The sequence below is a fragment of the Amphiura filiformis genome, chromosome 20, assembly GCF_039555335.1.
Source record: "Amphiura filiformis chromosome 20, Afil_fr2py, whole genome shotgun sequence".
Lineage (NCBI taxonomy): Eukaryota > Metazoa > Echinodermata > Ophiuroidea > Amphilepidida > Amphiuridae > Amphiura > Amphiura filiformis.
The window spans coordinates 19,405,780-19,549,958 of NC_092647.1; the positions used below are offsets into that span (position 1 = coordinate 19,405,780).

The window sequence follows — 144,179 nt, forward strand, 5'->3', positions numbered from 1 at the left end:
ATGAATATTCATTAAGAAAGCATGCGTTTCCAGAATGATAGCTACATTGACTGAGAACTCCCGGGAAGGAACATACTGTTTTCTATTGCACTACATTTCGTATCGTGATGATGATGGCATTTGTATAGAAACCAAGTTGAAATCACTACACTTGAAAATTGTATTACTTGCGCGGGCAACTGGATGATATCAACCACGGTGTGGCGATTGACCTCATTTTGTATATTCCCGTAGACTTTTAGAACAGCCAGAAACCGTGCCCGGAACCGGCGGTCGAGTTTTAATTTGATCCCTAAAGTAACCCCGGAATATCTGCGTTCGTAAAATATGTATGTTTCTGGAGTCACTCAGTGCGTTTGGTTCAGAATATGACACTGTGATCTGTTGAACTGCTGTACATCATAGCTGTATTTAATTGTTGTAATTTGATTCATTCTACATCTATACAGTTTGTGTTGTGTTCCAGGTCTTCAGTCATTAACATACAATACAATAGAGTATTTACCAAGACCAAGAGGTTTAATACATATTCAGGTAAGTTTTTATTTGTTTTGTTCTTCCACCGGGTTCTTCCATTGTGTTACATAAAAACGGTTTAAGTTACATAAAAATTGGTGATGTCATAAATACATGCGAATAAATCTTGTTACTATGTTAGCTCTAGTTGTATACATGTACTAGTATATCCAAATGCTAGTCTCACTTATTTATGTGTTATCTTTGCTCTCATAAACGTTCGTCGTTGTCGAAACTTCACCACATGTATTGATTTTCTTATATTTTTGCTAATATGAAAAGAAAGAAAATGTCTATCTTAATCTACATGTTATATATGTTTCCAGTTTGGAGTTCATGATATTTTACATTATAAAAATCACAAAATACCGACCCCTTTCCCTAGATATGTAAGCGGTTCTGATCGATGATCAATCTTACCGGGTAAATAAGTAGAGTGACGGCCACGAGGAGAATCCATAACAAGCAATGGATGCGCCGTCAGATTGAAGGGATGTCTGGCTTCTGATGAAGGCAGAGTTACACCTGGCGAAAGCTGGACAATCTTTTCAATTCGACGGTGCATCCGTTGGGCCGTTTTGGTACTTTTACCGGGGTATATGGGCCGATCAGTTATGCTTAATAATGATACACCAGGATCCACAAAATGATCATCTATCAGGGCACAGTTCTTTAACCCCGATACAATTCATTGAATGACCTTTGAAAATTTGAGTACAAAAACTCATACTCTGCAAATTGAGGTCAAATTGTGCACTATAATTGTTTAATTGAGGTTATTGAACTATGCCATTGGGGTGAGGCCATTGTGGTCCATAGTGATTGTCCTACAATTACACCAAGTAGTTTGGTGGTAATAATGTGTGCAATTTAGCATGCCGCGAGGAGGTTCAAACTATACCTACCCATCCTGCGTCAGACAATGGTTAAAAGTGTATCCGAATCTAAGCTATTGAGTGATCTTGAAACACTATTTATTTCCACAGGAATGGATAAGATTACCAACTTCTTAGGAAGATTCACAAATCCAACCAAAAGATCTTCAAAGCAATTGTCATTCGAAGAGGCGAAACGAAAGATAGATGATATACTCGAAATTCTTAACAAAGACAGCATTGATTACCTACAAGATAACGTCGTCGAAGCATTATTAGAAATAGGGTCAATACCGCAATTGCTGATTGGTGAACAAGAGAGCATACCGCGAGACAAGTTCACAGAATTTCAGGCAAAATTGCTTTTAGTTGCAGATTATCTCGGAGAAAAGAAATATGCGGAGTTGGTTGTAACAATGACTAAGTCGTTACATTGTAGTTTATATTACGCGACAGACAAACGACCCTATGCGCTAAACTGTATCAATATACTATTGGATAGTTTCCGCAATTACACGGACCAATGTCTAATTCTGGCTAGAGATTTCGGAGAATCTGGAGGAGTAGATGCGTTACTGAAACTTGTGACTTATCTCATCGATTCGATGAATGTCTTTGAAGACGCTGATCAAATTGTGGCAAGAATGGTTTATCAAAGATCAGTTGCTATTCTCCATAACTGTATTCGCGTGTATCCGGATAATCGTATTTTCTACAGGAAAGCCGACGCTGTCAAGGTATTGTCTGATTTGAAGATCACTGATCAAACGCAGTCTTCAGAACACGCCAATGTATTTCTGGTGCTTATCATGTCTTATGTGGTCGATGAACATGAGAGCGAGTCGTTGGCTAAATCAGAGGATTGTGTCAGACTGTTGACGAAGTTATTGAATGAAGCGGTACAGTGCGAAGGTCATTATGCTATGACACGAGATCTTGGTGTCACCCGCACTACCGCCTTTTCGGCACTAGAATTACTGGATGGCTTAAACCATCTGGCAATTAACGACGCTAATAAGGCTGAGATTGAAAGACAAGGCGGACTATCGTCAATCATTAGAATGCTACAAGCTGACTTTTCTGAGGAGGAGAAAGCGATTGCGACCAAAACTTTGTGGAGTTTGGCTTTCTTGGACAGCGTCAAAAGAAGCGCCGAAGTCCAAGCTTCGGTTGACAGTAAGATCATATTTTCTTTTGTTTCTTAACAACAAAATGAAAGACAATGTTATGTCTTCCATAATAGCTCATAATAGAGAACATATACACTAGGATTCACAATATGCTCATCTGTCAGAGCGCATTTCATTAACCCCAATACATTTGCACATTCATTGAATGACCTTTGAAAATTTGGGTACAAAAACTCATACTCTGTAACTTAATTGAGGTCAAATTTTGCACTATTGTTATTTTATTGAGGTTATTGAACTATGCTATTGGGATGAGGCTATTGTTGCCCAGAGTGATAATTGCCTGAAAATACAATCTAAAACATATACGTACAACTGACACATAAAACACATAATTATGCGCAGTTGAGACTTAAAACACATGATTATTATGTCCAGCAAACCATATAAAACTACAGCACCAAGACGTATCTCAAAACTCAGTATAGCTTTTATCTTTCTGGAAGTGTCTTGCATGATGGAGTTGTACGTGATGTGTGATATAGAGAGATGATGACAAAACACTCCATGTAGTGCAAGGCATTCTCTTCACTGGAGAAGTGAGTGTTTAAAACCGGCTTCACAGGATTGGACCTTTGGCAAGACCCGTGCTACTTTAATGTAAGATATTATGTAGGCTATTAGTAGGCGGGTGACGAATACAAAACGTATCGTAACCTGCAATAGACAAAAACACAAGAACTTTGGTTTTGCAAAGACTTGTAAATGCATTCACTAAGAGCCACAACATGTTCATCTATCAGGGCACAGTTCTTTAACCCCAATATATTTGTACATTCATTGAATGACCTTTGTAAATTTGGGTACAAAATCTCTTACTCTACAATTTGAGGTCAAATTTTGCATTATGCTTGTTTAATTGAGGTTATTGAACTATGCCATTGGGATGAGGTCATTGTGGTCCATAGTGATTGCAAACTATCCAATAACTATATAATGTCGCATTACGTAGCATAGACTGTGAGGGAAACGGATCTGCAAATTATTGGCTTTATTTTATTTCTTTGGTTATACTTACTGTCTATAGCCTTACAGTCTTTAACTGTCTCCAAAAACCAATCATTGAGAGAAGCGAGCACATACGCTCTGTGGGAAATACAGGACAACCAACGCAACTTGCACCAAGAATCGCCGCCATCTGGTGAAGAAAGCATTGACGCACATGTGCAGACCCAATCAGGTGGTCATGTGATGATTAGCTACCAATGGGATATACAGAAACGCGCAATTTGCATAAGAGATAGACTCATTCAAGAAGGGTACAATGTTTGGATGGATATTGACAATATGAGTAAGTTGATTATAATAGGACTATTTAGTTAAAAGTAGTTTAAGAAAGGTGATGTGGCATTCAAAAGTCTCCACTTTTTTTCAAGCAGGGGAGTGATGCCACAGACAGAACATACTACCCAAAATGATGCACACCAGATTTTTTTTACCGTTACCTACTTCATATAATAATTAACTCTCTTCACGCGGGTGTCGAATGCAGACGACATGTTTCAAAATAAATTTTAAAATTCAAAAATTTCAGAAATGTAAATTTTCATGACCATATTTGGAATCGGCATGAAAAATCCATTAAAATGAGTACAAACAAGCCTAGTATTGGTTCAGTAGTTCTTAAGATAGCTCTTGATATTTTGAGAAAATATTTCAAAACGTTGAAGCGCATGGCTAGCACGCAGAGCATTAACCCCGTTACTCTTAGCCCTAATTTCTGATTTTCCGGGGTTTTTTTAGGAGGTGACATACTTGACGCAATGGCAGATGCAGTTGAAAGAGCCGATGTAATTTTGATTTGTATGACGGAGAAGTACAAAGACAGTTCTAGTTGCAGATCAGGTAGGTCGCCTAAATAAAGCCACATGTCACAGAAGAAGTTGCCCAAAGGTGTCAAAATTCTCCAAAAATGTCCGAAATTTTGCAACATTTTTAATGTTAAGTAAAGTTCCCCAAAAGTGCGTGAGGTTGCATGACTTATTTGTGCTGCACTGGAAAATTTTGGACAATTTGATGGAATCCGCGCTCACCTTACGCAGCTTGCGCGGGAGTTGAAGCAATTTTGAGTAATTTTGAAAACTTTTGAGCATCTTTTCAGCAACTTTGAGAAAATGTTAAGCAATTTTGTGAAATTTTGAATAACTTTACGCGATTTGAGGAACTTAAAAAGCAACTTTGTGCAACTTACCGCAATTTCGAGGAAGTTTTAAGCAAGTTTATGAAACTTTGAATAACTTTATACTATTTTGACAATTCTGGACCACTTTGGGCAACTTCCCCTGTGACATAGGGCCTTAAATAAAGAACAAATTCTGTTTAAAATGGTGTTTTTTAAAGAGATTGCCACCGGGAATTGCTACATACATATCGTCACTGACCATATACTGAAACTTGTGTATTATTTTATGATGATGTCGCCGGCAGCCATACTTTTGTCTGCCAATAGGGGAATGCAGAATTCAGCCCTTCCAGTAACTTATTGTAAACATCTCAAAAAAAGTAACTAACCCCCTTAAATAATGGCAATTATTCAAAAACGGGCAATTGTATTACAAATCTGTAAAATGCATTGGAAGCAGAATTTATGTCTGCGCATTTTGACACCTCATTTGTAGCAATTGTCTAAATATTGATGCCGCAGCGTACATTTAAATCAATGTAACCCAAAATTTGTGTTTTTGTATTGGTGTAAGTGCAACTTTCAAATCTGGATCTCACTACATTAAATTGACCGGTGTTTTATTGTTTTCTGGGCTATCGTATCAAATGAGGTGTCAAAATGCGCAGAAATTATTTTACAGATTTTTAATACAATAGCCCGTTTTTTAATAATGGCCATTATTTAAGGGTGGTTAGTTACTTTTTTGAGATGTTTATTATATTAATTTTCATTAGAAGCTTCATATGCCACGAAGAAGAAGAAACCAGTCATTCCTTTATTGCTGGAAAAAGACTACGAACCAGACGGCTGGCTGGGAATACTTCTAGGAACGAAGCTATATTACAGATTCTGTACTGAGGAAGACATGGTTTCAAATATGGTAGGGCTTATTAAAGAGATTGGTGACAATGGACGAAAGAATGCGGATCCTCCGACTGATGAAATAGATGGTGAGATTACCCTAAATTATCGGCATAAGATATGTCAAAAGGGTTCTTTGACCCTTTCTAAGTTGTCCTATAAGAGGAACTCTCAAAAGAGGTTGAAATTTTAAGAGCCCTTGGGAGCTCTAAAAGGGTAAAGAACAACAAAAGGATGCTCAGAGCCGCGCCTAAAAATCATTTTTGCTGGTTCCGTTTAAGTATCCATCGGGGACTCTCTATAGATTACAAACTAATGCTGGTTTCATACTACCCTGCCGCTTGCCGCTGAGCGGCGTGGCGCACGCGTATTGCAGACAAACGGACACAATCAAGGCTTGTCATTGGTTGAAACGCCCTGCCGCTTGCCGCTTGCCGCAGCGGCAAGCGGCAGGAAAGTATGCTGGAGGCTTAAGGACCCTTTTTGGTACTCTATTAACCACCCGGCCAAATGTATTAGGGTAGCGCCAGTTGTTCTAAAGTCATAATTATATGTTTTATCTTCAATACACTTATAGGTCCTATAACGCCCGAAGCCGCACCAATCGTGACGGCGTCACCATCGTCCACCGGAGCCGGGATGAACCAAAACAGCTCTAAAGAGAGCGTTACCACGGCAATTGAGTGGTCAACTGAGCAAGTCCAGTCTTGGTTGCATGACATCGGCTTAACAGACCTGTGCTCGTCGCTGGATTTCTGTGATGGTAACCATTTGAAGGAAATGTATGAACAGTATAGACAATCTCCAGACGTCTTTCGAAGTGAGATGAAGGCAGATTTGACATTGAGCTTTAGAGATCTCCTGAAATTTACGACTGCTCTAGGACGACTTTTAAGAACACCTGATTGAGCAGATTTTGTCCTCCTAAGTAGGATTAAACACTAAAATAAATAATAACATAGCAGATACTAGAGTAGAAGCAGGTGTCAAGAAAGAGCTTAAAGACTGGGGTGACCGACCACTTAATCCCATGAGAACGACCCGCCGATTGCCAAAATGAATATTGTGTCCAGTTTTGAACCAATCAAGGAGGGTATTAATAAGATCATCTGCAAATGCAAGTTTGACCATAAATTGTTTAAAGCCTAGTCCTTGGCGATTGAATTGAGCATTTCAAGTTATCAACCAATCAGAAATGCTGTTAGATGACCAGTAGTGTCCAGGGGGTTAAACAACATCAAGAAACAAAAGTACATTTCATAATTTAATCTTCAATATTCACTTATTTTAACACCAATATACATAATTAAGAGACAAAAGTACATTTTCTTACTTTAATGATAACATTCACGTATTATGACACCACCAATATACAACATCAACAGAAAAAAAGTTTCTTTATGGTTAGGAAATTTACCCACTATTCAAATCTAGTTTTGTACGTTTGCTAAATAATCGCATGCGGGTGATTGTCCTGCGCATTTTGACACCTCAATCACTACTCTACGACAATCATGAGAAAAGATATGAATGTTTAAGTAACACGAGGTAGAAAAATGAAAATTGCAAAAAGGCCTATTCAAGTTTTCAGCTTAAAAGAACACAAAAAATACATTGTTTGTTTAATTGCTGCGCACATTTCAGGCATCATACTGCCACTTCCAACTTCTTTTTTTAAAATCTTTCAATACACTGTGTGTCCACCGTTGACTTCCCTTACAGCCACGCGGTGTCTCATGCTCCTAATGAGGCGTCGAATTTTACCTTGCTCAACCCCGTCCCACTCGTTGATAACGATGCGACGCATTCCACCAGAGTTGTATCTGCCTTTTATCTTCTTGTTGACTCGTCTCTTGTGTTGATCCCAAAGGTTCTCCAGGGCTTCTTGAGGACCACTCAAGCGTCTCAATTCCTTCTGCTTCCAGGAATGCAGCTGTAATCATGACCTGTTTTGAATCCCTTTTCCAAATCCATCTCTCAAAACATAAATGTCTTAGTACCCACTCACCTTTGTCTTTGATCATTCATCTGCACAATAAGCAAAGGATTATCCAACATGCATCAATTAAAATGCTTTAAATTAGAATTGAAAAGGCGGGAATAATGAAACCGTCTTGGATCAGTCAATCAGCTCTAAAACCATTGAATAGGCTTCTTTGCAATTTTTAGTTTTCGACCTTGTGTTACTTAAACATTCGTATCTTTTCTCAGGAGGGATGTAGGGTACTGATTGAGGTGTCAAAATGCGCTGGACAATCTCCCGCATGCGATTATTTAGCAAACGTACAAAATTGGTCGCTAGAATTTTTAATAGCGGGTAAATTTCCTAACCATAAAGAATTTTTTTTGCGTAGTTTACATTTCTTAATTTATACAATATCTATTATATTCACTTATATATAACCAGGAGAATCGGATGATATTAAATTAATACATATCGTGAGTATAATATTTTATGAGTCTCAAACACTTGACAAATGTACATTATTTTCTTAATTTAATATTCAATATTCACTTATTATCACACCAGTAAACAAATTTAAAGAGACAAAAATACATTTCTTAATTGATCTACAATACACTAAACAATTAAGGTACCAGTTATGTTCACCCCCTGTATATCCTAAACAAAGACAGGCATGTAATAATTAGAACCAGCAGCCAATAGCTGCATCTTTTAGCTCGAATTTAAAACCTCATTGATTGTTCGAAGAAATAAAACACGACGATCCAAATACCCAAGGAAGATGCTAATTTAAAAGTTGCAGTTTGCTCCATTGCATGCCCTACTGATGTGTACACAAACCGTTCGTTTCTTCATCAGATCACCGTTCCTTTCATTCTCAACCAATTTCAACAAATAAGGTCTTAAATCAGAGCTAAAGAGTACAGGTATTGGCTGCATTTGACATACTTGTCTTTATTTAGGATATACAGGGGTTAGCACAACTGGTACCCTAATTATTTGGCTTTTGGCTTACTGTTTTCACTTGCACAACATCAAGAGACGAAAGTACATTTCTTTAATCTACAATAATTCACTTAAAGGGCATATATATTGCTCGGACAACATCATATGCAACCTAATATTATGAGGACAATGAAAATGACTCCTTTTTAGAGTAAATAAGTCGTTTAAAATAAATATACCGCAAATACCAACTGTAGGGCCTAAGCGGTGAGTTCCTTCGAACGAGACAGATTTGACCTAGAAACTACAGGGACGTATACATGGCCAGCTTTGTGAGAATAGACTGTCAATACTCTCAATGCACAGAACGTATACTGTTTTTGTTATGAGAAAAAACTCTGAATCAAGTATTACAAATTTAATGATTTACACATATGGATAAAATCAGGCCGCTTCTTTATTATATATTTAATAGTAAATTGTGATATTACAAATCATAATGTATATCAACTTGATGAGAAATACTTGGACTAAACAAAAATAAAAAATAAACAAAAATTAGATCAATTTCACCGCACGACCAGAATTTAAGTATAACATATCAATATTGTATTTATTATGCAAATAACCCATTTCCATGGCCCGGGAACTAACCTTTTGTTGTGTCTTCCCAATTTCTCGTGTACAAGGTCGCACATTACATACATCAACGAACATCAAAAAAGAGCTCTCCGAGAGCTTATGTGTATGTACTGCTCGTGAAGTGTCATAAATGTCCGTCATTAGTCTGCTGCATTGGAAATCAATTTCGCTTCGAACGATGAACGGGCCTTACGAGCCAGCATTTTTTCAGGAGAAATACGAATAAAAAATTGCAACGAGTGTCAACTTGTAATGTATTATTTATTATTTATTATTATGTATTATAATTGTTCTCTTCGAATGGAGTTAAACTTGTTTATGCAATAGATATGCCCTTTAAACAACATCAAGATACGAGTCTACTAAATAAGAGTTAACAAGGTTTGCGCATAGCAACAACGGGACTGATCGATTCTAAGTCCTAGATAATCCCAGGTAAAATATAAGATTTATTTTAAAACAATGAGAATAAAGGTATAGCCGCTGCCGTGCATCTATCAAGGTAGTTAAGCTGGTGCCTTGTGTCATTACCCCTCCGCTTTTAGATATCGCCGAACCACGCGATCAGAAAAACACGCGAACCTCCAAACAAACCGATCATAGCCAGCCGGTTCAGTGGCAAGAATTTTTCGCACCACGTACGTCAAAGTTCACTTTCAAATGGCAAACTGTTGTTAGGATATCAAAAACGACTTCTAAGAAAGTCTACTAAATGACCCCAAAAGGTCAAGTCGTCTGGGAAAATTAAAATGGTGAAATTGCGATAAATTACACGCTAAATTATGAGTCTGGTCATAACGATGAGAAAAGAGAGAGTTTGACCTATCTGCCACGATCTCAGACAGCTGCGATCAGCCCCTGTGCGATGTATGGTTCTCGAGATGTATGGTTGGCCAGTTATAAACAAAAAGGGCAAATGCCACATTTTGGGGTTCCACAGGGATCAAAACCTAAAATTGATCACATTTTCATAAATTGGTATTAATTTGTTCATCTTGCGAAAGAATTCAAAATTGGTTTGCAAGGATGTCTCGTTCCCTTAACAGAATGAGAGGGACAAACACCGTCGAATCTTAGGCCAAAAAAAAAAGTTGTTTGCTTGCCCTCGTCCGCCCGACCGTCTCGGTAATCCCTTTTTTTTTTTTTTTAAGTTTGTTTTTGCGATTTTCCCAAAATGGCATGTATTTTTCGTCTGAAAAACCGATGATTTAAAAGAAACGTTGTAAAATACCATATCCTGCATGTTTACGTGTCCGGCTGTGCCTGACTGTCGGGTTCCGCAATTTCGTATACCACCTCAGCGTCTAAGCTCTAATACAATTTGCTATCCACCTGCACATTTCGGACGGCGCATCTAGGGATGAGTTTATTTACAGGCAAAATATAACCGTGCATATCGTGCAAGAATGGATACAAGATAGCAGATGTTAAAATATGGTAAAAGTAGATAAATTTTGAAAACAGTTGTACCCGATATTGGGCTATTCCAGAAAATAGATGCACACCCCCTATAGAGGAGTTCGGATTTCCGGACTTTTTGTCCAGCCGTGACTGTTGGAAATCCAGACTTTTAAAATGTCCAAAGGCAAAAAATCCAGCAGAAAAATAGCTCAAAATCAGAAATCCTCAATTTGAGAGCTCATTTTAGACATTTCCGTTATTTTTACAGAATTTAATTGAATTTCCAAGCTTTTTCAAGTGACATTGGCAACTGGAATTCCAGTTGTTTTCAGATTGCAGACTTGGAAATCCGGACATTTCTTTAATTGAAAAGTTACTCCTCTATAGGGGTGTGCACTTATTTTCTGGAATAGCCCATTCATTCATTTCTTGATTATAAATATTTAGATTCATGATATTTGTTCGTATCGTTGTAACTATTTTTTTCAACATGTTTGTTGAGGCTACTTTTAAGAGCACAAATCGTCTTGTTTATAAACGTTTCTATTACTGCATGCATTTAAATAAGTATTTGACATTTAATAATATGTATGCATATAGTGTATATATCCGTTTTACACGTCCTACACGACATTTTCAAGCAGGGGTTATTATTAAATATTCATTTAAAAGCTTTCAGGTTTTCTTCTCTGTACGCTTGGAAATTACGTCAGAAATTGTGTACAGATATGGGTTAATAGCAGAATTAATAGGCAACACAAAGGTCACACACCAAGCATATACAGAAGGAGGCAGAGTAATCACCCTCGTCTGTACCAGAATTCCAAGAAGAATGATCGGAAACCAACAGAAAAAATCTGTGGCAACTATGACTGTTACCTTCAATGTAAGTCGAATCTGTTCTTCCATACTACGAGAACGACCTGAACTTTCGGCAGATTTCCCAACAGCTCTCCATATCTCGATATAACAACCAAGTATAATCAAGTAACACACGCAATTCAAACCCAAGAACACTGCTGTTGAGAAGAACAGACCATGAACAAGAGAATCAAATTCAGTATATGAATATTTGAACAGATTTCGAAATTCAGTACTAAAATCATGATATTGAGATGTAATTCTCCTCGTAGTAACCTTATATGTTTTAGTCAATGCGAGTGGAAGGCCAATACACACGTGCGAGTTGTCATAAAATTTGAAATCCCTTCCAGCTAAGATAGATGGAATAATGCCTAATAAAAAGGAACCGATCCATATCATAATCACTAGTGTTATACACAAGTTACGTGTAATATTTCTGGTTGAATACGGAAATCTAATGCCAATAAACCGTTCTATGCTAATAAGTGTGACAAAGAACACAGAAGCTTCGCTGGCGATTATTGACAAAGCCCCGGCAATCCTGCAAGTAATACCTGATCTCCAGGCTTCAGATTGCATAGGAAATGAATCTCCAAAGTAGATATCAGCAGATGCAATCGTCAACATATATATACCCATGAGAAAATCAGATGCGGCAAGATTACTTAGCAACATAGAATTTACTTTATTTTTTGCGGTTTCTTTGTTTCTCCAAACAAAAACAAAGAAATTTCCACAAAGAGCATTCAAACCAATAAGCCAAATCACAATAACTAAGGCACGGTCAGAAAGCAATCTGTCACATGTAAGATATGGTGATCTCTTACCCTTTGTATTACAGGTGACATTAAATGAAACATAACACTCGCAAATCTCATGTTGGCTTACGAGCACTTTTGAATACCTTGCCAGGGAAGAAAGGCTATCGTCAGTTACTAATGTCAATGGATTATTGTTCAACCATAAAACCAAAACATCGATTAAAGAAACATTACTTGATATTTCTGTTATTCTGTTATAAGACAAATCAACTACATTTAGTATAGGAAGTATGGTGAATGGCTCGAAAATGTCAATGTCTAGCTGTGTTAAAAGATTATTTTGGAGCATCAAAAGTTGTAAAGACGCTAAACCTTGAAACACATTTTTATCCAATCTTTTCAATTGGTTCTGCATTGCATATAGGATACCTAAACCGGACAAACCTTCAAAGACACCGTTATTTAATTCAATTAATCCGTTCTTTGAAATATCTAGTCTATACAAAACGCTGAGACCAAGAAACATGCCCGGTTTTAACCTGACCAGCTCATTCATATGGGTCAGTACAAGGATTAACAATCTAGTCCTTCTTTTCGTCTTTTTCAAGACTTTTGGTACCAAGTTTACATTATTTGTTCCAAATTGAAGCTGGTAACGTAAAGATAGTCTATCAAATATGTTACAAATCAGTGTATTATTTTCACTAGGGAGCTGGTTGATAAAAAGAGAGAAACTCGCCAAATTACCCAACATTGGATACATACTTTCTGGTACGTGCAACTTTTTCATCATAGTGTTAAATATGTACAACTGCTTGAGCTTTTTTAAGCCTATAAATATTCCCAGATCCAATGACACAATCTGATTATTACTAAGTAGCAGATAATCCACATTTATCAAATCCTGAAACCATTTTGAATTCACATTACTTATCTGATTTGATTGCAGGTCTAAGACTCGCAAATTAGTCATATTCTGAAATATTCCATCTGGTAAAGTTCTCAACATGGTGTTGCTTATCTGTAGAAAAAGTAGTGCGCCTATATTCAAATCCCGAAAGAAACTCTCGTGGATAGTAGTTATCTGATTGGAACCACCCAGTAATAAAAAGGCCAGTCCTGACATATTCTTAAGTTTCACCTCCTGTAAAGTACTCAACTTGATGTTAAATAGGCCTAAGGTCCTAAGAGCACTTATACCTTGAAACAATCCTGCATTCAAACTGGTTATCGGATTTGTATTGAGGTACAGACTCTTCAAATTTGCCAAATTCTGAAATATCTTCTCTGGTAAATTGCGTATCAGATTATTGGTTAATTCCAAATCAATTAAATTGGTTAAATTCTGAAATACCCTCTCTGGTAAAATGCGTATTTGATTATAACTAACATCCAAATGAGTTAAATTTGATAAACCCAGAAACATTGCCTCCGGTAGAGTACTGAACATATTATATGGCAGGTTCAACTTTTTGAGCATGTTGTTCCGCAGACCCAATTGTACGAAAAAATTGCCATCTAGCGATAATTCTTCCAAATTTGTCAAATCCCGATTTATCTTGGCCGGTAACGAACTCAACCAATTGTCTCTAAGCAACAATTTTGTTAAGTTACTCAACCCTTGAAATGATCCATCTACCAATTTGGTTATCAGATTGAAGCTAAGGTCCAACGTCTTCAAAAGTGCCAATTCCTTAAATACACCCTCCGGTAAAGCACTTAAGCTATTTTCGGAGCAAGTAAGGTATAAAATACTACGCAATCCTCGAAACGAACCTGCATTCAGTTTGATAATATGATTATTATTAAGGTGTAACTCTTCTAAATTTGGCACATACTGATATGCCCCTGCTGGTAAAGTAGCGAATCTATTACCAGAAAGGAATAGGTGTGTTAGCTCATTCAAACCTCTAAACAATCCAGCCTTCAATTTTGTTATCTGTATAGCGTCAACGTACAATTTTTCCAAGATTGTCAATTCCTGGAATATTCCATCGGGTAAAGTACCCAATTTATTTCCAGAGAGCATGAGATATTTAAGTTTACCCAAACCATGGAACGATTGTGCATTCAATTTGCTTATCCGATTGATTCTAGCGGTTCCATCTTTAAGAAGCTTCCAGCCTGCAAAACCCAGACTTAAATGTTCCAGTTGATTTAAATACTGAAATACTCCGTCTGGTAAAGAAACTAACACGTTGTCCTCCAGGAAGAGAGATTTCAACTTAATCAAATCTTGAAAACTTCTGTCACTTATTTCCACTAAATTATTGGATCGTAAGTCTAAATTGCCTACATTTATTGGATAGATGACCAAACCTCTCTGGTTCTGAGAAATATCGTCTTGGTTACATCGATACGTTACTTCCCTTCGGCCAAGAATTGTACTACAACCAGTATGGAACCTAACCCTACATTCATAACCATCATGAAACTCACATATCGTTTTGTTCTTGTACCCAGTAACATTTTTACAGATAGAATTCTGACTTATTTCAAATTCTGGACATTGCTGCAATGAACCTTCATCTGCTGGTCTGCCAATGATTGACAGTGTGGTATTGCCTTGCAAAAATATCAGGATATTTCTTTGAATTATGATAACATTACAATTCTCAGATAAATCATTGAATAATACATACTTACTAGGGCAATGATCAAGCTGCCCTCTGCGTTCAATATACAGATGTGACTGGTTATTCACCGGTCCACGTATTTGCAGTTGGGTGTGAGTATCGCGAGGTGTGGTTACGTTAAGGCTACACGAGCGATCAGTGCTTCCTCTGAAGAGTGTCGAACCATCACTGGCATTATTCACAAAGCATGGATTGGTATCATTGACAGATGCATCCCACAGAGGTTTTATCAGTAACTGAGCTGATACTGCCATTTCCCATTGTTTCATTATGCATACGACTATGATGATGGTAAGTAACTTTGGAATGCAATTCCAAGGTCTTGAAACCGCCATTGCTATATTTAAAAAAAAAAACACTTGGTTAGACGATGTTTAAAACTTAATATATTATGAAGTTTTATTTAAATTTATCGGCTGATAAATAAAACTAATTTGTTTGGATCCATGCTCCTAATTATGTTCTTGAATCATGATATGAAAATGTCAAAACAGACAATTTAGTAAGATTCAACGGCACTAAGTCCAATGTCAGTATCTCCCTACCTTTGTATGAAGCTTCTCGTTAAGTGAGCAGGAGGTACTTCTTTCATGAAATCTCCATTCCAAATGTTCAATAAATTCTGCAAAAGTAGTTCAGTTGGAGACAGGAGTCCGCAGATAAAGCTTAATTTTGAACGCAAGTCTCTTTGTTAATCACCAATCTTAACTAATCACAATCGTCTGCTAGATGTTCCCATCAAATTTGTAAGAAACGTTGTGTTTTCTCGAATTGTTTGAAGCATAATAAGCACAATAAACGCCAAATTTATGCAGTAGTGTATATAACTATTATTTGCAAATCTTAGTGCTACAAATCTCGTGCATGTAGAAATCTTGTGGTCGCATGTTGTTCCGCAGCCGAAGCCAGCGGGATAATAAAGATATTTTACTGTTATATTCCTTTCTACATGTGACTAAAATATTCGACTCAAATACATCTGTAACTTAGTGATTGGCTCAGCGTGGCTCACACCACATGCACGTGATAGAGCCGGTTACGTATTATCTTAGCAGACACACCCAGAATAATACGGAAAGCCATATCGGATGATTGGTGTATGATGAAATTTTGTACACAAGTCTATGGCGAGTGTCATCATCATACAAAATTAGTGTTGTATGATAAACTAGAGCGGTTACCGCAACATAGCTGAACCATGTGCCTTAAGCCATTGACTTAGGTCTTATGAGGGGTATTACCCCGGTGGGAACATTATTATTTGTTATATTCTTTACTTTGTTCTCTTTCATTTGACACCATGGGGGCATACCTTCTTGACATTTTGGGATATGAAAAGGACCCAATTATGAACTGACCCAGGACTTATGAGGAGTGTCACCCCCCCGGTGGGGAAATAATTTTTAATACAATTATTCTTTACTTATTTCTGTCTCATTTGACACCACTCAAGAGGTCATACCTTCTTGGAATTTGGAGAAATGAAAAGGACCCAGGTGTTATGACGATTGTCACCCCCGGGTGTTGAAATATTTTCATTTTGTCATCGTTGCCATCTCGTGGTGTATATACATGGTGAGCAAGTACGGTAATAAGAAGAAAATAACAAACTACACTGCCGCGCTGGAAGGTTTAATTAGTTTTTGAATATATCTAAATTTGGTATGTTCTGTGGTGTCTTTTTATTGAAATTGAAGGTAAGCAACCTCTCCTACAGCCAGATTTAGTCGCAACATTGATTTCTCCATAGCAACTGAAGCTATGAACAGTTTACCAAGCTAGCTATTTTGCTTCAACTAAAATCACGAGTCTCGTCTGCAACGATACAATACATATGTTCTGTGGTGTCTTTTAGTCTCAATATTGATTTGTCCATAGCAACTACGACTTGTATCACGAGTCTCGTCTGCAACGAAAAAATACATTACTACCTGAAATTGGAGGGTAAGCGTCATTGATGATGGTTTCCCGTTGTATTCTGGGATACCAACAAGGTATTTTGTGTTCCAGAGAACTGTTCCTTGGTATTTGTCGCATTTTGAGAGCGTTGTCGACACTCAAACTGCTCAAAATGGAATCTAAATATGACATTTTATCATGCGACCTATGAACCCTCAATGATAATTGAAAACAAGGAACAACTGCGAACACCAGGTTATTTTTCTCAGATAATTTCAGAACCATTTGGTTCCTCTCTGGTTCCTTCCTCATCAGTGGATAATTGTGTGGGAGATGTTGAGACAATGTTTCTGGAAAATATTCTACTATAGAGTTGCCAGTTTGTTTCATGGATTTCAGCAAACTAATACTGGATATCCAACGAGCCAAGTCATGGTCAGGATTTGGTCGGCCATTGCTGGGTCCCCGCAGCACCAAACTGGTGTTGTGACTGCCCAATTGGGTGGATTAAAGCCGCTTAAAAATCGATGTTAGATTATTTTGTGTTGTAAACTGTCATCAATCTTTTGTCTACGGGTGATATAATGCAGTTTAAAATACCTTCCAAGGCCGCATCATTTCACATTTTAGGTGAGGTGAAGCCGACGGGGACCCAGCTATGGCTGCCATTGAGGTGCATGAATGCGTGAAATTGGATTCGTCTATAGACGAATCCAACGAGCCAAGTGATGGTCAGAATTCAGTCGGCCATTACTGGGTCCCGTCTGCACCAAACTGGTGTTGTTACTGCCCAATTTGGTGAATTAAATCCGCTTAAAAATTGTGTTGTAAACTTTCATTCTTTTGTCTACGTGTAACACGGGTGATGGAATGCAGTTTAATATCCCCGCCAAGGCCACATGATTTGACTTGTTAGGTGGGATAGACCTAAGGGGGGCCGAGCTATGGCTGCCATTGAGGTGTAGGAATGCGTGAAAATGGATTCGTCTATAGCTAGTTCGTATCATCCCTGCGAGGTGTTGGTTTTGGGCTGCGTTAGCTCGGCTTTGAGATACTCTAGCTAAAGTACAGGTTTGCTATCTTACATACTGCAGTTACTGTCCGTTTTCCTATACACAATACACAGTGCTCTCACCATTGACGCGTGACCTGTACAAATGATGTATGTTGGGAGAATGGACACTTGCCTAGTTAACATCACTGTGTGAAAAATAACCAGCCAATATTTTATTTATTCTCCAAAACTTCTAGCAAATATATTTCTCTAACATGACCTAAAATTACAGCTAGGTTAGATGTTCAGAAATGGTCGTACTTTTGTAAAATATGAGTGAGGGCAAGGCATAGCTAGCCAACTCCCCGTGTTAATTGAATGGAGATTTGACCGAAAATATTGGTATCGGACCGCTCACTTCTGAAGGATGCCACAAAAAAAACGGTAAAAGCTACATTTAAATTATTCTAAATAGGTTCTAGAAAATAAAGTTTTGTAACATGTCCTAAATTTTTAGCTAATTTAGGTGTTTGGAGAGGGTCGTACTTTTGTGTTTTAGGAAGGACATGTAAACGACAGATAACACCAAAAATATGAAGAAATTATTTCCAAACCATGTTAAGTCAAAAATCATTATGTTGCTCATTTTCAAGAATGCTGGTTTACAAAAAGCACGACATTGTCTGATTGTATGACACTATCTTGCTGTGGGCTGCGTGTCTCTCTTAATGTGAATCGCTTCACGGAGTTCCCTTGCATCGTTCCAGCCAATATTGCATAGCGTTATCATCCCTATATCTTCGTGTCGAACATTGCCGTGATAGTACGACGAATCCACTCGTTTTTCAAAAGCTACGCATGGCGATTTTGTTCGAGATAGGCCGAGCGACTCAGGCTAAGCATACCATTAAACGATATGAGATACCACAGAGTTTCTATTCTACACGTTTTTACGATTTGCGCATGCTCATATGATGTTACCATTACAAGAAAATTCGATTTGTTGTCAGGTAAAACCCAGGTTTTGTTTTCAATACACTAACCATGCATGCTAACTGGAAATTCAATACACTCAGCGGCGACTGCTGTTTTCATTAAACGCATATATTTTACTGCATTTTCACCGTAGCGATTTTTAAATCGTACATTAAAAATGTGATAAATTCACCTATTTGAGAAATATAATCATACAAAAGGAACACGCACACAGTGTCGACACTCTGTATTATAAAGAAAAGGAGTCCTACATGTATGATTGGCTAGAAATCGATCGCTAGATCGCTCAGTGGTGAAGTACAAACTCAAAATGTAGGGATGTATTCAATTCTATTCAAATCAATATTCTATCATTGACGCAGATTAAGAAAGTTGCATATTAGTGTCTCGATAATGTGCATTGTATTATAGACAGTTTCAAAAAACAGTTGAATATATCACATTTTTAATGTACGATTTAAAAATCGTTATGTCAAGTTCAAGTTTATTTCACCATCATCATAGCATATAGGGAACAAAATATAGAGAAAAAGATGGTAGGACAATCACAAGAGCAAAGCTCGAAAGACGTGATTGCCCTCAGTGCAAAAACGAAAAGACGCCTACAAACAACAGACAAAGACGGGGGTGAAAAACGGCAGACTGACAGTACTAGTGCAGACAGACAAAGACGTTGGCAATGGCATGAGTTATGGAGAGGGATAGAAGTATGTATATGTTAACTTAAGTACAACTTACAATATTAAGATACAATTCTGAATACAATATATCTATGTATAAAATGCAGTAAAATATATCCACAGCAATCAGCAATCGCCGCTGATTAGTGTATTGAATTTGCAGTTAGTGTATTGAAAACAAAACCTGAGTTTTACCTGACAACAAATCGAATTTTCTTGTAATGGCAACATCATATGGGGTACTGAGCATGCGCAAATCGTAAAATTTGTAGAATAGAAACTCTGTGGTACCTCATTTCATTTCGTGTAAATGGTATGATTAGTCTGAGTCGCTCGGCCTATCTCGAACAAAATCGCCATGCGCAGCTGTTGAAAACGAGATGATTCGCCGTACTATCACGGCAATTTTGACACGAAGATAGGGATGATGACGCTGTGACGCATAGCCCATTCAGCTCAGATCCACGTGCTGTATAGAATATTAAATCACAAGTCTATAATACAATGTACTATATCAAGACACTATGCAACTTTCTTTATCTGCGTCAATAATAGAATATTGATTTAAATAGAATTAAATACATCTCTACATTAACATTTTGAGTTTATACTTCATCACTGAGAGATCTAGCGATCGATTTCTAGCCAATCAGATATGACTCCTTTTCTTGCGTTCGGTGAAATACCAATGGCCCGTCGCTCACCAACGGAGTATTAAGTTGCAGGGTAAAAATATTTATAATACAGGGGCAGGGATGCAAATTGTGTGGGAGCGGGGACCACCGCTCCTAGGAAATGACAGTCAAATTGAGGAAATAATGACTTGAGAAGAAAAAGAAAAAGAAGAAAAAAGAGGGATGGAGATAAAAAGAAAAGAGGGGTGGAAGAGGGAAAAAGGAAAGAGAGGAAAGAAAAAGAAGAGGAGGAGGAGTGTGGTAGAAGATGACGTAGAAGGAAACAGATCTCAGCAAAAGATAACAAAGTAATAGGTGAGGGCTGTGAGGCAGTGAAGCTACTGAATGGATGAGAGGAAATCTCAGGACAATGGTTGTGCAAAATTTTGAGGAATTTACATGATTGTTCAAGAAATAAGAGCCTTAAAAGAGGAACGTGTTGGGATAACTTGGTGTTATAATATGGAAATGAGTAAAATGCATATTTGAAGAAATTTACAATTCATCACATGATGCGGTATACAAAAAAAAAAAAAGAAGTTGGGTGAAGGCAGTTGGAAACATCATGGCACAACTCTGAGGAAATTTATACAGAGGCGGCAATAAAGATTTTAAGGGTGAAAAGTCATAAAGGAATTCAGTGTATTGATTCAATACTAATTCCAGTGAGGAGAATTTAAGTCCTGTAAAGGTCGTGGTGAATTCTGCTGTAGACATGACTGCATAATGTTATATTTTGATTGCAGTGACTGTTTTCCTTTGCTAGCACAGGTCAGTCATCTGATGGTTACTGGACCATGTAAACCTGTCAAAAACGCGATATACTACTGGCCCTATGCAATTCAGAGCTCTGAAGCGCAGGTGACATCAGGGATTCTACAAGGAAGTGTTTTGGGCCCTCTACTCTTCGTCATTTACACCAACGACCTTCCAGATTGTGTGTCTGCTTCTAAAACAAGACTGTTCGCTGACGACAGCCAATCTACCGGAACATTACATCTCCAGAGGACTCGGTCGCTCTCCAACGTGACCTTGACGCCCTCCAGAAGTGGGAATCTGACTGGCTAATGAGTTTCAACGCCTCAAAGTGCCAAGTGCTACGTGTGACCAACAAACGTATGCCCACTCTTGCATCCTACTCCATCCATGGCCACACTGTGGAGATCGGGAACTCGGCTAAGTATATCGGCGTCCATCTTGATTCCAAACTGAGCTTCAACACTCACATAGACACCATCACCAAAAAGGCGAACTCAACCAAGGCTTTCCTGTCTCGTAACATCAGCCACTGCAGCCAGAAAGTCAAGGAAGCAGCCTACACTACCTTCATAAGACCAACTGTGTGGAGTATGCAGCATCTGCATGGGACACACACACACACACACACCCACACCCCCACACACCCCCACACACCCACCCCCACCCACCCCGCGTAACAACAAGAAACTTGAACAGGTGCAACGAAACTCAGCCCGCTTTGTCATGGGAGACAAGAGAGAATAAGCAGCGTAACCTCAATGCTCCGTCATCTCAATTGGACTTCTCTCCAGGATCGACGTCTCGTCAGTCGCCTTCTCATGATGTTCAAGATTCGTTTCGACCTGGTTGATATCCCATGGAGTCACTACCTCACCCATCCCTCTTCATCCACAACAGTGGTGACAACAAAACACAATACTACCATATGACTTTGTCAACAAGTCTATCAAACTTCAAAGTTTGAAAGGATGCTTGAAGCAATGGGCAAGGCCCTGCAAGAGGGGCATATTACCCCCCTGACAAAAAGATATAGAAAAGTGCTCCATTTGACAAAAGACGAAGGGGGGGGGGCAAAGCAAAAGAAAAGGGAATGGAGCCTGTGGGAAATGCATCCCATACTAGTGTAAAATATCAAATTTTTGCGCGCTATGTGCACACATTGTCCCAAAAGAGCCTTTTTGGAGAGTTCAATGACTTTACATGTATAGAGTCTCTCTAAAATAATGTACACGCTATGTTAGCATTCTCATCTGTGCAGAATAAAGCAATTTTTTTCATGGCTGGTATGATTGAGGAAATGTTGAGCCTAAAACCCTTGCTCCTGATGAAGAAATCACAATTTGAAGAGGGTAGAGGGGTGCGATTTTGGGGCGCCTTAAAACGCTTTAAAACTTAAAGGCTTTGGATAACCGGGGGAGAGGGTATATACTTGGATTATTTTTCGACGTGGATGTGCGGCCCGAGCTTCCGAACCCATAACCATTTCTAAGGGTTATGATTTTACCAAAATAGGTACCCATATCTAAGGATTGTCAGGAAAGTAAGGACCCATATCTAAGGATTTGAGCTTGAAAATAGTCATAGTAAAAGCAACATGTTTAACTATGTTTTCCACACATAGCACGGAAAATCTAAAAGGAAGACCCATGTCTAAGGATTTTTTCTTCAGTAGACCCATGTCTAAGGAATTTTCGTGGAAAACCTTGTACGTGAGTGCTCCCCAGGGGTGGCGGCGGAACGATTTTGAAAGTACCCCCCCACACTTTCAAAGGGCCTGTCAGGGTGATGTAAAAAATCGAAATTATGGCCGCGAAGAAGTGAGAAACTTTTGCAAAATGAAGGCCCAATTGAAGCCATTTCGTGGACCATTCTGGCACTATTATTGTGTTTAACTTACAATTTTAGTTTGAAAAATCCAAAACTTGGGTTAAATGAAGGTCTTAATTGAAGCCATTCGTGGATAAGTTTTCTCTATCATTGTATAAATTATTGCTTTGAGTGTTGGGTGTCCAAAGCAGAAGCGAAAAGGGGAATTTGCTTATCCATATGCCTATACACACTGTGTATTAACACAGGGGAGTTGGAAAATTTTGCAAAATGAAGGTCCAATTGAAACCATTTCGTGCATCATTTTTACACTTTCTTTAAGCATGTTAAGGGTCTAGAATAGAGATTTGATTATTTATGTTCACCCAGACATGTTACACACAGCATATTATGGGTTAAAAGTGGGGGGGCAGGCCCCCTTTTCAAAAAAGCGGAGGGGCCAGTGGCCCCCCTGGCCCCCGGTTCCGCCGCCGCGCGCCGTTGGCCGGGGAGGATTATCAGTACCGGGTACGCGTCCGGATATGCTTATGATATCGGAAATTTCACTTGCAACCGGCTCAACAGTTAATTTATCAATCAATCAATCAATCAATAAAACAAGCAATGAATATAAATAATTATATGATATTCAATTTCGATCAATAGACGTATCAAATCATTAAACAATGAATAAATGAACTGATCGACCAAGAGCCCTTTTTTCTAAAGTGTGTGAGTATAAAAAAAAAATTAAAAAAATAAATAAATAAAATAAATAAATAAATAAATAAAATAACTTGAGTAAAATGTTGTTAAATAAATAAATAAATAAATAAATAAATAAATAAATAAATAAATAAATAAATAAATAAATAAATAAATAAATAAATTTATGAATGCAATGTATTGCTAGTAGCTAGTTTCTTCGGTAGATAGCAGTATCTTTTACAAGCATGTAAAATTTTAATATTTTGGTCAATTTTTGGAAACAGGCCTAATGGACTAATGCATTTTAAGGCGTTTTCGACCTTTTTTCGAAATTCGTGAAACAAAGACTAATTTCAAGTTCTTATTTTTGAAAAACACATTTTCCAATCTATTTCATACCAATTAGCAAAAAATAACATAGGCCTAATAATATTAAAATCATGAGCTAACTCTTACCTTATGATATACTCAAGATTTTGAGTGCTTAGACTTGTGCCAAGTCTTAACATTTTGTGACTACAGTTGTAATGTTTTTGGACCATTTTCCCTCAAATTACAAAAATATTAAAATTTGACTTTTATTGTCAGTTAGGACTAACTAAAGGATTTGGATTTAGCTATGTTTCATTTGGCAAAACAGGATAATATTTTTTAATCCAAAAAAAAATAGTTTTGTATTTTTCTGGAATGGGGAGTAACTATTTTTGTATGTTTCTGACTTTCTAGCCGAGCCTGATAAAGTTTTGAGCTTTGGATAGTTTGCCATTGCCATGAATAATATAAAATATATATTCAAAAATGGCTACCATTGACCCAAACTTGAGAAAATGATAATGGAATCGTTATTGCCTAGGCCTATATATATTATAGACCCTATCTAATGTATTTTTAGTAAAATGAGAATAACATGCTTAAGACATTCTGTTTCGGCCTAATAATGGTCACAAATGACCTAGAAGGCATGACTAAAAATCGAATCAAACTAAAAAAAAAAAAAAAAATGTCCCCAAATATTTTAGAGATATTTTGATTTGGAAATATGATATGATGAATGTAGGCCTAACTAAACACATAGCCTTTCCAAATTTTTATTATTATCTAAATGTACCTTTCCTTTTTTTTTTAATTAAGAAAAGGGTTTCATAATTGGAAATATCAAAAGGGCAAATTTGAAAATGAATGTGGGAACTGAAACGCTTGTATGGTTGGAACCTCGTTTAACTTCAAATCTTAGCATAAAAAATGTAAGTGTTTGATTAGGCTTAGAAAAAAAATTGTTTGGTTGGAGTAGGCCTAACATAAAAAAAATGCGTAGGCTACTATGATAAAGGCCTTGAAACTCCTTTTTGTTTCTTTTTCTTTTTTCTTTTTTTTATTGAAATTTTGTTTAAACTCTAGGGTCGGACCTATTTATCGGTCGGGTTACACCAATCAAACATTTTTTAGACCTAAATGCATGATCCAGCTGCATGATCCTGCATCCTGCCCAGGCCTGATCCAGTGATCCTGCCTCTACTGAATCTACTGATGGTATAGCCCCATCACGTAGGCCCCTACCAATCAATTAAAATTAATTATTGAGAACGTCAATATAGAGGGCAGTATTTGGCAGGTGTGGACGAGATTTTCCCATCATCAACTTGGACTTCCGGATTGCATGCGAGAGTACACACAGTAATGCAGAGAATAACATTGCTAAAAAACCGGATTTTATTGCCTAATTGCCCAAGATATCTCAAATATTGACTTAAATATACGGCAATTGTATTCTTAGGATTTGTGTAGTGTCAGATTTGAGTGAATATATTGAGCAATTCATGCCATAAAGATGACTTTCTCAGTGGCCTAGTGAATAATTTTACATGTAGTTTGACATGTACGAAAGTACATGTAAATGAATGAAGTGTACTGAAAATTGTATGTAACTATCGCTCAAAATGGCGGAGGCGGAGCTCGAGGCGGTTCCTAGTCTAAATTTACAAGGGTTAGGAGAACCAGATAGAGAACGCCAATATTCGGGATCGACTAAAAGTAAGTCTCAAAATCGGATCCAATATTTCCATCAAATTTTGTCAAATCAAGTATTTATTAATACATGGACGGTAAACCCGCCATGTTATTGTACATGTTGAACTTACATGAAGTGCCACACCATTCCTCCCTCTTCTCACTTGGTCGCGAGATCCTTTTTAGGGGGGGAGGGTCATAATGTGGCTTGGGTGAGTGGGCTTTTAAGCCCTTAGTAACCCAAAAAGGTTTGGAGTTTGCTTTTGAAGTCGTTGATGGTTGGAGCTAACACTGTAGAATTAGGTAGCCTATTCCAGTCTGTTATAACTCGTTGGCTGTAGAAATATCGTCTTGTATCTACTCTCATGTGTTGTTTTTGAAGTTTCATTGGGTGGCCTCTTGTACCTTGGTATTCTGCTAGTTGGAACATGTCTGTCGGTTTTATGTTGTCAATTCCTGTGAATATTCTGTACGTTTGGATCAAGTCTGCTCTCCTCCTTCTATCTTCTAGTGTCATAAGATTCAGTTCCTTTAGTCTTTCATGATATGGTTTGGATTTCAATTCTGGTATTATCTTTGTCGCTCTTCGCTGCACACCTTCAAGCAGCTTGATGTCTTTCTGTTGGTATGGTCGCCAGGCTTGTATACTGTAATCTAAATGTGGTCTGATGAGGGACTTGTAAAGCTGTAAAACAATTTTCTTGCTCCTGTACTTGAATGTTCTTTTTACCATCCCTAGTGTTCTGTTCGCCTTCTTTGTTGCTTCCGCTACCTGCTTCCCTACTTTAAGTGTATTTTCCGTCCAGACGCCCAAGTCTTTTTCTTCTGTTGTACTTGCTAACGCTTTATTCTTCATTTGGTACTGGTGTTGTGGATTGTTGTGTCCAATGTGCATGACTGAGCACTTGTCTACATTCAAGCTCATTTTCCACTTGTCAGACCAGTCCATGAGCTTGTCTAAGTCATCTTGCAGTTTCTGGATCTCTACATCTGAGCCAACCTTGCTTGTCATCTTTGTGTCGTCTGCAAATTTACTGATCTCTGAGATGATGTTTATTTCCAAGTCATTCATGAATATGAGGAAGCAGAGTGGGCCTAGGACGGATCCCTGTACAACTGAACTTGACACATCACTTGTCTTGGATTTTGCTCCCTGAACTACTACCCTCTGTTTTCTATCAGCTAGCCACGCTTGTATCCATCTCAGTACTTGGCCTTCTATGCCGTGAGCTTTTAGTTTTTGCAACAGTCTTTTGTGTGGTACTTTGTCGAAGGCTTTTTGCAGGTCTAAGTAGATGACGTCAACAGGGTGCTCTTCAGCAATATGCTTTGTTACCGTTTCTAAGTGCATTAGTAGGTTTGTAGTACAAGATCTGCCTTTCATAAAGCCATGTTGAGTGTCTCTGATGAGGTTATGTTTGTCAAGATGGGTAGTTACTTGGTCTTTGATTAGTTTCTCCATTGTTTTGCAGACTACTGATGTGAGACTAATCGGTCTGTAATTTCCAGCTGATGATCTTGGCCCTTCTTGTACACAGGTGTTACATTTGCCATTCTCCATTCTTCTGGTACGTAACCTTCTTTGAGGGAGAGGTTGAAGATTATTGCTAACGGTTCTGCTAGCTCACTTGCAAGTTCTCGTAACAGCCTTGGGGAAGCGTTGTCTGGTCCTGCGGCTTTGCTGGGGTTTAGCCCAAGCAAATGTTTTTCAACTTGTTCTGGTTCAATTGTCATAGTTCTGAGTATTTCACTTTCTTCACCATTGAACATTCTTGGCGCTTCTGGTGGCTCGTCGCCTTCTTCTGTGAATACTGATGTGAAGAAATTGTTAAGTTCTTCGGCCGTTTCTTTGCCTGGTGGTATTACATCTCCGTCTTTATTCTTCAATGGTCCAACAGTGTCTTTCACTTTTCTTTTAGATCTGGTGTATGCATAAAATCCCTTGGGATTTTCTTTGATTGAGTCAGCGATACTTTTCTCATACTTGTACTTTGCTTCACGTATTTTCTTCTTCGCTGCCTTCTCACAATCTCGGTAATGCTCTTTGTCTGTTTCACTTTTGGTTGTCTTGAATTTCTGCCATGCTTTCTTCTTTTTCCTGACTGCTTTCATGGTTGCTCTTGTCATCCATTTTGGCTTTGTTTGTTGCTGGTTTGTCTTCATAGGTATGTGCTCTTCTGCTAAGGAATCAAGTTCGGTTTTCAAACAGGTCCATGCTTCTTGTGTGCATTTATTTCTGTACTCTTCTTCCCAGTTTCTGTTATGTAACTTCTTTCTCATTTCTTCATAGTTTCCTTTGCCGTAGTTTCTTGAGTGGGCAACAGTTCCAGCCTTGATGCTACAAATCATGTCCCATGTAACAATCTGGTGGTCGCTGGTGCCTAACTTGTCATGCACTTGTAAGTCATCTATCATGTCTGGCTCCGAACTCAGCACCAGGTCTAGTATTGAGTCTTCCCTTGTTGGTTCCAACACGTGCTGGGTCCATAGGTTGTCTTGTACTAGTTCTAGGAAGTCATTTCCCTTGCTTGTCGTAGCTTGTAACAGATCCCAATCTATCTCTCTAAAGTTGAAATCTCCCATCAATACAATGTCATGTTTGGTTTCAGCAGCTTTCTTGAGATCTCTGTATAATTGGTCAAGTTCTTCATCCGTTACTACTTGTGTCTTGTATACAGCTCCAATTAGTATTCCAGCTTTCTCTTTCTGGTTCTGTTCTGTGTTCACATTGGATATCTCACACCATACTGCTTCTTTAAATTCAAAGTCTTCTCTTCTGACAGCTTCTATGCTGTGTTTCAGGTACAATGCTGCACCTCCACTTCTTTTTGTTTCTTTTTCTCTGTCTCCTCTAAATAGCTGGTACCCTGGTAGCTGCACTTCAGCATCAGCTATGTCTTTGTCTAACCATGTCTCTACAACACCAATTACATCTGGTTTGTCTTCTTGTAGTATTCTGCACTCAAATATGTCCCATTGTTTTATTATACTTCTTGCATTAACAAACCAGCACTTCAGTTTTTCTTGCTGTGGGTGCTCTTGTGGTTTGTCAGCCGACTGTTTACCATCGCCATGACCATGTCCATGTGATGTAGGCCTAGACAAAACTAACTGTCACATGATCATTACAGTTATAATTTCATTTGTATGAACACAACATGACAAACGCACACAAACACTGTGATGAACGTACATAGTTCGCAACGCAAACTTGAAAAAACGAGCAAAACAGACATGTCATTTTATCGGTATGACTAATTTTCAAATTGACATGATTGATGCAATTCCATGATGTGTTACGATGAGCAGTAGTTTTTCTTTACATTGATCATGACGTCATTAATCATGCATAATTGATTGTGCAAAGAAATAGGATAGTCGCTGAACACAACGCACATGAAGATGTGAATAGTTTCATGACAAGCAAGAACAACGTTTAAGAGGCATTATCTGTTATTTTGGAGAATTTTTTTTAAATGTTTGCCACGGTCAAAAAATGGATTTTCTTTAAACTTTCATATTTGATGGACCTTGACCTGAAACAAACACACATGAAATAAATTTGGGAAAAATATCCCGTTGCCATGGTAACAGCCAAATTTTCATTTTAGGCCTATTTTCACAATTTTGCATTTTTCAGCAGTCAATTTGTCAAGTTTTGAAGCCAGTGTTACTAATATACACAATATATATATACTGTTTTCTTTATAAGGTATTAATAGGTCAAACCTTAGATGGCGCATTGAAAGTATAAAAATAATCACCGGATGTCAGGGTGGGTTATACCATTTATTTGAAATAGGGTGTTTTTCAATTTTTTCAAAGTATGAAAATATACCAACTTTGTATAGCTCACAAACCATATGGTAGTGTGCCGATTTCAACATCGACCACAGCATGTTGAGATGATACATTGGTCTTATGAAAAAGTTACATTTGAGCTTGGGGAAAACACATCTGTATATACAGTGTTGCCAGACATTTTCCTATTTTTGGAAATTCAACACAAATCTCACCTTAAGTTAAATGATGTGAAAATGAAACATCATCCTTTCAAGGAACATTTATTAGAAAGAGAGTTTTTATTCATATCAAATTTGATCAGTTATATAAATGGTCAGTGTTGTTCTAAACCACATGGGTGTTTCCATAATTGGGGTTTTATTGTGATTTGTGGATATTTTTAACTTTTTAAAAGTTATAAAAATACCAAAATGCATTTCTATAATAAAGAAAGAAACATCGACCTCGTCATGTTGAGATGATACATTGGCCTTATGAAAAGTTATTTTCATCGGGGGTAAAACATCAGTTTATACAGTGTTGCCAGATATTTTCCTATTTTTTCAAAATTCAACACAAGTCTCGCCGTAAGTTAAAAGATATGAAAATGAAACTTCACCTTCATATGGAACATATCTTTTTAGAAAGAAAGTTAATTTCATATTCAATTTGATCATCTGGGATGGTCAGTGTTATTCTAAGCCATATGGGTGTTGCCATAGCTGGCGTTTAATATGACAATATTTAGATATTTCCAGCTTTTTACAAGTCTTAAAAAATAGTACACACCTTTAAAATTATTGTGGAATGAACGCAATATTAAGGTTAAAAATTAACCTAAGAACACTTAGTATGTGAATTTTAAATTTGAGTTAAATCTAAATATTTCCTTCTATACAGTATTGCCAGATATTATCACATAATTCAAAATTCAACGTATGTTGAGCTTTTTTCAGCTTTTTCAGCTATTTTTCAGTCTTAAAATGCCAAAATACAATGGCATGCATTCCTAAAATAAAGATGTGAAAATGAAACATCGACCTCATCATGTTGAGATGATACATCGGTCTTATGAAAAATTTACATTTGAGCTTGGGGAAAAACATCTGTTTATACAGTGTTGCCAGATATTTTCCTATTTTTTCAAAATTCAGCACTAGTTTCACCTTAGATTGAAAATGAAAGTTTATTAGAAAGAAATTTACTTTCATATTAAATTTGATCAGTTGTATAAATGGTCAGTGTTGTTCCAAACCACATGGGTGTTGCCATAATTAGGGTTTATTAGTGAGATGTCGATATTTTTATAAGTCATAAGGGTTCAAATAGCGACGTTTTCACATATTTTTTGTGGACCTGAGAGCACATCAGACATATATTGAAATTTGCGATATAATACAAATTTTATGGCAAATGATTAAAAATTGATATTTTTAAAATTTAACAGATCTCAAAAGTAAATTGTATAAATCTAGTGATATGTACTTAAAGTCTATGTAGCTGGAATGAAAAGCCGTCCATATGAAAATTTGACCTTTTCAGATTGAAGATATAGATTTTTTGGGGAAAAATCTATATCTTCACTATGAAAGGTCAAATTTTTCAATTAACATTAATTAATTGATTAGTGGTGGCTTTTCATCCCAGCTACATACACTTTAAGTACACATCATTAGATTTATTAAATTAACTGTAATATGTCAAAAAATAAAAAATTCAATATGCATAATTTACCTAAAATTTTTATTGTATCGCTAATTTTAAAAAAATCAAAATTATTTTATATCAGAAGGACATTCCTCGTATTCAAAATGCAATTTGGTATGTCTGATGTGCTCTCAGGTCCGACAAAAATACTGTGCAAAAGTGGGTGACCAACCCCTTAAAATACAACACAGAAAACATCAAACATGTATACTTTAAAATATACATAAAAGCCATAATGTTTTTACCAATATACACATACTAGCTAGGCTAAAATAAATTAAAATAACATAAGATTGTTACATTGCAAAAAGATGCATATAAGAGTAAGCTAATGTTTAAATTACGCCTACCCCATATTATTAAAGCACACATCCCAACTATACTTGCAAAAAAGATATGGGGAAGAAATGGGCAAAAAACTATATAGATCCAGCAAATGTCTCGAAAGATATGAGAATAGTCAAAGACAATAACGCACAGAACCTTTTCACAGCCAGACAAATTAATGTCCAGTTACCATTCCCGAGAGGAGCTCACAGGAGAGTCGAAAGTATGAAGAAGAAATGACCATTGAAATGTTGTATGATATTGTTGATAATTCTCTGTCATTCAAGCATCCCCTGCTCATTGATGACATGAATTTGTATGAGCTTGTAAAAAGGAAGCAACTAAAATTAAGCTTTCAAGACTGAATGAGATTTATATGAACACTTTTGCAGATACTTGCAGGGTTAAAGCAAAATAAAAAATCACCAAATGTTGATAAAAGTTGTCTGAGGAAATATCCGTTTCAAGTAGAAAAAGAGGACTACTGGGCACAGTATACAGGGTGTCCCAGAATGATCTGTACCGGGAAAGATGGAATTTTTTAGGTATGAAGGGCATGTTGAATGGTCATATTGTTTTATATTTTAAGATCTACATATATTTAGCTTTCTCAGATTTTTTAGATTTTAAAAATGGGACGTTTCTAGTAGAAGTTATAGCAGATTAAATAAAAATGGTGAATTCTAAGTTTTGACAACGCAACCTATTTTGAAAATCTGTAACATTACTAACCGTTCAGCACAAAGTTATTTGGAAAAAGTGGTGCAGGTATTTTAGTTGTGCCCTGTTCATATTTCCACTAAATAGCCGATATTTATCTATTATTTATGACATTAAGAAGCAATCATTATTATGGAATTACGGATTTGTGGCCTAATCCCATTCTCTCTTTGGCGGTAGTTTTTTTTAAACTGTATTTAAAAATATAGTTATTGTGGTGTGAGGTCCATGTCATTTGAAATGCTTGCAGAGATCGAACTGGTTGTGGTACAGGAAAGACGGCTCCTCAATTTACTGTACAGCAGCGTGGGTATATTGCAATAACTTCCTGGCAAACCGGCAGCTATGTTGAGACTCAAAGAAGATTCATTAGACGATAGTGTATAACGTAAAGAAGTTTGACGAGCACGGAACTGTCAGGAACCGGCAGAGTGAAGCTTCAGGTGCTCGTAAGCATGGTTAGACTCTAAGAAGTAGAGCGAACATTGTATCTGTCCGGCAAGCTTTAAGGCGCAACCGGTAACAGTAGTTGTCGTCGAAATGCTGTGCCAAACATCCCACGTTCTTCATTTAATCGTTTAGTGCCATTTTTCAAAGGTATGAGAGTCGTTTTTCATCGATTTTACATTATTGCATGCCACGCCAAAACAAATAGAGGTAGCGTGCTGAAATTAACAGAATAAGTAGGAGACATGTCCAACATTATAATGCTGGTATCAAAAATAGATACACTGCCCGTCTTCTATTTTTAGTTATTTTTGCAAACACGGTACAAATCATTCTGGGACACCCTGTACCTATGACATCATTGACATGACCCGGAGGGGGTTCTCCCTGGTTAAAGGTATACGGGGATGTGCCACGGTTTTGGGGGTACCTTAGCAATTTTGGTATGTCGATTGGTGGGTTTGCAGTGGAGACAATACACCAAATTGGGTGCATTAAGGCAAAAGTGCCCATAAAAGCGCCAAATTGTGTGCTTTTTGGGTGTTTTTTGGGAAAAATTGGAATACTATAGCTGTAACTTTAATAAGGTGTCATTTTAAAATTGAAAATGTATCCACATTTCACTATTAACTCCATTTATAGTGGCATCATCCATGTGGTTTATTCATGGCAGCGATTTAAACAATATAAATCCTAAAGTGAGACATACGTTGAATTTTGAATATATGTGATAATAACTGGCAATACTGTATAGAAGGAAATATGTGACTCCTCGCCACAACTGAGCCCGGATGTCGCCAATCATCATTTTTGAGATATTCAACCAAAATATTATGCTTGAAATTAGCTTTAAAATGATGTATATCATGTCTATAGTACTTGACATTTAAGTAGTGAAAATCAATAAAACAGTCAATAAATCCTTTCTTTCCTATTGTTTATTGTTAAGTTCGATGGAGCATATCTCAATAGTGGCACTGGCGACATCCGGGCTCAGTTGTGGCGAGGAGTCACATATTTTCCGAACTCAAATTTGAAATTTAAATTCACATACTAAGTGTTCTTAGGGTAATTTTTAACCTTAATATTGCGTTCATTCCACAATAATTTTAAGGATGTGTACTATTTTTAAGACTAACCTTGTAAAAAGCTGGAAATATCTAAATTGTCATATTAAACGCCAGCTATGGCAACACCCATATGGCTTAGAAATAACACTGACCATCCCAGATTATCAAATTGAATATGAAATTAACTTTCTTTCTAAAAAGATATGTTCCGTATGAAGGTGAAGTTTCATTTTCATATCTTTTAACTTAAGGCGAGACTTGTGTTGAATTTTGAAAAAATAGGAAAATATCTGGCAACACTGTATAAACTGATGTTTTCCCCCCCGATCAAAATAACTTTTTCATAAGGCCAATGTATCATCTCAACATGACGAGGTCGATGTTTCTTTCTATATTATAGAAATGCAATTTGGTATTTTTATGACTTGTAAAAAGTTGAAAATATCCAAAAATCACAATTAAACCCCAATTATGGCAACACCCATGTGGTTTAGAACAACACTGACCATTATAACTGATCAAATTTGATATGAATAAAAACTCTCTTTCTAATAAATGTTCCTTGAAAGGATGATGTTTCATTTTCACATCATTTAACTTAAGGTGAAATTTGTGTTGAATTTCGAAAAATAGGAAAATGTCTGGCAACACTGTATATACAGATGTGTTTTCCCCAAGCTCAAATGTAATTTTTTCATAAGACCAATGTATCATCTCAACATGCTGTGGTCGATGTTGAAATCGGAACACTACCATATGGTTTATGAGCTATACAAAGTTGGTATATTTTCATACTTTGAAAAAATTGAAAAACACCCTATTTCAAATAAATGGTATAACCCACCCTGACATCTGGTGATTATTTTTATACTTTCATTATGCATCTAAGGTTTGACCTATTCATACCTTATAAAGAAAAAATCATATTTATATTGTGTATATTAGTAACACTGGCTTCAAAACTTGACAATTTGACTGCTGAAAAATGCAAAAATTGTGAAAATAGGCCTAAAATTGAAATTTGCCTGTTACCATGGCAACGGGGATATTTTTCCTAAATTTATCCCATGTGTGTTAGTTTGAGGTCAAGGTCCATCAAATATGAAAGTATAAAGAAAATCTATTTTTGACCGTGGCAATTATATTCTCAAAAATAACAGATAGTTCCTCTTAAACGCCATAAAATAAACGTACATTTTTATTAAAATGTTTATTATACAGTACAGTAGTATTTTTCACATATAATTTGTGATGTTCTCGTATAAATGTTTCAACTTAATGGAGAGAAAAACATCAGACTCGGACATGTGAAATAGGTGCAGAATTCAGCGTACTTGATTTACTTCGAACCAAATTGCGTGTGACTTTGTCAATGTATACAAATAGAAAAAAAAACAAAAAGTGGTGGGGGTCAAGAATTTTCAGAACAAAAGGGTGCCTCAGTAAAAAGCGTGGGGGTCAGGAATTTTCAGTATAAAGGGTGCCTCAATAAAAAGGGTGGGTGTAAAATAAAAAAGGGTGGGAGTCAAACCCCACTGCCGAGTATGGGCCCTGCATGTCTCTTGGATCACCAAATTTTGAGAAAGTGCGGGCGATATACATTAATTTTACTTGGCCTAACATGCGTAACTGCATTGTATGAATGCAGAATGCTGTATCTACCAAAAATGATAGCTTGCGATTTTTGCTCCGAATGCAACTATCGTTTGCAAATTTGAAGTTTCACTAAGAGGAATCCATATCACTTGGTTGGTATTTCCAATGGTTTGATAAGTATATATTTGCCCCACACACATTTGTCCTACAATCTCTTGCAACATGTACCAGTGCTTGCCTGCTTCATGAACAGATAAAATTATTACAATTATAATTACTCGACTCTCGTTCTTAAGGGGGTACTACACCCTGACCAATTTTGTGCCTATTTTTGCATTTTTCTCAAAAATTATAGCACATTGGTGACAAATAAGATACATGTATGTAATATATTATAGTGGCAAGGACTACAACTACTGTACTGAAAATTCAGCAACTCAAAGCAAGTAGTTATTGATTTATTGAACAATTATTGGTTTTCCCTCATTTTTGACTGTAACTCCACAACTGTTGTCTGTACTGAAATAAAATTTCCAGTGCAATAGTTGTAGTCCTTGCCCCTATAATATACATCTTACTTGTCGCCAATGTGCTATAATTTTTGAGAAAAATGCAAAAAACGGCACACAATTGGGCAGGAGTGTAGTACGGTACCCCTAATTATTCTAGACAGTTCATTTGATAATTGTATTGAACAACCACAGCAGTTTGGGACTATTTATATCAAGTCAGTAGAGTATTTATTTAGGCATTTTCATATTCTCATTTCTTTCCTGTTTTTTCTTTCTTCTAGGTAAAAACAGCTCATTGAAATATGGAGGGAAGCCAAGAGCAGAGGTAAGGACTCTACATGTACATGTCAAAGTAAAATTTGGTGTAAATGCATAAAATTACACTTATTTCTAATCTAAGCTTTTTAGGGCATATGGCTTTTCTGCAGGGGGAGGGCAACATTTGTTTTACCTTTTTTTGGGACTATATGTATGATGCAATGGTAGCAGGTTTTTATTTTATTTATTTTGTTATTAAATTTCAAATCATACGCTATTTAAACAATCTCTAAGTTAATAAAAATCAATAAAACAAAAATTGCAGTATACATAATGCATGTATATACTTCAAACTTTTTGTACCAGGAATAACTTTAAAGATAGTGTGTAAAGTATTATTCAGATTTCCTTTGACAGCTTAACCTTCGCGTATGTACGTGCGCGACATCAAGCGTGTGCATTGGACCTTGTGCAAATAATACGCGCTGGACGACTAGCAGTACGCTTAATTTGTATTTAACATGTGTGTTCACCCTGACAACCGGGAACACTAGATACTGTCAGACAATTTATTTTTCATTCAGGTTATGCGGTGCTATAACTATTGTGATACGCTTTGTTTACTTCCAAAATCCTATTGCGTTACAGTCATGGGTAGCGCTAGGTTGCTTTTTGGGGTCCCGGACCCACCCAAATAGAGTTTGGACCCCCTGTTTTTAAATTTTCTGCAAGTTCAGGGGTCCCTGCAGACCCCCAGTTTTTCAATCTAGCGCTATTGCAGACATACTATTTATGCTGCATTTGTGCAACTCGGACTCACCAAACTCTGCGGAGGACACTGGAGTGTTTAGTTCTAGCGCTACCCCTGGTTACAGTCATGGTCTCATGCTTCACTGATTACTGTAAAAGTCAAAATTTTCGCGAGAAGATATTTTCACGATTGTGAAGATTTTGTCAATTGCGCGAGAATTGAATTTTGCAGTTTTGATATTGATACAATAGAAACCTAATGCAAAAGGTTATTTTCGTGAGTTTTTATTTTCGCGATTTTATGTCCACTACAGTATGACGCGATTTGAGATAGCTGATAGCTCTGTCCTTTTATCCATCGCCAGTTAGCAGTGGCCTGGATTAAGGATAGACTTCTCGATCAAATCCCAGGATGAGGATTTTGGGTTCTAGGACTCGAATCAGAGAAGGGAGTGAGGTGTTTGCAAATTTCATTTTTTAAAGATCAACAAGCAGGTCTTCTGTAACTTTTTGTTCTCATTCTCAATTATGTACTTACTTGAAGATAAATCTCATGTTTATATTATTGTGATTTTCTTTCAGACAACAAGTGGGACCCTGGAATCGGGGGGTTCGCTACCGAGATCGGCTACCACACCCAGACAGAAGAAGATTGGCCACAGACGAGTGGACAAGCTGGGAGAAACAACTTACAAAAAGGTAGGTTGGATCACCAGAGGAATATATTAGCATAGGTTTTAGGTTTTAATCAAATCAGAACAATTTTAAATTTTGCCCCGGTGTAAACTTTGACCCTGGATATCTTGGGGTGCCCACTGAGCACCTGATATTGGGCATCCAATATATACCATACCTCAGACACCAACATTAAAGCAAAAATGTCAGTCATGCCTAAAGTCCGATCCTGACTCCACTTCGCAGCATGATGCGATGCTTTTCAAACATTGCAGCATCGCACAGTGAAATGTACATTTTAATTTCATCGCACAATTTTGCAATGTTTTAAAAGCATGTGGGACCTGCATCTCCTTTTTCATGTAAGGTCATTCTACTGACCTTGATTTTCCAGCAGCCAATCACAGGTGCGCACGGCTGCGATATCGCAGCACGGTGCGAAAAAGTTGAACATTTTCCAACTCCATCATGGACCGAAATTTCCACAGCGCGATGAGAATTTTCACCGCTGAGCTCGTAAAAACCTGGCTCAGATTACAGTTTTTATAGCATCGCATTGCGCTGCGAAGTGAAGTCAGGATCAGATTTAACCCAAGTTCTACCTGACTTTATTCTTTACGTACACTTCCATGAAAAATGTAGATCTTCACTCGCATTTTAGTGATGTTTCACCTTACACTAGTCGTTTCATTAGACCGCAGAAAAGGAAAAGACTCTTTAAACAAAGACGAGGGAGCCTGTTCACTTAGTAAAATCTTTGACCAACACTTCATGCCCTCTACGGCAGGCAGTTCCTGTTGCCTTTAACAGCCAGATGGGTTGCCAGTCTGAGGAAACCTCTTGTGTAGTGGTGAAACGTCACTAAAAATGTTGTTTCAAGTCAGGCAAAATAACACAGAAGTGTCTATGACAGACCACATAAATCTCTTTAAAACTCAACTTTTAAAAACCTTTGAAGTTTTGTGTGATATTATGTATATATAGCTTGATGCATTTATAAACAAGATTGATACCATTTTTTGTATTATTTGCTTTGAAACCAAAGTTAATGAATAAAAATGAACTTCTTCCATGGAAACTTCAGTGTTTTTTGCCTGACAGTTTTGATCACAGACCAACAGAGGGCGTATCAAATGTAAACACATATGTCACCTCATCTATAGGTAATGCCACAGTCAGAAAATCTTGGGAGTGTAATTTGCATATTTCCGTTATTATGATAATGAGCTAATTTGCATATTTTGTGCTGAAATTAGCCCTCCGTCCATCTGGATACTGTGTGTCTCGTGAATGGATATGCGCCAGGCGGATCCACTTATGATATTCTATGATAGGTTAGTTAGGCCACCGTTTAAAACTCTAAATATGGAGGTCTAATTTACATATTTGTTATTATGATAATGAGTTATTTATCTTTTTTTTTTCATTTTTTATTTTTAACAAACATTTTCTACTTGCATTTTTCAAAAAATATTTTCTTCCAAATGTTTTTTTTTTTCAAAAAACAACAAAAACACAGCACATATGTCAAAGTGGAAGCATTGTTGTTGTTGATGCAAAAGTGTCGAGAACTCCAAAATTCTTGTTGGTTTCGCATACTTTGGTCATTGAAGTATCTCATTGAAAAACTTGTGAAAATGAGTGAATGTTCTTTGTCATCCAGTAGTTGTGGAGTTTTAGAACGCAGCAAAGTTGCAAAAATTGAAGTACTTAGTAAGTTCCAGCATTTGATTTATTTCCAAAACTAATACTTGTTATTAGCAAAGATATACCCGGTAACACAAACAAAAAACAGACAAATTGGGATCCAGATTTTAGCATACCTCTGCCCATACAGGCCAAAGAACAAAACATTCTCAGGCATGAGAATTTTCAGGTTTTTTTATTTAATTTCAGCCTGTTTCGGTACTTTTTGCCCAATTTCACACACATTTTCAGGGTTTTTTTAGGAAAGTGTCGTCTCATGCCTGCATTCTGAGGGATAGGATGTACTGTAGGATAATAGTATTTATACTTCATGGGTGTGGTTTTGGGTGTTTCACTTCTGTGTTACGTCATTGTATGAGCTCAAGGCCTTTATACAGGAAAATAAGACTAAAACAACTGGCCTATAGCTTTTGTTTTAATCTTTATATGGGCTATTTCATTATAAATGACAACATTGAGTCCCAAAAGGGGTCAAAATTCAAACTCATTTATTTCATGCAAATTCATTATCATTTCAAAGTTCAGATGGTGTGTCAATAATTCTCAAAATATTAGAGCGTCAAACCCTCAGGAACCATTAAAAAATTAAATTGAATTTTTGCTGTGTAAAACATAGCTGCCGTCTGGAGGGACATTTTTTAAACAATTTAATACACAACTTTGAAAGAGTATATGTAACCAACATTGGGTTCATACTTATTCATATTTAGTCTGTAATAATTGTTGTATGTTCCTTTACACTTCAGTGTCTTAAATATGCCAGTTTCAATATAAAACAATTAGTAAATTGATACTAATCCAGATAAATGGTGCAAAATTACTACATATTTTAAGGATAAACTTTATCTTCACATGAAAAATTCATGAAATAGTCATTTTGTCCTGCCCAATAGCTACACTGATGCATAAGTGAGTATTCTCGTCAATCTGTTGTACTAGTCATGGAAAACCTAAAATAAAAGACCCCTCCTGTGTCATTTGTTCTGGATAGGACACATTTTTAACACATAATAAAGCATACTTTAACTTTAGAAATAGCTGCATCAATATTATTGCATCAATATTATTGCATAAAAGATCCCCAGCATTTAAAATCCACTACAAACAGGGTTAATATTCTGGTTAAATTAGGAATATTGCAATTTTAGCTAACCAAAGTTCAATGCAGAATAATATCATATGTGTTCTCAACAACTGGACAATAATTTGAACACTAAAGTGGTTTGTAAGCATAATTTGCAATAAAATGCAAAAATTTCTTGTGGGTTTGGCTCTTTGAAATTTTTATTTTTAGTTTGTTTACCAATTCATGGAAATGACATAATTGTGCTGGAGAGGACATTTGTTAAATTGCAAACAGAATCGTGGATACAGGCTTGCAAAAATGCAACAAATACCAAATCATGTGCCACCTTGGTAGAAGGAAGACCACTCTTCCTCTACAAATTTCACATTCTATGTTCAGATTTCACACCACCAAATAGAATTATATCGTTGTGCGCCCTTAATTTCACTTCTTAGAAAAACCCATGTATTCTCAATTTAAGCATTAAAATAAGCAGAAATTTGCATAATTTTAGCCAAATTTGGATTGGTCATGATTAGTAATATTATTTCCTGCAAGTGTACCACAGATGGGCGAGATCAAATAACTTTTAATGATTTTAAGCAGCCTTTTCTTTACAGAAACACTGGCATGGTTTTGCCTGTAAAATAGGCAATTCCCAGACATCGTGAGACTTCGAGGGCCAGTCGTAAAAAATAATGACGGTCAACCTATATTTTTTCCCAGCCAGAGGGATCAGGCAAGGGCTGATTTCAACCATCATAGCTGTCGCTTAAAGCTTAAAACTGAGTCGCTCCTGTGAAGAAAAAAATGACGTTTTCTTAAGGCAAATTTAGCACATATCTCTATGGGACTCTGATTTGGTGGTGTGAGATCTGAATGGAGCTGTGTGTGTGAGTCTCAACTTTTGATTGAGCAAATTAGCCCTGTTCCAAATTTGCGTTTGCATCCACCGAAGAAGTGCATTGACTGAATTTATGTAATTAAAGGCTAAAATTGAAGAGAACTGCAACATTTGCTACAAATATACCAGTGCTAAGGTGAGTTTTGACCCCAAATGTGTGTTTGAGTGAAAGATTCCATTTCAGTAGAGTGACTTTGGCCCATGCAATGTTTACAATCATAATATTTGGTAAGCTTAAATCATCAGTGGCATGTAATGACACAGTTGCAGATAGAGAAGACATCAGTATGGTGCTAGGGTACTGGTCGGAACTCATGAAATAGGCGCCTGGATCAGGTAAGCTTACGGTTTGTGTGTGTCTGTTGGGGGGTAGGCTAAGCTTATGATTCCACTACTGGTAACCCATGTAATGTTTACAATCATGATGGTATGCAGTGACTCAGTACCAGATGGAGAAGACATCAGTATATGGTGGCACGTGGGCTAGGGCACTGGTTGGAGCTCATAAAATGTGCCCATGGATCAGGTCAGCTTATTGGGGGGGGGGGGGGGTAGACTTAAGATTTCACTAATAGGTCATATAATTCAACACTTATAATTCAGGCATTGTGGACATGTTCTTCTTTGTTTCTGTGTGTCTGCCTGGCTTCTTGTCCCTCTTGACTGTAAATTTCTGAAAGCCTAAGTCTTGGTGAACTTTTAACTTGGTAATCACAATGCTATCTTCAGTAGATAGCACATGTCAGAGACACAATGATTCTGCTTGAAATTTTTTTTTAACCAGCTTCTTGCTCAAATTATGCTAAAAATAAGTTTATTAGATTAAAATAGTCTGAAATTAAGGACAATCAGAAACATGTTGGATCATTCAGATTTCACACCACCAAATAGAATTATATCGTTGTGCGCCCTTAATTTCACTTCTTAGAAAAACCCATGTATTCTCAATTTAAGCATTAAAATAAGCAGAAATTTGCATAATTTTAGCCAAATTTGGATTGGTCATGATTAGTAATATTATTTCCTGCAAGTGTACCACAGATGGGCGAGATCAAATAACTTTTAATGATTTTAAGCAGCCTTTTCTTTACAGAAACACTGGCATGATTTTGCCTGTAAAATAGGCAATTCCCAGACATCGTGAGACTTGAGGGCCAGTCGTAAAAAATAATGACGGTCAACCTATATTTTTTCCCAGCCAGAGGGATCAGGCAAGGGCTGATTTCAACCATCATAGCTGTCGCTTAAAACTGAGTCGCTCCTGTGAAGAAAAAAATGATGTTTTCTTAAGGCAAATTTAGCACAAATCTCTATGGGACTCTGATTTGGTGGTGTGAGATCTGAATGGAGCTGTGTGTGTGAGTCTCAACTTTTGATTGAGCAAGTTAGCCCTGTTCCAAATTTGCGTTTGCATCCACCGAAGAAGTGCATTGACTGAATTTATGTAATTAAAGGCTAAAATTGAAGAGAACTGCAACATTTGCTACAAATATACCAGTGCTAAGGTGAGTTTTGACCCCAAATGTGTGTTTGAGTGAAAGATTCCATTTCGTAGAGTGACTTTGGCCCATGCAATGTTTACAATCATAATATTTGGTAAGCTTAAATCATCAGTGGCATGTAATGACACAGTGGCAGATAGAGAAGACATCAGTATGGTGCTAGGGTACTGGTGGGAAGTCAGTGAAAGAGGCGCCTGGATCAGGTAGCTTCCGGTTTGTGTGTGTCTGTTGGGGGGTAGGCTAAGCTTATGATTCCACTACTGGTAACCCATGTAATGTTTACAATCATGATGGTATGCAGTGACTCAGTACCAGATGGAGAAGACATCAGTATATGGTGGCACGTGGGCTAGGGCACTGGTTGGAGCTCATAAAATGTGCCCATGGATCAGGTCAGCTTATTGGGGGGTAGACTTAAGATTTCACTAATAGGTCATATAATTCAACACTTATAATTCAGGCATTGTGGACATGTTCTTCTTTGTTTCTGTGTGTCTGCCTGGCTTCTTGTCCCTCTTGACTGTAAATTTCTGAAAGCCTAAGTCTTGGTGAACTTTTAACTTGGTAATCACAATGCTATCTTCAGTAGATAGCACATGTCAGAGACACAATGATTCTGCTTGAAAAATTTTTTTAACCAGCTTCTTGCTCAAATTATGCTAAAAATAAGTTTATTAGATTAAAATAGTCTGAAATTAAGGACAATCAGAAACATGTTGGATCATTCAGATTTCACACCGCCAAATAGAATTATCTCGTTGTGCGCCCTTAATTTCACTTCTTAGAAAAACCCATGTATTCTCAATTTAAGCATTAAAATAAGCAGAAATTTGCATAATTTTAGCCAAATTTGGATTGGTCATGATTAGTAATATTATTTCCTGCAAGTGTACCACAGATGGGCGAGATCAAATAACTTTTAATGATTTTAAGCAGCCTTTTCTTTACAGAAACACTGGCATGGTTTTGCCTGTAAAATAGGCAATTCCCAGACATCGTGAGACTTGAGGGCCAGTCGTAAAAAATAATGACGGTCAACCTATATTTTTTCCCAGCCAGAGGGATCAGGCAAGGGCTGATTTCAACCATCATAGCTGTCGCTTAAAACTGAGTCGCTCCTGTGAAGAAAAAATGACGTTTTCTTAAGGCAAATTTAGCACATATCTCTATGGGACTCTGATTTGGTGGTGTGAGATCATATAATCCTTATTTCAACAATTAGTAATTAACTTCAGTTCTGGAGAGGACAAATTTTTAACGCGGAACTGTGGTATCAAGAACAAGTGGTCTACTGTATGTAAAATAAATGAATTCCTCAATCAGTGCCCTGTCCCATCAATTGGTAATATAACACAGATTATACAGGTAGGGTAAGGGTTTATATTTCCTCTTTAATGTTAACAAAAATGGAGGCATGAATTGGAGAGGACACTCATTTTTTTTATTTAACATAAAATGCCAATTTTGCAAGAATCTCTGAATTTTAACATTTTTGCACCAATTTTCACCATTCAACTTGCATGATGTTCCACACATATCATATTTTCATTGCAACAAGCACATTGCCATAGAATGTACCTAATTTTTCAAAGAATTAATTCAGAATACATGGGCAAAATGAAATGGGACTCCAAAATTGGGTTAAAATGTACCTTTTGGCAATTTTTTTATACAAAAAATAGACAGAATTCTGTAAAAATGCTCATGTAGCTTGTAGTTTGTGGCATACTTAGAATTAAGTTAATAACACTGCATTATCACCCTAATTATATCAACCAGATATGATAAAAGCCATTTTTGTGAACGTGTCATTTATAATGAAATAGCCCATATGTAGGCCTACACAAATGAAGATGAGTTGACCTAAAAACTTGCCTTAAAGTTGTAACATTTCCATAAAAATATTTGTATTTATTTTCTATAAAATGTTAGCTTTTACTGTCAGTTTTTCTTTTACTCTCCCCGAACAATTGATGTAAAGCAAAAAAAAAATTGGAATTGACTACCAGCACGGATGTCGCCACTCAGTCAGTCGTGCTATGGTACGGTCCTTTGATGTGTGTATGACCGTCCCACACGCCATTTATGTACTGTGTTATGTACATCGCGTACGGCCGCATTCGACTAATATTTCCATCATATAAAATAAACCACCTTGTTCAGACGGTTTATTCAAAATCTCGGATTTACAGCGCCCTAAGTCTTGATTTTTGCAGGGTACATTAGTTTACTAAAAGTACAATTACAATCGTGTAAAATGCATAATTTTGAAAAATATTGAGGGCGTCCTCATCAGCAAATTACAATACCATGGCATTTTACTGAGATTAATTTACAAGAAAAATATTTAAAAAAGTTAAGGACAATCTAATGTGTAACTTTTACGAGGGGCAGTCAGTATGTTTTAAGAGTTAACTCGTGACGTCATATGTGGATTGTTTTCATGGCATTTCTCAATGATTACATAAACACTGTACCTTTGTCTTTCAAACAACACATGTAAAAATTATATCATACACATGATTACGTAACAGCATTAGCATAAAATCAATATACTAGGGACACTGCCAAATCACACAAAAAGGCGGGCCTTTTAAATTACAGAAAAAACACGTGTTTACAATGTCCGAAAACAGCAAAAGTACAAGGTGCATATGGCTAGTTTTGGGCAGGAATAAACACTAGGTCCTCCGTTGCATTTGGTAAAATATGAGACTTGCCATTAAACTTTGGTGGAAATGGGACGTCTGGAAACTTCAACAACTTTAGGGCTTGAATGGAAGCAAAATTATTCTGCAAAAATGGCGAAAATGAAAAAGCAGTTATTACAAATGACATTAATTATCTCCAAAATTAAACAGACTAAAATATAATGACTGGTCACGTGTGAGAGCTGGTACTCAGTGCGATGATAACTGGTGCAAATGAAACAACAATCTGCATGCATGCGCAGGTGGGATGACCGATACAACATGGTGGAAATGCACGAAAATGGCTAAATTCCATGTAAATAGGGCCTAAAATATTACAAAATGCTATGAAAATTGTAATTTAAATATTCATATGAATTTTTATGGATGATCTCAACCTGAAATGAACAGAAAAGTTTTAAAAATAAATTTCTCATTCAAACGATGGCCTCTCTCTTTGTACCACTACTTTTTGTATAAATGTAACAATGGTACAATAACAGTTATATTTTAATCACGGATTCAAATATTTTCTATGGAGACTCCCGTTTAAATGTTTGGAGATTAGTCAACAGAACTGGCAAAAAAAATTAAATTTCCACGTTTGCTATTTTTGGCAATATCAAGATTTTTAAAGAAGGAAAAGCCTTGTTTTTGTCAAAAATAAGACATATTTGACAACGCATTTTAAATAAACTAAAACATTTACAGCCCAACAAACATGATTTAATGAACTGGTAGTTTGTGTTCTATTACTGTTCCAAAAGGCAGCATTCTCCATTCTTTAATTTTTGAGAAAATATAGAAAATACAACAATACCTCATTTCAGCCTTTTATTTCCCTTAACAAAAACGCCTCAATTTCACCAGTGACTCTAGATCATTGATTTTATGCTAATGCTGTTACGTAATCATGTGTGTGATAGAATTTTTACATGTGTTGTTTGAAAGACAAAGGTACAGTGTTTATGTAATCATTTAGAAATGCCATGAAAACGATCCACAAATGACGTAACGAATCAACTCTTAAAACATACTGACTGCCCCTCGTAGATCACATTAGATCACATACCAAAATTAGAATGTTCATTACGTTTGTATTATTTTAATCCTCTTAAATACAATTACATGATTAAGTAAACACCATTGGTTTAATTAATGCCGCACAAGTCGACTGCTCAGCGCCAGAAGTGGGCAAGTGCAATAGCTGCCCTGTGAATATTTGGCAATTTACACACACTCACCCCCACATGGCACCACACATGGCAACTATTGCAATTACCCACTTGCACCGAGTAGTTGAAATAGTATTGAAATAATTATTTGTGAACTTGTGAGCAATATTAATCAATCAAACAACCTTTCTGAAAGTAACTAGAAATGTTTTTTAATCAGCATGATTAAATTGCAATATTTGTAAACAAAAATTAATAATGCTATTTTAATTAAAAATAGATTGACCGATTCAACCTTCAAAGTTGTGAGCAAATAATTGCTAAAAATGTGATTGTCAGTGTCACAACATAGACTCTAGTGGGCAGATAAATGGTAAATGTCTATAATTGTGTACTGGTATCAGAAATGTGACGTCCTTTGTCTGCACATAAATAATTACACTTGAGTGTATTATTATTAGGACCTGCATTGCATGTATCCCAAAATTACTTGTACGTGTGAAAAATCAGCTTTAAAATTGTGTAACTTTTTCGAAAATCTCTTTTCCCCCCTTAAAACTTCAGCGAGGGAGTACCAATTGATCAACTTCCGACCCGTCAATTAAGAATCAAAAATGATCAGAATATATGTACGTGTTTATTTCATTATTAGTTATTGCAAAGACCTCTTTCGGTTCTTGCCATGGTCATCACAGGGACTTGGCCCTAGCTTGGCCGCCCTTGGCGGGAATTACAAAATATTTGAGCGAACATGAGGGGAAATATATCTATCAGTGGAGTAGATTTCTTTTTGGGGGGATGGGTTGGAAAAAATTATTGAGGTGTAGTGAATCCAGCATCTTTTGGCGACCAAATAGGTTTAATATGAGGTCAATTTGGTCAGAAACCCACATATAGGCGTCAACATTGGGGGGGTGATTGTATGGACCATCCCCCCTGGCAAAATATTGGGGGGGTTCATTAGGGAAAAGCCTAAGCACTTAAGGGATCCAAAATGAGCGTTTATTGCGTTTCGACAGTATTTTTTGTGGGACATGAGAGCACCTCAGACCTATCGAATTGCATACTGAATCTGAAGCATGTCTTTCTGATATCAAATAATTTTCATTTTTTTAAATCACAATATAATACAAATTTTATGACAAATTATAAAAATTTGATATTTTCAAATTTTGATATAACAGTCCTCAAGTAAATTATATAAATCTAATGATATATTCTTAAAGTGTATGTAGCAGGAGGAAAAGCCGACGGTCAATTGAAAATTTTGACCTTTCATATTGAAGATATGGATTTTTTCCCAAAAAGACCTAATTTTTTTTGGTGTTTGGGAAAAAATCCATATCTTCAATAATGAAGGTCAAAATTTTCAATTGATCGTCGGCTTTTCATCCCACCTACATACACTTTAAGTATAAATCATCAGATTTATAAAGTTTACTTCAAGTACTGTTAAATATCAAAAATATCAATTTTTAATGATTTGCCATAAAATGTGTATTAAATTGCGAATTTCAAAAATCAAAATTATTTGATATCAGAATGACATTCTTCATATTCAGAATGCAATTCGATATGTCTGATGTGCTCTAATGTCCCAAAATAAATACTGTCCAAACGTTCATACCCCAGCCCTTAACGGGAACACAAAATATTTGAGTGAACATGAGGGGAACATATATCAATGAGTTGTATTGGCCCTTAGCGGGAACACATAATATTTGATTGAACATGAGGGGAAAGATCTATCCTATTATACACATGTCACTTGTATGACCCACCCCATGACCCCGGGGGTGGTGAGTCACTTTACAAAGGTGCGTCGAATTTAAATATACCATGACACACGTGTGTCTAAACAATGACGGACATTTGCCGACAATGACTGAGCCCCTCGTCAAAATTGTGACGCACATGTAAAAGGATTATGACTGTCCTCATGATGCAAATTTGACTCACCATTTAGGTATTTTGACTGACACTGATGCACCTAACCATTGACGCACCTAGGTAAAATGACTGACACTGACGCACCCCTCGGGGTATGTTGTGACCACATATTGAGTAAATGACCGTACTCTGCGTCACTAATTGGTTGGTAAATGACCCAACCATGACGCACATCCCCCGGGGGTCCTAGGGTGGGTCATACAAGTGACATGTGTATTAGCATCTAAGTGTGTTTACACATTGAAGACCAGTTTTAAAACAGACATAGCCCAAGATAAAATGTACATAATATAAATCTACATTACCTACACAGTGATGACATATCAACTGTTCCTATGGTATCAGAGGAAGGGTGTGGCCCACAACGCATTAACTTTTAAAGTAAATGGTAGCTTTGCAGTGGAAGCATTTCAAACATTTTGATAATAGGCCTAAAACAAAAGTATGTATTTTTTTGCCCTTTTCAACCAACCAAAAAATCTGACAAAATAGGATGGTCGTCTTTTTTATTTTATTTTTTTTAATTTGAATTTTCATGCATTTGGTATTTTGTCAAAATGTTTGCCTGTTTGTAAAACATGAGCCGGGCGAACCTTATAAATAATAATTGTTTACCAACCATCATATTTTCGTGGCGAACTTTAACATTGTGTGTAGCAAAATATTTTTTAAAAACCAGGAAGGGGACAAAATACTCTGAGGGTGTTAGGGTTAAGGGCTGGGGTATGAACGTTTGGACAGTATTTATTTTGGGACATTAGAGCACATCAGACATATCGAATTGCATTCTGAATACGAAGAATGTCATTCTGATATCAAATAATTTTGATTTTTTGAAATTCGCAATTGAATACACATTTTATGGCAAATCATTAAAAATTGATATTTTTGATATTTAACAGTACTTGAAGTAAACTTTATAAATCTGATGATTTATACTTAAAGTGTATGTAGGTGGGATGAAAAGCCGACGATCAATTGAAAATTTTGACCTTTTCGTATTGAAGATATGGATTTTTTTCCCAAAACACCAAAAAAAATTAGGTCTTTTGGGAAAAAATCCATATCTTCAATATGAAAGGTCAAAATTTTCAATTGACCGTCGGCTTTTCCTCCTGCTACATACACTTTAGGAATCATTAGATTTATATAATTTACTTCGAGAACTGTTATATGGGTTGTTTTACAATCAGGGTACACAGATTGTCTCACTAGGGGTGAAAAATGAAGTGTCTAGTTTTTCCTCAATTTATTTGTTTTTGTGTTGTAGATGGGTCAAATAGGAAATATGTAAAATTTTTAGGCGTCAAGTTATGCCAGAAACATGTTTTTGATGCACATGTTTCTGTATACCCAATTTTTCGGAGAGGACACATTTTGACGGAAACCTGACTTCCAACTTTCAAACATGTGATACATGGAAACTAAGTGTAAGTGGACTAAGTGTTTATTATAAGTTTGTAGGATATATATTAGTGTTTTTCAAGAAAATATAATTTTAGTCTTGGGTCAATTTTAACTATGGATTACGAGCTTGTATTCGGAGAGGACATTTTTTGACGGAATTTTCAACATAAATTGGAAGAAATGGTACAATTCATGAAACAGTCGCAATCTTACATGGTTCTCAATTTTGAACAATCATGTTTCAAACATTACTTCTGAACTGTCAAAATATGTTTTTATGTTATTGCTGGCAGTGATATATCATTTGCAAAGTTCACAAAGGTCAAATGAGACGGCTATTTTGTCCCAAAATCATACAGAAATGTATATTTTCATCATTTGCTAAGCATTTCAAACAGTTTCTTTGTGGCTGTAGGTGGAACTAATTAGAGACTGACCGATCAGATTGGTAGCTTCCTAATCGGGCCGATTATTAGCTTATTGGTAGTGATCTGCATCGGCCGATTTTTCCTTCATCCGCCGATGTAATGCACCGATCACCCAATATCATGAAAGTAATTGTTGAAGCTTAACAAGTATTCATTTATTGGTATATTTCTTCAAATAAACTAGTTAAATCAAGTGAAATTTAGCAAAAGAACAAGCTTTGTAGGCGATAAACCTATAATCATACCGTTCAAGTCAGTGTGAGTTTTGCACACAGCCGTAGCTCTCTCAATCTGACATGCACGTGTTTAACCCGGAAGCACAGCACTGTGACCCGGAAGTAAGAACTACGTGTTAAACACATGCATGTCAGATTGGAGAGAGCTACGGGCCGTGTGCAAAACTCGCACTGACTTGAACGTAAACACAATATTAAAATGGGGCGATCGATCGAATGATTCGACGGACTCGGACATCAGGGGGAAAAGGTAAATTGAACTGATAATAATCATGGTCAAATTAAGTATTTTAAATGAATACGGGAGTGTGTTTTTTGTGCTCAGAGCATACATAATTATATGGTAATACTTTGCGTATCGTACATGTACAAGTACCCTATCAACATACGGGTGAAATTTACTCACGGCGATGGCAGCAATTGTTTACAATTGGGGAATTGGTAATCGGTGATCGGTGATCAAATCGGCAGATCAAAGAGGGAATTGATCGGTCAATCGGCCGATTCAGATAAGGACCTGATCGGTCAGACACAAGAACTAATAGGGGCCAATAATTAGGCATGGCAACTTTTAATCATAAGTTAATCTAGTATTTGAAACAGGGTACAATATGGTGCTCAGCCCAAATGTACCCTGATTGTAAAACAACCCATATATCAAAAATTGAAAAATATCAAATTTTTATAATTTGTCATAAAATTTGTATTAAATATTGTGATTTTTAACAAATGAAAATTATTTGATATCAGAAAGACATGCTTCGTATTCAGAATGCAATTCGATAGGTCTGAGGTGCTTTCATGTCCCACAAAAAATACTGTCGAAACGCAATAAATGCTCATTTTGGATCCCTTAAGGTAGAAACATCGGCTACGGTGTCATGCACAGATTTGGTTTAAAATGATACAGGATGTGTAGTTGGGTGAGATAAACTTGCCTGCCAAGTTTTAATTTTTGCCAACAAAGCGTTTTTGAGTTATGCCATTTTTATCATTAGAAAACCCCATTGACTTTGTACATAAAGTTGTTTTGACACTAAGCCTCGTTCACTAAATTTGTAAAAGTTTGAAAATGGATACTATGTTTAAATATTATTTTTTCTTCTTTCTATCCCTTTTATAGAACTGCTTTTTGGATCTTTTTATTACAAAAATGTTACCAAATAATATTAGTGACTTTTTTTTTTTATATTTTTCGGTAATATAGGGGATATTTGAAGGTAATGTTAGTACTTGCTCAAATTTTCTTGATTTGATCTAGAAACACTGAATGACCCAATTTCATAATTATTGTCTGAGCTAACCATAGGGCCAATTTTAACAAACAAGGTGTCATGTGAAAGGTTATTAAATTTAGAAACTTTTTCTCGCCAGCTTTTTTAATAAAGTGTTTCTATTTTAAGTTATGGGTGTTTCTAGATTTCCCTAATTTAAAAATAGAAAAAATGATTTTTCTCAAAAAATAAACACTTTATCAAAAAAATCTGGCGAGAGAATTTAGATATTAGGCTTATTAACCACCCCACAAACTATGGAACCCATATCACATTCCCTCTAGGCTAGCAATAATTATTTGTAGAAAAAATTAAAATAAAGAAAAACATAAGAATTGTTTAAATTTTCATGAAACATTAAAAATCAGTGGAGTAAAGACTTATCTTCAATTGGTTATATATTTGAAATGGATACATAATTCTGATTTGAAATAGTGGCTATTTTCCTGCATGGGCCTATTATCCGATGCTCCTACCTTAAGGACATACATTGTACTGCACTAGCCAAACAAGATAAAATAAAGTACATTGTAGACTAAAACACATTGTTGGCTTCTTTTTGAAAGAAAATATTAAATTCATGTGTATTTTTAAATACATGCTAGCTTTTAGATTATTGGCTACTAATTATTTATTGGCTACTGTTATCTCTACCTGTACATTTGTATACATCAGCAAAGAAACTAAATAGGAATTTAATTAAACTTCACGCACCAATGAATATACATCATTGTTAAAATTGTTTGAAACACACAATTTCTTTTCCAAATGTGGCATTTTTTAGCAATAGACCCTATCGAATACTACGTCACTTGTCCTCATTTAAATAAAATTCTGTCCACCATAAGGTACCACAGGGCAATTTGCACGATCGATAATACAATAAAACGTGATAGGTGTGAATGCTTTTGGAATCGAACTAGACACCTGTCCCTCTGTCACTTAAACTTAGAACCAACGTGGCTGCCATTTCAATTGTTATACCGTTCCGCTTGAGTTTATTCGATACAGTCTATAATCACTGTCTCATCTGATTTTTGTGAATGTGTGAGCAGGTTGATCGCTGACATCAATAAACATTTCATTGAGAATTTTATTTTAAGTTTTGAGGGTTGAGAAACAGAAAGCACTCATGAAGGAACTCACAGAGAAATCCTTACAAGTGAGTTATGGCTTTCTGGCTCTCAACCCTTGGTTTGTTCAAAATCTAGAAACCTTGTGATAAGAATGTGCCAAATGATTTAATTGGGACTTTGTACCCTTCAATCGCTTTGCCTCCAAACCCTATACATATATACGACATATGTACGTGTACGTCCTACCATGCACTGATCAACAACCCTCTAGTGTAAAAATGTACCCTCTTGAATTGATTTGGCCCAATACTTTAACTGTCTTTTGGGAATGAGTACTGCTAAACAAATAAACACTTGTAAACAAACAAACAAGGCCAAGGTAGCATGACAAAGTACATTTGGGCAATTCCAAGCAAAAGTGGACATGACTCAAAAAAATGAAATTGCCAATATATATTTCTTTTAACTTTTATATTATTCCAAACAGATGTAAGGTTCAAGTTATAAGCTTTTTTCGGCATTTTTTCTAACATTTTGGGTTTTTTTTTAGTTTCTTTGGAGAGTGTATTTTAAGTGAAAAACTCCTGTTCAACTTAGATATTTTCCAAGTGGGCCTATTTTATTAAACATGGGCACTTTTCTTTTAAATTTGATACATTTTATATCTCTGAAATATGGTCTTCAAGAAACATCCAACACATTTTAAATAATCCCCCACTAATTTTTTTTTCTTTCATTATGCGTTTTCATAGCACTAAATATGGCGTAAGTACGAGTTACCGAAAGATGCATTTTTTATGTATTTTCAAAATGTTGGCAATGTAATTGATGCCACTTATTATTTTCCTTCTACTAGTAGTGCCTTGAGTAAAAATAAGAAATTAATATACAAAACACTATCCATCACATAATAATGACCCATTAAAAACTGTAGCACGAGTTACCAGTAGCACGAGTTACCGATGTAGCACGAGTTACCATAGCCCACTTCCCCTGTACCAGCAAAGGTAATGCAATATCTACCACTTGGCAGCAATAGAGGATCTCCCAACTACATGAATATGCATTTATATGTGACCATGGTATTGGTAACTATTTTTTTTTCTTTCATTATGCGTTTTCATAGCACTAAATATGGCTTAGCACAAGTTACCGAAAGATGCATTTTTTATATGTGTTCAAAATGTTGGCAATTTAATTGATGCCACTTATTATTTTCCTTCTACTAGTAGTGCCTTGAGTAAAAATAAGAAATTAATATACAAAACACTATCCATCACATAATAATGACCCATTTAAAACTGTAGCACGAGTTACCAGTAGCACGAGTTACCGATGTAGCACGAGTTACCACAGCCCACTTCCCCCTGTACCAGCAAAGGTAATGCAAAATCTACCACTTGGCAGCAATAGAGGATCTCCCAACTACATGAATATGCATTTATATGTGACCATAATATTGGTAACAGCTTTCTAGCAGCAGTGTAGCCAGTGTGGTGGGAGGGGAAGGGGGGAAGCCTGCCCCATGACAAACTAGAATTATGCAGTTCGTAATTAAGGTGCCCATATATACACACACACACACACACAAGTGTGTAAATAACAAAGGTTTGTAAATAAAAAATAATATGCAATATGCAAATAAGCTCATTAATATTCATAAATATGCAAATAACATGACACAAAATTATACAGCACATCAGGCCACCATATCCAACCAAACCAAGTTTGAAGTTGATTGGTTATTGTGTTTATAATGCTGCAAAGTGGATTAATGAAAATGTAGGCAAAATTTGTAAATAAGCTCATTAATATTCATAAATATGCAAATAACATAACACAAAACTACACAGCACATCAAGCCACCATTATTCTATCACCATACCGGTACCAAGTTTGCAGTTATTGTGTTGGAGCTGTACAGTGGATTAATGAATTTGCTTCCGCCCGGACAGCCAAACAAAGAAAGAAAGAAACAAACAACCAGGCAACCACACATGTGTGGGGGCCAAAAATTAAAGAGAAAAGTGACCTCCTGTCGCAGGAAAATTAAAGTAAAAATATGGAAGGCAAAGATAGAGATAAGATTCAAGGAGCCAGTTTCCACCCCGATCATGTGCCAAAATAGTGTAAATTTATTTATACCAAATTTTTGCACACACCAATAAAAGTCCTTTTTTTTTTAAGCTCAAAGACTTTACATTGTACAGTCTCTCTAAAAAAAACATGCTATTTAGCATATATCCCACTATCAATACCTGGTCAAAATGATGCAACCAAAATGTTTAGCCCTCCACCCCCTAGGATCTAGCCTAAGAACCAATCAATTAATATGGGCTTCATGGAAGAACAGAGGATACCTTAAAACATCCACTGAATGAGTAACCGAGGCAAAAGAAGAAATAAAACAAACAAAATAGATACTGGAAATCCTGAGATTAACAGCCACAGTGACATTGTTGATACTGAGATTTGTATAGTTCTGAGATTTGTATTGGAAATTGGTTTGTTGTTGAGTGTAATGAGGCTCATTTTCCAGCTTAGTGAAGTGATTGAAATCGGGCAAACTAGAGTATTTGCACCAAGCAGGAAATGGTCTCAACCAAAAGATGACCAAACATTCTATAACTCAGAAAGCAATTTTTAAAAAACTTACAGAGCAAATAACCATGAACATTAAAAGTTTTGTGAGGGAAGTTAGAGTCAAATAACATGGAAGTAAAAGTTTTGTCAATTGTTGACTGTTCAATTTAACTGTTTAAATTTAAGCCCTAGAATAAAATATCCAAGCAGGATCAAGGAAGGCGTATGTAAGGCTGGGATGTTTGTATGTAATGTGTGTGGTACATTGCATGCTGGTACATACACTGAATAGTGTTATTTGTACATAGATGGGTTATTTGGGGGGTTATTTGTACATAGATTGAGTTATTTGATCATTACACCAGTTGTTGAGGAATTGTTATCAAAAAAAAAATTGACATTTAGATGAACAATACCATTTTATATATGGCGGACAAACTGTAGCACGAGTTACCGTAGTACGAGTTACCATGTTTTTTGCCAGTCAATGTAAAACTATGAGGGGCACAACTTTTTAAGGTATACCAAAACAAACCTTATTATAGCAATTACTTATCATATAATCAATAAGGCTTTAGTGTTTTTTGTTTTAGCACACCATCAAAATAAAAATGAGTAATTTTTAAGCATGTCCTCTGCTCGTAGCACGAGTTACCGATTTTTACAGCCGTCCCATACATACAAAAGTTGATATCCTGAATTAGCAATACTATGAGGATCTAGCCTTGAATGTTGGGTATTAAAATACAAAAATACAGATTCCAATCAAATCAATTTAAAAGCTGGAGCACAAAGTATGTAAAAGGACGCCATAAAGTGTAGCACGAGTTACCGTGGAATTGCCCATTTACAGTTGTATACTGACTGACCCTCATGCCAAATCTCTACCCTACTCTTGAATTGATTTGAACCAAAACCTCAAGTGTGGTATTTTGGGAATGCGCAGTGCTGCTAAACAAAATAAACACACATGTAAACAAACAAACAAAACCAAGGCAGAATGGCAAAGTACATATCCTACATGTATACTGTCAATGATGACATCATAAGCTAATGCTTTATGACATCATTACATCCCCTCAAAACCACAACTTGACAGTACCAGCTGTGCATGCACTTTTTGTGACCCTCGTCCAGTTGTGCTATAAAAAGTTGCACATTGCCAGAACCAGAGCTAAGAATTGTCTTGGGTCATAGACTCTTGCTTGGGTGAAGTAAGACCATGGACTGTAGAAGTAACAGTCCATGGTAAGACCAAGACCAACTTAATGCCGCAAGGTACAAGGGTTGATCGTTGATGACATCATTCTGTGTTTGCAATGACATCACATGTCAGAGAGGAAAGGTCCAATCAAAACCACTAGCAATGTCTTGACAAGTACCCATCTTCACCAAAACTGTCTACGAAAAAAAATCAGACCAGGGCTGAAAATATAAACAGGCATCCCTGGGGGAGGCACTCCCTATCTGAAATGGCAGGGATGTGCCTCGGCCATGTTAAAAGTAGGGGACATTCAGGTCAAATGTACAATTGCAAAAATATGGGGTCATTCAGTACACAACCTGAATAAAAATGGGGTCATTCGGTATGAAACTTTGAAAAAAGGATGGTCATTGGGGTAACAAAAAGTGAAATGGGAGTCATTGAGTACAGGATTGCCAAAAGAGTATTATTAAAGTACACATAAATAAGTGCCAAACTGCGTAAAAACAACTTGGCCACCTTGGAAATGTGAAAAATCTCATTATTTCTGGAGGAGAACACAAATACCACCTAAATTTGGGAATTAAAAGGGGGTCATTAGGTATACCAGGAAATAGAAAAAGGGGGTCACTGAGTACATGAGGGGGTCATTGGGTAATAGGTAGGACCATAACATAAAAAAGGGGGTCATTGGGTACAAGCCGGTTTGAAAAAGGGGGTCTATCCCGAGGCACATGATGCATGTCTGTCATGGAAGTGCCCCCTGGGCAGGCATCTGCACCTTCTGGGGTTCAATCAGTTCAAATGGGTATGGCTGTAGCCTTGATTTATTAGTCTGGTAGTGTTTTGAGTTCACAGAATTTATTCAAGCATTATTTTTAGAATTGAGCATAATGTCACAAGCATTACTTTTGCCTGTCTCAGGAGTAAGCTACTCTTCCAAAATGATATCTAGCTAAATACCCTGACTCTGTCCAGTGTCCAGTTCCATGGTGCCTCCCACCTAAGTTCTAAAATACACACTGAAGGGATCAGGTAGCAATATTTGCATGTGCAGTATTTTTTGTGCGCATATATGTGAGCACATCAGACACATCAAATTGCATTTTGAATACGAGGAATGTCTTTCTGATATCAAATAATTAGCGGTACAATACAAATTTTCCGGGCAAATTATTAAAAATGCATATTTTTTACATTTAACAGTCCTTGAAATAAACTCTAATGATATAAAAAAGTGTATGTAGCTGGAAGGAAAATTTGAAAATTTTGACCTTTCGTATTGAAAATATTTTTCCCAAAAAAGACCTAAAAAATGTTGGTCTTTTTGGAGGAATTAAAATCAGCTGCAATCTTACACTGGAAACAGTAGATTAAACCGTTATGCAATTTTTGAGAACATGGTAACCTACCGCTTAAAAATTAATGGCGGTAGAAACTATAATTGTCGGTTCCATAGTATGAAGCATTATGTAAAATGTAAAGCATGTGACTTGCTGCAGGACATTCATTGTATCTGAAGTGACTCTGACGTCATAATCATGATGAGGGTATTCAATATTCATATCCATTAAGTGGGTGAATTTACAAAGTTGTTAGAAAAGCGATTTTGTAATTACAGTGCATTCTGTTGTTTGGTTTGAAAACATTGATGAGGTTCAATGACATTTTATGTGGCTATTCATGTATGTTGCGCCAACAAAATGGGTCTCATTCCCAGTGTCAAATTCAAAAAACCCCATTCAACATTCATAACCCTAAAGTAGACCTGTAGTTGTGGGGATGAGGTTATGTACCCAATTCATTTGAAGGTCATGTGATTTGTATACAGACCTATGAGATCGGATGAACTGTGCCCCTACAGATAGGACTGAGGTCTCTATGATATAAGACAATCATTGAAGTTCATGATTCTAATGTGGTTTCATTACCATGGTAACTTTATAAATTAGTTCTTTGTCAGATCATTCAAGGCAACATAGATTTTTTTCTACATGAACGTGAATGCTTCAAGGCAGGATTTTTTTTTTTACGGGTGGGGATTTTTTTATAATTTTCCCCTCCGCTTATGCAGGCATTAAAGGGAGTCTTGAACCATCCCTCCTTTATAAAAATCCTTCACCTTGGTTCACTCTTCAAAAAAAATCAGGCAAAGATTTGCCTTCTGTCCAAAAATATTAGTTCAAGATTCATCACAAGAACAAAATTATCAAGATTCTCCTGATCAGTGAGTGTTATTCTGTAAAAGCATTAAAATGGGCCTATTCTACACGGGGCAAAGATTCACCTTTGTGATTATTTCTTTGGTTGAACTCACCGCATCTGAAAACGTGTTTGGTCAAGATTCACCCTATGGTTTTTTCCAGCAAGGTAAAAGATTAGACACATTTTCACCAAAGATATGGTGAAGGCTCGAGGAGGGGAGGATGAAGATTCCATTTGACTCCTGCACTAATTCTGATAAGTTGGTATTGTACAAAAAGCATGTGATGCCCCTTTAATGAACGATGTCCTTGCATTCTGGCTACGATATATTTGCTAGCTATATGTAGATCCTTCATTGCAGGATTTTAAAAAAAATCAATAACACGAAATGAAATTGCAACATTTTAAAATAAAAAACTTGTCATTTTAATAACAATTACAGCAAAGACAAGGACATAGTTCATAATGTCTGTCTTGACTTGTATATTGAGCAAGTAATTTATTGTACCAGCAAAAAAAAAATCCAAAATATATTTTTTTTATATAAAATGGTTATTGGTGGAAAAAATCAATGAGCACAAGACTGCAGTTCAATTTGCTTTGTGTTGGTGTATAGACAATGCATTACATACCTACACAATGTAATAATGTAGGGAGGGTTGCTACATAGTTATCAACTCTAGCAAAGATACGGCAAGCACAGCATTCAAGATGGCTGTGGATAACGCTCTTGAAATAGCCCAATTTGTAGGCAAAAGAAAAGGCATTCTTGGTTCTATGCATGCATGTACGTAATGTAATTAATATTTGGGCATACACAGGCATAGTCTACTTGGTTACAACTTACAGGTCGATAGGCCAAAGGGTTATTAGCCCGAAAACCTGATAACTTAGTTAGTAACCCTAATCCTCACCTTAACACTAACACCTCGCCCTAACCTAACCTTAAACATAACCCTAAACATGACCGTATGACCCTGACTCTAATCCTAACTCTAATCCCAACTCTCACTCTAACCCTATCCTAACCATGTCCCCAAGTTGTAACCCTAATGCTAACAGTAACCGTAACATTAAGCCTAATCCTAACCTAACACCCTAACTTTAACCCTATTTAGGCTAATGACAATGAACTAATGGGCTGTGCCCCTGTATGCAGCAAAGAAAACATTAGGCTGAGAAGATTAAGAATTCACTTGGACAAGTGGTTAAAATCACTTCAAATGTGTAATTCAACTTTTCTGTGGAGAAAAAAGCGTGTGAATTTCAAAAACACTGCTCCTTCATACAATGTAGCAAGACATGGCAACTTGTTTTGTTTATTTGTTTGTTTAAAGCCCAATTGTACATATAAGGCACCTTGATGGCAACACAGAATGTGCCTTAACAATCGCTATTGTTATCCTTGGGCAATAATTGCTGCGTTCATTGATACTAAAAAGTCTTTGACATTTTTTCCATTTTATCAACTGTGGCCTTCAGTGTCATGATGGTGTAAATTGGCATCTTGCATTCTGTCATACAAGACGACTTGTAAAATGGAGCGAGAAATCTTGAGTTGACTCTATGGCGGCTATGGATTGGATATTATTGGAATATTTAATCATATTTTAATTATGACATAGTGGTGTGGCATCAGGACAATTGGATTTAGACATGTGTCAAGACTCACCACATGGAGAAGGGGTAGTTTTATTTTGGGAGTATTAAACTTCAATATTGTTTCTCGTGGATGACAGATTGAGTTCATGTATTTTTACGTTGAAAAGCATTTGTGTTAATTCCGTGGTTTGGATATTGATGTGACAACAATGTAAGTGGGATCCATATTTTTTTGGTATATTTTTGTTTTCTTCCCGGTTGGTCGGTAAGAAACGGCACTTTAAACTTTAAATTTGGTGGAAAATCCTCAAGCTTCTGCTCTTTGCTTATGGAATTTATTCAGAATGATTACTGAGAACTGTTTGCACTTTGGTAAAAAAACAAAATTACCAAAGGTACTAAGGGATGAATTCAAAACTTGACCAGCGGTTGACCGCTGGTTTTGTTCGGTTTCCGTTGTTTAGAACAATAGAAACCGGACGGAACCGGTGGTCAACCGCCGGTCCAGTTTTGATTTCATCCCTAAAGGTAGTGTGTTTGTGAACCTTATTTGATTACAAATATTAGACAGTCGCCAAATTGAATGCTATACACGTGGTTTGGGGAAGCATTAATCAATTTCAAATCTGACAACCTGCCCAGTCTTCAAAGTGCGCTCCACATAGCACTTGTTCAGTACATAGTTGACCATGACAGGTCCTCTCTGACATTACAAAATGCACCAGTCCTAAATTAAGCACTTGAATGTTCGATGACCTTGCGATGCTAGCCACTGAATTTTAGTTGGTTTACAAAAGTCACAACTCTTTTCCCCAATTGAATTAAGAGGTATTAAGAAGCAAGCAGCTCGATGGCAGCTTCGCACACACACCCGTCGAGGTACCGGAACGACTTGCACTCGACAACAGCAAATTGAGAGCCATTTGATTAATGATAAGTCGCTCTGTTTATTTATACATAATATTTGGTGTTCTTTTGTTTCTTTGTAGACAACTTCGTCGGCTTTGATGAACGCAATCCAACTAGGTATTGGTCATTCAGTAGGCAGTTTGTCAGCAAAGCCAGAGAGAGATCTACTTCTTCAAGATTTCCCCGTGGTAGAAAGCATCACATTTCCATCGTAAGTTCAATTCAGTCGTAGTTCTAGTCTCCTTTAACTTCTAGATCAAATGAGTTGAGTTACTGGCTATACACAATGACTGAATATGGAGTTTTGTCGTGCGATCTCACCAGAGGGTTCATGACCGTGTTCAGTTAATTGCCACCTGTCTTGGGAAGTTTTAGTCATGTTACAGTGTAAAGAGATAAATTTGGCAATGATGATTTTTATCATTATGTAAATGTATAAAATGAATTGGAATCGGCCGTCATTAACAATTACTTTCAATGAACTCATAATTTAAGTTTGCATGTAAATCCAATTGATGTAAGTGGCCTTTTCTCTCCATCTTCCTTCCTACCTTCCTTCCTTCCTTTCTTCCCCAGCCCTTCACCAAAAAGCAGTTAAAATCCATGCACCTCTATAGAAGACCTGACTTTTATCTCACACATACAGTAGACAAGGTACATTTCTAGTGGAGTCACCCATTCAGGTTTATCCTGTTTGAAATTCACACTCCTTGTGTGGAAGATTTAAGGCCATGCCTTCCATAGGGGACAGTGTTCGATTTACCACCTGCATACCTGAACCAGTGCATGTAGCATTCCCTCTGTGCATGCAGCTTTTCACTACCTGCCTGCACGTGTGCATGTACGATTTTAGCACTAGCGATATGACAAGGCAATATATACAAAAGTAAACAAGCAGTCAGTCCGATTTGGAAAAACCCAATCTATTTTTAGCGCAACATCCTGACTTCATTAGAAGGGCTGGCGCCGTCGCGCAATTGACAATTCCCGATACCCCTATCACGTGAGAACTGTCACTTTTTTTCATTGACTTCCCTAGTCTCCTACACAGCCAGTTTGCGTCGGTCTGATACTTGTCGATCCTAACGAACATTCGAGATAGCCACATACATTCTGGTCCGAGACTATGACTTCCCTTAGAGGGGCTAGCGTAAGGTGACGTCATCCCCCAATTCCCGATACCCACGCACATGTAGAAGCTGTCATTTTCATTTCATTGAAAAAAAGAACCGGAATTTAAACCGTGGGAAATATTTGTTTACATACGGAAAATAATATAATGTCCCGCAAAAAAGGAAATAGCTCAAAAAACACTTGCATCATTCTGGAAATCGTGCACCTCGTTGGCGACTAGTTCTAGAACAGATGAAGCCACAGCATCCAGTGTTTTGGCTAAGAAATCGGCGAGTGATCGGCATAAAAATGACAATGACAGTGGAGCCGGAATATTATTACAAGCTTAACTGACAATGATTGTGATTCAATGTGATTTTATGTTTGCTTTAATTTTGGTGCATGCACACTTTTTGCTGTGCATGTAGAAATTTTGGGCTACATGCACCAGTGCAGGTAGGAAAAAATTTGTAAATCGGACACTGATAGGGGATGTATGGATTTCAACTGGAATAGTCCAATTGATTGCAACTTTTACATAGCATAACATATCTTTCCTAGCATCATATCAAGTTCAACTAATATGTTTGTAAATGTGATTCTATTTAATCTTGATAGAGAGGGTAGCAACATCACTCCAGCACATCCGTACTCAGATTTTAGATTCAAGACATATTCACCCATCGCATTCAGATACTTCAGAGATTTATTTGGAATTCAACCTGATGACTTCTTGGTAAGTATTATTATAGCGGTCTACAGGGTTAGCCACAGATTACACACTGATGCTAGGATATTCGGACAGGCTGGCAGGTACCTGCCCATTCCCTAAGGTACCGGTTTGGGGCGGGTGCGGGTTACCTGAATATTTGATATATTTATTTTACTCTTTGAAAATGAGATTTTTGTCCAAAACTGATTTAGCATTGCATTTTGCTGCCCACACATTTGTTCAATAATTTTCAATTGAGTGTGGAAGTATATATATTGTGACATTCAGTTAAGGGCTCAGTCATCCACCTTTGCACAGTATTTTCTGTGGGACCTGAAAGCACATCATACACACACCAAATTGCTATTGCATTCTGGAATATCCTTCTTATATCAATAATTTTGATATATTTTTTTAATTTGTGTTATAATACAAATTTTATGGCATAAATTATTTTAAAATTTTGACATTTTTGATATTTAACAGCCCTCGAGTTTATTAAACATTAATAAATTTGATCATATGCAAATTTTGACCTTATATTGAAAATATACATGAAGTTTCCTGGCCTTTTATGATTTTTATTATATTGCAAATCTTTAAAAATCCAAATTACTATATCACCAGGACATTCCTCATATTCACAATTTGGTGTGTCTGATGTGCGCTCAGGTCCCACAAAAAATACTGTGCAAAGGTGGGTGCCCGGGGGTTGGTGACCGGGCCCTTAACCACTCAATTTACAGCACACATTCATCCACTCACTGCCATTGTCTATTTTGCTTTTAAATATAGTTTAGAAACAGCATTGGTTTGAACAAAAGCTGTGATGCTTTTAAATTTGCTTTGGTCTTTTAATTATTACCTTTAAGGCAGTAGGTAGTCAGGCTGTGTTGGGTATTGTCTGAATGTCTGGCCTAGAGACTAGAGAGCTATGTGATGTCGTACGTAAAGCAAATTGAGTTTTATGTCGGGAAGATTGATTTTTAAAAGATACAGGCAGTCAAACGTGCCATTTGATTTGTACTTTGTATTTTATTTTTTTGGAAGAGTTCCATACACATTTGGGTGTATTCTTTGGACATTGGGTAAATACCTTTACTATTACACATTTGGGTGTATTCACTGGGGAGTATTTTTTCGGTTTGCAGAAGAGGCAGAGACTATGTTTATGCACTCAATGATCACCAATTGCGTACCCGGAACTTGGAACGAACGGTTAGGAAATCTACTTTAAAAGATGGTTCCATTATTGGATTCAGACTTACAATTTTGGGCAAGTCTTAATCCTGAGCCTAATCCTAATCCAAATAGTGACCCTAAAACCTAACTCTATTCTAGTGAAGATAATTTTTTTAGCCTGGACGACGCTCAAGATTCTAAAAGTGGGGGGGGGGGTTGTTAAATATTTTGCCTCAAATATCAATAGGCCTATCGTATCACAACAACAGTAACCACAAGTTGGTAACATATTTATTTTTTTAGATGACTTTCTAATTTGCCGACAATCAAATGGTTTTACTGACAACAGTTAATATTTGCCAACAAAATTATAAATTGGGGGGTGTCCCACCCCTATCCCCCCCCCCCCCCCCCTAGCAGCAGCCCTGGTTGCATATGGGCGTGGCGCCTTTATTTAGCATAATAGTCACAAATGAGTATTTCTCCAGTTGCATATATGGGAGTGGTGCCTTTATTTAGCATAATAGCCACAAGTGAGTATTTCTTCACTTTGAATAATGCATGGGCCTATTATTTTGGAAAACAAAAAAGGGATATATAGTTCAATTGCAATTCAGTACATGTACATATGCATGATAATATGGAATATACAGCCAGTTTCCAAGATCAGAGACAGTAGTACAATTATTCACATGATTTTTATTACGATGATAAGCTGAATACAGCCATATAGCATGTTCAGTGTACTGTGTCAAGGGGGATATTATATATGCAAAAGTGTGTGATGTTTAATATTAAAGGAATTCTTCAGATCTAAATTTAAATGTGAAATTTGAACAACAATACTGACAATTGAAATCAACAATTATTTTGAACACCAATGGTACATGTAATTTGAGCCAGTTTGGTTAATACTTAGAAGGAACACCTGCAGTTGTGTGTGCTATTATTAGAATGGAGAAATACGCCTTGCTGGTATACCTATGAGGCTCAGCATAATTTTGTGGAATCGAGAGTAGAACAATATGAGACAAGATTTGATCCAACCAGACCAATGTTGGTGGTAAAAAAATTGAGATCTAGGCAAAAATAAAGAAGAGCAAATAACAAACAAAAATAGAGAAAAGAATTTCATAACTTTGCAACCAACCAGTGTTGTCAATCTATCTTGAAAAGGCGGAGATTGAAGGATATTGGGCCTAAATTGGTCAAAAAGCAGCTGCGAAGAACAAAAAATAGGTGTTTTTAGGGGGTGTACCTGTCCCCACCACCGCTGCCACCAGGATTGATACCCATGCAACCAACTAATGCCAGGGACTTTATTACGGATTTCCACATCAGTAAGCTTAGGTAATGAGCAAGTTAATAATGATAATGTATCAATTTTCATTCAAACTGGCCTTTTTTCAGTCCGAGTGAATCAGATTGTCCCAGACTGTAAGCAGACTGAATTCTATATACACTTGTATGTTGTTGTATGAGATTGCTACAGACAAGGATGTCACCCTTTTTCATGCCAATGGGTGTCGACCAGGAAAGGAGAACTAAGCCAATTATTATTACGTTAAAGGGGCATGGTCCAATTGTCTCATGTCCTGTTTTCCGTCTTAAATTGAGGCCTACCATTATTCCCAAATTTTGAGTTGTATTGGTACAGCAGTTTTGATATTAGAAGCAAAAACCCAGGCGGCGAGTGGCATGATGGTCGGAGAGAGCCGGCAAAACCGCTCAGTCGTATGGCATTTTCCATATACTCGGTTAGTTTTGTGGGGTTTATTATCAAACCCCAACGGTTTTAGCTTGTATTTTTATTATTTATTAACATAGGCCTTTTTGTTTGTGATATTTCAAGTGTTTTAAAATGTCAAAATAATCCCATTCAATTACACGGTTGACGATGGACATTTACTGAATTTAGAGAATGCACAGGGCATACCACCTGCAAAAACCTGTATGACAATGCCCCATATGATACATCTACATACTTCCGGTTATGGTTACCCCAATTCATCATGTTTTTGTTCTCATCGAAACAAAACACATCTGGGGCGTTAAATTTTACTGAGTAATGAGCAAAATATGAGCTGTCTGCTGATAACAAAATCTCAGTTTAGATGCTGGAATGAGGCTGTCGATCGGGTCACACCTCTTTAAATTCGGCTGGTTTCTAGGGTGGGGTTGGGAACAGTTGGTGAATTCTACCTATTGTATGAAGTACACAATCTTTTTAATGCCAAGGGGTGTCAACTGGGTCAATATTTCTTATGACGTTGAATTCTGTCGGTTTCTAAGGTGTGCACAAATTGACCATGCATCTATGCTGTAAGTAGAGCTTATATGAATTGTACTGTGATACATGGTGTTAGCTAGCCACCCGTCATTTTGGACAGGCGGTTTGCTCCTAAAAATAATGCTTGAATAAATTGTGTGAACCAACAATAACAGACAAACAAATCAAGAATATAGCAATAACTATTTGAACTAATTGAACCCCAGAAGTTATATTGGTATTCACAAGCATGACCAAAAACTTAAGTATTTTGTTTTTTACAGAACAAAAACATGTCAGCATTTAGGGTCTTCAAGCATCAATTTCAAGAAAAGGACAAAGCCTTTTTAAAGTGCTTTTTGAATGTGTAAACTTGTTAAGGGGTCAAATTTTGAAATTAGGTGCAAAACTACACCTGGGAAACTTCACTAAATCCTTGTTTAGGGTTCATTTTTGGCGAGAGACTAAAACTTATTTAGGGGGACATTTTGATAATAGTTTGTCACACATTACTATTATGATTGAAATGGTGCCACTGTTCATCATCAGGTTTTTATTTGTCCTTGATACTCGAAAACCAAATTCCATATTTTTACATTCATTTGATCGTTTTAACAAGTAGTGCCCTTTAAAAGTGATACCGCCATGGGTGTTAATTAAGTTGAATACAGTAGGTGATAATAATTTGAAATAATTCAACCCTGAACTTGATAAATATTTTAAAAGGAGTGAATCTATTATTAAAACCAGTATGATAGTGCATCTATTAAGTTCCATCTATTGACATAGGATCATATGCATTTCCCTGCAGAATGCTGAATGCAAAATATTCATAGGACTGAATTCACACATTTTAAAGCTCGCAAGGATTTGCCAAATTTTTAAACATGCAAAACTTTATTTCACTGATACAATATTAGGCAATAAAAGAATTCTATTATAAATTAAAAATTAAAAAATTTGCCTCTTACAATTCGACGAAAATGTGGCCTTGCAACAATTATTTGAACATTTCACGGCACTGAAATATTTAGCTTGAACATCACAGAGTTACTTGCATAGAATATGTAATTTGAATGTGCACTGTGATTAAAAAGACGTGGATAGTTCATGTTGTCAATGTAGACATGAGGGCATGAAAGTAATAATACATTTCATGATCATGTGTGTAATTGGAAACTTGGTGTACAGGATATACATTTCTAGTTGCATACATATGTGACCAGCTCCAATAAAACCCGAAACAAGACACCAGACACGTTTTTAAGTTATAGGCCTTTAAAACTGACATGCCCATAAAAACATCAAATTTTGGAATTCATAATTTCATGGTATTTGACTGTGGGACTAAGTGGACTTTCAAATCCTTGAAAGAGGTTTATTTAATCAATAATTACCAGTTGAACTATGATAATCCTTATTCAATCCTGTGTAAGCTGGAAAATAATTCGACCATTACTCAGAATAGCAATTTGGCAAAAATATCAAGGTATCATTAACAAAATTGTCCATATCTTGAAAAGTATTGATGCTCTTTATATAATTTTGGTATCATTTTCAAGCTTATTGTATATTGCTTACATTTTTATTCAAATCATGAAATGTCAAAAATGGGACTTGTTCCTGGTTTTGCCAGAGTGGGTCAATAATAATATGAATAAAAATATGAATTTTTCAATTTACTATCCTCTACTTAGAGAATAAACGATAGAATTTTTATTTTGCCTATCCTCTACCGTGTGATAGACGACAGGCAGGTCCAATATTTTGAGTAGTGGATGCGGTAGCACCTATCGTTTATTCTCATTCTTAGTCAGTTAAATATTATTTTAATAACTGTAAACAATTTTTTAAAGCAAAAACTAAGTTACCGTCATAAAAACTCCCTCATTATAAAATGAACGAAACTTGTTTACAACTTTACGTATTCTGTTGCGAGTACTGCTAAGCGCGTTCACGTATTCCGCGACTAGTCTCACGCATCCAGCGCGATACATACGCCGCACCTCTACACGCGCATGTTACGGATTATCAAGGCGCATGATGACGTGGGGTGCGTCTACGGCCTGATAGAGCGGCACCCAAAATCATGCGATTGTCCAATCAGAAATGTGTCTACGAACTAGACCACTCCCACTGACTAAGAATGTGAGATAGACGACAGGCAGGTCCAATATTTTGAGTAGTGGATGCAAAATTGTGTTTAGTTACATGTATATGAAAATAATATTGAACTGACTAAGAATTATGAATTTTTCTTACTATCCTCTTCTGTGTGGTAGACTACAGGCCAGGTTCAATAACCCTCGTAACTCAAATAACCGTTCGTAAAGTTACGAACTTACGAATACCCAATATTAGATGTAACTTTATAAAGGGTCCTTGTAGTTAATCCCTATTACTTACGAAGGGTACCGTTAGTAAGTAAGTTAAGTGGAATGGTCGTAAGTTACGAACGATTTTTTCTTACGAACGAAGAATTTTGATGTGCTAAAGATGTACCGACGGCCATGATGAGCGTCACCCCACCCCCCACTGGCTGGCTACGCCACTGTTGGACATCATTGTTTCAGTAGGCATCTCACAATTCCAAATTGCGCAAAGAAGTTGTACCTATTACACTAGATCAAGCATCAATCATGAAGAGCTTTTTATAACACATATAGCCTATATGTTTTCAATTGGACTCTGATCATGACTAACATTATCATCAAAAGACACCCACTTATATCCTATTAGCATTAAACACATTTTGTAATATGTCCGTGACTTAATTTACCAAAAGATCTCAATATCAATGTATCTTGTATTTACATAATGTTCGGTTGAACCAATACCTATAATAAATTCTGCCTGTTCTGATCCGAACAGAGTATAGACCGATGTAATATCACCTGATTATTTGTATCTGGAGGCATAATATTGCACACTATAACTCAATAAAGAAGATTATATTGTCCATGCTTCTTCATATACGCGCTTGGATTCATTTCGATCACTGATGAGTGCTTCTTAATAGAGATTTTAGTTGGGTTAACCCCATGAGAACTACCTGCCAATTGGCCAAAAAGAAATTTTCATTATCAATTGTTAGACCAATCAGCAACATTGTTAGAATAATATCACCATGCAAAAAATTGGGGTGAATTATTTGCAAAGCTCCATTCTGATTGGTGATTAAAGTGAAGATATCATGTAATTGACCAATCAGAGGCAATGTTAGATCGGCAGGTAGGGGGTCAATGGCCATTGTTCATAAGTTGCAGACTATAGTTGTCATGGATTTTTCAAGCCATTTATTGTTATCATCAATATATATTTGTATAATTGTATGAATTACAAGTCTACATTTTATGCCTTTAATTGTATTCTTGTGTTAAAACAGATTATTCAGTCGAACATTATTTGTGTTCTTATCACGTCTTGAGCCGGGATTAATTTCTAGCACTAACGAGCTCTCGTTAATTGGGAGATTTGAGCGGTCAATCTCGTGTGTCTTTAGTGAGTCTGTATGTTAATGTCAGATTGATGTTACAGAGCAAGCTAAAACTAAATGTTATCATGGGTAGGTTGTTGTTTTAATAGGGCTGCTAAGAATGCAATTGCGTTATTGCAGTGCAATTTGCGTGGCTCCAAATGCATTTTTTGACATTTAAGGGAAAATCTAAAAAAAACAGAAATTTGGATTTTGCATTTTTGGCGGAAATCACAGATTTTGCATTTTTTGCACAAATGGGATGCGTTATTTGGCCTTCAAAATCGCGTAGTCTTAGCAGCCCTAGGTGTTTACATAGAAATATGATACAGTCCAACCTCTTTTATCCGGCCATGACGGGACCAAGCATTGTCCGGATAAGTGAAATATCCGGATAAGTGAATTACATGTAATTCTGTATTGAAAGTTCCAAGGACTGAAATTGTGACAACAAAAGATTGTGCTAATATGGAATAATTGCACTAAAAGATGGCTTTAGAGTGCTTTGTGCAATATAGATGTCATTCTAAGCATTCAGAGCATGGAATTAAGGTGTTAAAATCATCAAAAACATGTTTTCCTCTGAAAATGTCACAGCCGGATAACAGAGAGATCCATATAAAAGAGGTCCGGATAAGAGAGGTTGGACTGTAATATGAAAAGGCATCACACACCCAAACACACACCTACCCCAACATGTTCCTATGTTCATTCTAAGGTAAAAATCCTTACACTGAGGACTTGAGTGTCTGACAATGGACACACCCAGTCAAACTGCAGCGAACCATGGACATTTCATGGGTTACATAGCGTCAAATGCATTTTCATGCTACCAACTATCATGGCTACCTGGGCTAAATAAAAAGTGAGGACTATCCCCCGTTGCAGGTGTATCCTCATTTGATTGTTAAGAGTCAGGTGTATGTCCTCATTTGGTACTGTCAGCAAACACTACTAAACCACAATCAAGGAAAAAAGTCCTTGGAACGCTTGGCACACTCTGTCGAAATTCCGTGCAGAATTTCTTATGTTCATGGAAATGACCTATATTGTGTTTGGGAAGAAACATGACATCTACAACAATGATTTACCTTCCCTCTCCCCATCAAGCAATGTTGGAACACATTGGGGAACCGCTGAAGACATTGGCAGTTCTCAACATTGCACGGGGAGAGGGGGTGACAGTTTTCCGTTATTTACACGCAAGCGTTCCAAGACTTTTTTCCTTGATTGTCTCTACCGAATGCAAAATATTTCATCTAAATTTCGTTTTTGACTCATAACTCAAAAACGGAATGTCGTATGAGCTTCAAATTGCACACGATTTGAGAGTGGATCATATGCTTTGTAATCATAATAAAATTGTTAATAAAGAATTTGGTTTATTTAGGGAGTGGTCATTGGAAACACACCTATGCTAAATTACTCACGTTTCTTAATCATGGCTCTAAAATGCTCTAAAATGTCGTTTTTGTCCATAACTCAAAAACAGAATGTTGTATGAGTTTCATATTGCACCAGATTTGAGAGTAGATAATATCCTTTTGAATCATAATAAAATTTTTGATAAAATTGTTGGGTTATTCAGGGAGTGGTCACTGAAAACACCTCCTATGCTAAATTACACAAGTTTCGTAATTATGCCCTCTACTGTAGTCAAATTTCGCTTTTGTCTCAGTAACTCAAAAAACACTACAAATACATTTATTTACAATATCACAATGTTTTGCAGCATGTTTCCAAAATATTTTCAATGTTATTAAAACTTCAAACATTTTGTACCCTTTATGATATAACCCAACATGTAAATGTTTTGTCTAAAACTTGTGTTTGCTGAGTATAGGCATATATAAATGTTTTCTGGAAAACTTGTGTATGCTGAGTATAAGCATATCCGAGCGAATCACAAAGATCATGATGTAACAATTTGAAACAACTCATTTCTGAATATTATTTCTATTAAGACACGCTTTTGCGATGAGAAAAACAAGAAAAAACACACAATTGAATATACTTTTTAAAAAAAGACCACCACTGGGACTCGAACCATTCACATCGGTCAATAGTCAAAAGGTTATCAGTCTGAGGACTAATCCGCTACGCCATACGCTGCCATTTCGCAATCGAGTAACAAGTTTTGTTCTTTTATAGTAATCAGGTATCGGGAAAGTGTAAACTTGTATAGAGTACTTGCACGAAAGGTCATGAGTTCAAATCATCCTCCAGACACGCTCCATAAGATATGCTAATGCATGGAGTACAAAAATTACTTTGATCAAAACCAGTTAAACAGGTGATTGGTATTGTACTCCGTGCATTTGCATGTCCTCTGGAGCGTGTCTTTAGGATGGTTTGAACTTTGTGATCTTCCATGCAAGCACCCTATAGTAGAAACCTCAAAATGTATCAGTTTACCATAATGACAAAATGGTCCAAAATCGATATTTTATGTTTTTAGGCCGCATCTCACGAAGCGTCACGTTCGTTTACATTTGCTATACCAATTGAAAATGTTTTATTGCAACAGGAATGATATAAAATTTGTTAACAGTTAAGTTTACCAATTTGAATTGAAATAAATACGCATAAACAACTCATTTCTGAATATTATTTATATTAAAATACGCTTTTGCGATGAGAAAAAAAAAACAAGAAAAGAAAAAGAAAACAACAATTGAATATACTTTAAAAAAAGACCACCATTGGGACTCGAACCACATTGGTCAATAGTCAAAAGGTTATCAGTCTGAGGACTAATCCACTTCATACGCTGCCATTTACAAATCGAGTAACAAGTTGTGTTCTTTTATAGTAGTCAGGTATATCAATTCAAAATGAAAGTGTAAACTTTATATTAGAAATGGCAAAGTGTATTCAGTTTACCATAATGACAAAATGGTCCAAAATGTAAACGAACGTTTTATGTTTTGAGGCCGCATCTCAAAACTTAAAATGTTTATTTTGCTATACCAATTGAGAATGTTTTATGGTAAAAGGAATGAACATTGCCATTTCTACTATAAATTTTACACTTTCCCATTTGACTACTTAAAAGAACAAAACTTATTATTTATTTGCAATGGCAATGAAGCGGATTAGTCCTCCGACTGATAACCTTTTGGCTATTGACTGATGTGCATGGTTCGAGTCCCAATGGTGGTCTATATTTTTTCTTTTAGTGTATTAAATTGGTTTTTTTTTTCTTTTTTTTTTTTTCATCGCAAAAGCGGATTTTGTTATAAATACTATTCAGAAAAGCGTTGTTTCAAATTGTTACATCATAATCTTTCTGATTCGCTCGGATGTGCCTATACCCAGTAAACACAAGTTTTAGAGAAAACATAAATTTTACACGTTAGGTTATATCATAAAGGGTACATAACGTTTTAATAACATTAAAAAAACCATTTTGGAAACATGCTGCAAAACATTGTGATATTGTACGAAAAATGCATTTGTAGTGTTTTTGACTTATGAGACAAAAACGAAAATTGACTCAGTATCATACAGAAGAGGGCCATAATTACAAAACTTGTGTCATTTAGCATAGGAGGTGTTGTCAGTGACCAATCCCTAAATAACTCAACATTTTATCAACAATTTTATTATGATTCAAAAGGATATTATCTACTCTCTAATCGTGTGCAATATGAAGCTCATACAACATTCTGTTTTTGAGTTATGGACAAAATCGACATTTTAGAGCAGTTTAGAGCCATAATTATGAAAAGTGTGTAATTTAGCATATGGGGTGTTTTCAGTGACCACTCCCTAAATAAACCAAATTCTTTATCAACAATTTTATTATGATTGCAAAGCATATAATCCCCTCTCAAATCGTGGTACAATATGAAGCTCATACAACATTCTGTTTTTGAGTTATGGACAAAAACGACATTTTAGAGCAGTTTAGAGCCATAATTATGAAACGTGTGTAATTTAGCATATGGGGTGTTTTCGGTGACCACTCCCTAAGTAAACCAAATTCGTTATCAACAATTTTATTATGATTGCAAAGTATATAACCCACTCTCAAATCGTGTGAAATTTGAAGCTCATACGACATTCCGTTTTTGAGTTATGAGACAAAAATCGAAATTTAGATGAAATATTTTGCATTCGGTAGAGACAATCAAGGAAAAAAGTCCTTGGAACGCTTGGCACACCCTGTCGAAATTCAGTGCAGAATTTCTTATGTTCATGGAAATGACCTATATTGTGTTTGGGAAGAAACATGACATCTACAACAATGATTTATTTTCCCTCTCCCCATCAAGCAATGTTGGAACACATTGGGGAACCGCAGAAGACATTGGCAGTTCTCAACATTGCACGGGGAGAGGGGGTGACAGTTTTCCGTTATTTACACGCAAGCGTTCCAAGACTTTTTTCCTTGATTGCAGATAGAATTGTTGGTTTCAATTAAAGAATCTTGCTTAAATTGTGCAGTTACAGGCTGAGTGGCTGATTGCTTTCTTGGTTAATGACGCAGAAAACGAACCCTAAGGGGCGCTCTCTAAAGATCAAAAGTGTATTTGGTGTCTAAGAATAAATTGCACGTATTTGACAATAGATGTAGGTAAATGAAGTTTTGTGTGAATAAATGGTAACTATTTTTTTTTTGCTGAAAAGAAATTGAAATATGTAATAACCTCTTTTTTTTTAAATTATCAGTTCTTTTTGATTGAAAAATATAGAATAAATGTTAGGTTTTCATGATATTTGTATGCCATGGTAATTGAAATGGTAAGCTCAATCAAACCTTGTACATTTCACTATGGACCACAATGGCCTCATCCCAGTGGCATAGTTCAATGACCTCAATGAATTAATCATAGTGCCAAATTTGACCTCAAGTTGCAGAGTATGAGTTTTTGTACCCAAATTTTCAAAGGTCATTCAATGAATGTGCAAATGTATTGGGGTTAAAGAACTGTGCCTCTGATAGATGAGCATGTTGCGGAGCCTACCCACCAGTCATCCATCCATGTGTTAAACGATTAACGTGTAAATGTGATGCGATGAGACAAAATGAGTCTGAAGTCGGGAAATTTTAATTATCAAACAGCTAGAAGAAGCGTTTAATTTCTCCATCCATTCCATTATAATCAGTAACATGAAAAAAAGATGCATATTTTTAGAAACGTTCAAATTACGATAAGGTTTTCAGCCTAATTGCCACTGCTTAATTGGGCAATATTATTAATTTAGAAAATGAGCATAAAGAGACTATTTTTTTTTTGTGGATAACATCACATCATTGCATATAGTCAATTTGTCAGCATCACATGACCTTTACCAACATAAGTGACATTTCCAATTTTGTCTTATACAGATTTTTAAAGTTTTGGTTTTTTTTCAAATTTTTCTTTTGTTTTGGTTTCAACTCATAATTTATCACTAAAATAATTACAATTAATAATTATTGAAAGCGGAGATTAAATCCTGTTCGTAAATCAATGATTGATAGAGACCTGCGTGTATGTAGTTTAAAGGGATATTTGGTGATTTTGGGTAAATTATTCGTTGGTGTAATCAAAGATACTTAATATTTAGTGTCTTTGTTGAAAAGGGATGCACCGTAACCCATCTCCTAACTCTGACCCCCTCCCCAATTTTAGCCTTAGCCCTATAAATCCTCACTTGAATCCTATAGCCCTAAATATCAGGCATGGGATTTTCCAGTGGAAACACCCGGTGGGTTCAGTCTTCACTGACGATGTGTACGCATGATGGTTCCAATTAGGGGTACTTTTCAAGAAATGTCCGCGGATTTTTCGAGGACAAAATTGTTTGCGATTGTCCAAATTAGGGGTGTTTTGGAGCAAAATTGTCCTTGAAATGAAAAATAGGGTGTATTTCTAGGATTTTCGTCTGCGTTTTACCGCTACAGTTTTTTTTTTTTTTTTTTTTTTTTTTCTGTCCAGTTTTTTTTTAGTATATAGTTCCACACAAAAATTGATAGGTTATTTTTCCCCATAAAAATTGTCCTCATTCCCCATGAAATAGGGGGAAAATTCAAAAAAATCCTTGAAATGATAAAAATAGGGGTATTTTATTTCTGAAAAATGTCCTCGATTCCTCGTGATAAGGGGGTGAAATGAAAATGTGTCCTCAAAATGATAAAAATAGGGAGGTATTTGGGGCAAGTTGTCCTTGATTTCGCAAAATAGGGGTAAAATTGTTGCAAATGTCCTTGATTCCCCGTGAAATAGGGGTCATTTTCAAATCCTGGAACGGTCATACGTCCTACCTTATAATACAAACTGAACACACCGGGTGGAAACACTGGAACCAGTCTTTTTTGATGTCAAAATTCCCGCAGTTTTATTTATTTTCAGGTGTTTTTGTCAAATTTTACGCGCTTTTCCAGACTTTTTCATAAATGCGTAGTCCCATGCCTGCTAATGCCAACTCTGAACCTAAATCTAATATTTACTAAAGTAAAATGCCAAATTCTTTAAATTTAAGTGTAGTCTGTGCACAACGTCAAGCGTCAGTGCACAACGTCAAGCGTCAGTGCACAACGTCAAGTGTCAGTGCATCGGGACCTTGTGCAAAACAAGACCTGCTGGACTGTCCGAGTGGACAGCTGTAGTACGCTTAATTTGTAAAAAAGATTTGGCATTTTGTTTAAGTTTGGCTTTCTTTTAATGCTAAATGTTAACCAGAACTAATATGATATTAGCACACATCAACTTTCATGCTAGCAGAGCTACAACTTTTAACCCTGAACCAAACTGTTATATTTATGCTAATGTAGGGTGGTTATGCCCAGAATTTTATCAGTTTGTTTTTTATCTTTTATTTTATTTGCTTGTTGATTTCATCACATTTATATATTTACATAACTCATTTGATCTCACTTTACAAATTTCTGACTTTACTAATTACTACATAAGCTTTCTGATTCTTAATTCAGAATGTAATAGACTGATCAAATCGGGATATTTCTCAGAACGATATTTACTAATTGACAGTTTACTAACACTTATTATTTTATTGATAACTTATTACATTTTCCTGCATGGTAGTAACCAAAGATAACATCTGCTTGTGTCGTTTTAATTTTAACATTGTAGTGTTGCAAAATTATTTTGTCCACTTCGCTCCATATCTTTTTATTTTTTTTTTTTTCTAAAAAAAAAGTGTTCAATATAGTCTACTTCGTTACAAATTTCACATACATTTTATCAGTTTTCCCAAAAACTGCTACATAGCAGCTATATCAACATGTAAAAATATGATTTTCTAAAAAAATTAATCCCACCATCCTCAAAAATCTCAGAATGCCCCTTTAATAATCAAAATGCATACACAGTCAATTTATCATCATATCATGTGACAGAAAATCAGCCGATGAATGCTCAAGTGATCATTATTTATCGGCGGTAATATTCCCCATCTGTTTTCATATCTTCTCATCATAATTGCAGGAGGTTTTGTGTTGATTTGGGACCATTTATATAACAAGAGAAATAAAAAAATAATATGTGATGCGATCAAGAAAAATCAGTCTGAACTCAGAAATATTGATTTTGAGATATAGCTACATAAAGCAAATAATTATTTCCTTTTGTTTAAAGTTGTTTTAGAAACACTTTAATTGCTCATATCTTTGTAATTGGTTGTTTAATTTCAATGGGGTTTTCTGCAAAATACAGCATTGTATAAGAAACTGAAAATTTAATATTTAATATTTCCTGATTTTGCTTGATCGCATCACATATCACATGATCAATCCGTAATAAACAATGGTATTAAAAGACATGCTCAAACACAAAAGACATTTAAGTAGGCTAATTACTTGCAAATATGCAAATTAGGTCTTATTAGAGCAGGCAAAAAATGTAAATATTTTAGGTAAAAAATATGAAAATAGAAAATTATGTATGATAAAGTATTCAGGAAACAATGGTATTTTTTTGGGGGGAGGGGGATAAATGTATCCATTATATTGGTAAAAACTATGATATACAGCTTTCAAACACTATTTGGTGATGTCCATACATCCAGTTTGGCACAAATGTGAGAACCTGGGTCCATAAGATGAAGCTGTTAAAAGCCAGCTGAGAGCAGCTGAATTGTATATACCAGGTTTTAAACGAACAGATACTCTAGAAGTTCATCAGAATTTTTTTAGACGACTTCGACTCCCATCGCGGTATGTTATAAATGATTTTCATGTCATTAATCAATACCTTATTGTTAATGTTCAACGCAAAATGTACAAAAGATGCCTACCATAATCACTGTACTGACATTCATGTAGGGTTTATGTCTTCATTATTAATAGTCAGTTGAGTGCTAGAAGGTAACAAGTGCTTAGTAATAACATGGCACTTACGACTTTCTTGGATGTAAGTGTTGTAATGTGAAAGCATTTCTCAATCTATAACCCAATAATATCAGGAAAAAAGGAAAAAGGTTCATTTGTCATGATTGTGTGAAATATTTTAAAGGTGCTCATAGAATTTCTTTGCAAAAATATTTTCCTAGACTGCTTCACAATTACTAAGCATTTTATTTATTTATTTATTTTATTATTAGAACAAATGCTTAATACCTTATTCCACCAAATTTGCTCCTGTGTGCAAGATCAAAAGTGGGTATATATCCACCATTATTACTATTGAATGGTCTAATTATGTTGAAGGAATGAGAAGGATGGTATTAATAATTAGGAAGGAAGGAAGAAGGAAAGGAACAAGAAGAAGAAACAAAGGAAGGAGATGGAAGGGAAATGATGAAGGATAATGTGGGATGCATATCTTTTTTTGTATTACATGAAATATTTAAGAAATAAAGGGTAATGCATTATCCTTTACACGCAAATAATGTGTCCGAGGCAGTAAAAAACGTAAATAATGGGTGAGGCGCAGCCAAACCCATTATTTAAACGTTTGTACTGCCGAGGACACATTATTTGCGTGTAAAGGATAATGCGGCACCCTTTATTTCTATACTATTACCAGAAAATAGTGCGATTTAAAGAGAATTTAAAGAGAAAATATCATTTTTTGGCACAAATATTTCAAGTTGTTTACTTCAAGGTGGAGCGCGTACGCGTAAGTGACAGCGCGTATCACGGAAATATTGCACGTGTAACCAAGCGTAATGATGTGTTTAGAATGTGTTACGGCGCTTGACCCATTATTGCAGAATAATGGGCTCTCACGTGACACGTTTCAACAAATCACAGTGCGCGATTTTGAATAATGGGTCGTGGGGGTAATAGAATATATAATAATCCATCTTTATGCGCAATATACAACATTACTAATTGCTTGAAAGAATAAAGCAAAGGCAAAAGGAAGGGAAGGAAGAACGAAAAAATGAAAGAAAGAAAAGCAGAATCATAATGGAAGAAGAAAGAAAGAAAAAGGAAGGAAGGAAGGAGAAAGAATCAATCAAGAGAAATGATGAGGAGGAGAATACTGGATGTTTACATGTATCTTTAATTGTATGTCACATAATGATTAATGATAGAAGCGCGATGTGCAAAAGTACTCAAAAAATGCTTTTAGGATGATAAAACATTAGATATGATCATATCTTAAAACAAAGTGCATTATGCATTGCTATTTAATTGTAAGTAATGTGCTCAAAATAGATATTTTAGACTGAGAGAAAAATCAGGCAAACTGAGTCTGATGTCAAACAATGTTGAATTTATGACGTATTGTTACCATTAGGTCGAAACAGTGTTTAGTAATAATTAATAATATCATTTATAAAAAATATTACACATTTTTATCTTTATAAATTCATTCTTATATGTTTATTCATTCATTCATTCTTTTTTCATTCATTTATTCAATATATTTATTTATCTGTACTTAGTTAGTAAATTGGTTGATTGATATATTTATTTACTTGTAAACGATTAATTTATTCATTTACCCACTAATTTACTTACTCATTTATTCATTCATATTATAATATCATCAAAAAGCAATCAATCGAATGCTGTAATCTCAGCATACAGAAGACAGATGCTTAATTGTCTGTAATGCAATATTGAATTAACCTGTGCTATTGACTGTTTAGTGGTCGGTCATCACATTCAGTGTTGCCAGCTCTTTTTCATCACAACGCAAAGCATGTGATGTTGAGAAGTCCTGTGAATGTTGAATCCTCTAAATACTGATTTCAATCAGGATGCTGGCACTACATGTTCGTTCAAGTCTTGTAACATCTTAGCTCGTTCCCGTAGCGGTTCCATTGTCCCACTGGCCTACTTCACATAGATTGCATGGCGATCAGAGTGTTATCATCAGAGCACCTCGGACTAGTAACATCTATCCATTTTGAAGGTCATCCTGCCCCCATTCAACTAAATAGAGCAGGAGAGAGAAGCAATACTGCCAAATTGGGTGGCCTATGTGTGACACTGGCAACATTCAATAGCATGTACCCAAGACACTCCCATTTGCATCAGATAGAACCCTAATTTCACAAGTTTATGTTTTATAGTATCTTGGAAGGTTTTATACCGCTGTGGGTCTTCCTTGGTTGAAGGTGTTAGGGAATGTAGTACGGGATGGGCGTACGTTTTCAGCGATTTTGGTATATTGGTGGGTGGGTTTTCAGTGAAGACCAATGCAATTGGGAGTATTTGGACTAAAGTGTCTGCAATAGCGTGACAATTAGACAAATTTGAATGTTATTTGAGTATTTTTTTATGAAAAATTGGTATACTGTTGGTTGCAAAAACAGCAAAAAGTAGGTGCAGAGAAAGTTGTTATCCAAAAGTCTGTGTAGAAATAGAAGAAGATGCCTGGTCTTACTATTTGGACTAGCAAGAATTCAATAGGACCACAAACATTACAACGTACCAAGACACAGTTCATTGATCCCCAATATACTCTCATACTCAAAGGATGACCTTTGAATACACTGGGTACAAAAAACTCATCCCTCGATGAATTTAAAGAGAAAATATCATTTTTTGGCACAAATATTTCAAGTTGTTTACTTCAAGGTGGAGCGCGTGCAGCGTAAGTGACAGCGCCAGATCACGGAAATATATTGCACGTGTAACCAAGCGTAATGATGTGTTTAGAATGTGTTACGGTAGCTTGACCCATTATTGCAGAATAATGGGCTCTCACGTGACACGTTCAACAAATCACAGTCTTGCGATTTTGAATAATGGGTCGGGGGGTAATAGAATATATAATAATCCATCTTTATGCTAATATACAACATTACTAATTGCTTGAAAGAATAAAGCAAAGGCAAAAGGAAGGGAAGGAAGAACGAAAAAATGAAAGAAAGAAAAGCAGAATCATAATGGAAGAAGAAAGAAAGAAAAAGGAAGGAAGGAAGGAGAAAGAATCAATCAAGAGAAATGATGAGGGAGGAGAATACTGGATGTTTACATGTATCTTTAATTGTATGTCACATAATGATTAATGATAGAAGCGCGATGTGCAAAAGTACTCAAAAAATGCTTTTAGGATGATAAAACATTAGATATGATCATATCTTAAAACAAAGTGCATTATGCATTGCTATTTAATTGTAAGTAATGTGCTCAAAATAGATATTTTTAGACTGAGAGAAAAATCAGGCAAACTGAGTCTGATGTCAAACAATGTTGAATTTATGACGTATTGTTACCATTAGGTCGAAACAGTGTTTAGTAATAATTAATAATATCATTTATAAAAAATATTACACATTTTTATCTTTATAAATTCATTCTTATATGTTTATTCATTCATTCATTCTTTTTTCATTCATTTATTCAATATATTTATTTATCTGTACTTAGTTAGTAAATTGGTTGATTGATATATTTATTTACTTGTAAACGATTAATTTATTCATTTACCCACTAATTTACTTACTCATTTATTCATTCATATTATAATATCATCAAAAAGCAATCAATCGAATGCTGTAATCTCAGCATACAGAAGACAGATGCTTAATTGTCTGTAATGCAATATTGAATTAACCTGTGCTATTGACTGTTTAGTGGTCGGTCATCACATTCAGTGTTGCCAGCTCTTTTTCATCACAAAGCAAAGCATGTGATGTTGAGAAGTCCTGTGAATGTTGAATCCTCTAAATACTGATTTCAATCAGGATGCTGGCACTACATGTTCGTTCAAGTCTTGTAACATCTTAGCTCGTTCCCGTAGCGGTTCCATGGTCCCACTGGCCTACTTCACATAGATTGCATGGCGATCAGAGTGTTATCATCAGAGCACCTCGGACTAGTAACATCTATCCATTTTGAAGGTCATCCTGCCCCCCATTCAACTAAATAGAGCAGGAGAGAGAAGCAATACTGCCAAATTGGGTGGCCTATGTGTGACACTGGCAACATTCAATAGCATGTACCCAAGACACTCCCATTTGCATCAGATAGAACCCTAATTTCACAAGTTTATGTTTTATAGTATCTTGGAAGGTTTTATACCGCTGTGGGTCTTCCTTGGTTGAAGGTGTTAGGGAATGTAGTACGGGATGGGCGTACGTTTTCAGCGATTTTGGTATATTGGTGGGTGGGTTTTCAGTGAAGACCAATGCAATTGGGCGTATTTGGGCTAAAGTGTCTGCAATAGCGTGACAATTAGACAAATTTGAATGTTATTTGAGTATTTTTTTATGAAAAATTGGTATACTGTTGGTTGCAAAAACAGCAAAAAGTAGGTGCAGAGAAAGTTGTTATCCAAAAGTCTGTGTAGAAATAGAAGAAGATGCCTGGTCTTACTATTTGGACTAGCAAGAATTCAATAGGACCACAAACATTACAACGTACCAAGACACAGTTCATTGATCCCCAATATACTCTCATACTCAAAGGATGACCTTTGAATACACTGGGTACAAAAAACTCATCCCTCGCAATTTGAGGTCAATTTTTGCCCTGTGACTGGCAGTGGAGGTTATTGAACTGCCCCATTGATGATGAGACCATTTTGACCCATATAGTGAATTACTAATTACATCCAATCAATGAACCACCAGGGGATGTTGTGGTTTGATGGACAGGCAGGCAACACTGGGAAGGGGGGATTTTGTTTCTTGTTTTGAAATCAATGTGTGGTAAACATGGTAAAGTTCAAGTGTAGTACTAAAAGATTGTAAGGATTGATGATTATATAATAAATTAACAAATTGGTAGTAAAGAAATGAATATTTGAGATGAAAGAATGTTTAAAACATCAGAATAAGGGATACTATACCCTGGCTCGTCTCTGATGAGAGTAACACCATGTTAGATTTTGCTGGCAGATTTGAATCGGTGCGTATATGCGGTTGCGTCGCCAGGGTATGGAGAAATCGCCCCTCTACTCTTGTGTATATGCCCCGCGGGATTGGGTTAGCAAGCAATTTTAATCTGCCACTTCAAAATCCAACATGGCATTACTCTCACAAGACAATAATAGTAAAGAGATTTAGATTTAAACCATAATATTCACAACGTAATTAGCGCACCCACACCTATGAGCGCCCATACAGAATTGTTCAAACGACAAAATGTCTTAGCGCCCATTTTCACAATGAAATGGGCTTTTCCAGTTGAAATCCACACTACCCCTGTGGAAGATTTTGGAAATATCTTCCACAGAGGGAGTATGTGTTTCAAATGTAATTGGTCAGAGTTAATCATTTTGAAACTTCTACTCCCCATGCATTATAGCTTTTATATATCTTCTACACTTGGAGTGAGGATTTCAAATGGAAGTTCCCCAATTGTCTATTTGATTCGAAACTCATACTCCCTCTGTGGAAGACTTTAGCTAAATCTTCCACAGGGGTAGTGTGGATTTTAAATGGAATAGCCCAATACTGTCATAGGTCTAAATAAAATTACCATCTAAACTGTCTTGTGTAGGATTACAATGATTTTGCCTAAGAGCACAATCATTCTAAACACCTCAAAAGAAATAAGTCCCCCTCTGAACATGTTGTCATAACATCGTAAGGTTTCATTTTGTACCAACAAAACTAACTTTGAAATAATTATATGACTGTTTACTAAGTGCTGTGTGAAAATGAGAGATTTCCATGACTTCAGGGCTGAATGAGCCTAAATTGAAGGCAAAAACTGCCCTTTTCAAAAGTCACAAAGTAGGTCTATGCTTGTCACAAAAGTTGATTCATGGCTTGTTACTAATGGAAAACCCCATGTGTTTGAGTGCAGTTTAAAATCCTCACCAAGTGAACATTTACTGTAATGTGTATCGATTCTTGATCATTCAGCCATGCAAATCCCTTGGTGCAGAGTTCAGCACAGTGAGTTGTAAGATGGTCAGTTCCATTCCTTGTCCCAATACGCCTTGCAGTTAACAAGCATAGGCCTACTTTGTGACTTTTGGAAAGGGCACTTTTTGTCTTCAATTTAGGCTCATTCAGCCCTGAAGTCATGGAAAGTCTCATTTTCACACAGCACTTAGTAAACAGTCATATAATTATTTCAAAGTTAGTTTTGTTGGTACAAAACGAAACCTTATGATGTTATGACGACATGTTCAGAGGGGGACTTATTTCTTTTGAGGTGTTTATACAAAAATGTATCAATCCATGCGTTATGAGTCTCGCCACAGTTATAGGTTTAACAAAAATTATAACAAACATGCTTATTTTGGGATCAGGATAGAACATAAATTGAATTCCCAACATCCTCATTCATGTCATTAATTTTGATGTCAAAGTAAGTCTTGTAATAATATTCACCTTTTATTTCTCATTTATTTGTTTGTTTTCCACAGATATCATTGGTTGATAAACCGTTAGTAGAATTATCAAATCCTGGAGCCAGTGGAAGTGTGTTCTATCTCACAGAAGATGATGAATTTATAGTTAAGACTGTACAACATAAAGAAGCTGACTTTCTACAGAAATTATTACCTGGATATTATATGGTAAGATGAGATGGGGGCGGTGGGTTTGTGGGGGCAGTGGGTTTGTGGGGGCGGTGGGTTTGTGGGGGCAGTGGTGGTGTGGGTGTGTGGTGGGTGTGTGTCAGGTGCGTTGGTATTTACATGTAAATAAGAACACCGTCCTGGATACTCATATGATAACATTGAACACCTACTCTCTGCCCCCCCCACCAGCATGTTGCAAACAGTGTAAAAATACATAGTAAGACCTTGTCTCGAATAATGGTATAAGAAAAGTATATAGAAAATCTTTCATAGGATATTAGGTGTGTCAAATCAGCTGAAAATCCTAAGGTCCTAATTTGCAAGTGTTACAAGTAGGGTTGTTTGTATGTGTTGTTTGTATGTGCTTTTGTAAACATAGTGGATTAAAAACCCATTCAAGAGCAAGCCCCGCGACCCATTTTGGAAGAGCCGCAACCAACAAAAAGGTCGCAACCCATGTCGGTTTGGGAACCGCTGTGCTAGGAACTAACAAGAAATGACCGGAGGATTGTAAACACTACGCTGAATGAAGACGCCGTGATGGTGTCGCAAGCTACGTCGCTGCTAACCAAGACTCTGAAAAAGGTAACTTTTTAAGCAAATGTCAAGAATGTACTGGTTAGGAAACTCTTTTTAGACCTCAGTTTCACGAATGGATACTTTTAACATTTTAATCTTTTTTTTCTTTTTCCCAACAGAATTTAAATCAAAATCCTCGTACGCTATTACCAAAGTTCTACGGTCTCTACACGTACCAAAGTGGCGGCCGCAACATCCGATTTACCGTCATGAACAATCTCATGCCCTCGCATGTCACCATGCATAATAAGTTTGACCTTAAAGGGTCAACGTTTAAACGGAAAGCTTCCAAGGCTGAAAGGCAGAAGAAGCTGCCGACAATGAAAGATCTGGACTTTTTGCAAGAATTCAAAGAGGGCATTTATTTAGATGGTCCAACATATAGTGCATTAATGAAGACAATACAAAGGGATTGCAGGGTAAGTCATGGGCTATTCCAGTTGATACACTTACACCCCTATGGGTAACCCCATTTGAAAGTCACACTCCCTGTGTGGGAGATTAAGGTCATGTCTTCCATAGGTTTTGTATTGATTTCAACTGGAATAGCCCAGTGCATGCCACTTTTTTTAGTTACTAGGTTAATTATAAGCACTGGAAATGATATGAACATGTGAAGAAGTTTGCTAGTGTGGGGTTTGATACCACCTTTAAAGAATTTGAAAGCTTCCAGATCAGTTTTAGGCTTCTAGCCAAAAAAAGGCACCTTTGTAATCTTCCGATATATTTCAATTCCTATAGTTCGGTAATTGGTGCGCATCCACAATTTAACTGAAATATCCTATGCCTCAATTAGAATAAATGATGGGAATTTTGTTTTTTCTATCCTCTATTGTGTCATCTCACTTGAGTCTCACTCATAGAGGAAAGGCAGGTCCAATATTTAGATGGTGAATACCGGTGCACACTACAATAAATATACTGAACCTGCCTATCCTCTGTGACATGATAGAGTATAGTAAAAACATAAATTCCTATCATTTATAACCATTCTTTATCAGCTAAATATTATTTTCATAACTATTTTTCTCTAACAAAAATCAAGTTACCGTCATGAGAACACCCCTTGGCCTTGTTCTAAAATGAACAAAACTTGTTTACAACTTGATGTCTTCAGTACTGCGTTCTTGTGCCCATATTAAGTGCTAGGCCTACAACATACGGGCTACAAACACACGCCTCGACAAGCGTGTTCCAGGTTGTCAATACTCGTGATGATGTAGGGCCTGAAATCATGCAGTTGTCCAATCAGGTTTTGTGTTTACAAACTGACTTACTTGCCCACTGACTAAGAATGGTTGAAAAAGAAAGGTGAGCACTAAACTCATTAGCAAACTGTTTTTCTTCCCAGTCCCTAGATTCGAGTAGAGCTGAACTGAAATGACTTTTGTCAACCAATGTTCCTCTTAATATTGGCAAATATCCGATCCGATCCGGTATTTAAAAAAAGAATTATAGATCCTAAACAACTTGTTATTCTTCAAGGCTGTAAAGTTGAGAAATGCTGCTACTACACACACACAAAAAAACAAAAAATTAATTTTGAAAGTATTTAATTGTCAAAGCTGGGTAAATTAAAATTGTACATTTTAATTACTTAAGCATTGCATACAAATTCAATGCATTCCTGGCTGGTCAACAGAAACAACAGTAATTAAAACATCCAATTTGATCCAGCTTTGAAAAAAATACTTTTAAAATAACTGTAGGGTAGTAGCAGTATTTCTCTGCTTTCCAACCTTGAATAACAAGAAGTTTAGGGTCTGTAACTTTTTTCAAACATTTTTTTACCCATTCCGATATTTTACCGATGACGCACATCGGTACCAATCCGATAAATGGTTCAGTCCTAGGTTCAAGATTGTTCTTTTCATGGAATATCAGTCATAATAATTATCATATTTTTGTGCTGTTTAGGTATTAGAAAGTTTCAAGATTATGGACTACAGTCTACTCTTAACAATCCACAATATTGACCAAGCAGAAAGAGAAAAGCAAGAAAAGGTAACATAAATTTATCATTTTAAGGACTCGGATAGTTTGCACAGTATATATTTGTGGGACCTGAGAGCACATTCAGTGCTGTACGGTGCAAAAACTGATTGAGGAGCCAATGGCTCCTGTATAAATTTAGGCGCCCAAATTTTGCTCCCAGGTAAAAAATCTGAGGTGGCAACATAAACTGAACAGCCACGTGTGTTGAATGTTCATAGCTGATGTACTCTGATCTACATATTCCCATTGAATGCTACATACTTCATACACAGCATGTACATATGTTTTCCACAGTCCCCATTGAGACATGATTATGCATATTCATAGCATACATTCGTACTCTTGAATGCTACATTTCAATACATACATGTTTTGTTTTTGGCGATTAAAAGCTTCAGCAGTTGGTCGCCATTGGCGCCAGGGATTGAATATTTGGTCGCCATCAGCAAAAATCTAGTCGCCAATGCGCCTAAAATGGTTGCACCGTACAGCACTGGAGCACATCAGACGCACCAAGTTGCATTCTGAATATGAAGAATTAATAAGTACTGACAATACTAATATATGAAAATGTAAAAATACTGAATTTATTTGGAAAATACAAATTTTAAGTTGTCAAAATATTGGAAAGAATGTTATCAAAAAAACCCAAAACACCTGAATTATAAAAGAACAAATCCAAATGAAATAGGCCTATTGACTTTGATTTCAATTTGATACTTCACTTACGTCAGCCAAGGTATTTTGGCTTGATACCCAGGCCTCCCAGTTTCAAATCCCGATTTTGTTCTTTGACTATCTGGTAGCAGTGTTGCCAAAACTTTTCAGCGTCAAGGCGCGGCGCATTGACTCGCCAGGCCGCGGTAAAGGATTCTCAAGTAGGTCAATTTTTTAAGCTCCCAAAAAAGCACCCAATACCAGATATTTGGGCGGATTTATCCGAATTTAGAACGCAAAACACCCAATTGGGCGGAAAAGCACTTGACTTTAAAACTTCCGGTACTTACTGGGAAGTTACTGACCGATCAATAAATGGCCACAAAACCCATTGTAATTTCAATTTGGAGCTTCAAAGACTCAAAACCTGTATAAATCGGCTAAATTGAAAGGAAAATACATCAAATTACTGCCGCGGCCTGAGACTGGCAAAAGTAGCCCAATTTTAGACAAGTAGCGGCATGCTTTTTGAGTAGCGGCAAGTGATCGCCAAGTAGCCCAATTGTGCGCCTAAGGCGCGGCGTTGGCATCACTGTCTGGTAGGGGTAAATTATTGTAGTAATGGAAATTTGCACACTACATTTATTTTCGCGCTTTTTGCCTTCCAAGCTGCTACCACGAAATTAACAACCCGTGAATATATTCCTTTTGTGTATAGGCCAATGTAAGGAAACAAAAAGAATCGCAAATTTAAAAACAAGGGAAACAATTCAAAATTGGCAAAACACACAAAATTAATCTCGCAAAAAATTTCACTTTTACAGTATGATCAATCCCATTGACCTTGAGTACTAATTAACTCTTAATCAACTATTGATTTGTTTGTATCACTTCTGTATATTCAGCGTAATCAGCGTCTGTCAGAAGGACAAGCAGCAACAGCCTCACCACCAAGAGCAACTCATTCCCGCGTAGAACCAAATCGAAATCCAGAGACCCGTCATGAAACACATCGGACGTGTCAACGGAGGAGACTGGGGAAAGGGTGCTAAAGCAAGGCCTTTGGTCAGACTGGAGAGGTCGAAGTCGTACTTGAATCGTCAGAGAGTGGCAGCGTTCTCAACAACGAGAGAAGCCATTCAGGGGTCCATTGATACCCTGCCTGCAAACGATGACGAAGATGATGATGAAGAAGCGTAAGTTACCTAGTATAATGGCCATACCGTATGAAGCAGGTTCTACTAGCATAGCAATTTTTAATAATGATTTTAGCTCCCTCTCTCTGAAAGCCAACTAGCCAATAGCAAAGAGCAGCATGGCCCAGCGGTTACGGTATTTGACTCTGGTGTAAGAAGTCCCCAGTTCAATTCCCAGTGGAGGCAAATATCAAAAAAGATTTTATCCACTCCCTACATTACTGCATTTGAATTGTGGGGGAAGATGCGGTAAATGACAAAGACCTCACTGTCAGTTCTGATCAAGGTAACACATTTTCCAAAGGGCGAAGTTCAAATTATGGTGTTGAGATGAGGGTCTTTGATTTAAGAGAACGCATGTACAAACTGTAATCGGTCTTCACCACAATATTTTGACCGGAGTTCTATGAAATGATTAATTCCTTATTTATAGGTCCCCGACAAAAAGGTCGCAACTTAGTGTATACAGGTTGGTTGGATTGATACCATGCTAATGAGCTCATTTGAATATGCTAATAAGGATATAATTTGCATCCACTGCATGGCTGTGACTCTGTAGAGATTGTTGATGCAGTCTATGAATGCTGAATAGGCCTTAAAGTCACAAAGTTTGTATGACTATATGATACACAAAAGAATAACAGTTTGTAGATTAAATTACATACTAATGAGGGCCTCTAAGTTGAATTTGGATATGCAAATTAAATGCAGGCATACCTGTCCATCTTTGAGAGGTTTTAGAATATGGTTCTCATAAGATATTTGTGGTGCTTAGTTGAGTTTTTTTTCTTCTATGTAACACTGGATTCATATTTACCCTGGAGTAGGCAAAATAGGCACTTGGGGGATAAGTATCAGTCCTGTACTTTGTTCAGCGTATAACTGGTGAAAAGTATTCCGTTTTAGTTACTGCTGAATCAATAAATCCCCAACTTAGGCTCGCGTAAATTCATGTAAGCACACACCAGTCACGCATTATGTAAAGGGCAACTAGCATAGGTGCTGCGTCAAGTGCATGCACACCATTCTAATGAGTCTATATCAATCTATGATGTTATGAGTCTTCACCAATTATAAGCGAAACAAAGTATAGGATATATTCTGCACATCAAGAAACTGAAAGTTGCAATGTATGGTAATGCATAACATAATGCAGTCAAGTCAGATGGGAGGAACAAAAGCATTTCAAACACTGCACTGGCGACAGCTGATTCAAACACACATAAAAGTATTTAAGTATCCCTTTAAATGAATCACTGAACACAAAATAAGTTTTTTTGAGTTGAGGTGATTGTGTCAGAGGTCATCAAACTGTGACCAGAGTCCTTATTAGTCTCTAACACAGGAGGGAGAAACTGTTGTAAGCTCAAGAAAGATAGAGCATTGCATTAATATCAGGGCATTGCTTTGTTTGTGCATGATAAGATTGAATCTGCTTTGAAAATGTGCATGATAAATTGGATTGGCCAACTTCAGGTTGAAAACGATCGAGGCAAGATCAAATTTAGGCTGTATATGCTGCATTACGCAATGAATAACACCAATTCTGCATGGTGCATTATTGATTGGTCAAACAGGATTTGGCGAAAGTGGAATTTGTAAGCATGGGATACTTGGTCGTTAATGAAAATATGATGTCATTTATGTGAAATGATTTATTTTTTGTAGCCGTTTTCTTCACAGAACGGGAGGTATACCCGCCAAAAACAGTAAAGGAGAAAGACTGCTCCTCTTCATAGGAATTATAGATATATTACAATGTTACAAGTAAGTTAATCAAAATTGGACTGCTCAGTGCCAGAAGTGGGTAAGTGCAATAACTGCCATGTGTAGATGAGTACAGTATACTGTGTGTAAATAGCCAAATGTTTGCAGGGCAGCTATTGCACTTACACACTTCTGGCACTGAGCTCTCAAATTGGGACCAGTTCCAGTAACTAAAACTCCATGGTTTCGGAACATTGTGTTCAAGTGACTCTATGCATTGAAGCAAATTGGCCAAGTTTCTGAGTACACAATACCATACTCAACTTTTGTCAACAGTACTCTCTGATTTCCCAAATAGTCAATACTCACCAAAACAGGTATGTAACAATACCTGCATATTTACAGATTCATAAGAACACAATGATTCTTTGTAATTCCAAGTAAAATGGCTATAAAAGGTCAAATTTCAACCCCGGTGGGTTCAGTCTTCACTAACGATGTGTACGCATGATGGTTCCAATTAGGGGTACTTTTTCAAGAAATGTCCATGAAATTTTCGAGGACAAAATTGTTTTGATTGTCCAAATTAGGGGTGTTTTGGAGGAAAATTGTCCTTGAAATGAAAAATAGGGTGTATTTCTAGGACTTTCGTCCGTGTTTTACCGCTACAGTTTTCGTTCTTTGTATTCTTTTCTGTCCGCTTTTAGTAGTTCCACACAAAATTGATAGGGTATTTTTCCGAAAAAATTGTCCTCATTTCCCTGTGATCCCTGAAATAGAGGGGAAAATTCAAAAGCGTCCTTGAAATGGTAAAAATAGGGGTATTTATTTCGAAAAAATGTCCTCGATTCCTCATAATAAGGGGGTGAAATGAAAATGCGTCCTCAAAATGATAAAAATAAGGGCGGTATTTGGGGGAAAATTTTCCTTGATTTCGCACCAAATAGGGGGTAAATTGCTACAAATGTCCTTGATTCCCCGTGAAATAGGGGTCATTTTCAAATCCTGGAAGGGTCATACGCCGTACCTTTCAATACAAACTGAACCCACCGGGATTTTAACACACTGCGTAATGTGTGTCTCCCTACTCTGACGTCCCGAATGGTCACATGCCAAATTTGGCATGGTAATTGAGCTACAGAGGGCGGCATATAAGGCCCCGTATCCATAGGCTGTTCCCTTGTGGCGTGTGCCCTTGTTCCGTGTTTACTTTTTCCCATGTGACCTGCCACACAGACAACCTATGGATACGGCCACTAAGCAAAACAAAGGTTCGTTGTCTGTGTGGCAGGTCACATGGGAAAAAAGTAAACACGGAACAAGGGCACACACCACAAGGGAACAGCCTATGGATACAAGGCCTAAAGGAGCAGTGTCAGGCCATCCAATTCCCGTTTTCATGGGAACATGATATTAACAAATGGGCGAATCGCTATTCAGTATTCTGACAAAATCATAATATTTGTTATTGAACTTTTTTTCAGATTACAAAAGAAATTTGAGCACACGTTTAAGGCAATGATACACGACGGCGATACTGTATCTGTACATAGGCCCAGTTATTATGCCGCCAGGTTCCAAGATTTCATGACCCAAAACGGGAGAATTGCTATTCAGTATTCTGACAAAATCATAACGATATTTGATTTTGTTTGTTGAACTTTTTTCAGATTACAAAAGAAATTTGAGCACACGTTTAAGGCCATGATACACGACGGTGATACTGTATCTGTACATAGGCCCAGTTATTATGCTACCAGGTTCCAAGATTTCATGACCCAAAATGGAAGAATTGCTATTCAGTATTCTGACAAAATCATAATGATATTTGATTTTGTTTGTTGAACTTTTTTTCAGATTACAAAAGAAATTTGAGCATACGTTTAAGGCCATGATACACGACGGCGATACTGTATCTGTACATAGGCCCAGTTATTATGCTGCCAGGTTCCAAGATTTCATGACCAAAAATGTCTTCAAGAAAATGCCACGTAAGTAGCCCAATACTTGGGCATGAACACACACCCTGACACTCACACCCCACCCACACGCAAAGACATACAAGATAACATGCACATGATGAATAGACACTATTGTACATGTGCACACACCCCTACATCTGCACACACCTAACAAATAACATATATCTTTAATTACATTTTGGCAAAAAGCACAGGCAATACCCAATAGTGCTCAAAGAACACTAAATTAAAGGGAAGCCCTACATATACACGACACTTTTTAATATCATGCATGCACATACACACAAGCAAGCAACTCGCCACCACTAACATGCACATACATACACACACACATGCACATGAACACCCCCACACAAATTCAACATAGATATATCACATAAAATTGTACATATTAAAAGCAAATTTGGTATGTTTATGTATTTGTGTTCGTAAGTATTTTATACATGTAGTTCCTTCATGTTTTGTGGAGGCTTTCAAATCTGATACATAAAGGTGTGAATTTATATTACACAACTGATAAACAACAAATGGAAGAGTTAGTGTACGAAGGTCCAATCTGCAAAAGCTGCCATGTGTTATATTTTATAGATGCGTACAATATAGAATACAGAAATTATCAAATGTCTATAGGGCAGCTATTGCAGGTAGGGCCTCTTGCACTAACCCCTTAAAATGGACAAATAAATCAAATAAGGTTCAATTATTTTTTTAAACAAAGGTAGGTGTACTTACATTTAGTTTGAACTTTGAACCCATCGCTATGTTACGATCCAAAAAGCCTTGTTACATCCGTGGTTCTATTTGTATAGAATACAGAGAAGCATTACATGTAAAAATCAGATACAACAAATCATCTCTATTTTCTTACAAACTCGACCATTGTCAATCCTACCTTAAAGCTTGCATGACCCAGTGGCATGAATGACAATATAGCCTTATATTTTATCATTATCCATAAAACCCTTCTTTGACCTTTGACCTTCATAGCCCATTTTGTGATTATTGACAATCAAATATTTATCATGAAATTGTCAGAGTTTTAAGCATGATTTGGTTCATTTTGTATTATGAAATGTTGTGACCCTACCTGTTGACCCCAGTCGTCTTTAAATAAGATTCAACTTTTTGAAATTTTTCAAATTTTGAAAGAAAAGTGGGGTTTTTTTTTAATGAGTCAATTAATTGGTGTGATCATCACTCATGTCAAAGGTCATGCAAGTTTAAAAACACATGTGCAGGCACACACCATGTGCGCAGGTAAACACACCCACACACCCCCACACACAAAAAACACCCGCACACAAACACAAAAAACACCAATATTCTTGTGCACACAATGTACACACACTAGGCTTGAATTTAAACAGTGGCATGTTAGTGTTTAACAAGATTTTACAAATTTTTCGATACATTTTTTCTTTCTGCTAACAAGTGTAAACAGTTGATGTGTTGTGGGGAGTCGTAATTTGTTCAACTGTGGGTTTATTGTTGTTAACTTTGCTCATTTCAAACTAACGCTTCCAATTTTTTACAATTGTGTAAAGAGTGAAATGTGTGGTAACTAACTCTTAATGGTCAGCCTGCTAGCCATAGGCTTCAACATAAAATGTCCAAAGTTTTGAGATATTGTCAAAATATCAAAAGAGCTATTCTATGAACCACTGAACCAATACTAGGCTTGTTTGTACTCATTTTAATACATTTTTCAAGCTTATTCTAAATATGGTCATGAAAATTTAGAATTCTGATATTTTTTGAATTTTGAAAAAAAAAATTAGCTTGTCATGTCATCTGCCGCATTGAGAGAGTTAAAATACCTAATTATGGCAAGTGGTATTTAAGTTGTCCATATTCAAAATTATCAAAAGATGCATCAATGATCTCAATTTACCAATATTCAAGCAACAAAGAAGCAAGGTCAAACAGCAAGGTCATTGCAAGACAGAAAAGTGCTTACACCTAAAACCTAAGAACTTGTCTTAAAAATACAAACATTTTGGCAAAGAATTATATATGCCTTTTTAAAGAGAATAACTTGTAAGCCTAAGCAAAATGGGGAAGTTTGCTATAAAAATTGTCAAAAAAATGTTGACAGTTTATTGTTATCCAATTAATTTTGATGCCTAAAAGTGGAATCGCCAAGACCACCATCAATAGGTAATAACTACAGGAATGCAGCAATTTTGTTTTTTCAAAAATTTGACTCGTTCTCAAATCTTTCACGTAAGAACTGGGATCTTTTCTGGTGTTAGCTTAGCACTGCATAGAAATGGTAGTGGATGCGAAATAATTACTCTAATCAAAATCATGAACTTTCTTTCAAAATTTACTATTCAAATATGGCACATTGATAAATTTTCTTGCTTTGGTATCTTTCAAAATGTTGTCATATTTCTTGGTGATTTCTGCTATTCTGGGGGGAAATAAATAGATAAAATTTGTTTAAATAACAATGATATTTGGTGATGGGATACCTGAATCATTTCAAGAAAAAAATTTACAATGTTTTATAAATTGTGCGCAAAATGGAAGTACATTTAAATAAGAAAAAACGACACAACCAGTACGTCATGCATAGGCATCATTCCATATGTAGATAAACATCTTTGTGCACAGACATAGATCTAAACACAAACATTCACAGCACTAGAGAACAGTTGAATGGTATACATAAAATTTCAGTAGTATTCAGTACGAACGTATGCAATGATCAGCTTGTAATCAGGCGGGAATTATTAGTTTTTTGTTACTGCACGAGTTAGTAAAGTCTAAACTTACGCCCGAGTAAATTCACAAAAGTGTGCGTTTGTCATACAATACACAAAGCACAGGTCGCATAGGTGCAGTACCTAGCTGTGCGTACGGCATTCTATATTAATCCCGCTTAGTACGAGCTGATCAGAGTATAGTGTCAGAATTTTTAGTGTTCCATGGCCCTAATACGGTAAGAAGGCATCTTGTATATTTATATCACTACCAGTGTATTTCCTTTTGACATGGTTGATATTAACGTCTCTGTTTGACTCGCATGGAAAAGGGCTGTAACATGCAAACATATTAAAACAATGTTACTGTCTTTGCTATAGACCACTTGACATGTGACATCATTGTCTAGCAGTATTCGCGCAAATTATGGCAATTTCCATTGTTCTTTGCACTGCAGTGTGCGTACGCATCATAGTTTGCTCAGAGCATGTGCATTTTAAATCGCCTACCACATTTCATATAGTACAAAAAAGCCTTTGAACAGTGTAGCGGTTCGTTCAAGCATATCGATAGACCAGTCCCTAGCCTTTGTTGATAAACAATGATGTCAAGTGGTCTGTAGATTGGTTAACTATATGGCACAAACTTTGGCAATAGAAAGTATCTTCCTCTTGCTGCTTTTACGAGTTGCATCCTTTTACCATGTGAGGGTCATTGAAAAAAGTTGACCGAAAAGGAAGTAACACGGTGGTGTAGTAAATATAAGATACACCGTTTTACCATAATGTAGGGCGTTGCAGTATTTTATGATGCACTTAGAACATTTACATATGACACAACTGAATATTTTCAAACAAATATAGTCTGACCAATCAATTGCACCATTTTCATAATAGGTTTTAATGTGCTATTCCGGGTGAAATCCATATGCCCCCTATAGAAGACATGAACAGGGAGTGTGAATTTCAAATGGGGTTACCTGAATGGGTGACTCAATTTGAAATCTACACCTCCTGTGTGGGAGATTACGGTTTTCCATTAGGGGGTGTATGGATTTCAACGGAATAGCCCACTGTTTCATAACTTCTGCGAGGAGTTTACATGGGAAAGAGGTCTTTTTAAACCATTTTGAATCATATTTCTTTGGAGTTGGGTCTCTCTCTCAATAACTTGATATTAATTATAAACCGTTTTTTGCATGTAACATGTCCATCCATTGATCATTTCCATTTAAAATCCACACTACCCATGTGGAGGATTTTGGGGACAAACGTACGATATCAATAATTATTTTACACTCTTGATTTCAGTTGAAATCCATACACCCCCTAGATGGAAGACATGATCTTAATATTCCACAACTCGATTTGAAATTCACACTCCCTGTGTGGGAGCTTAATGTCATGTCTTCCCTAGGGGAGTGTATGGATTTCAAACGGAAGAACGCATTAAAGCGATACAAAGAAGAGTTAATATCATTTGGCTGAGTATTTTGATATGAACTTGTCTATTAAAAAAAACCCAAAAAGGCAGAATTTAATATCAAAGCCAAATCATTTTCAAATAATTAAGAGTTTTATTGTTGAAACTTTGAAATGAAGAAACCATTTCCCTTGTCTGTTTTCCATGTTCATATTTAATGCACTCGTTTTTTCCTCTTTCTTTCTCCATGTCGCTTATCATTTCTTTCCGCCTCATTCCTTCCCTCCTTGAATGACTAATCATACCCTCATCACTCAACTATAGTGTCAAAGCACTCACCGTCCAAGCGTAAAGGTTTCGGTGCCTTTGCTGGCGCTTCTTCATCTGGCAACCGGCCCCGAGCACGCACTGCACCTGATTTGGACAACGAGGGCGGTGTTAGTGGTGGTGGTGGGAGTGCGGTGGCGGGGGAGAGTAGTAACACGCTTGCCGTGGGGGCCTGCTTCTCATATAGGTACTAATTTTGCATCCTAGTGTTTTTTGTAGTAGTATGTATGTTATTAGTTTTGCATCTTGTTATTACATTGGTAAGAGGGCGGTTGTGGAGTTGATTATACAACGATTTTGCAAGAGTAAGTCGTTAAGTTTGACAGAAGTCCCTGACAATGTTATGTTAGGTGTCAGGGGCTTGTTGGCAGTTTGAAAACTTTCAATGTGTTCAACTGACAAGTTTCCAAGTCATAATTATAAGTCTCTAAATGTGTTGTGATATGATCCCGTTCAGGCCAAAGTCAGATATTTTGAATTTGAAAGAGGCAGGTTTAAGAATTCAGATAATTAGAAATGTGCAGTTTTCAGCAATAAAAAAAAGCTTACATCATGTGAGTGGCATAACCAGGAATTTGTGGGGGGAGGGCAACATTCAAGGAGGGCACAATTTGACAAAAATGGGCTAAAAATATCATGGCTGCCAGCATTCCACTAGGGGGCATGGTTTTGCCCCCCAGCTATGCCACTGTATCATGTGTGAAGATATGTCACTATGATGCCTCTTGGTCTTAGCCGATCAGCTCATATCACAAATTGAGCAGTGTGCTTGGAGACATTTTGGTAAATTCTGTGCATTGAAGGTTGTTTTGTAATCATGTCAGCTCAACTGAGAGATTAATCTTCATTTTGTTTCATTTGGTGATAGTTATTACTAAATCTACGGTTTTTTTATAATACAAACTATTGTTAACTGTGTGTTTTATCTTATTTCATTTGGTGACAGTTGCTACTAAATCTACAGTTTGCAATGACAACAGTAGTGTTAATTGTGTGTTTACTTGATAGGCAAAAGGGGAAATCCCTAAAAATAAACAAATAGTAAGAAAATACTTGCAACATCAAAGAGTTTGAAATTCCAAGTATCAATATCAGAATAATGGAAAACAGACTCGTCTTTTATATCCTAATTACTGGTTCCAAGGTGATCTGTGTATATGGAAAAAGAGGAACTGTGTTTTAGAATCATTTTGTAAACATAGTTTAAATGTCTTCATAAAAATGAACAGCTGTACTATATTCTATTTCATGTATAATATCGCAGAAGCTATTTTGCGGTGTTAACCCGATTTCAAAGAGGATTTGCTAGTATGTTATAATGTACAATAGTAAAAGGAAAACTAAATTTCTTTTGGAACTTTCTTGGTAATTTTGGTCAGAATCGACCTAGTGGACATACAGCCAGGTCTAGTTGGAATTTTTTTTTTAAAGTCCTCAATATGAAAGTTAATAATGCAGAACATGTAAGAAATACTTCATACTCTATGTGACAACTTGAACAATCAACAATTTATAACATGATAATCGGTTTTTGATTGCTTCAAGTTGTTTACAGTAGCATTCATTTCCATTCTGTTGAACTTCACGTTGAGGGGTCGGTGGAAGAAGGTCCCATAGCAATAGCTGCCAGGTGTCATATTATTAAATTTTGTACACTATAAAATGCAGAAATAGTCAAATGTTTACAGGGCAGCTATTGCAGTAGGACCTTCTTTGCTCTTGCCACCTGATGTACATAAAGCATAGAAGATATTCACAGCATCCCATTGAGCTATTTCATTTAAAATCCACACTACCCCTGTGGAAGATTTTGGAAATATCTGCCACAGGTGGAGTAAGAATTTCAAATGGAATGAACACATTAACAGCTCTATTTGTAACTCACCCTCCCTCTGTGGAAGATTCAATTTGAATCCTTCTCAGAGGGTGTATGAAACTCAAGTGGAACTGCCTAATTTGTTTATTCCATTTGAAATTCATACTCCCCCTGTAGCAGAATATTTCCACTCTGGTTACAAAATGACATGTGTATTGTGGTTTGTTGCGAACATTTTGGTTGGACATGTCATGATGTTTTAAAAAAACATGTCACAACCATCGTCTATGAATCTAGTTTTTGACTGCAAATTGCATGTGCTATGTACACAGTGATGCCAATGTTGCTGAATTGGGCTACTTTGGAACTTGCTTGCCATGGCTCAAAAATATCCTGTCATGCCCTGCCAAAATATTGAGCTGCTTTGGGCGACCATCAGGCCACAACAGCTTTTATTGCATAATATTTTGGTTAATTCAGGTAGAATGCATAATTTCGGAGCCTATGATCCAAACCTGTATATAATTTGTATTTGATCAAGAATACTTGGAATTCCTTTATATCTTGGTCAAAGGTAAAGCACACACAGTCCCAAAATTTGGGTGCTTTTTCAAATCAGTACAAAAATCACATAATGTGGCTGAGGAACTGTATTCAGCTGCTTCAAAAGTGATTATTTTGAATAAAAATGCTAGTAAAAGCAATTTACCACTTTGAAACAAAGTAAGTTATGAAAAATTGATAAAAAAGAAGAAATGTTAAGTTTTGCAAAGTTTATTGTGCCATGGCACTTCAATCATGAAGCACCTCCACATTAGGTTACTCCGGTTGAAATCCATACACCCCTAGTATGGAAGACATAACCTTCATCTCCCACACAGGGAATGTAGATTTCAAATGGAGTCAACCATTTAGGTAAGCCCATTTGAAATTCACACTCCCTGTGTGGAAGATTAAGGTGATGTCTTCCATAATGGGTGTGTGGATTTCAAACTGGAGAAAAACCCATTTCTGTAGTTAACCAACCTTAGAACTTATTTATTTCACAGTACTGGTGTGTATGAAGGTTTTCTAGCGAGGGGGCGCTCAAACTCGGTAGCCATATATAAGTACATCAACAGATGTTAACGAGGTTAATTCACTCCCAATCAGAGACATTCATTACATGACAAAGGGCTAGATGATAGTTCTGAGCAGGGGTAGCGCTAGAACTAAACACTCCAGTGTCTGCAGGGACCCCTGAACTTGCAGACAATTAAAAATTAGGGGGTCCAGAGTAGAGTTTGGTGAGTCCGAGTTGAACAAATGCAGCATAAATAGTATGTCTGCAATAGTGCTAGATTGAAAACTGGGGTCTGCAGGGACCCCTGAACTTGCTGAAAATTTAAAAACAGGGGGTCCGAACTCTATTCTGGTGGGTCCGGGACCCCAAAAAGCAACCTAGCGCTACCCCCTGAGTGTGATGCATAACTGGTCTTATGCTTGGTTTTCAAAATTTTTGAAAACTATTGAATGCAAGAAATTGATCAGAGCATGTACAAAGATCTTATGATTAACTTGTAAGTCTGTAAGTTAAGGCGACTGCTAAAACTGTCGTAACGACAATATGTATTATAGATGTGTGCGTAACCAAGATAACATTTGTTCTATCAGCTTCAACGTCGCAAGACGGCTACCGAGAACGGCAATATATAGGTGCAAAAAAACATCGAGTAATCAGCAATATCCAACGCATTCACGGATCCAGGGGGATTTATCCACGCTAATGGTACCGCGATCGTGGCATTTACCACCGACGTACGACGAGTTTGTAAAGCAAAAGGGTAAGTGAGCTAGAGAATGCTAGCAGATGATGCGATGATAGCATGACATTGATGACGGTGGTGATGGCTGGCTAGCTAGCTTCCTGAATGCATTTTATTACTCATAACTTAACATGCTGGTGACGGTATTTGGGTAGATTCACATATTTATTGTGCGTGTATTTCCTTTTCCTAACTGGCGAGGAATGTATGTGTTGTTTCGCCTCAAGTTTGATGGTGACGTATAGGTGCATATTTTGCTGGTCGCAGTATCAAATCCCACCCGCTGACTAATCCTACAGAATGTATACACACACATACAAGGACAGCGTGTTGGTACACTTGCGGTGTAAACCATGTAAAAGCACTAACGTCATTACCAAACTTGAGGTCGAACAATGTGTAGTTGGAGTAGCCAAAGGTAGAGTGCAGAGAAATTTCCATATGGGTCGCAACATTTCACACTGAAATATCTTATGGCTTGCATATATCAAGGCTTTCACGGGCTGTTCCAGTTGAAACCCACATACCCTCTATGGAACACATGACCTTAATCTCCCACACAAGAGTGTAGATAAGATTTCAAATGAAGTCACCCTTTCAGGTAACCCATTTGAAATTCACACTCCTGTATATGGCAAAATATTTATGGTCTGGTGCTGTATGGAATACGGTGCCAGACCGTAAATATTTTCTCATATTTTGTGAGGAAACACCAGGTAACTAAAAGCATTAATACTAGAAATTTCAATTGAATGAACATAGCCTGAAATAGTGTGTCAATTTTTTTGCGTACGCCAGCATGTGCCACTGTGCGTGCATAATGCGGAAGTGAACCCAACCATGCCAACGTACTTGTGATTAGTTAGTATTGTATCCAAGGTCGTGCGTTCGGGTTGTAGTTCGAAATACGCAATATATGATCATGGTTGGAGTGTGTACAGCTGTTGAAAGCTGTGTTCATTCAATTGAAATTTCTAGTGTAAGTGGAAGCAAAGGTGTTAATCAATCAATAATTGCATAATTTATCCAACTCCGGAGGTTCCCACAAATTCAGAAGACTTTCAGCTTGCGTGAAATCCTTGATTTGTGTTCTCTGTGCTATTTGGGAAAAGGAATACATGCGCAAAGGATAGGCTAATAATATACAGGCAATTATTATAAGCTCATAATGACGTTGTTCTGTCTCCACTTTCGTACAAACTGTTTTTGTAACTAACTTAAAATTTTTGACTTAAAAATAATTTTATGCTGTGGGTATTTTTGTGCAGTTGCAACTGACAAAATGCATCTTGAATTGAAACTGGTATTAATTAATTGCAACTTCATGATTATACAGTCCAACCTCTTTTATCCCGCCATTATGGGAGCCAGTATCTGCCAGATTAAGTGCAAAATCTGGGTATGTGAACTATGTGGAATTCTGTATTGAATGTCTGATGGGCTAAAGTTGGGGCAACAGAAAGATTGTTCGATATGGGGTAGTAACATTGAAGGACAGTATTTGAGTGATGTGACATTGAAATCAGCGGACCTGCCAACTGTCCCTCTTTGGGGTTTTCCAAAGTGAAAAAAAGGACAGTCCTTCTTTCTGAAAATTTGAATGATGGCAAAGTCAAATGAAAGAACAGTAGAAAATGATGCAAATTTCACTTTTAAAATTTTGCTGTAGCATTCTCTCCAAATAGTCTATTGTGATAAATTTTGACCTGCAAAACCTTCCTGAATTCTGAAAGTATCACACACCTCAACTATTTGAATTTGTCTGTTCCTGGTTTGTGTACATGTACATTTTATGTACAAGGTTTTGGCCTCAATGTCCCTCTTTCTGACTTTGGTAGGTTGGCAGGTCTAGAAATGTCCTTTATAATGTTCGGAGCATGAAATTGAGGCGTCAAAGCCTTTAAAGTATGTTTTCCTATGAAGATCTCACAGCCGGATAACAAAAATATCTGTATGGTCCGGATAAGGGAGTTTGGACTCTATTTTAAGATCAGGATGTAAAAATAAATTTGTGTGTGCTATAATTGTGCAACATGCAAAGCTATTTTAACATTTGTAATAACTGCTTGAGTGGAGACAGAACTTATAATTGGAGCAAAATGGTGATCTTCTGACAGCTTTTGGACATTTTATGTTCAAGAGGGAATTACATTTTAAATTTGAGCCATACAAATATATTTGCGGAATTAAAAAATAAAATTAAAAAAATAATTACCAAAAAGTTAATTGATTTTCTGGAAAATAGTAGTTACAGTTTAAATTTATATTTCACTTTCAATACACTTTTTGAGACACTCGCAAGCATGGACATGGTCATCCACACTGCATCATGCATGCAAATTACACAGTGCACAGTTTCACATTGCTAAGCACAAGCGCCAAGCACAAATACATGCGTATGCGTGCACACAAAAGCTTCTACATGTTTTTTACACTTTTTATCTTTCATCTTTGTGCAATTTTTGCAATTCACAAAATTGATGTCAATTTGAAGCTTTTAATATGCCTGTATATTGTAACATTTGGGCTATTCCGTGTGAAACTCACACACCCCATGGAAGGCATGACAATAATCTCCCACACATGTGGTGTAGATTTCAAATGGAGTTGCCTATTCAGGTAACCCCATTTGAAATTCACACTCCCTGTTTCGGAGATTACGTTCATATCTTCTATGGGTGGTGTATGGATTTCAACCGAATAGCCCATTTGGGATTTTTCATAACATCTTTATTATCAACGTTCATGTATTAGACACTGCACAAAAATAGAAATCTCTTGTTTGACAGTTTTCTTGTTCATAACAGTGTATCACAAACTTTAAAATAATAGAGTTTCAATCCGAAAAATATGGACCATCAAAACTTTCCTTGCACAAAGGGAGGCTTGAAACTTGCAAACTAAATCTTTGCAAAAAATTTCCCATCAAAGTTCAGGGAAATTTGTATTATTTGAATCAAGAAATATATAGATCCTTCCTACAATTGGCACTTTCCTGCTGTTGATGGGGTACTCATTGATATCACGCCCAAATTGTCCTCATTTTCATTATTAATCATGTGATACCCTTCTTGTCCTCGCTTCCGTTATTTCATAATATCAGGGTATGTGATATCGATGTTCACCCCCATTAACAACAGGAAAGTGCCAAATATAGGAATGGTCTATTTATAACCAGTCAAACAAGTGCAGACATTTTTGTGTGGTTTGTATATCGATATATTTACAATACTACCGTGAGGAATGAAACCGGGATCGTTTTTGCACTTTTGGCGCCAGAAAACATTGAACAGTGTGGTATCTGTGGCTCCCATTTAAGCATCATATAAATGCTGTTTTTTTATTCTTGATGCCATAAAGCAACAAAAAAAAACCTGTTTTTAAATGACCCTAAAATATCACCCAAAGCTTGAATAATCTGGCAAAAATTGTTGTTTTTTGCAAACAATTTTTGAAAATGTTCTGAATTTTTTTCAAAAATTTACAGTCATTAGCCAAAATTCTAAATTCTAAAAACAAAATTCTCCCAAATTGAAAAACAAATCCCCATCACTTCATGGCAGCCTGAGTGTTTTGATTTCAAGTGATACTTATCAATAGTCATATTATTAGAATAAAGAGGAATTATGGAAGTTAAAAGAAGGCCATATTAGAAATGCCAACTTTAAAATGGACACTCAACTGCCAGAGTGGGACACCATCTGCACTGTTAGATAGATTTTTGATCCTGAAAAAAAAACGATCCTTGTTTCACATCTGTTGTATTATATTATGGCTATTCACATGTCAGGTTTGTTCCACATCAAAACAGATCCGTATGGAACGGATTGATTCACTTCATGTTGACAACAACATTGTGATCGGGGCAATTCACAGAAACAAAAGAAATGTGGAAGATATTTCCTAAATCTATCACAAATGGAGTGTGCAATTTAAATGGAATTGCACATATAGTCCTATTTTCAATTGACTTTTTCGGTAAATCCCATAAGCCTTTGCGAGTACACCTGGGATGTCATCATTAGACGTCGCACTGATTTGCAGTGCGCAGTAACAATGTTCGATAAGCGATGTGCACAGTGGTGCAGGTCAGTGTGACATCAAATGTCGACATCTCAGATGGATTTTCCAAAAAGGTCAATTTGAGAATATAATTTTTGGTCCGGGCTACAAGTGGAACAGGCTGTGTGAATAACCCCTATTCTTACATCATGGAGAGAACTAAACCACTATGTTCATCTGGCAATCCTTCCACCTGGGACAAATTAATATTATACTGAAGGGATAGGAAACTTATATTCATTGTTTACAATCATTGAACAACACCCTGACATATATAACAGAGTTTCTAATCCCTGTAGCGTTTTAGTCCCAGCTTCCATTTCCCTACATGTATATATAAGCAAAGGTCACAATAGATAACGACTCATTCAAGCTCTGTAGAAAATAGTAGATACATATCAGATCCATTACTAAACCAAACTGGTGGATTTCATCTATTCATTGTTGGGCAGGAATAACCTCCTGTGTCATTGGCCCCTGAACATGTTTAAAGATAAAAACTTCCTATGTCATGTGTTCACAGTTTTGGTTTAAACATATTCGGGGCCAAAAGCACATAGGTTTTTCCTGCCCAACAACGTATTGTATGTTGCACTATTCTAGTAGAAATCCATACACCACCTGTGGAAGACATGATCTTAAATGTCTCATGTGGAGAGTGTGAATTTCAAATGGGGTTACCTGAATGGGTGATTTCAATTGAAAATTACACCCCTTGTGTGTGAGATCAAGGTAATTTCTTTCATAGGGGGTATGGGTCTTAACTGGAATAGCTCATTGAGTACCTGATAGTAAAGTTATGACAAGTTTAGGCTAAGTTTAGGCTGGCTACAACACTGGGTGCTTTATCAAATTTTCAATCATCCTATCTAACTTTTGATACATTATAGTCATGATGGGTCTAGCAAATGTTTGTGAAGTAATGGTAAACTCACCATATGACTTGATCAGTTGGATTCCTTCTGAACTATGTGTACCTTTATATTAAGGCTTGAAAAAGAGAACTTTACCACATCACATAGCTAGAATGAACATATAGTGGTGGATACAAGGACTGATAAGAGCAGCATCATGAACAGATGAGGATACCGCAAAGTCCCAAGTTTTGAGATATTTTCCGAAAATATCAAGAACTATCTCAGGAACCACTGAACCAATACTAGGCTTGTTTGTACTCATTTTAATGCATTTGCCATGCTGATAACAAATATGGTCATGAAAATGTACAATTCTGAAATTTAGGAATTTTTAAAGAAAATTTGTAACTTGTCGTCTGCAGTTAACACCCGCATGGAGACGAGACGGTTAATGCCAAAAAGGCAGACTCCACCCTCATGTGTGCATATCGTTCATGATGAAGGGCAAAAATAATAGTGTACTGCCAGATTTTTTTTTTTTTTTATAAAAACATAAACACTTCAGCGGTGCACAGTTTAGAAGTCATCTGATTGGTCAAGATTGGAGAAACAAGCATTAGTGAGTCAACCATCAGCTCACCTCATAATATACTTTGGTGCTGTATTATATTGCCTCGTCTCAAGTTGAGAGTAACGCCATGTTGGATTATGCAGTGTGCAATTTTCAATGGCACATACTAACCTAATCCTGCAGGGTATATTACACATCAACTCTCAACAACTCCCAACTTGAGACGAGACATACTATAGGACATTCTTACAATGTGTTTCTATCAGGGGTGTGAGAGTTCCTCTTTTCAGCTGATTTCCTCTTTTTTGAAAAAATTTTTGTGCCAAAATTTCAGCTTTTTCTTATATTTTCAGCCTATTTTTGACATTTTACCGGGATTTCACACTGTTTTTCCTTGTTGTTTGCCTGTGGCCTCTCACACCTCTGTATTATTAAATTAGAATACTCTTTGATTGTGTGTTAAATTGTTTTGTTTTTCACTATTAATGTGTGCTTTGATTCTTTGAGATACTGTGGGTCATATTTCATGTTACATTGGCCCATTTCAACTATTGTTTTGTAACTGTCAATCAAATTGAAGCTGAAATAAGGCCTGTCAATTAAGTTTGAGCTCCAAAAGGTAGAATTCGTCAATCATATTTGAAGTGCTACAGTAGGAGTTGCAAGATGGTTTATGCTCGGACTTGATTTATATTTATTGTACTGTGAATCTATGTATAGGGTGTGTAAAAAGAATGTAATGTTAAACGTTTGTGTTAAATATTTGTATGCTGTTGGGATCGAAACTTTATCAGAAGTGATGGTTGCTTCAGCTGAAATGTGAAATCTATATTACCGTATTGGTCCGAGTATAGTCCCACCCGTTTTTTATGTGAACATTTTTCACAATTGGTGGGTGGGATTATACTTGAATTTCAACAAAAAAACCTGGACCTAGACCTAGATGCTAGGATCATTCATGGTTGACCTAAAAAAAAAAAGAATTGATACTTTGTTTTCATGTCATACTCTTATTAATGATTTCAAAATGCATTCAAATTCAATGCATTTTGAAATCATTAATAGAGTATGACATGAATACAAAGTATCAATTTTCATATTAAAAATACAAAATATCTTGAAATGTTTTTTTTTTTTTTTTAGGTCAACCATGAATGATCCTAGCATTTAGGTCTAGGTCCAGAGACACTCAAAACCAAAAAAAAACTTGTAAAAAAAAAAATTTTTTTTTTTTTTACAATTTCTGAAATTTTTCAAAAATGGGGGTGGGGTGGGATTATACTCGAACGTGGGACTATACTCAGATGAATACGGTAATAGATTCACATGGGCTAAAAAGTGAATGGTTAGTTGGCATGAATTCACACAGATAATGAGTACTGAAACCTAGCCAAAACTTGAAACAATTTTATGCCAAAACAATTGAGCGATTGTATGCTTTCATCATAAATTAATATCATGATGGTGATTACTATGATTTCTTCTACATGTATGTGTTCCAGAAGTGGGGCAACTTGTCAATCTAAAAGGCTGGTTTCCAAAGGTTTAACATATTGAGTGTGCAATTAGAAATATTATATTTTAACAACAGATTGCTTCCATGCTTCGTTAAAAGGTAATATAATTTTGGATCTGGTCACCCAGGGGAGTGATCCAAAGGTGGGCGGTGGTCATATCTGCAAAATTGGTTGTTTTCAGAGTACTAACAGGCAATGTTGGCATCTCAACTCTCTGCTGATTTTGGCAGTTTTTTTCAAATCCTGGTTCTGTTCCTGCACACAGGTTTATTATTGTACATGTTGGTTGAAAAACATTGCATAAAGAGAATTTGATAACATGATTACCATGATTACTTCTAGTGTAAAATACCATCATGTATACAGCTTACGAAATTAGTTGTCTAATCCTTCAATGAAATTTTGGCAATAAACTATGTGGTGTATGCTTTCATCTATTGCTCAGTGCAACATTGCCATATCTCCATTAGCTCCATGCATGATGTAATTCATAAGCAAGATTAGGTTATTCCAGTTGAAATCCCTACCTCCCATATGGAAGACATGACCTTAATCTCCCACACACCGGGATGTAGATTTCAAATGGAGTCACTCATTCAGGTAACTCCATTTGAAATTCATACTCCCTATGTGGAAGATTATATTAAGATCAGGTCTTCCATGAGGGGTGTATGGATTTCAACTGGAAGTCGGGGGGGCCTTATGGAGATACGGCTTTGTTGCACTGAACCCTTGAACATGGATGAAGCAAAGAATTCAATATAAAGTTTACACCTACAGGGCTTTATCCATTTTCAAGGGCCAGAAGTAAATATGAGGAGTTCCCTGCATGTACTTTTGGCCCTTGAACATGGATGAAGCAACCTCTTCAATATAAAGCCTACAACTACGAGGCTTTATCCATGTTCAAGGGCCAAAAGTACATGTGAGGGTTTTCCCACTCAGTGATGAATTATACTATAACTGTTAACTGACATGTCATTTACATTGTTTGCTCCTTGCTGCACATCTAAACCATTGTAGAATATAAATGTATTTATTCTCCATTATCTTCATGTGGACTGTTTGTGTAAATTGCTTTGCATTTTGTAATCTATAGGCAAATGTTTTCCACTAACTTTGTATGTATCATCATATTCTGGGTTATGTGTTAGCTGTGCGGAATTGTGAAAAGAATTGGGCTAGTCCAATAAAAATCCACACTACCCCTATGGAAGAGTTTGGAACTATCTTCCACAGGGGGAGCATGAATTTCAAATGGAATGAACACATTTGGCAGCTCCATACATCTTCTGAGAAAGATTCAACCGGAATCTTCCACAGGGAGGGTGAGTTTCAAATGGAGCTGCTTAATGTGTTCATATTTAAAATTCATGCTCCCCCTGTTGAAGATATTTCCAAAATGTTCCACAGGGGTGGATTTTAAATGAAATAGCCAGTTACAGAGTTGTGCGTTTCAGAGTAGAACCTTGGACGGCGTCTCTTACACAGAAAGTCATTAATAAGGCACACTGTACATCATCTGGGTTTGCATGATAAAATGATTAACTTTAACTTGTTTTACTTTTCTGTGCCCCATGATTTATAGTTACGACTGATTTTGCCATCGCTCAATCCTGCCCTGTGCATGCAATGGGCTATTCCAACTCGAAATCCATAAACCCCATCTTCCACACGGGGAGTGATTGAATTTCAAATGGGGTACTTGAATGGGTGACTCCATTTGAAATCTACACCCCCTGTGTGGGAGATTAGGGTCATGTCTTCCATAGAGGGTGTATGGATTTTATATTTGTCATTGAATATTTTGGGTGTCTTTAATTTTGCGATTGTGGCTGGATTTGCAGGAGTCGCAAAAATAAATCTCTCAAGAAATAATCACTTTTGGAGTACACAGTGACATTCTACCTTGAAATGCACACGTTCTATGCAACTCTGCTCAACTGCTATCACAATTGATCACCTCCAACATTTTGAACACACATAATAATTTTAACATATTTTCCTCCCCATCTCTGCCTCCTTCCTCTCATTTACATTCTTTTCCTCCAGGAGGAGCCAAGCCAAAGATGACGCCAAGACCAGACCTAGTACCAAATACTCCACCAAAAGACGACGACGATGAACCCCTAGCGAGACCGCTGTTGGAGTCGGACGAAGAAAAACCGGGTACGTCCAAGCAAGTGGCAACGAACAGCGTCAAGTTCATGACTCCGCCGCCGACCAGATCGGTCCATGTCAACGAGATTGCGATTCAGACTGACACGGGCGTGCAGAGTGAACCATTCCGCATGGAGGAGCTAGAACGAAGACTGAGTGAGGTTGATGAGAGTACACTCAGCTCTGCTGCAAGGTCAGTGTAACTGTAAACCGAAGAAATAATTGCGACACACCCGCCAACATAAGTAACCATGGTAACCATCCCTACATGGATCCTGGGTTCCTGTACGGGAAGTCAGTTTGTACCAATATTCCTTCCCACAAGTTAGAAAAATAGATACAGCTTGAGGTTAATCCAGCATTGTTATCACAATATGCATAATTGCATATTGTGTTGTTGGGAAGCAAATTCGGTCAAATTGACTTCTGGAGGACAAAGCAGGCTTTGAGTTTTGAGGAGTGCGAGTGCGATCACACTCGTCCGCACTCCTTAAATGATCACAAGGCGTGCGATTTATCACACTCCTTACATCACATTTAAGCATAATCACACTCCTCATTCACAAAATAGCACTCACAAGTCTGAGGAGTGCTATTTATCACACTCCTCAATATTCTTAAACTCAAAGCCTGACAAACCCAGGATCTATGTATATGATTCAACAGGTATTAACTCATTCCACTGTGTGAATTAGGCAGTGAAACATCTTAGGTAGTGCAAACTATTCCTTGAATTGTTATACCAAGTTGAATATTTTTACCCATAAAAAAAAAAATCAGGAAATTGTATGTTTTTGACCAGTGTGGAGCCTACACGTTATCGTTGACTGTATTTGCTACTGAAGTCTGCAGAATAAGTAGTCATAGATGAGTTGAACTGTATTTCATTTCTGAATCCTTATGACCAGAGGTATATTTTGCAATAGGTTTTTATAAAATTGTAGCTATTTTGAATTTTGACTCCTGTGTAAACTTTGACTTTGACATTTTCCAATTGCCTAGAGTGCCCGTTTGGCACGGGTTAAATTGTTGTTCCATATTCCTCCAACAATAATTTGGAACAAAAAAATGTTAGTCATAGATAACTTAGTGATAGTCAAGCTGTGCCTGACTGGTTTTTGGCTTGCTATCCGCAGTTCATTGTGAGAAGCCTGTCATGATGGGTCTCGGAAAGCATGCCTTGTAAGTAAATAAGACCTGTTCTCACAAAATGAGTGGAAAGTCGCCAGGAAGATAATGCAAACAAAAGAATTCTTCTTTGAAATATTGTCTTTTGAACATAAAGTGAGGAAGTTATTTCTGGCAATTTATATATCATTTTTTTAAATGATACATAACTTTGAGTTATAGCCAGATTTGTAATCTCTGAATCATATATCGAGGGGTCAGAGCCAAAAAGGCCCAAGTACAAAAACGACATGTGATGATACAGGCGGTTTTGTACTTGGGGCCGTCTGGCTTGCACACATTTCATGCATAGTGTTGCACTTAGGGCGTTACATTTACGCTGATAACAGGTTCTGTGTCTACAACTTATGGTATACAATCATAAGGTGCCCAGTGTTGTAAGGATTATTTTGGTACCAGACAGCCCTATGTGCAAAAATGCCATTTTGAAATACAGATATTTTTGTACTTAGGGCCTAATGGCTCTCACACATTTCATGCATAGTGTTGCACTTAGGGCTTTACATTTTTGCTGATAACAGTTTCTGTGACTACAGCTTGATTATAGCTATACAATCATAAGGTGCCCAATGTTGTAAGGATTATTTTGGTACCAAAATCTCATTTTGGTCAAAAATGCACTTGGGGCCTTTTGGCTCTGATCCCTCGATCATGATCTAGAGATTACAAATCTGGCCATAACTGGAAGATAAAGATTTGCAACTTTCCTTTCATTTTATGGGAACAGGTCTTATATTTTTAGCATCAATTCATCATTCATTAAGTCATTAATATTCATGATGTGAAAGAACCAGTAGGCAACATACATTGATATTTGTTTGTTAATGCACAGGCACACCCCCTTTGAACATTTAGGCGCACACATTTTTGCATACCTCCACAGTATTGGCTTGGCCACTAATGGGTATTTCTCGCAGGCTTTTAAATTGTAGGTTTTGCAAGGCAATCAAGACATCCTTGTATATGAATATGATTTTGTTGAAGTTCAAATGTTTAAATATCAATATTTGGTGGTATTTTTTATTTCATCGCCATCAGGGAATCATATGTTTTGTAAAAAAAAAAAATTTGGTTGCATTAATATTTGCCATTTGAACTACAACAAATTCACGCCTACCCATTAGGGCTGCCTCATTTTGGGATCATGGTGTATTGAAATTTAAAGAGTATGCTGCAAGAATGTGCTTTATTTATTTATTTAATAAAGGTTATCATCAGTATCAGCAGTAAATAGATGCTTCTTTAATACCAATATCATCAGCAGTAGATAGATGTATAAATTATAGGTGAAAGGGGTTCCCTTTTGCAGCCAACTCATGTTGTGATTTATTTATTTTTTGACTGCTTTCATTAGGAATAGCCAGCATAATCATTTTCAGCTGGGATGTATGGTGCGCTATGCACAGGCATAAATACAGAAGCCTTGGCTAGGAATTCAAGACATGCACCATTTAAACCATTTAGCAAACCGCAATGAACCGTCGCAGCCAGAATCGGTTCCCCCAATTTCCAATGAGGGTAACCGATGCAATAAGCAGTTAGTCCATGGGACTGCATGTTAGCTCAACAAACGGACTGCAAAAAGGCTTTACATCAATTCATCGCAGTCTAACGCCTTACCAATTATGCTAAATTGGCTGGGAAACTAAATTGCATACAAGTTTCAGCTATCCCAGTTGAAATCTATACACCCTCTATGGTAGACATGACCTTACTGTTTTTGTCAGAGAAGAATGGTACTTGTTTACATTTTGAGGGCGGCAGAGCGTATACACGGAAGTGGGGTTCTGATTGGCTGAATCAATCGTCTGACAATCATAGCAACAGACCGATAATCTGATTGGCCGATTGTATGTCAAATCGTTGGTCGGTGCAGATCGGCGCCCTTGAAGTGAACACAGGGCACTGGAGTCAATCTGAGCAAGGGACTGCTGTTATTCTCCGAAACCCAGTGTAATCTCCCACACAAGGGGTGTAGATTTTAAATGGAGTCACCCAATCACGTAACCCCATTTGAAATTCACACCCCTGTGTGGAAGATTAAGGTCATGTCTTCCACAGGGGGTATATGGATTTCAACTGGAATAGGCCAACATGTGCCGGGATTTCATGATGATATTGTTTTGATTCAGTGCTGTTTGGAGGTGCAATAATTGTAATTAATTCAAGGTGAATGGTTGTAAAATTGTGATCCTTGTAGTAAATTAACAGAGTTTTTAGTGTGGACATCTTATTGTTTGGTCTAATTGTTTGTTTGTTTGGTGTTTTGGGTCAGATAGTTATTAACCCTAATGTTACTAGACCATACGAAACAATACAGCCCAAAGCGACTGCAGGGCCTTGTATGCCATGTGATCTCATTGCATATGATCTCATTGCATATTTGTGATTTATTACGTAGCCATTACTTGATAAAGATTCAGGGAAGTAGATCGAGCTTCAGGTTCCTGCTTGGGCTTGTCATCTGGTAACCATTTTGGTAGCCATTTTGCCTTGGCTGATCACATCAAATCCCATACACTCTAAGATAGCGACAACCAATCAGAGCAAACATTAGAAAAATTAGAGTGTATTAATTGTGTATAATGCACAGGCGTGTACTACGAGCTTTGCTTTCGGACGCGTTCATTTTTCTTGCGGGTTGATGCATTTATATTTCCTTGCATTTCCAACATTTTTTGTGACAATTTTGTTATAAAGTAGCAAAAGTCACAGGATTTATTCTTGTGTGTGAAATAGGTTAATAAATGCCTATCACTTGTTGCTCAAGAAATTGTACAAAATTATGCACTTGTACTGAGATGTTGATGCGTCTATGCACTCCCCCTGCAGGTCTCATGTATTAGACGCATCAACATCTCAGTATGTGTGCATTATTTTGTACAATTTCACTCCTAACAAGTGACACACATTTATTAACCTGTAATTATTAAACTGTACTCTGAATAGTGAACAGTAAGGACGGAGACCATTGAATACAAGAATCAGCAAGTGGTATTTATCATCGATCACGTAACTCTATCTAATTATTGAAGTGTCTCATTTTGTGTCTCTCCTGCAGGCCAGAGATCAACACAATGTTCCCAACAACTCCAACCACCACTCCTACAACGTCACCAGGGACCATGACACACGCCCTCTATGTCAACACCCCATACCTACAGCGGTAGCAGTACCATAGATCTGACCAGTGAGTCGTAAATGCCACAAAAAGGGCCGACATATCACTGGATTCAATGGAGGACTCGCCGTTGAAATTAAGCTCACCGGTTGAGGAATCCGAAATAAACATGATCGTACACGCAGAAGGTCACGTTAGCGTGGACGCCGGGGTCGCCACAGAAGATGGTGGCATAGTTAACGGCGACGGCGATGCTGTCGGTGATAAAATGAGCAAAGCGTCGGCGGTCACATCAAGCGCCCGGCGATGAGAATGTGACGGTGAGGTAACGATAATCAGAATAATGAAACTGAAGAAAGTTGGTTGTGACGTAAGCAGTGAGATTATTGTATTGTAATTGTTGATTGGTCACTCTGTGTGCTCTGGATAGTGTGTGGTGCGTCCATTTTGTGGAGGTCGAAAGATGTATCCAGCAACCAATATGGTGGGTTTGAAACGAACAGGCCATCAATTCCTAAAGGCTGAGATATTGTTTGGAACCTTATTTTGCGTTGCGACAGATGCATTGGCAATTTTTTTTCCCACAGCGATGGGAAAAATATTGCCTTGGCGTCTTCCACCACAGACGTCGAGAAGGAAGCCCCGAATGAAGCTTATCATTTGAGGGGGAAATCGCAATTGCTAACCAAAATCGTTGCATAGAACGAAAAAACAAACGTCTGTTTATGTCAAACTTTATTCTCAACCTTAAGATTGGGCTGGAAAAAAAATCTTTTTACTGTTCAGACTATCGCACCAATTTCTTTTAAGCAATCAATTGGGCTGTTCCACTTGAAATCCATACCCCCCCCCCTCCCATGGCAGACATGACCTTAACGTCCCACACAGGTGGTGTAGAGATATCAGAGGGGGTTACCTGAATGGATTTCAATTGGAATAGCCCATATATTTAGCCTTGTGTCTCACGCACACTTGAATGATCTACAAGTAATAAATAAACATCGGAAATTGTTCCATGTGCATGGCACCAGATTTGACATGCGATAACCATGTGTAGGTTATATACGTTGTCATGCGAGTTCAAGAAAGTTTTACGTGCAATGGGCTGCCTCATGTTAAGAGTTTATAATTGCATTTGCAGAGGAATTGCAAAAACTTGTCAAATGTTTATCTCATGATGCATTTGGTGTTACAATTGTTCATCAGGTGATTAAAGCATTGCTGTTGTTCATCAGGTGATTAAAGCATTGCTGCTGGAAGCATTTCAAGTCCCACCACCAATCAGACCTGATAGCTGAGCAGTACTATACATTTTAAATGACGTAAGGCAGCTATCGCACATGTAATTTTCTTGCACCCACATGCACTAGGATCCACAACATTCTCATCTATTAGGGCACAGTCTTTAACCTCAATACATTTGTACCTTCATTGAATGACCTTTGAAAATTTGGGTACAAAAACTCATACTCTGCAACTTGAGGTCAAATTTTGCACGCTGATTGTTTAATTGAGGTTATTGAACTATGCCATTGGGGTGAGTCTATTGTGGTCTATAGTGATGCATATGCTTTGTTGTAGCAGAAACAAAGAGGTTGAACTAGAGAGTCCAGATTGCACCATGCTTATGTGTCGTAAACAGTTCTGTAACCCACCTTTGCACATTATTTTTTGTGGGACCTGAGAGCACATCAGACACACCTAATTACATTCAAGGAATACGATGAAGTAAACTTTATAAATCTAATGCTATGCACTTAAAGTGTATGTAGCTGGGATAAAAAGCCGATCATATGCAAATTTTGACCTTTTGGTTTGGAGATATACATGAAGTTTCATAAAAGACCTGACCATTTTAGGTCTCTTGGGAAACTGGTAGTTGTAGTCTTCAATACAAAAGGTCAAAATTTTCATATTATGGTCGGCTTTACATCCCAGCTACATACTCTTTTAAGTACATAGCATTAGAGTTATAAAGTCTACCTAGTTTACTTTGATGACTGTAAAATGTTAAAAATGTTGATTTGTAGTATTCCATGAAATTTGTATTATATCGCAAATTACAGCAAATGAAATTATTTGATATCAGAAGACCAAGAATGCAATTTGGTGTGTCTGATGTGCTCTCAGGTCTCACAAAATTCGGTGCAAAGGGGTGACCGCGCCCTTAAGGGAAGGGGTGCATAATAGTGTACCTCTGGATTATTTTTAACTGTGTACATGTACATGCATTCTGTGTGTAATATAATCTGTTGATAATACTCCCCAGGTCCTACATGAGCAAATTTTTGTACCTCACAAACTTACAGATACCAATTATTGTTCAATTTAGGGCTTTCACCAATAAATCCTGGAGTTGCACTATTTTGGCCCCCACCTGACAACCCAATATGGCAGATTACCAAAATGGGTTATTCTAGTTGAAATCCAAACACCCCCTATGGAAGACATGAGCTTTATCTTCCACACAGGGAGTGTGAATTTCAAATGGGTTTACCGGTATGGGTGACTCCATTTGAAATCTACACCCCCTGTGTGAAAGATTAAGGTTCTGTCTTCCATAGGGGGTGTTTGGATTTCAATTGGAACAGCTTGGAATCCGGACTCTTTAGTATAACCTCTGTCCAGCAGTATGTGACAAGTGTGACTCCATACATGTAATGTTGATTTATTCATACACCTATAGCATTATATATTATTTATTTCACTGCTTGATTTTTAGTTGGCTTGTATCAAGTGTCATGTCAAGTGGTAAATACCAGTATAGCAGAATATTTTTGGGCATTAATTTTTCACAAGTTCTTAACAATTTTGTGGATTGTTTCATTCATGGGCTAGCTACACTTTAAACCCTATACTTATAGAATATTTTTGCAGGCTTTAAAGATTTGCAGCTCTATATTTCAATGTGAAAACCGTGAAAATAAAATGCAGCAAAAATATTGCGCTATACAGTATTCTATGTTCTGTCAATTATGAGGGTGGTATTTAACAGAAGGCAGTGCTCCAATGGATTTGAAGTGTCCAGGGTTACAAGTTAGTGATATGGTGAGAGAATCAATCTTGATTTGCGCATTTTGATTGGTTATAAAAGAGGAGTATATCATGTGTTGAACCAATCAGATGAGGTGTATGTGATCTTGGTTCACTTTGATCCTGCCATGTATTAAGTGCCACCACCCTCACAGCTTTTATCCTCTTTATCTTATATGTGGTGTTATCAAGCAAAGTGAGTTATTTATCCAATAACTTCAAGTTTTATATTAAACTCTTAACCCCATGAATACTACTGGCTGATTGGTTACAAGAACAATATTATGATTCATTGAGCCAATCAGCAACCTGGTATTATGGTGGTAGGGCTGAAGAGGCTTAACTCCAAGAGCACTACCTGCTGATTGGTTACAAGGACACTATTATGATTTATTGAGCCAATCAGCAACCTGGTAAGAATGGTGGTAGGACTAATGAGGATTGAGCTTAAATATTTAGAAACTGTATCACCGAAGCTCTCCGATGAATATATCGCATAATCAGCCAAAAAATCAGAAGCACAGTAAAAAAAAGTCATTAGTGCTCATAGGGTTAGCATTTTTTGCCCATTGTAGAGGCTAAAATATGCTGTGAATTTCATCCAAAGTTAAGCATTCGCTTCCTGAAATAATTCTCATGTTGCTGAAAACACAATTATACAAATAAAAATTGAACTCTTCCTTTGGTGGATCCTTTTTTAGTGACAAAGACTCAAATGGGCTATTCCATTTGAAATCCACACTACCCTGTGGAAGACTTTGGAAATATCTTTCACATGGGGAGAGTATGTTTTTCAAATGGAATTAACACATTAGTCGTTCCATTTGAAACTCGCCCTCCCTCAGTGGAAGATTCAGGTTGAATCTTTTTCAGAGGGTGTATGAAATTCAAATGGAGCTGCTTAATGTGCTCATTCCATTTGAAATTCATACTCCCCTGTGGAACATATTTGAAAATCTTCCACAGGGGTGGTGTGGATTTCAAATGGAATAGCCCATTCTGGTTGATCTTGTCACACATTTTTTCCCAGTGTTACATGGCTACCTCATGAGTTACTGCTATAAAGCGCCCGATTCATTTAACACTTTCTGTGCACAACCCATAAATGGGAAAATTCCCTTCCATGCGCAACCAAGATGGCCTCCATGGCATGAGCAGCCATCTTGGATGCGCAACAAAGGTAAATTTAAAAACTGTTTATTAGGAAGAATCATTTCTAATGTTTATGAAGTAATAATAGTATATGTTTACCCTCATTTGCATATCCAAGATGGCCGCCATGTCCAAAATCCGAACACCACACCCATGCAAAATACTTCACAAAGCCTATAAAAAGCATGCTGACCCATCATAATAGAAACAAGAATAGCTAGAAGTGACCCCCATAAATGGTTATCTAATGATTGGAGAGTGACTTCCTACCCAAGGTTGAGAAGTAGCCCACATTATCAAGTGACCCTCTTTTATAAAATGAAGATATTAGCACATGAAGTTTAAAGACACCCTGCCGTTATCTGGGTGTCCGCTAAGAATCAGAGAATGACTTTTCACCTGAGGTTCAGAAGTAACCCATATTGTAATATGACACCTTACATAATTAAGGTAATGAATGAGATTGGGAGTCATCCCCCAAACTCTTAAGTCACCAATATGGGTTGAAAAGCACCTTCCCGTCCATCCCAGTTTGGGAAGTAGCTCACATTTTCAACTGACCCTGTCTTATAATATAAGGTGAAGAAGTTACCCTATCAGATTTGGTTGGTGACCCTGCAAAGGACAGCCGAACTCCTCCAGAGTGGACCACCTGTGTAACATCAATCAGACATATAGTTATTTATTAGCAAGGCTGAAAACAAAAAATTCAGTGGGTTTTGTTGTTGTTAGAAATGGCTCCTGGTTCATTGGAAATGTTTGTGAACCAGGAGTCGTTTCCAACCTATTGCTAGTATGAGCTGTACATGTTGACTCATGCATGTAAACAGACTATCCATGAACAACACATGTGCTTTCTATTGTCGAGTTACCTATAAACGTAAAAGATCCTTTCTCATGTAAAGTTACAAAAAGAAAGAATCAAGAACCATTTTGTCTCAAAAGTGTATCTAGGCTCACTACAGGCTCACTAGAACTAAGTGCATAGTGAACAAGGAGTAAGTTGGCAATTTTCAAGTTGACAAACAGCCCTTGGTATACCACTTATTTTCACAAATTGAAGATAATAGTAATGTACACCTCAAACATGATATGTAAACCGTGGGGAAAATGGTGGCTTTTCTTTGGTTCTTGATACATACAGGAGATTACTATTAAACTGGTAATGTGTGGGTTTGACATAACTGTAACAATTGCTGACATTTTTACATGTATGCGTTGAAAACCATATAATAATATGCAAGTAGAAGATGCACTCTTATTCACAGCCATTTTTTGTAGCCCTGCATATGTTCCAAAGTAACTGAGAATTTACTTTTATTTGGGGTAAATGGTATCTTTGAAATGAAGCTTTACTGATGTAACTTTGAAATTGACTCCACTTTGATAATTAAAATCTTGTGGATGTATACTGCTAAACTGCCCTATCATATGTATTCTGTTATTTGGCTATTCCAGTTGAAATCCATATACCCCTATGGAAGGCATGATCTTAATCTCTAACATAGTGGGTATAGACTTCAAATGGAGTTCAGGTAACTCAATTTGAAATTCACACTCCCTGTGTGGAAGATTAGGGTCATGTCTTTCATAGAGGGTGTATGGTTTTCAACTGTAACAGCCTATTCTTTTTGAAAGCCCAGAAGAAAGTTGTTTTCTGAACTATATAATTATCCAGAAGCTTGTTTAGTAATGGACATCGCATACACAAGTGTACCATGTCACACCATAGCATGTCGCGGCACACTTGGGAAGTTAAGCACCAAGACTGTTCCAAGTGATGATTATTAGTTGCTGAAATGTTTCGTCAAACTAGTCTACTAAAATTCCACTTTCCTGCAAACATTTTGAAAGCTCTTCTGTTGCAGTGATAGTCCATGCCAGATGATATTCGTATCTTCATTAAGAAATTACTTTGTTGCATTGCCCTTCATCCCTCTTCACAGTGGTGTCAAGTTTTGTGGCAGCAATTGCCTCTTTATTCCATTACTCCATTTCAACAAAAGCAAAAAAGAATTTAAACAACTGTATGTCTTCACATGAAGTGGAATTTTATTGAACTAATTTGATGAAAAAATATCAATTTTCTTTTTACAGTACAAATATCAATATATATACGTACTTGTGAACATTCAGAGGTGTTTAATGCTGCGGAGAGTTTTATGAATGTCAGTATTTTGGTTTCAGTTGTCTTGGAATATGTCACACTTGGACATGTGATCTTGATTTCAACATGTCATAAGTTTAAAGTGGATAGATATTACTGACATGACTGACAAATCTAAAACCCAATTTGAACACCTGACAGTGACAATGGCCTTCAAAATTACTTTTTTTTTTGCCGCTACCTTTGTAAAACATCACTACATGTATGAAATTATGTTCCGATAGAAACTAGTGCTAAAAATATGCTTATGTTTACATGTTCTCATTACCATAGAAATCAACAATAAACATGGATTGTTTCCCAACCCAAATTGGGTGTGTTTTCAATTTATAACGACCCTGATGACATAAACTATTGCGTTATATGTATTGAGGAATGACGATGACTGTTTTCAATTCCAGGTGCCTCTGTTCTTCTGGTGGTTCACATTGCTTATCCAGAGGTTCATGTGCAGTATTTGCCCGCCCTTGATGAGGGTTTAATGAAATGAAAATATTAAGATTGCTAAATCCAAATACTGTCCAAGTACAAAATGCAATATGCAAGAAATCCTGATATGCGTGCGAAAGGTTAACTGAGCAAATTTGATTGCATATATGCACCCAAGCTCAACACCTGCCAAATTACTCTGAGAAATCATGAAAACATTGTAAAATCTTTTTAAGAATGCCCCCATAGGAGAGTAAGAGTAATAAACCACTCTTTTCTTAAGAGTAACTAACCACTCTTAAGAGTTTGAACCACTCTTCACGCTTTAAAAGTAATGAACCACTCTTAAGAGTAAGGAACCACTCTTAAGAGTATTAGTAGTTCATTACTCTTAAGAGTAATTAAGTACTTTTAAGAATAACAAACTCTTAAGAGTAATGAACCACTCTTAAGAGTAATGAACTACTCTTAAGAGTAAGGAACCACTCTTAAGAGTAAGGAACCACTCTTAAGAGTAATGAACCACTCTTAAGAGTAAGGAATTACTCTTAAGAATAAGGAACCATTCTTAAGAGTAATGAACCACTCTTAAGAGTAATGAACCACTCTTAAGAGTAATGAACCACTCTTAAGTGTAAGGAACCACTCTTAAGAGTAATGAACCAGCCTTAAGAGTAATGAACTACTTTTAAGAGTAATGAACTACCATTGCTCTCAAAAGATGCATTCATGAGATGGTTATAAATTCATCTTGTGTATGTCATTTCAGGAGAGTTGGAGCAGTGACTCGCTCTCCTTGGAAGAAATTGCAAATGTTTTATATCATTTAGGGTGAGCAATCCGCTCTCACTCTAAAAGTACAGGCATGAAATTTTTCAGCGTTTTAGCTGATTTCAGAGTTTTTTGTTCTTTTCAGTGTTTTTCAGCCTATTTCTGAATCAAACTCACAGAAAATGGTAAAAAAATTTTGATTTCATTTGTTTTGTTTTTCAAGACCAGTTTTGATGCCTGATATGTATGTGATGAGATATTATGATGAATCACTCATGTGTGGTATTTCAGGAGAGTTGGAGCAGTGTACAGCTCTCACTCTCCACCTCAGAACAAATCACTCATGTATGATTTATCAGGAGGGTGACCAACTGCTCTCACTCTCAATGAAATGTAACAAGAATTTTCCGAGTAGTACTTTTCTTGCAATAAATACAGGTGATAGATCATTTGTGTATATGATATTTCAAGAGAGTATTAAAGTACACTGACCTAAATATGTTTTTATAAAACAGTTATAAATCAATCTCATGCAGTCAGTTGTGAAATGCTCCCATTCACCTCAAAAGATATTGTTTGATTTTGTCAAAAGTTTATGTTTATGCATCAGGGATAACAAAGGGGCTTCTTTATTTGTGTATTGTTTATTGTTGTTATATTATTATAATTGTAATTACTATTATTATTGTTTCGTATATGTATCAAAGCAATGCATGTTATTATCATAATAATATATGACTTGTATAAACCTCAACTTGTATATCACGAATTTGTACATAAAATTTAAGTAAATCAAAGCCACTTGATAGCCGTCTGTATAGGTAACTGTGCATGTTATATTATGTAGGGTTGAACCATTTCATGATTCCACATTTCTGATGCCTTTTGACTTGACTTTTTTTCACTTTGAATGCTTAAATGAGAAGTATTAATGCCTTAACAGTAGTATGTGCATGGGGCTTAACGCTGCTACGAGTACCAAGGCTCAAAATACATGGGACGATTAGTCCCCGAATATCACAAAATTGGCTCCTTTGTGGTAATATTTGTCAATGGTAAAATGGGCTACTCAACTGAAATTCATAAACTTATGGAAGACATGACCTTAATCTTCCACATAGGGAGTGTAGATTTCGAATGGAATCGCCTATTCAGGTAGCCAGTAGCCACATATGAAATTTTACACTGCCTGTATGGGAGATTAAGGTCATGTCTTCCATAGGGGGTATAAGGATTTCATCTGGAATAGCCCTGTATAGCTCTCTTAATCAAAAAAAAGTTTTTTGTGACTATTGGCAGATTGTGTGAGCAGCGACATTGCGTAATTACGCGCTGCACGCTTGAAGTATTTATAAATTCAGATATGAAATACAAATGGTCATGTAAAAAACAAAAGAGTTTTATCTGCTATCTGACCGTTTGTTCAACAGCAGAAAGACTTATCTCCTAGCTGCTATGTGTATGATTGCATGTGATATGAATGGGTTCACTCACATGGCATACCCTTACATAAGTGCACACTATGTGCATATCAAAGGCAATCATACACAGAGCAGCTATAATGGAGATACATCCTTCTGCTGCTGCCATTATTATGATGCCTCTTAAATTGTGTATAAAGTCAGATCTGGTAAGGTCAGACAAGTCAGGTCAGTAAACTGAAGTGAGATAAGTTGATGCTATCATCAATGTGTGTGTGTGGGGAAAAATGAAAGTGTAATTCATGTTTCAAGAATATGGTGTCAGATAAGTGGGGTCAGGTGTGAGGAAGAAAAGTAGGGTCAGATGGGGTCATAAAAGTGGAGTCATGAAATGGTTGAACCCTATTGTACAGGAATCATGATGTTTCCTCTTATTCTTGTTATTATTACTATTATACATACAACAAATTTGATCAATAACTTTTTGGTTCCAATAAACAGCACTGTAATTGCACATCTATCGTCTAATTTTGTGTGTGAAATTTGTGAGTTGTTGCACATTGTTTATTACGATTTACATCTTCATGTTTATATAGAATATTGGCCATTTTTGTCATGAATATCTGGTAAGCAGACTGGTAGTTGAGTCACCAAACTCGAGTCGAAACATTGAAATGTCAAGTTAAGTCATTTGGGATTTGAGACTAGAGTCCTAAAGTTCAAGACATTTCTAAAGTGTCATGCCAGTAGAATTGATTCTATACAATTCTGGTATCCCAGCAAACAGAATGATGTTTTCAAAACATGTGAAAAATGTGTTTTGGTTTTGTTGAAAATCTATTTAGTAACACTTTTAAAGTTATGCTAAGGTCATCAAAATGTGTATATGAAAAAAAACTACAACATTTTAAAAATGATGTCAAAATATTATTGTGAAAAAAAATATTTTGGGGCAAACATTTTTTCAGCACAAAATAACATTTATGTTAGAATATTTTGTTTTGTAACCAAGTTTTCTAAAATGTTCTTGAATGTTATTAAAACATTTTATATCCTTCATATAACCTACATTTAAATGTTTTCTGGAAAACATTTTGTGTTTGCTGGGAACTACTATAGGTGCACTGACCAGGGAGTGCAACCTGCCCCCTCTGGCTCCAAATACTGTGGCATATCATCACAAACTTCAAGGTGCATCGCCCTGTAGACAGAATGGGCTATTCCAGTTAAAATCCACCCACCCACCATGAAAGACATTACCTTAATCTTCCACAGGGAGTGTGAATTTCAAATGGGATTACTTAAATTGGTAACTCCATTTAAAACCTACACTCCCTATGTGGGGTGGATATTTCCAAAATCTTCCACAGGGTAGTGTGGAATTTAACTGGAATAGCCCAATTCTCCCCTCTATCCTCCTGGTAAGTACCAAAATTACATCAGGAAATTGAGTAGATCATCTGCTCAGGGAGATCAGTAACTGATCTTATGGCTGATTCAACATTTACAGTTGTACACAAGTCGACTGCTCAGTGCCAGAAGTGCTGCCATGAGTATAATATACTGTGTGTAAATTGCCAAATGTTCACAGAGCAGCTGTTGCACTTGCCCACTTCTGGCAGTCAAAGTGTATTCCACACAGTGTGAGGTCCTGGGTTCAAGTAACTTGATGAAAGGGTCGCCAAGGGGCTCAGTAAGTCATAGCTCATTCATAACCTTGCCCTCGCAACTTTTATGACGGTTTTTTTTAAATCTAAATTGCCATCTTCACCTCACCATTCACTGTTTACATTCACATTGCAACACTCAAATTCAAGTCACTGCTGCCAACACGCCACACTGCTCAATTCCAGTTGAAAACCATGCACCCCGTATAAAAGACTTGCCCTAAATCTTCCACACAGGGGTTGTAGATTTCAAATGGACTCGCCCATTACGATAACACCATTTGAAATTTGAGTGGAAGATAATGGGCAGGACTTCCACAAGCGTGTGTGGATTTCAACTGGAATAGCCCAATTTTCTATCTTGCCTTTTCTTCATTTCGCTGTTTTTCTTCACTTTGCTGTTTTTCTTCACTTCGCTGTTTTTCTTCATTTCCCTGTTTTTCTTCATTTCGCTGTTATACTTCACTCGTCATACACTTATCATAACTAACAACTCATTCAGTAACACCATCTTTTCATATCTTTTTTCTTCTTTCTTTCCTCTCTACTACAGAATACATACATGGCCATATAGGTAAGGGAAGCTTACATGGTGAATAACAACTAAAACTTGGAAGAAGATTTTACTTACATTGTAACTCCAAACGATACGGATTTTTGTTACTTTTAAAACACTTGGAAATGTTCAGTGAACATTTGCACTGTCAATCCAGCAATGAGTTTTCTTGTGTTTTATGAAAATCATATCACCAAAAAATTAAGATTTCACTTGTGAAAAATGCTAAAACACTACTTAAAGGAGTATTTTGTGATCCTAGCATCCTCATTTTATGTTATTTTTCAGTAGATATCCACAAAAAAAGCTTATTCCCAAAATTTCAGTTGATTCCGATTTTGCGTTTGGGAGTTATGCATGATTATGTGTATTACACTGCTCCATAGGCCACTATTGTAATTTCGTTCTGTATACCAGAACGAAATTCAAATTTGACGATATTTTTGCTAAACGAATTTATCTGCAAGAAATATTTGGTAAATAAACATTATGTAGCCAGAGGTTTCTAGTGGTATAAAAATCTCAACTTTTGTTGAGAAAAGTGGGGGGATGAGGCTGTGGATCACAAAATGCCCTTTTAAATAAACAATAAGGATTTTGGTTACTTTTCAAACACTTCAGTGAACATTTGCACTGTCAATCCAGCAAACTTAACAGCAATGAGTTTTCTTGTGTTTTATGAAATATCACCAACAAATTTAGATTTCACATGTGAAAAATGCTAAAACACTACCTACGTACATAACACAGTAAAATATTACAACCAAATTTTCAGCTTACAACTGTATACAGGAAAAGCTTTTAAGAGTTATTGTTAATTTTATGTTGAGCTGGATAAAACTTGTATCACTGTCCAGGTGTTTTAACACTAACAGGTTTTTAAAGGATGTACAGAAAAAGTGTTTAAAAACTTCAATGCAGAGTGTATCCATGAACATAAACGTTGTGAAAGGTCGGTTGAAAGTTTTTCTCAAACACACATTTATTTTGCAAATTGTAGTTTGTGATATAAAATTCACTTGCTATTTTATTTTTCGATAATAATAGTTTCCTTTTTGAAGAACATGTTTTTCGACGTCTACAGCAAATAATAATTCAAATTTTCAAATGATGCTGCACATTTTGTTTTAAATCATGTAAAAACAATGATCCAATAATGTGATAAAATATCCACCTTTACTGCAATTTTGCAAGTATTTGTAGTTTTTCCCTAATCATAGTTTCAATTATATTTGAACATGGTGTCACACTTAAAGCCTTATTATAACATTTCTGTAAAAATAGATTAGTATTTATTTTCCATAAAATGTTCCTTTTACTGTCAGATATGTCCCTTCTAATTTTGAGGCGAACAAGTGAGGTAAAGCATAGAAAATTGTAATTTACTACTAGCGCCCATTCATGTTACCCCCGGGTTTTAATATGGTACGATCCTGGGGGTGTGTGTGTCTGTGTATCCCGCACGCCGTGTACGTACTGTGCATGTACGTATTCGACTAATATTTCCATAGAAATAATAAAACGCCGGTACCATCGTTTTGTTCAAAATCTCGGATTTTGACAAAACTACAGCACCTAAAGTCTTGATTTTTGTATCTTTATTGACTTAAAGTACATTACAATCGTGTAAAAAACAGAATTTAAAAATAGGGGCGTTCTCCTCAGCAAATGTTATAATATGGCTGTAAGTTTTGAAGGAAACCTGACTTTGAACCATGTTTGTATCCCTTATTTAGAAATTATGATATCTAGCAGTCTCATATTACCACCAAGATAACAACAGTATAATATCGGTTCAACTCTTCCTATGTATTTGTTCAGGAGCTAACCGTTGTTAATCTGTAATGAATCCACACTTTTACAGTAGCGTGCACACGAATGCAAGTTAAGGGAAGTGTGTGTTATGACACCTGTGCGTATACATACACACTTACATGTTGAATTCATTATTTTGGAGGAAGTGGTTAAACAGAGCTATTTTATTCTGTAGTTGCGTTGCTGATATCAACAAAGAAATCATCTTGTAATGCGTGCGTGGCAATGATTAACATTCCTCATGAATTAATCTTGTGAATTAGGCCCCTCATACAAACTTTAGCTTGTTTTCGTTGCTGAAAGGGATTCAATCATGTTTCACTGTTGTTCATCAAGCACCCAGTTAACAACTCACGTCCAATGCGCCTGCATGGTTTACTTCGCTCGGGCAACTTAAACTGCCCGTAAAAGTAAAAACATGTAGGTGACGTGGACGCATCATTGTTAAATGGTGATGAACTACGATGATGAAGGGAACAACGGTGAAACATGACTGAATCCGTAATTCAGCAATCTCAGTGATTATTTTGCAAACCCCACTGGCTATTTTGGCCATTTAGCATGGAGTTATATGGCGGACTTAAAGTCAAAATTGGCTTATTGACCTACAAACACAAATTTGGCAGATTCCATTTAGGGGTAACAAGATGGGACATGTGTAAACATTACAAATTAGGTTTGAAAAAATTTAACCAATTTCTTATTATAATAGTACATTATGGCTTTCATAGAGACTTTACAACCTCTGAATTTGACACTTAGGACCTGAAATTTATTATTGGGGGGGTATAATTATGTCGTGCACGCAACACAAATTAATTGCACTGCTTAATGCAGTTAAAATATTATAATGACCATATTGGTCAGTCATATGAACCCTACAAAAATGTACCAAGTCAACATATCTAATTGCAATATGGTTGGTTAATTGAATAATATATTTTGCACCTTTTAATACTATTTTTGTCTTTGTAAAATGTTTCCAAGCTGAATTTTATTGTAAAGATTTCTTATGAATGTATTTAACCCAATCCTGAAGCCTAATCTTAGTCGGGATTTTAGTCCCAAAACATTATCTTAACTGTAACCTAATCCTAACACTCGAGACCTAATCCTAACCTGAAAGCAAAATCATTTCCAAAACGTCTAATCCTAAACTTAACCTAATCGTAACTGTAAACATAATCCTAACCCCAAAGCCTAACTCCAACTTAACTCTAGTGTTGGCCCTAACCACAGATTTAGAGGAGAACCAGGACTCGACCACCATCTTGATACAGGCATGGAAGCAAAAAATTGGGGGTATTCGGTTTCCCTTGGAATGCGCTTGAGGCATTTGTTGTCATGCAAGCGCAACATGGATGATGAGCGCATTTGAGAGACACACTTGATGCGACCTGCGTGCGAGTACTAAGACGCTGCAGATGAGATGCAGAATTGTTTTTGTTAATCTCCACGCTCCGTCGATAAGGACCTGAATACCCCTAATTTTCTCCCCATAGTTGACGGCACGATCGATTGTACATGGCAGTATAGGGAGTCCCGGTTCTCTTTCTGTTCTCTAACTCTGTGGCCCTAACCCATCCTACCCAAAAGCACAATCCTTTCCATAAGGTCCAATCCTAGACCTAACCCCAAATTCTGATGCTATTCCCAAAGTTTTGCTAAAAAGTCATGTTGGAACTTACAAACCACAAGGCCAACAGAAATGATAATACAGACCATAGATATTTGAGCGAAGGAGCATTACGATTTCAATGATACAGACCACAAAAGAATTTCTTTTTTCTCATGTTTGAGGGGTCTTTTTTAGGGGGGGGTAACCATCAGGATTTTTTATTACTATTATTAAAAACGGAGCCAAAAATGCAATAAGAAAAGAAATCCCGCATCCGCATACCAGTTTTTAACTTTAAAAAAGTGTAAAAATAAAAACAAATGCGTAGCACTTACGGTTTTTGGTCAAAAGAAAATGAGACTAACCTTTTTTACGTAACCAAATGAAGAATTCAGATGCAAAAATTATAAATGCCAAAAAACTTTTTCAGTTATAAAGGCCACCATCATCTGCCCTCTAATGTAATGCTAGCTTTAAATTGACACCCTATTTTACTAATTCCAAGGTAAATAATATGATCAAAAGTAGCACAAACTTTCTCAAATTGAGAAAAATGGATAAATCAGGTTTTGCATCTAAAATCTTGAAAATTTTGTGTGTTTTAATGATTAGGCCAAGAAAAATTAAACACGTTTCTCATCCAGATTTTCAACAAAAAAGGATTAGGATCTTTTTATTGAAAAATATGTGTGAAATCCTGCAAGGCTATCAAGAGTATCTTAACTTCCTAGACATCTTTTTTTTTTTCAAAAGTTAAAAATGAAATGTTAAAAAAATTTTTGAAGCAGCCTCAAAAAAGGAAGCGAGAGGGATGAGAAACATGTTTTCTTTTTTACTCGGTTAGTCGATTCCATGACGATTATATTTATCTATTCATTCAATATACTTGCCTGTTCCATTTGAGTGAGAGGGGTGTTTAGAAGTCAACTTGCATTATCATGTCTATGCAGTGGCCTTGGCAGATTTTCAAACATGGTGGGGCCACTGGACTCGATTCCCCCAACTCCTCAAAATGTTCTTAACAAAATTGCTATTCCATTACAACATCACATCCAACCACCAACACACATTTAACATTGATACAAGGCATAAATTGTAATTTGCCAACAAGCATATGGTAGCCCCACAAATCATCTCCCCCCCGACTGGGTGTTTCTTCCCTGACTGACTGACGAAAGTGGTGGGCACTGGTAAAGCTTTGAGGTGAAACCTAAATATCCCTCTCTCTCAATGGAACTGTTTGGCTTATCAAATTAATACCGAGTTGCAAATAATATTTATTAATCAGTAAATAGTTGAGTGTGCTACAAATTGTTTTAAAAAGTCGAGGAGTAAAGAGTTTAATTTAATATTGGTAGAAAAAGTACTATTTCCACAATTTGCATTGCATTTTACTAACTGATCTTGCACGGTCACATAATTTATCATATTGTACTAAGTTGCAGGTCAACTATCACACACAATACATATACTCATAAAACTGTGTTCAGTTCAATCTTGCCACCCTTCCTCTGCTTGGAGGTACACTACTTCAACCCCACCCCTGTTGAATACGCCACTCCTTAGGTGGCGAGTGTGGCGCAATGGTTACGGTACTTGCCTTTAGTGCATGAGGTCCTGGGTTCAATTCCCGGTGGTGGCAATTTGCTGGGATATTGACTTGGGAAAAAAGTCTGAAATTAATTGGTAACTTCTGTAGATTAAATTCAGACTTCTGCTCTCCCCATGGTTCATTTAGAATTGAATCATGAAAGTACTCCATCCTTTGGAGGGGATGTTAAGCTGTCGGTCCCATGTGCAGAGAGCCATACCTGTACATGTATTTTGCAGCCAGTTTCGAAAAGAGTAGGGTGTTAACCCCTGAGTGTTCCCAACACGTCCCGGTGTTCAAACGGACCCCAATGGAAATAAGCTTCAATATAGGCTTTCTTGGGTTATCCAGGGTTGTCAAAACCTGAACAAATCAAATCAAAAACTCATATAACCCATCATGTTTTGAGCTCAAAGGTTGAAGACCCCTGATACAAGGACCAAACAATACGTTGAGGGTTGGGAACCAGAAAGCTGCAACTCACAATGGTTTGTGAGTTGAGGCTTTCTGGTTCTCAACTCTCAACTTATGTGAGATGAGGAAGTCACTATTCAGAATATCATCTTATTCTTCAGGTTTTGTGTTCCTTTCCCTCAAATTTCCATATTTAAAATGTTGTGCAACTGCCATTTTCCCCTGAAAACAAATTGGACCCCGCTTCTGATGTAGGAAAACGTTCCAATGAATACCGGCTCCCCTTCCCTACCTATATGGTCCCTATACATGTACTCTAACTCATGAAATGTTTGTGAAAATTTTGTGACATGAATTCATGAAATGTATGAATTCATGAAATGTATGAATTTCACACACACAAAAATTACATCGTCGGCTGTATTCCATAGTGGCGTATAGTGATTTTTGGTCATTTTTTTGAAAATTGGCACATATGTTTTTAATGATGTTCTCTTTCATTTTTTCTAAGTCTCATCAGTCACAATTAGCTAATTAATTAGTAATTAATTAATTAAATGTATATAGTTACAAAGTGACATTTTTGTATTCCATAGTGGCGTGTCGACCATACGCCACTTTTTATACACATTTTATAATTATGAAATATCGGCAAAAATGAAAAAAATTGTATGTCATAGTGGCGTACACCTATCGACTATCGCCACTATGGAATCTGAACGACGAAAAGTAACGCCATAGGGATTACACGGCGATCGAGGAGGCGTACGGTTAACGTTAAGTAGGGTATTGCGTTTTGTTAGTTTTCCATAGTGACGTATAGTTTTATTTTCAGTTTGCCAGAAATAGTATGTATTTATTTCTTTTGAAAAATATATAACAATAAAATCTATTTAGTTTACTACAGAAATTTCACATCATTTACAAAATATAATGAATGTCTGATTTACACAACTCGATTTTAAATTGGCATTTCTTCAAACCCGATTTTCTCGAAAAGTTGTTTATTCGCGGCGCCCCACTATACGCCACTATGGAATACGGACGACGACATGCCGTAAAAATCTTTTCAAATCGCACACATATTTTGTGCCGTGAAAATGATAAGCCTTACCATATTTAATCATTGGACTATTCCAGTTGAAATCCATACACCCCATGTGGAAGACATGACCTTAATCTCCCACACAGGGAGTACAGGGAGTGTGAATTTCAAATGGTTACCTGAATGGATGATTATAAAGGTCATGTCTTCCATAGGGTGTATGGACTTCAACTGGAATAGCCCTTTAAGTTCTTTACTTACCGAAGTGACGTAATAATCGGATTAACTACCATAGCAACAGGTGAAAACTATTTTTGAGTACATCCCGCTACACTACAAGCAGGTTGCACTCATCACCTGTGTATGTGTGCAATCACAATATCGGTCTTTTCAAAGATACAAATCTTACAGGTGTGAGTGATCAGCATGATATGGTTCAATGCAGAGGTACAGCGTGAACGTAGCAGTGCAGCGCGGTGTGTTCATAAATTGTTTTCACCTATTGGTATGGTAGTTAATCCGATTATTACATAACTTTGCCAGCGTATTAGTCAATCTGAAAACTGTTCATTAATAGAACACAGTAATAGATTTCATTGCACAAAACACAGTATTATAAAATAAAGTGGCATTGATTGCATAATTTACTACTGTTTATTGGTATGTCAATCTTTTTGTTGGTAATTTTGTGTATGTTGTGTCAAATTAACCACTGCTATTATAGCCTTTTCGAGATATGGCAGACACAATAGGATGGCGCTGCACGAAGTGGGTAAAGATATTGATATTTTTGATATTTAACAGTACTCGAAGTAAACTTTATAAATCTGATGATTTATACTTAAAAGTGTATGTAGTGGGATGAAAAGCCAACAATTATTTTAACATTTTGACCTTTCGTACTTGAAGGTATGGATTTTTTTCCCAAAACACCAGAAAAAATTAGGTCTTTTGGGAAAAAAATCCATATCTTCAATATGAAAGGTCAAAATTTTCAATTGATCATCGACTTTTCCTCCCGGCTACATATACTTTAAGAATATATCAATAGATTTATAAAATTTACTTCCAGGACTGTTATATATAAAAAATGTGAAAATATCAAATTTTTGCTCTCATGTCACACACACAAAAAAGATGTCGAAACGCTCAAAACGCTCATTCCAGATCCCTTAAACCAACCTATAGGTTGAAATCAGGTTATTTTGAACTTTCGTGTTGTTTCAATGTTGATACAATGTTAAAATTACAACCTGTGCCCCCTGGGATTCCTACAACAATAAGGTACGGTATACATGTGTATTTGTATATTGAAACAATAAAATATGTCACACAACACACAAAGCATTGTTTAAAGATTTAAAATTCTTTTAATATAAAACATTTTACATTTTTAGAGTTCATTGAACTTTCATTTTAACAAGTGAACATTAAAGTTTTTGGATTGATAAACCAGATTTATCGACTTGTAAAGTAATCTTTTACATTCTTCAAATGTGCATGTTCTTTTTTACTTCATTAATTTCCTTTAAAAAATTCTAATTATGAAAGTTAAAGCCATATTGTAACATTTGCTGAGGAGAACGCCTCAAAAAAATTTAAATTCTGGTTTTTACACGATTGTACTTTAATAAGCAGAGATATTCTGCAGAAATCAAGACTTGAGGTGCTGTGTAGTTTTGTCAAAATCTGAGACTTTTTTTGAATAAAACGCAGGAACCGTTGTTTCATTATTATGATGGAAATAGTAGTCGAACATGTATGCGATGTTCATAACACAACATGGTACGTACACGGCATGCGGGATCACACATCAGAGGGTCATACCGTATTCCAACCGCTGAAGTAACATCCTAGTAGTAAATTCCAAGTTTCTTTGCTTTATACCTTGCTTGTTCAGCTCAAAATAAAAAGGGGACATTGCTAACATTTTATGGAAAATAAATCCTAATCTTTTTTTACAGAAATGTTATAATATGGCTTTAACGAGTACTGATGTAATAATATATATATTTTTTTACTTTACATTTTTAGAAAAAATATAACATTTCTGAGTACATATCATTACTTTACTTTCATTACAAAAAAGGCAGCTTACAACAGTCTGTACAGTGGCATTATCCGAGGCAGATCCATAATTGAGAGACTCAATAGGGTAATTTTGCATAATTTTGGCAGATTTGTTAGGTGAGCTGGCACTCCCTGGATTCGCCTCTGATAATGCCTAAAAATGATTGAAAGGCTGGTTCAAATAATCAAATTGTACACATATAATGTTTACACTACTTAGAGGAGCATTTGGTTTCATACTTTCTGCCGCTTGCTACTGAGCGGCGTGACGCTTCATCATACTGCTTGCACTTGTCTGCAAGTGGAGCGGCACACCGCTGTGCGGCAAAAGCATGACTTTGAAAGCCACTGTTGCAGTTCAGCACTGCTCCAAAATCATTTTATTCTCATACGTGAGAGCGGCACAGCTCGGAGTTTACTTGAATTCAACCCCCGCAATGCTGCCGCTTGAGCAAAGTGATGGAGTGATCGATATATCGGCTTGTCACTGGTCACCGCTAGCGTTTCTAGTGCGACTATGCAGTGAAGCAAAATCATCTCCAGAGTGGCAAAGCGGCAAGTGGCAGGAAAGTATGAAACCAGCATTAGTGTAAGAAGGTTACCTGCAATAGCTGCCAGGTGTCAAATATGTACATATTGTACAATATATAGAATGAAAATAGTTGCCAAATGCCTATGGCAGCTATTTCATAGAGCTCCTTCTTGCACTATAAAGCCCTCAAGTTGCAATTTTCTTAAACTCCTGGTGGAAACATGACCTCTGCCAGTTTATATATAACCCCATTTGTTACCGTGATATCGAAATATGTGAGCATCTTCCCAGCGACTGATGTGCCTCCGACGCCTCTCTCAACCAAAATACTATCTCCACTCAAAGCGGTAAGCTTCTGGTAATTGTACATCCCGGCATGATAGAGGGCGTGATTCAGGACATGGTAGGTAAGGACATGAGTGGCTGTTTTCTTGTCTTTGAGTTTTTCTTTTTGGGCGTCGGTGAGTCTGGAGAAGGCAGTGTCTGTCGGTGCGAATAGGGTGAGTGGATGGGCAGGATCCGTGGCTAGATTGGCAAGTATGCTGTTGTTCTGTATAATAGAGGAAAGCAAAATGAACAAACATTTATTACACAATGTACCATACCCTCATTACCCTACGATATTACAACTGATCACAAGGAATCTGGGGACAGGGGGCAGAGTGCCCCAACAAACATTTTGTTAAAAGTCCCTCTGACAAAAAATGAAAGAGAAAATTGGGAGGGCAAAGGAAAAGAAAAGAGGCAAGGAGCCCCCTTTCCACCAAAATTCACCACCACCCCCCGATCATAGGCCAAAATAGTGTAAAATACAAAATTTTGGCACAATAAAGCCCTTTTCTTCCTGATAATGGACAGTGGCGTAGATTTCTTTTTGACATTGGGGGATGAGGCTGGAAAAAATTTCTTGAAATATAGTGATTCCGGCACATTTTGGCGACAGAATAAGGTTATGGTACAAATGTGCGCAAAGCGCAAAGCGCACCAAAATTTTTGCCATTTTAAAGCTAAACTGATGAAATATTGTGCAAACGTGGAATCAATTCGCATGTAGTGCGAAAAAATTTGGGCTTTGGGGTCTAAAATGGCCAAATATGAGGTTAATTTGGTCAGAAACCCACATACAGGTATCAACATTGGGGGATGATTGTATGGACCATCCCCCTAGCAAAATATTGGGGGGTTGATCCCCCATCCTCCCAGGGATCTACGCCTATGATAATGGGCAAAAATTGTGTAAAATATGCATGCACATCGTCCCAATAAAGCCTTTTTCAGAAGCTCAAAGACATTACAGTATCTCTAAAAAACAAAACCGGTATAAGTATTGTATGATGCCCCGAAATGTTATTTTGCCCCCCCCCCACTGACCAAGAAATCTGGCTACGCCCCTGGTCACCATGGCAACACATTTTAAGCTATTAAGACGAATGAGGCATCCAGTGGCGGCACCAGGAATTTTTTCAGGGGGGGAGTGAATTTCATGGGGGGGCAAAATCGACAAAATTGCTGCAAAAAGTGGAAATATATGTAACTTTGGGGCTTTGCCTCAAAAGTGGGGGTGGGGGCAAGAATTATGTGGGGGGGCAAATGCTGGAATGAAATCACAATTTTCTTCTTTATACCTCATTTGTTTGGCTCAAAATTAAAAGGGGATAATGTGATCAGTGAAAACAAACATTACAATAGGAATCTATTCTTTATGCAAATCACACATTATTGCTTCATTAGATTTATTAAGTTTACTTCGAGGACTGTTAAATATATCGGGGATTTCAAAAATTCAAAATTCAAAATTATTTGATATCAGGACATTCTTCATATTCAGAATGCAATTCGATATGTCTGATGTGCTCTCATGTCCCCAAAAATACTGTCCAAACGTTGCTACCAAGGCCCTTAAATGTAAAACATTATGACCAAAATCAAAACACATTTGTAACATTTAAAAATATTTATGTATTTTGCTGGGTATACAATACACCCTTATATTCAGTGGCGGCACCAAGAATTTTTTTTTCGGGGGGCATTGAGGGGGCAAAGTGAATTTTAGGGGGGGGCAAAATGACCAAATTTTGCGCAAAATTGCAGCAAAATATGGAAATTTTGGGTTTTACTGGGGAAAGAGTTCTGACCCCCGTGGCGCCGACACTGGTTATATTCCTTACCTTCAAGAGGTAAGTCAGAGTACTGAGATCAGGTGCATTTGCAAGGAATTCTGGGAGATTACTTCCATAGGGTATGGGGTACATCACTTTGTCTATAAGATGAACAACTCCGTTGGATGCTGGAACGTCAGCCTTCAGGATTTGAGCTCCGGATGCAGTCACAACCTGGAGGAATGGAACAAAGAAAACATCTTTGAAAAAACTTTAAAGGCCCTTTCAGTGATTTCACAAGAACATTAAAAAAAAAATGGAAATTTGTCAGAGTTGCTTAGAAATAAAGAATAAGTCTACAGAATTTCATTAAACCACTTCTCCCCTGAATACATCGACAAATTAGTCAAAAAACAGAAGTTTTAGAAAGGTTTTCTACTTCAACTCAGATCGACTCGAGAAAATCGAGATTTTTTACGTACAGTCGCCATCAATCGACTGGAAAAACTTCCTAGTCCAGTGTTTCTAACACGGGGAAGTAGAGTCTAAATTGATTTAAAACAGGCGCTTAATTTTTGTAGTAGAAAACAAAATAAGCAATTAAAGGTCACCGAGGCAAACTAACGGTCAATTCAAATATGAAAAACAGTTAAAATTGTGTATTTTGTTTAAAATAGTAGCTACTGATGTAATAAGTAGTAGAAACAATACATAGCGCGTGTTGAGTGCAGTGGAGAGTGAGCTTCTTTCGATCTCGAGTCGGACTTTTTGTACTGTCAGTATCAAAAGTCCAGATTCATGTAAATGTTTTATTTTGTCTAAAATACACGGCTTTCGACCGAACCACTAGCAGGCTATGTTAGCACATCTATGCCAATTACAAAGGTACCAAAATCTGAATTTTGATGATTTTTACGATCGTCCGGATGAGCAAATCACTGAATGGGCCTTTAATTAGACTAACATCAGGGGCTATTTTAACGTGTCTCACTGTCACGTTCGTGCAATGAGATAAAAAGTGTTGATGAAGTAGAGTGCGTTTCAAAAATTAAAAATTGACATTTTACCTGAATGTGACCGTAAGAAAGGCTCTACCTTTGTCTACTATTAAAGCATATCTACACGGATTGTTAATTGTCACCGCACGAATATTTGATCTCCGCACGTACGTGACAGTGAGGCACGTTAAAATAGCCCCTGACTAACATCGTGACATGAGTAGACAACCAGTTGCGGTACATTGAGCATCCACAAAAATTTAGGTTAGTGGTCCTCCCAAGTGATTGAAAATTTCAAGGCAAAAATTGCATTAGGTGCTACACAGTGTCGACTTCCTATTCGATAAATATAAATTTAATACTCCGTTGGTGAGCGACGGGCGACTGGTATTTCACGAGCAAGAAAAGGAGTTCTATCTGATTGGCTAGCAATCGATCGCTTAGTAGTCAACTACAAACTCAAAACTGAGCATCGTATTCAATTCGATTGAAATCGATATTCTATTATTGCCGTAGATAAAGAGGGTGATAGTGTGTCAATAATGTACATTGTATTGCAGCTGGATTTTACATGCATTCTTTTATATAAATTTTTCTCAAAGAGTTGAATATGATCAAAATTTTTACTCAGGATTTCAAATTTTTTACCCGCAAATTGCAGTTAAACATATCCACAGCAAAATACCGGTCCTCACTAATTAGTGTATTTAATTTCCAGTTAGTGTATTTAAGATAAAACCTGACAACAAATAAAATTTTCTTGCAATAGAAATATCATATGGGATACTGATATGGTAGGCAACCGCCGCCACAACGTGGAGCTGGATATCTGGCGTAGCTGACTTTTTGCTCCGTGGAGCCAAATTGACCAATCATGATCATGTTAGAGTTTTTCATTACTCGGAGGTACATTGTAAAACTGACTAATTAAGTACCGGTCGACTTACTCATTACGTGAAGCGAATTTATTCATTAAGAATTTGCCAGGCGAAGCGTCCACGTGGTTGCAAGATATCCTCGGTCACGAAAGTTATGATTCAAAAAGTAGTTTATGAAAAGTACGAACTGACTTATTATTAAGATGGACATGCACTCATAAGAAACTCATACAGTATTGTACATAACTATATAGCTAGGCAGAGTGGTGGTAAACTATGCACACAGTTCTGCGATCTGCAGTGTATCGCCGGGAGCTAATTTGTATAACTTGCGCGGTGTCCCTGCCAAGGGCGTAAATCGGGTGGGGGACAGGGGGACACGTCCCCCTCACTTTTCAAAGTGGGGGGGACACAATATCAAATGTCCCCCACATTTTGGTCCCCACCCAAAAAAAAAGGGAAAGGAGAGAAGAGAAGGGAGAAAAGGAGAAAAGAGAAGAGAAGGGAGAAAAAGACAAGAGAAAAGGGAGAAAAGAGAAGAAAAAGCGTTAAATTGCACGTAATTGAGTAGGCCCATCACTGCCCATACCTAAAAATCCGCACAGCCGAGTCGATCGTAAGTATAACATATTATAGGCCTGTGATTATTTTGGGCATTGCTTGAAGGCGGGTCCTCGGCCCAAAAGCCTGTACTGTGGGCCCGGGCCCGTCACATTTTATCACCAAAGTCAGTTTTAAGACGGACTCAATGCTGACTTCAACATCAATCCATGCATGCTTTAGTAATAATTCCGAATTTCAAATCTCAAGTAAACTTTTGCAACTTGAGTTTGGTCCCTATTTTATTTTTATTTTTATGATAACAGTGTAAAAATTATGCACCAAATGACTTCAATTGGAACATCCCCCCTCAGACACCCCCTACGTATACATAAACAAGTGGTCGCTTTTGCTTCTGTTTTAGTGAAGACTTGTCCACAAGTTAGGCCGTCATTTCACAATTTTTCAGCTGTTTCAAGCTCAAATTTTACACAATAATTATAATAGTGCCAAAATGGTCCACCAAATGGCTTCAATTAGGTCTTCATTTTGCAAAAGGTTCTTACTTCTCAGGGGGGAACATCCCCACTCAGACACCCCCCTGCGTATACATAAACAAGTGGTCGCTTTCGCTCCTGTTTTTGTGAAGACTTGTCCACGAATGGCTTATTAGGCCATCATTTCACAATTTTTCAGCTGTTTCAAGCTAAAGTTTTACATAATAATAGTGCCAAAATGGTCCACCAAATGGCTTCAATTAGGTCTTCATTTTGCAAAAGTTTCTTACTTCTGAGGGCGGAACACCCCCCTCAGAACCCCCCCCTCTATGTCATGGTATGAATGACTAATTTTCATTGTGTCCCCCCCCCCCCCACTTTCAAAAATGGATTTACGCCCCTGGTCCCTGCGGAATTTGACCTTCAGCAAACTGCAAACCAGTTCGGATTTACTTTATATACTAGTAGTAGGCCATACATAGGGAGAGCGGGAGTGTTACGCCCTAGGGGTAGGTTCGCCACCCCTTCTTTCTCAGCACACTACGGCTATCGGGGAATTTAGTGATGGCAAAATTAGGTGACAAAGGTCATTATAAACTTCTCATATTAGCTACGTGACATATAGGGGCGTGTTCATCGAACTGCAGCCAAAACAAAAAATTTACACCAAAACATAACTTTTTCTTGCATTAATAATGTTGTATTATCATTGATACATAAATACAGATGGTTTTAATGGAAATCTGTATTGGTAACATATGGGATTTGTCAAAGATTACATACAGTTATAACTCCTTATTCGATTTGTATTTTGCATACCCTTAAGAAAATACAAAAATGTGCACAAGGAACACGTTAAGCCCTTTGAGGATGGGGCATGTTAGCCCTATATCTTCCCAGGCGGACTTACCCCCAAACTGGAGGGCGGACCTGCCCCATCCGCGTATTATGCAAAATATTGATAATTATACCATTAAACAAGGTAAAACAACTGAAAAGCATGTTTTTAAAGTTATGTGGCACTGGTATCAGTATTGCTCATACCACCGATTATTTCCTAATCCATAATCTCCCCGAAGTTGTAAACATGATACGTTTAAACTCATTTTGGACCCCTACGTTTTACCCTGACCCGACCCCTGCAACAAATTTAGTGACTCCCCAGAAGAGAATGAATGCCCTGTATACCCTTGCTAAATGTTTGCATTGAATATGTTATTGTTATGCAATGTTTAAACCTTTTGGGGGGGTTAGGGTGAACTTACCCCCACCACATGGGCGAACCTGCCCCAATATGGGGCAAGTTCGCCACTTTGCAAAACTTTTTTGTTTGCTCTATCCTGTTGCTATTGTAAGCCCTATAGTTCTGGGATTGTGGCCGTATATAGCTAAGACATAGGGCTTTCACATGGGCTAATCAGGTCATCCCTAACCTTAAAATTGACATCGCTAGGCTGGTCAGAAAAAATAGGCGAACACTCCCGCTCTCCCCTACTGTAGTTACTGTCCGTTTTCCTATACACAATACTCAGTGCGCTCACCATTGACGTGTGACCTCTACAAATAGTGTATGTTAGAAGTATAGGCCATTGCCTAGTTGACGTCACTACTGTGTAAAAAATAACCGACCAATATTTAAAGTATTCTCTGAAATTCTAGAAAATATAGTTTTGTAACATGTCCTAAATTTTTAGCTAATTTAGGTGTTTGGAAATATTGGTACTTTTGTACCAAAAAATATGAAGAAATTATTTCTAAACCGTGTTAAGTCATTAAGCTTCTCATTTTCAAGAACGCTGGTTAACAATAAGCAGACTATTGTCTCATTTAAGTAAACAAAAGCCCACAGTATTGTTACCTTGCGTTCACCCAACTGAAACTATAATACCAGCTCATACAAGTGCAGTGTGTATTTAACCAGAGAAGATCTGATGTAACATAGTTGAGCCGTTTTCATTGAGTGTTATCTTGGTTTAATAGCTTTTAATAGGGTTTAAGTCCTTCAAAGGTCGTGGTGAGTTCTACTGTAGACATGACTGCATCATGATTATTTTTAAGTCAACAACATTCAACAATATGATCACCGTGATAGTATGAGAGTATCAGTACCGTGGGTGTCAGTGATCCTGGCCTGACAGAGTAGACAAACAAACAAACACGCCACACACATGACACATGCATGCAAGGTAACATTGACTATACACTAATCAAACAATGGTATTGATCCTGTACAACTGGTCGTGGTTTATTTACAATCGATTCATTTAAAATCCCCATAGTAAACATTAATTTTGGCAAGAGTTTTCTCTCTCTGGAGCGAGGATGCATCCACTGGCTCCGCGTAATGAAAAGATCTAACATGATTGGTCAATTTAGCTCCATGAAGCGAAAAAGTAAGCTACGCGTAGCAGCTCCACGTTAATGGCGGTTACGACCAGCCATATATTGATCATGCGAAAATCTTAAAACATAGAATAGAAACAGTGTGGCAGGCGCTCAAAATCTCAAATTGTATGCTTAGCCTGAGTTGCACGGCCTATCTCGAATAAAATCACCATGCGTAGTTGTTGAAAAACGTGAGGATTCATCGTACTATCACGGCAATTTTTAACACGAAGATATAGGGATGATGACGGTGTGTGCTACATTAAATCTGTCTTTATTATTATTATTATTAAATGCACTTCAAACAATGAAATGTGTGCTGCCTATATGGAAAACAAATGTTTTTCACATAGCCTAAACATCTACTCTTGTTTGTTTGTTTGTTTGTTTACCCAGGTTGGTCCGTGAGGGACACATGCTAATCCATGGGAAATCCATGGACCATTCCAAGCTCATACAAGACCAAGGCAGGAACCCTTGCCCCCACCCATCCCGCCCAATCCGGTTTGAAATGTGGGGGGGGGGGGACACCCGGCCAAAATTGTTTAAAAGTGGCTGAAAAGAACAAAAACTGGGTCATTTTGCCAAAAGGTGGAGGGGACACGTCCACCCTGCCCCTCCCCCACCGGATTGATGCCATATGATCCCACCTACCCGGACATGAGTTGACCATTTCTACATATTCTTCAATGGACATTTGGTATTAATCAATATTTCGATCTGCAGACCCTCCCCCCATTTTCAAAAGTTTAAAAAAGTCCCCCCACAAATCCAAATTTGCTAGTGTAGCAAACAAAAAAGGTTTTTTTATTCTTTATAGGTCCAAGAGGTCCATTTTTTGGGCAGAAGGTCCTCTTTTCACAAATACCTCCTAGGAAAAAAGGTCCACTTTGTCAAAATCTCCAGAGGGACCCCCATTGAAACCCAGGCCCCCACCCATCCCACCTACCCGGACATGAGTTGACCATTTCGACATATTCTTCAATGGATATTTGTTAATACTCAGTACATCAATCTGCAGGTGGGGTGCAGGAGTGCAACTGCAACCCCCACCCTCCAATTTTCAAAAGTATAAAAAAGGGTGTTTTTTTTTGGAAGATTAAAAATTGGGCTACTTGAGACTCCTTTACAGTGGCCTGGCAAGCCAATGTGCCGCACCTTGACGCTGAAAAGTTTTGGAAACACTGTCCTGTCCACTTACTTGCTATGCCCCTGACCATATAGGGGGGTATCATTTTCTTCGGAAGGGGATCCCAAATATCGGAGGTCATTGACCCCCCATATATTTAGGACCGGGTCATACATTTTGGAAAGAAAAATAGGGAAGGTCATAAAAGTTTTGATGACCAAAATGTAGGAGTCACAAGAAACAAGATGACCACAGATAGTGTGTTTTATATTTTATTCAAAAAGACTGATTTCAATACAATTTTAGCCTGTTTACGGGGTATCGGTGATAGGAGTCATCAAATTTATTGGCCTTGACTTTTTTGTAAATTTGGGACCCCCTTCCGAAGAAAATAATAGCCCCAAGGATCAAGTTCCATTGATTTGTTTTTTTCCCTAGACCTACCTTGTGAAAACCCAACTTGGCACTCTCATAAATGTTGTACCTGTTGATGCGAATATCTTGCGGTGGAAGAGATTCCTCAAGTGGTGAAGGAAACACGCTTGGATACAAATAATCTGATTTACTGCCAAAGTTACCAGCATACCCCATCGCGAAATGATACTGAAGCAACCACTCTAGTTCTTGGCCTGCCATATTTTGCACTTCGGCCGGTGCATTGAAGAAAGCTTTGTCAGTGAAGGCAAAGGCGGAAAAACTTCCGGGGTACTTGGCACTATCTTGGAGGAGCTTTAGGAGATAAGAACCTGAGGAATTCTGAATTAGCTGGTGAAATTTGTTTGCACCCACATGATGGCAGACCTCTAGAATTGGTTGAAGGGTAGAGTTGGGTGCTGGGGTAGGTGCAGCTGCTGCAACACATTTTACACCAGCTACGAGGCAAAGGCTAACAATGAACACACTTTTGAGCTCCATTGTAAGCTTATCGCAACTAATTTTCAATGAACACAGATGTGGA

The 144,179-nt window shown here is 36.9% G+C and overlaps 3 protein-coding genes across 4 annotated transcripts in view; 2 read left to right on the forward strand and 1 right to left on the reverse strand.

Moving 5' to 3' along the window:
- Window positions 1-9,170, forward strand: part of LOC140142808 (uncharacterized) — a 10,037-nt gene extending 867 nt beyond the window's left edge. The window contains exons 2-7 of one of the 2 annotated variants that reach the window (XM_072164814.1): window positions 450-534; window positions 1,503-2,567; window positions 3,609-3,872; window positions 4,325-4,426; window positions 5,480-5,695; window positions 6,184-9,170. In XM_072164814.1, coding sequence (XP_072020915.1) covers window positions 1,505-2,567; window positions 3,609-3,872; window positions 4,325-4,426; window positions 5,480-5,695; window positions 6,184-6,515 — 1,977 coding nt within the window. In that variant the 5' untranslated portion in view covers window positions 450-534; window positions 1,503-1,504 and the 3' untranslated portion in view covers window positions 6,516-9,170. The remainder of the gene's footprint in view (window positions 1-449; window positions 535-1,502; window positions 2,568-3,608; window positions 3,873-4,324; window positions 4,427-5,479; window positions 5,696-6,183) is intronic. The other variant, XM_072164813.1, reaches the window with a different exon arrangement.
- A 15,818-nt stretch (window positions 9,171-24,988) lies between these two features.
- LOC140142189 (uncharacterized) lies at window positions 24,989-115,618 on the forward strand. Its single transcript, XM_072164156.1, is given in 20 exon segments — window positions 24,989-25,368; window positions 35,788-35,831; window positions 37,097-37,213; window positions 61,188-61,318; window positions 62,839-62,956; window positions 84,591-84,743; window positions 85,445-85,744; window positions 87,243-87,329; window positions 88,883-89,017; window positions 89,019-89,173; window positions 90,842-90,940; window positions 92,738-92,871; window positions 97,315-97,504; window positions 100,787-100,956; window positions 109,998-110,298; window positions 110,677-110,771; window positions 111,242-111,287; window positions 114,355-114,424; window positions 114,426-114,491; window positions 114,494-115,618. Coding segments are annotated over 20 exon segments (2,736 nt in total). The 5' UTR covers window positions 24,989-25,274; the 3' UTR covers window positions 114,725-115,618.
- Window positions 115,619-133,440: 17,822 nt separating this feature from the next.
- LOC140142622 (periostin-like) overlaps window positions 133,441-144,179 on the reverse strand; it is a 10,780-nt gene continuing 41 nt past the window's right edge. Inside the window, exons 1-3 of the mRNA XM_072164625.1 lie at window positions 143,666-144,179; window positions 136,864-137,028; window positions 133,441-135,245 (exon numbers count right to left, since the gene is read on the reverse strand). The exon at window positions 143,666-144,179 is cut by the window's right edge and continues 41 nt beyond it. Coding sequence (XP_072020726.1) covers window positions 134,898-135,245; window positions 136,864-137,028; window positions 143,666-144,136 — 984 coding nt within the window. The 5' untranslated portion in view covers window positions 144,137-144,179 and the 3' untranslated portion in view covers window positions 133,441-134,897. The remainder of the gene's footprint in view (window positions 135,246-136,863; window positions 137,029-143,665) is intronic.